Source organism: Alligator mississippiensis, chromosome 14, assembly GCF_030867095.1.
Source record: "Alligator mississippiensis isolate rAllMis1 chromosome 14, rAllMis1, whole genome shotgun sequence".
In the NCBI taxonomy this organism is placed as follows: Eukaryota; Metazoa; Chordata; order Crocodylia; family Alligatoridae; genus Alligator; species Alligator mississippiensis.
In genome coordinates this window covers 26464426-26608097 of record NC_081837.1, presented here as the reverse complement: position 1 = coordinate 26608097, position 143672 = coordinate 26464426, and the positions used below count along the sequence as shown (strand labels likewise).

At 50.0% G+C, this 143672-nt stretch overlaps 2 protein-coding genes across 2 annotated transcripts in view; one reads left to right on the top strand and one right to left on the bottom strand.

Annotated features, from left to right (window-relative positions):
- LOC132244881 (immunoglobulin-like and fibronectin type III domain-containing protein 1) overlaps positions 1-195 on the bottom strand; it is a 9183-nt gene extending 8988 nt beyond the window's left edge. Inside the window, exon 1 of the mRNA XM_059717541.1 lies at positions 149-195. Coding sequence (XP_059573524.1) covers positions 149-195 — 47 coding nt within the window. The remainder of the gene's footprint in view (positions 1-148) is intronic.
- A 64957-nt stretch (positions 196-65152) lies between these two features.
- On the top strand, positions 65153-140844 carry LOC109281936 (eosinophil peroxidase). Its single transcript, XM_059717540.1, is given in 13 exon segments — positions 65153-65323; positions 71177-71300; positions 73722-73851; positions 76107-76310; positions 79974-80289; positions 81855-82015; positions 92926-93013; positions 94684-94854; positions 97099-97336; positions 100979-101196; positions 139203-139277; positions 140061-140089; positions 140773-140844. Coding segments are annotated over 13 exon segments (1896 nt in total). The 5' UTR covers positions 65153-65253.
- Positions 140845-143672: the final 2828 nt, after the last annotated feature.

The following is a 143672-nucleotide window of genomic DNA, read 5'->3' as shown; positions in this document are numbered from 1 at the left end:
CGGGGGTCTGTTACGAGGTGACATGAGAGTGAGGGGGACAATCTCAACGTTAGGACTAACTAGGACCCTGTGTTGGATCACGCAGGCCCAACACAAGGAGACAAAAGAAGAGGCAGCAAAAACCTAGAAGCAATGAGAAAGCACTTACCTGCTCAGAGAGCCAGAGGCACCAACGCTGTCATCCCGTGGACCCATCCCGGCTCAGGGAGGGGAGGATGGAGGGAGGGGAGGACAGGGGTGGACGGGGAGGGGAGGAGTTGCAGCCTTCAACGCCTGAGGGTGAAGCAGCAGGGCAATATCCACGCAAGGTTGAGCCTGTGGGAGAAGGGGCAGAGTCAGGGCAGGGTCAGGGTGGCATCCAGGCCAGGTAAGAAGAAACTAGTGCAAGTGGGACAGGGTGGATCTCAGGCCTCCGCTCACCCCCAGGGAGCAACCACGGGGTAAAGGAGTCTCCCCAGCAGGGAGCAGCACGTGGCTCTCACACGTGGCTGAGTGGGGCTTCCTGTCCCCAGCTGGCCTCACACCTGGGCCAGAAGCTCGGAGCCCCAAGCCCCGGGGTGAAGGCCTGGCAGCAGGGTCCTCAGGCCCAGAGGTGGACGATGGGGTCCACCCCAGGAGATAACCTGTCCAGACAGGGCACCAGGGCCCTGGCAGAAAGCCAGGACAGGTCATCCTGACCAGCCTGGAGGCAGGAGGCACCCGATCATCACGTGGGCTGGAGGGACGGCCCCTCAGGCCTGGGACCCACCGAGGTGTGGCAGGACACTCACCTCCATGCTGCTCGCCCTCTTCTCCTCCTCCCCTCTGCCGCAGTGTCAGCACTGGGGGTGGGAGGCAGAGACATCGGTCACCTCGCACACACCCCAAGCCCCCAGGCCCTGCCACTTCCACCAGCCCATGCCCAGGCCTCCGCTCTCTCTATCCCTGCCTCTGTACCAAGGACTGGCCCTGGGCACCCTCCCGCACCCATCTCCCTTCCTCCCTCTGTGCTGACCCCACCTAGACCTGGCTCCTGGCTGCGATCTCGATATACACAACAGGGACGGCTCCCAGCACACAGCGCCCAGGCCTGCAGTGCCCCTGCCCTGGCCCTGCCCACCTACGCACCCAGGGTGCTGGAGGGAGTTTGCAGGCAAGGCACTTCCTGAAGACACACTAGTCATTTCCCCTTTGCTCCCCTCTTCCCTCCCAAGGCCTCCAGAGCTGGGAGGGACCCAGGGGTCCTGGCCCTCGACCCGTCCTTCTCCCATCCTGCGAGACCCTTCCCAGGACCGGGAACAGAGTCCTGGCTCTAGCCCCGCCTCAGCTCCCCTCTCTGACCCCACGCTCACAGCCTAACACTAGGAAAAGCAGCATGCTTCCCAGGTCTAAGGCCACTTATGCTTCTGGACTCACTCATGGATTTGGACTACATTTGTCTGGGAACACGAAACCTTTCTTTAAAAACCAAAATGAAATTGAACTAAATAACCTAGGAAAAGAATCATACCATTCCCCCTGTGCTTTCTTTTTTAAACCAGAATTGGTCTTGCTTTTTGCCTCCATCCGCAGAAGGGGGTTGGTCTGGCACCCAACATTAGCCAGGCAGCGGGCCCTTGTCTGCGTGGAGATGTCTAGGTGCCCAGGGCCCTCTGCCTGGGTACTGGCCTCCTTAGAGAGGGGCATCGTGCGGGTCTGTGTCCCCTCCTCGATCCCCTTGGATGGGGATTTGCTCCTGATTGCACAAGAAGCAGCTGGTCAGAGATGGACCATGCACTGAATTCAAGCCCGACAGCCCCTATCAAGGAAGTACTCCCCTATCTGCAAACACAGCTGATCCCAGTCCCTCCAGCCTACCCTGCAGCTGGGACATTGCGTGCGACACCCCAGTTCCCCACAGGCCCCTGTGGGACCACCTCCTTGTCTCCTCCCTGTCCCCCACTTATCCCTGCAGGGCTGGCAAGCCCTCCTAGGCCAACCCTGCCTGTTGCATAAGCCCACCACCTACCCCTCCCCACAGCCTCCTGAGACTTCATACGGCCTAGGGGCAATCCCCTCCCAAGTTGTGGCCCCCACGCTGCCTGAGCACAGGCCTACAGGTGAGGGACTGGCACCCTGTGCAATAGGCATCATGGGTCATCGCGACCTGCCTGGAGGCAGAAGGGGCCCAGATCATCACCCAGTTGGTTCCCATCCACCTCATATTGGGGCTCACAAATTAACAGTACAAAAAGCACCATACCTCTCCCTGTGTCCAGCCGCTTTTAGACACCGGCAAGCCTTGGTCTGCGTGCCGGTGGCTGTTGTAGCTGGGGGGTCTACCTGGCACCCCACATCCTCCAGACAGAGGGCCCTGGTCTGGGTGCTGGCGTGCTCCTGCTCAGGGCCCTCTGTCTGGGTGCTGGCCTCCGAGGTAGCGGGCTGGGCAGTTTGGGTCCCCGAGTCCTCCGCCTGGTAGTGGCTAATGCTCCTGATTGCACAAAGACAAACTGGTCAGAAGTGGGCCCTGGACTGAATTCATCCCCACCAGCACCAGACAAGGGGCAACTCCTGTACCTACACAAAGCACCACGTGATCCAGGATTGCCTCTGCATGATTTTAACTGGAAGAAAGTGCTGATTCCCTGAGTGACCAGGGAGCGAACAAACAGGCGTAGCAAATGGTGCAAGACATTTGCTGGGAGCAAGAGGAGAAAGAGGAAGAGAAGCCTGGCATCAGGTACCAGATCCTACTCTGGAAAAGTGACTGAGCCAGGGCTGCCTGCATGTTTGGTTTGCTGAGTGTCTGTTTGGGTACCTTGGGAGTGCTGCAGGCTGAGTGATTGCTGCCTGTGTCTGACAAAAGCCCTAATGAGAGGGTGGAGCCAGTCCAGGCCCAGCAGGGTATAAAAGGAGACTCCCTGTGTGGCCAGGGAGTGAAGAAACAGGGCAAGCAGTTCTCAGGTCAGTTAGTAGCCCTGCTCTTTGAAGAGGAGCCTTTAAGGTAAGCTCTTCCTTTTGTTTAAGAGTAGCTAACCTACATATTTAGACTTCAGGAAGGCCTTCGATATGGTATCCCACCCCATGTTGGTGAACAAGTTAAGAGGCTGTGACTTGGATGACTACACAGTCTGGGGGGTGGCCAATTGGCTAGAGAGTCGCACCCAGGGAGTCGTAGTGGATGGGTCAGTATCGACTTGGAAGGGTGTGGGCAGTGGCGTCCCGCAGGGCTCGGTCCTTGGACCGATACTCTTCAATGACTTCATCAGCAACTTGGACGAGGGAGTGAAGTGTACTCTGTCCAAGTTTGCAGATGACACAAAACTGTGGGGAGAAGTGGACACGCCGGAGGGCAGGGAACAACTACAAGCAGACCTGGACAGGTTGGACAAATGGTCAGAAAACAACAGAATGCAGTTCAACCAGGAGAAGCCGGAATCGGCTGATGATGATGATCTTCCGAAGTCCCTTCCAGCCCTAATGTCTATGAAAGTGCAAAGTGCTGCACCTAGGGAGGAAAAATCTCCAGCACCACCTACTGCCTAGGGAATGACCTGCTTGGAGGCACGGAAGCGGAAAGGGATCTTGGAGTCCTAGTGGTCTCCAAGATGAACATGAGTCGTCAGTGTGCCGAAGCCATCAGAAAAGCTAATGGAACTTGTGCATCAGCAGATGCATGACGAACAGATCCAAGGAGGTGATACTTCCCCTCTATTGGGCGCTGGTCAGACCGCAGTTGGAGTACTGCGTGCAATTTTGGGCACCGCACTTCAAGAGGGATGTGGATAACCTGGAGAGGGTCTGGAGAAGGGCCACTCGTATGGTTAAGGGCTTGCAGGCCAAGCCCTATGAGGAGAGACTAGAGAACCTGGACCTCTTCAGTCTCCGCAAGAGAAGGTTGAGAGGTGACCTTGTGGCTGCCTATAAGTTCATCATGGGGGTGCAGAACGGAATAGGTGAAGCTCTACTCACCAAGGCGCCTCTGGGGGTTACAAGAAATAATGGCCACAAGCTAGCAGAGAGCAGATTTAGATTGGACATTAGGAAGAACTTCTTCACAGTTCGAGTGGCCAAGGTCTGGAACGGGCTCCCAAGGGAGGTGGTGCTCTCCCCTACCCTGGGGGTCTTCAAGAGGAGGCTAGATAGGCATCTAGCTGGGGTCATCTAGACCCAGCACTCTTTCCTGCCTATGCAGGGGGTCGGACTCGATGATCTATTGAGGTCCCTTCCGACCCTAACATATACGAATATATTTAGTGTAAGTAGCTAAAACTCAGGAGTTAGATGAATACTTAAGACCCTTGCTTTACTAGAGTGCCGAGTGAGGGGGAGTTTGCCTGGTAACTCTTTCTCATCTTCCTTCACTGTAAGCTTGGTGAGAGGAAGCAGGGAAAAAGGAACCTTTTGGAGCCAAGAAACAGTGAACAGGTCAGCTTACAGGTGAGTTTGCTAGGGAAGGTCTGCTTGGAAGAGGGGCAGGAAGAGAAAGGCAGCAGATTAAGAGACCCAGAGAAATGGCTGGAGGATATTGCAAAACCAAAGCCTGCTACTGCTAGCGCTTTCTCTGCTTGCACCTCTGAGGTGTCTGTCCAGGCAGGACCACTCACCACTGTGGCTACCACCCAGGTCGTGTTTTGCTGCTGTGGAGAAGCAGCTTGCAGGTTCATTCCAGTGAGAGCCAGGTGGGGGAATGCCTGTGATACGAGCAGTGCCTCCTGGTGGTGACCCTCGGGGAGCAGGCAAGAGAGCTTCAGGAGGAGGTGGCGAGGCTCTGAAGGATCCTCCACCATGAGGACTTCATCAATTCAGTCCTGGAGGAGACCTCTAGGACTGTGAAGGAAGGACTACCACAGGCAGTGCTAGTGAAAGAAGAGGACATGGATGCTCAGGAAGTTGGAAGCTGGAAACTTGTGAACTCTGGCAGCAAGCAGAAATGTTCGTCCCCACTTACAGCAGTCTCTCTGGAGAATAGATAGGGAACCCTAGCAACAGAGGAGGAGGAGGAGCATGTTCTGTTGGTGGAAGAGACCAGGCATCCCCAAGGTTGGGAGGATCAATACCACTGCCACCAAGAGGAAGCAATGGGTGGTGGTGGCAGGAGACTCCCTTCTGCGGGGGTGGAGGCATCCATCTGCCAGCCTGATCTTTCTTTGGGAGGTCTGCTGTTTGCCTGAGCCCAGATCTGAGATGTCACAGAAGGATCTAGTCCTCTGACTACTATGCCATCCTGCTCCTCCATGTGGGAATCAGGGATACTAATCAAGGACTGTGGGATCAAGTGTGAAGGGAACAGGTTCAGATGGTGTTCTCAATCCTGCCTGGGAAGGGGAAGGGCCCCAGACAGAAGCAGGTGCATCCTGCAGATCAATGCATGGTTGTGCAGGTGGTGTTGCCGCCAGGGCTTTGGCTTCTTTGACCACAGGATGTTGTTCAAAGAAGGATTGCTAGGAAGAGACAGGATTCAGTTGACAAAGAAAGGGAAAAGCATTTTTACAGACAGGCTCACTAATCTACTGAGGAGAGTTTTAACTTAGGTTCATTGGGGGATGGAGAGCGAGGCCCTGAGGTAAGTGGTGAAGCAGGTGATCCTGGAGGTAGCACAAGCAGGAGGGAGCAACAGGGGAGGTCTTCTAATTCTTCCTGAGAAAATAGGGCGATTGGTAGTTATCTCAGGTGTCTGTATGTGAATGCACGGAGCCTGGGAAACAAGCAGGAAGAATTAGAAGTCCTTACACAATCACAGAACTATGCTGTGTTTTGGAATAACAGAGACTTGGTGGGATAACATGCATGACTGGAGCACTATCATGGATGGGTATAAACCGTTCAGGAAGGACAGGCAGGGGCAGGAGAGCAGGAGTTGCACTGTATGTATGAGAGCTGCACGATTGTGCACGCTTCAAGTATGAAACGGGAGATAGTTTTAACAGGCCTATCCGGGTTAGGGTCAGAGGGGAGAGCAATAAGGGTGATGTTGTGGTGGGTGTCTGCTATAGACCATCAGACCAGGAGGATCATGTGGATGTAGCTTTCTTCAAACAGCTAGCAGAAGTTTCCTGATCACAGACCCTGGTTCTTCTGGGGGACTTCATTCACCCTGACATCTGCTGGGAGGACAATACAGCAGCACACAAGCAAACTTGTACAAGTGTTGTAGAGGCCAGGTAGAGGCCATGCTCTTCTTGACTCTGCTGCTTACCAACAGAGAAGAATTGTGGGGAATGTAGAAGTGGATGGCAACTTGGGCAGCAGTTATCACAAGGTGTTGAAGTTAAGGCTACCCGGGGGGGGAGGAAGGAAGAAGAGTAGCAATGTAAGGACTCTGGACTTCAGAAAAGCAGACTTTGACTTACTTGGGGAACTGATGGACAGAAACCCTGGGGAAATCAGTCTGAGGAGGAGTCTAGGAGAGCTGGTTGTAGTTCCTTGCTGAGGGCACAGGAACAAACCTTCTGAATGCACAGGAAGACTAACAAGTATGGCAGACCAGCTTGGCTTAGCAGGGAACTCTTAGATTCATAGATTCATAGATGTTAGGGTCGGAAGGGACCTCAATAGATCATCAAGTCCGACCCCCTGCATAAGCAGGAAAGAGTGCTGGGTCTAAATGACCCCAGCTAGATACTCGTCTAACCTCCTCTTGAAGACCCCCAGGGTAGGGGAGAGCACCACCTCCCTTGGGAGCCCGTTCCAGACCTTGGCCACTCGAACTGTGAAGAAGTTCTTCCTAATGTCCAGTCTAAATCTGCTCTCTGCTAGCTTGTGGCCATTGTTTCTTGTAACCCCCGGGGGCGCCTTGGTGAATAAATCCTCACCAATTCCCTTCTGTGCCCCCGTGATGAACTTATAGGCAGCCACAAGGTCGCCTCTCAACCTTCTCTTGCGGAGGCTGAAAAGGTCCAGTTTCTCTAGTCTCTCCTCGTACGGCTTGGTCTGCAGGCCCTTGACCATACGAGTTGCCCTTCGCTGTACCCTCTCCAGGTTATCCGCATCCTTCTTGAAGTGTGGCGCCCAGAATTGCACGCAGTACTCCAACTGCGGTCTGACCAACGCCCTATAGAGGGGAAGTATCACCTCCCTGGACCTATTTGTCATGCATCTGCTGATGCACGATAAAGTGCCATTGGCTTTTCTGATGGCTTCGTCACACTGCCGGCTCATGTTCAACTTGGAGTCCACTAGGACTCCAAGATCCCTCTCCACCTCCGTGCCACCCAGCAGGTCATTCCCTAGGCTGTAGGTGTGCTGGACATTTTTCCTCCCTAGGTGCAGCACTTTGCATTTCTCCTTGTTGAACTGCATCCTGTTGTTTTCTGCCCACTTGTCCAACCTATCCAGGTCTGCCTGCAGCTGTTCCCTGCCCTCCGGCGTGTCCACTTCTCCCCATAGCTTTGTGTCATCTGCAAACTTGGACAGAGTACATTTCACTCCCTCGTCCAAGTCACTGATGAAGACATTAAAGAGTATCGGTCCAAGGACCGAGCCCTGCGGGACCCCACTGCCCACACCCTTCCAGGTCGAGACTGACCCATCTACCACGACTCTTTGGGTGCGACCCTCTAGCCAATTCGCCACCCACTGAACTGTGCAGTCATCCACATCACAGCCTCTTAATTTGTTCACCAGTATGGGGTGGGATACCGTATCGAAGGCCTTCCTGAAGTCCAGGTATACGACATCCACCCCTCCTCCTGTGTCCAGGCATTTCGTAACCTGGTCATAGAAAGAGACTAGGTTGGTCAGGCACGATCTGCCCGCCACAAACCCATGCTGGTTTCCCCTCAGCATAATTTGCCCTGCCGGGCTCTCACAAATGTAAGCCTTGATAATTTTTTCAAATACTTTACCAAGGATGGAGGTGAGACTGACCGGCCTATAGTTGCCCGGGTCCTCCTTCCTCCCCTTTTTGAAAATGGGGACCACGTTAGCCCTTTTCCAGTCCTCCGGGACCTGGCCCGTGCGCCACGAGCATTCGAATATTCCCGCCAGTGGCTCTGCAATGACGTCGGCCAGTGCCTTCAGCACCCTCGGATGGAGCCCATCCGGGCCTGCCGACTTAAAGGCATCCAGTTCTTCCAAATGACTCTGCACCACCTCAGGGTCTATGCATGGAAGTCTGGCGCCTTGCTGCTGCCTCTCTACAACCCCAGTGAGAGACTTGTCGCGCCCCTCGCTTAGGAACACTGAGGCAAAGAACTCGTTGAGGAGTTCAGCCTTGTCCCCTCTATCTGTCACCAATTGCTGCTGCCCATTTAGCAGGGGTCCTATTCCTCCCTGGGCCTTCTTTTTACTCCCAATATATCTAAAAAACAATTTCTTGTTGTCCTTTACTTGGGTTGCCGTCCTCAGCTCCATGGTAGCTTTGGCCCGCCTAACTGCCTCCCTACAAGCACGAGCAGAGGAGGTATATTCATCTTTAGTGATCTCACCCTTTTTCCACTTTTTATGTGCTCCCCTTTTGGCCCTTAGGCTGCCCTGGATTTCTCTGGTCAGCCATGGAAGCCTCCTGGCCCCTTTCCCTCTTTTGCCTCGCTCGGGGATCGTCTTGCTTTGTGCCCAAAGGATCGTTTCCTTTAGGCACAGCCACCCTTCTTGGGCACCCATCCCATCAAAACTCCTACTCTGCAGTGCTTCCTTGACTAATCGCCTGAGTGCAATGAGATCAGCTTTCCTAAAGTCTAGCACTTTCACCCTACTAGTTACCTTACCCACTCGCCGTCTTATGTTGAATTCTATCATAAGGTGATCACTGTCTCCCAGATAGCTACCGATTTGGAGGTCCCCTATCATGTCATCTCCCGTTGCCAATACCAGATCCAGTATGGCATTCCCCCTAGTGGGACCATACACCTCCTGTGTCAGGTGGAGGTCCTGTACACAAGTTAGAAACCTGCGTGAGCGATGGGACCTTGCTGTCTGCGTCTCCCAGCAGATGTCCGGGTAGTTTAGGTCCCCCATGACTACCGCCTCTTTAGCTTTTATGGTCTCCGAGAGTTGCCTCAGGAGCCCCGCATCTATTTCTTCCCCTTGGTGTGGGGGTCTGTAACAGACCCCTACCACCAAATCCCTTTCTCCTTGCCCCCCATGTAGCCTAACCCACAATCCTTCTACTTCCTCAGCCTTGGATTCTGTCTTGATGAGGGTTGATGTATATTGCTCACTGACATAAAGTGCAACCCCCCCCCCTTTCTTCCCCGACCTGTCCTTTCTGTACAATCTATAGTGAGCTTAAACACAAAAAGGAAGCTTGCAAGAAATGAAGTGTTTTCTGTCCAAGGCAGGGGGTCAGACAATCTCCTGAGGTCCGTTCCGACCCTGAAAATCTATGAAATCTTTGAAAACTCATGGTGATCAGGAGAGATCTTGGAAGACTGGGCAAATGTAGTGCTCATATTTAAGGAAGGGAAGAAGGAGGATCTGGGGATCTACTGACAGCCTCACCTCAGTCCCTGGAAAAAAAAAAAATAAATCAAGGATCAGGTCCTCGAGGAATCCCTTCCTAAGCACTTGGAAGAGGCGCTGATTAGGAATGTCAGCATGGATTCACCAAGGACAAGTCATGCCTGACTAACCTGACTGCCTTCTGTGATGAGATGACTGGCTCTGTGGATGTGGAAAGAGCAGCAGCAAGCATGATATACCTTGCCTTTAGCAAGGCTTTTGATATGGTCTCCCACAACATTCTCACAAGCAAGCTAAGGAAGTATGGGCTGGATGAATGGACTGTAAGGTGGATAGAAAGCTGTCTGGAAAATTGGGCTCAGAGGCGTAGTAATCAGGGTCTTGGTGTCTAGTTCGCAGTTGGTATCAAGTGGAGTGCCCCAGGGGTTGGTCCTCACAGAACAAAGAGCAGTGATCTCAAGTCACAGCAAGGGAAGTTTAGGTTGGATATTAGATGGTCCCGTTATGAGCAGGGAGTTGGACTAGATGACCTCCTGTGGTTCCCTTCCAACCGTAATTTTCTATGATTGTATACGACTTTGGTTTTCCAAAAAAAAAAAAAAAAAAAGTCACAATATCTAATTCTTATTGATAATCCTTATGTAGGTATCTTACATGTATGCAACCATTAGATTAGGTATCTTGTAGTTAATTACTTAATTACAGTCTTTTTTTTTTTCTAGATACAGTCATTCAGTGCACAAAACTTTCAAGGCTATTTAACAATAAGGGCATGTTGAATAAGTATTGACAACCTGTTTGTGTTAGCAACACTCAAAGATGCATCAGGCATACATCAGACTCTTAGATCAGAAAGATTCTATAATGAATAAGTTGACTAGTTTTCTGCACTTTGACGGATTTGTTTTGAAGGAAAAATCTTCTTTGAAAATTGTTAATCTCTAAATTATAGGCAAAGTGAAATGTTTAGTTTAAACCTAGGGGTTGCTGTTTCTCAAGATTATGGTCACACAAGCAGGTTATCACTAGGCAAACTTTAAGAACTGAAGTAGGGAGGTGAAATGGGATATGTAAAATAAATGTGTGGAGAAGGCTAAATGGGCAAAATATGCATAGCAATTTACACCTATTATGTAAATTATGCAAGACTATTCACTTAGAATGACACTGTTGTGTATATGAACGTTGGCAGGCATGCAAATATATTGAAACTAAGAGTCAGAGTCATAGAGCAGTGAGGCTGGAAGGGACCTCGATTAGTCATCTACGGCATTTGTACATGCCACGTTTTTTGCCTTTTCTCGTGCTGCCGTTGCATGACCATTTGTGCGAGTGGGATTTCTGGATTCTTTAAAAGGCTTTCTGGTGCATTAAACTAAAACTTCTTGGATGTAGTTTACTTTGGCTTGCAGGGAATAAAAGTGTGTCGGTGGATTCGTTGTGTGCAAACACAAAGGCACTCAAAGATGTGTAATGAGCCTCTTTGTCCACAAGGTGGTGCTGTGACTTTTTTGTAGTTCACTCCTTTGTCCACCAGAGTTGCTTCGAATTGCTGCCTTTTTTTTTTTTTGTTTTTTTGTGAAAACTGGTTTGTAAATTCCCCTTGAGGATCAGGACTGAGAGACTGGAGACGGAGTGGTTATCTTGTGAGAAATGTGCCCCCACAGGTAGTTGGGTATTCTTGTCTTCGATAGAGTCTGGTGCCCAGTTTGTGGGGTACTGGAGACATGTTGGCAGGTTTTGCATTTCTTGTCATGGCATGGTCTGGATCCATTTGGTGTGTTTTGGGCTGTAGGAAGTTTGCTTCCAGTAATAAGGTTAGCGAGGTTTGGTGCTTGTTTGAATTTACATACCACTTTTTACAGACGAGCCTATGAACTTCATCAACCTCCTGGATACAGAAACTCATGGACTCAATATAGACATTGGATTTATAACACACTACAACCTGCCTGACATCTGGCTCCTTAGGTAGCAGGTACCTTTCCACTTTTACCTGCGACATCCCCCTTCCACCCTCCCCACCCCCCAGCCTGTCTTTCACCCCCTTTACACCTCAATTTCCATTTTCACTGACTGGCTTTCTTGCCTGCATTGTGTGCTAGATTCTGGCTTCTTTACTATTCCTTCCATCCAGGAAGAGCGCACACACACCAACTAGATGCTTCCTCAGCCTGATGCAGTGTTTTTAAACCCAAAAGCTTGCAAAGAAGAATTTCTCCAACTATTCAGTTGGTCTAATAAAAGATAGCCCAGACAAGGTTCTTAGGGTCAATCTGATATGTCCTTAGACCAACACGGCTACAACCTACACCCCTTAACACACACAAGTGACATGAGTTTTGCTTTCAGCAGTTTGAGGTGCAGTTTCACAGAAACCCCTGCACCACTGTCTGAAACCTGGCAGGCCTCATGCCTGCACAAGGGGCTATGTATGTAGCAGGACAGGTGCTAATGAAGGCGGCCATTTAATGCCCTGCTCTCAGAGCTGGAGGCAGCAGTTTAGTTTCTCACCAGCCAGCAGGGGAAGAACATCTCCCTGCTGAGCTCCAGTGCCAGGAAGAACTTGGAGGTATAAGGTCTGGGCTATATGGGGAGGAGGAGACACCACATTATCCTGGGCATGGCCTAAAAATGCACCCTGCCAGGGTAGGGAGGCCTGGGTGGCATTGCCAGTGGCGCAGCAGCCCCAGGAAATGCCAGGACCATGAAACTCCCTGGTGAAAGGCAGGTAGGAGCAGGAGGCACCTGATGTCCTCCAGCCACTGCCCAGTCCTGGCTGGGGAAAACTCAGACCTGTAAGATCTTTGAGAGGCCTGATGGTTACTGGTTACAGTAGAGTTGTGAGGGTGAGAACAGGGGCTGCCATGCCCGCACTTTTCATTCCGCTGCACCTCCCACACACAAAGTCACACATGTCACGAGTTTTGCTTGTCAGCAGTTTAAGGTGCTGTTTCCCAGAAACTCCTGAACCTATCTCCTTGAAACTTGGCAGGCTTCATGGCCGCAGAAGGGGCTACCATTCCTGCAAGTTTCATCCACATCAGGCATGAAATGACAAAGTTATAGGCAGTTTTGTGATTTCCCCATTATGGCCTATGGCTGAAACACCGTCGAAATTCTGAAGCAGTTTCTGCCGAAATGAAATGGGACAGTGATTCGAAACACTAAAACGAATCACTGTCTCCCCGGAACACCGAATCCAAAACCAAAATGAAATGCAGGTGTTCCACATAGCCCTACTTTAAATTACCACTTCCTTTTTCAGAAATAAAAAACTTTTTGAATCTTACTGTAACAGGTCACCCTCCTCAGCACCATCTTGCTGGTCATTCGCGTCCTTTGTGGGGGGTGCCCTTGGAGCCCTCTTGGAATCCTTCTGTCCCACCCTAATCTTGTCTGCCACGTCTTGATGGAAAATTAAGCAAGCAGGAGACTGCCTATTATACTGGGTATGTTGGGGTCTCACCTAGGATGTCCTGACCCCTTTTTCCTCTAGCTAGGCCTCCCCATCAAAACCCAGCAACCAGAGTTCGACTCCGAGGCTCTAGCTTTTCCTTCCAGTGCCTGGAGGCTCGTGGCCTCCTTTCCTGCTCCCTTCTGGAGCACGGCACTCCCCGGTCCAGAGGCACTGGCGTCGGCCCCACAGCAAGGGAGCTGCAAGCTCAAAACCAGGGCATGACACCACCAGTCCAAACAAAAAGAAAAATATACCCGCACCCCCAGGTGCACCAGGGCTCTCTGGCCCTTTACGATCGTCCCTTGAGTACCAAGGGTTTGTGTTGCCCCAAACTGTGCCCTTACTGGCACTTGGGCTCTCTGCAGCCCTGTCTCACTCTACGCTTCACTGGTGCCGGGGCTGTGCCCCGCAAAAAGCTGCGCCCTCACTAGTGCCAGGGTCTGTGCCCCAAAAGCTGTGCCCTCACTGGCGCCGGAGCTCCCACTCTGGAGTGGGTCCCCAAAATGATGCTTCCTCTGTCCCCTAATAGCCTCACCTAAACTCCGGTCCTTAAACAGCAACAAAACACAAGCCCTTGGGCTGTAACATCAATTCAAGCTGCTCGGCTAAAACCTCATTTAAGCTTACTGGGGAATACTCCGTCCCTCAGCAGTGTCAGAAGCTGCTCCTGCAGTCAGGCCTCGCCTCTCCTCTCTTCTCTGGGAGAGCTCCTTCCCCCCTCGGCTGCTGGCAGGGAACTGCCTGCCTGGCCTCAGGCTCGGGGATTAAATGTGAGCCAGGCCCTGCCCTTTCCCGTCAGCTGACTGCTGGCAGGTGTGGGTCACTAGCTCACTCTGGTTGCCCCTAGCAACCTGCACCTGCGTAATTATGTCTGCTTTACGAGTAGCGGGCAACTTAGTGCTCTGCTACACTTACCTTGATGTCAGTTTTCTTCACCAAAGACTTGATCCCTCAGAACTATCTCAGAAACAAGGTTTTCACAGACACATTCGTTCCTTTCTCCTTGGGTATATTGTTTTTTTTTCAGTCTGTTTAGAAGGATATACATCCCTATGAGCACAAGTTTCCTGAGCATCCAAAACATCACTTTTAACTTTACATTCTCTGCCTGACAATGGCAAAGTATTACTGTCATCAACTATTAAGTAAGACTCTGTTTTCTGTTTTTCAACTGTTTCCTATTTCAGAAGCACAGCAGTTATTTTCTTGTAAGTGGAAACACATTTTGCCAATACAGTCCAGCTGGCCATCATGAGATTTAACACTTTGAGGAAAGTGGATGCACCTGTTTATGCTTTTATCATCATACAAGGATTTTTCAGGAGTATGTCTTTGGCTATCCTCATGTGCTATTAAAGTAATAGGCTGCAGTTCCTGAGATTTCTGACCTTCATCCACTGAGGCACATTTATCCCATTTAGAATAGTTTGCTTGTGCCAAAGACTGCCTTTTATTCTGCTTCCTAGAGGGGAAAAATAACATTACCCATCTGATTAGAAATATCAGATTTTTCATCCATACAGGTTTTATTCTGCACGTCTGATACTTCGCTCTGGCTCAAATCATAAGGTTGAAATGGTGGCTCTGAGTTTGCCCTTTCTTTTTCTTTTCTTTTAAGATAACCTACATGTCATTTGAAATATTATTTTTGTAATCTTCAGATATTAATGAGAAAATACATGTTATTGATGAGAACATGTGCAACTTTCTGAGATCCAAACTGTAGGCAGCAACTCAAATCTTGGGTCTGCCTGTGCTTTTACCAGATCAATGAAATTATCATGAACCCAGGACTCTAGGGATGTGTGAAGTGGGCCGTATTTGATTCTGATTTGGCCCAGTTGGGGGGCAGTGATTCGATTCGCTGATTCGGATCACTGTCCCGATTCAATTTGGCCAAATCTGAAGATTCGATTCTGATGTGGAGAATCAGCAATTCAGCTGTAGGTGCAGCTTTATATGGTTTTTTTTCTACACACCTCGAGGTAGCGGGTGCAGCTCATGAATGCTGAGATGGTGGGGTGGATGAAGTGTCCCACAAGAGTGCGGAAGGGCCCCCTGCGTGCTTGGTGGCGAACCTGGAAGTGGACCGGGCATACTTCCAGTCCACTTCTGGGTCCACTGCCAAGCATGTGGGGGGTTCCCTGTCCTCCCCCCCCCCCCAGTCAGCAATCAGCCATGGAGGGGGACCCTGGGTGCCCCCCCAGACCCAGGAGGCACCAGTTACTGAGCTGGGGAGGAGGGGGTCCCGTGCACACTCCACGGTGGACCGGAAGTGCTTCTGGTCCACTTTCAGGTCTGCTGCTCAGTGAATTGGGAACCCTCCCATGCTCCCATGGGATGCTACTTCCCCCACACCATCTCAGTATTCACGAGCCACCTAGTACCTTGAGGTACGTAGAAAAAACATATAAAGCTGTGTCTATGTCCAAATCGTCAAATCTCTCTGAATTGAATTGAGGGTTCTTATTCAATTTGGAGAAATTAATGGGTCTCTCGGTTTGATTTAGATTTGGAGGTTCAGCCACCGGATCGGGCCAAATCTCCTCCGAATTGAATCAGTGACCAAGTTCCGCACAGCCCTACAGGGCACCATAGGTCATCCTATTAAACCCTACATTTGAATTTGAAGTGAATGGGTACGTGGTACATCACATTCCCCACACCCACCAAACACGTTTAAAGGGGAAAGACTCTGCTGCTCCAGCACCCAGTGCATGGACACCTGACCCGGGGTACTCATTGATACGCAGATAGGTCGCTTGCAATGCTAATTGATTGAATGCAGCCCTCATTACCAGTAAGAGCCCAATACCCCCACCCCCTTGCTTGGTGGTGGTGCTGTGATCTGAGAAGTGGCCCTGCTGCGTACGTGTAATCAGTGTTGCTTTGTGGAATCAAGATGGGATGAGCAAGGAGGGCCAAGTGGAGATTCAAGAAGAAATGTGTGAGGACAGGGACATGAAGAATGGTGACAAAATGAGTGAAGATGCCAAAATGAAGCATCTGGATGACATGAGTGAGAAGGAGGAGGAGGAGGAACTGTTGCTAAGTACCCTGCTGCTGGCCTTGGACTTACTGCAATAAATAGAGGTGCACCTAATGATGGTGGTGTATGCTATGATCCTGCTTCTAAACGCTTGTCATGAGATGCCTGCGCATAGATGCACCATGCAAAAAAAAGCACTTAGGTATGCAGTAGAGTGGGATAGCTGAGAAGCACACACAGAAGTGGATGCTGACAGGGCTCTGTGGATCACCCTCAGGAGCAGCAACTGCAGGGTCTGGGCCCATGCCAGCAGCTTGGACTGGTGGAAGTGAATCATACAGACCACTTGGAATGATCAACAGAGAGGTGGGCAGCGTATGGCATGCAATAATACCAGCATGGAGATGCTGGCCAGGGAGCCCTTGCGTGAGATTGGCTGGCAGCACATATTATGGATGCTGCCGACAGCTAACATTGGTCGTTCTTCCCATTGAAATAAAATTCTTGCCTATTTATGCCAGAAACCATCTGTGTCTGCAGTACATTTCTGTGAAAAGTGGTGGGGAGAAGGTTTTGGTGTGGGTCGGGGGGACAGGGGGGTTGGGATGAATGGGTAGGGCATGGGGTGAGGAGTTGGAGTTGTAGCAGCTGCCTGGACTGGGATAGGGGGTTATTGTTTGCAGGCTGTCATCGGGGTGAGGGGGGGTGTGGGCATGCACAGCTCAGTGTCCGTCACTGCCTCGCCACCCTGGATCATGTAATGTGAAGGGTTAATTAAACCTCTTCTTGGCTGGGGGTGGGGGAGGGAGAGCCTATAGGAGTCCTCAGGTTTTTGGTGTGTGTTGGATGGGGAACGGGGTCGGGGGGGGAGGGGGTGTTGTTTGCCTTGGTTCTTGGGAGAACAAAAATCCTCCTAAAGGTGTCTGCAGCTGAACTGCTATATCCAACCACTTCTTAGCCACCTTTTATATCCATGACTGTGCAAAGAATGCTTTTTTGGAGTAAAGGACTCAGTTTACTACACCATAATTGTTTAATCAATGTGCTGAGATGCATCTACACATGGAAAGATGGCGGGGACAGATGGGGGGGCAGTGCAGTCCATAGTCACCCTAACATTTCACAGAGCCATGTGCCATGCAAAACACACAATTGTGTGCATTATGTGCAGGTATTGCTGGTGTCGCAGGGCAGGGGGAGGGGAGGGGAGAGGGGAAGCAGCCCATGTCAGGGGTCCCCATGGAAACTGTACCAAGTCCAGACTGCTGGGGAATGCTGGGAAATGTAGTCCTGAAACATGGAAAACTGTTGGATGGAGCCAAGGTCCTTCACCCCACTCTACTATACTACACTATTAATTTTTGTAATGAGCATTAATTGCACACATCTGTTTTGCACCAATCACCACCAACACCAACAGCTGCAATCGCCACTGATGATGTGGAAGAGGATGAGGAGCAGGTGTGCCAACCACTCCTCTTACCCCATAGAAATTTATATTTCTGATATATACGCTTTTAAAAAATTATATTTATACTATTTTCTAACTTGGGAATTCACGCTGTTCAGGGGTGTGGGAAGAGATGATGCACACAGCTTGGTGTGGGGGGGTCCTAGCGATGGGCCATCTGGTGGAGACCAGAGCCTAGGGCGTACAATTGGCAGGGTTTTGGGGTGACTGCAGCTTGGCAGGGGCAGGAAGGATCCACTGGGATCCTGGACAGACCCAGGGGAGGCGCAGCCAGGCCCAGGGTCAGTGAGGACCTAGTCAGGGAACTTCTAGAAGGGCTAGATGTGTTCAAATCAGCAGGTCCTGATGATCTCCACCCCAGAGTGCTTAGGGAACTGGCAGAGGTCATTGCAGGACCCCTGGCACAGCTTTACGAGCACTCATGGTGCTCTGGTGAGGTGTCTGATGACTGGAAAAGGGCCAATGCGGTCACCATTTTCAAAAAAGGGAGGAAAGAGGACCCAGGAAACTATAGGCCCGTTAGTCTTACTTTGGTCCTGGGGAAGCTCTTTGAGAAAATTATCCAGGAGCACATCTGCGAGGGGCCAGCAGGGGAATTTATGCTTAGGGGCAATCAACACGGGTTCATTAGAGACAGGTCCTGCCAGACCAACTTGGTGGCCTTCTATGACCAGGTCACAAAAGCCTTGGATGCAGGTGTCACAGTGGACATAGTCTTCCTGGACTGCAGGAAGGCCTTCAACACTGTCTCTCACCCCATCCTCATTGAAAAATTAGGTGTCTGTGGTGTTGATGCCTACATAGTCAGATGGGTCGCAAATTGGCTGGAGGGCTGCACCCAGAGAGTGGTGGTGGACAGGTCATTTTCAATCTGGAGGGATGTGGGCAGTGGGGTTCCCCAGGACTCGGTCCTTGGGCCTGCACTGTTCAATATCTTCATCGGCATTTTGGATGAGGGGGTGAAAAGCATCTTGTTCAAGTTCGCACATGACACTAAGATGTGGGGAGAAGTGAGCAAGCTAGAAGAGAGGGACAGGCTACAACAAGATCTCGACAGGTTACAGAGGTGGGTGGATGAGAATAGGATGGGTTTCAATATGGACAAGTACAAGGTACAGCACCTGGGGAGGAAGAACCAGCAGCATACCTACAAGCTGGGGAACTCCCTTGTCCCAGCTGCCTGTGGTGGGTTCGGGATTGAGAATATGGTCGGGAGTAGAAAGGTAAGAAAGGTTTATTGACTTAACAAAAACACAACTACGCGTAGTAACAAGACAAACAAAGACAGACTAGAACAATTCACATCGGCAACTTATCGGCAGTCCCCTTTGATGCCTGTTGTACAGCAAGTTTCTCTTTCCACAAAGTTTAGCGAAGTCTGGCGTCCCCAATTAGTTCTGTCCGAGAGGTACCAGGAAGGACCCTAGAATTCAGTTCTTGGGCTCCTCGAGGTCCATGGGCCCACTGATCCAGGCCCACAGCTAACTAATCCTTTTTACAGAGCTGCATCTTCTTTCTGAATGGTTTCCAGATATTCCAGCTAATTTATAGCTTCTGAATGGTACTGATAATGTAGAACCACTCAGATTCCTTTCACTTCAACTGTCCTTAGCCTGACCAATAGCAGTACAAGCCTTGCATTCCTTTGATAAGGTAATTTTAACTACGCCACAGGGCCTTACTACTTCAAGGCTTTGCTAAATTTACTAGGCCTTACTTTATACAAGGCCTCACTACATCTTAAACTTTAATTAGCCTTTTAGCAACAACATTCAGCTTAATATCTAAACAGATACAGAAAAACACTTAGTCTAATCTTCATAGAGCCTTCAGCAAGCACCTTTATCACACAGGCATACTTCTCAGCTGTCACGCTCCCTTCTTGTTAGCAGAGAGGCAGAGAAGGATCTTGGAATCATTATCGATTCCAAGATGAAGATGGGCTGCCAATGTGGGGATGCGGTCAGGAAGGCTAACCGCACCTTGTTATGCATCCATAGATGCATCACGAGCAGGTCCAAGGAGGTGATCCTCCCCCTCTATGCAACCTTAGTCAGGCCACAGTTGGAGTACTGCATCCAGTTCTGGGTGCCACACTTCAGGAGGGATGTGGACAGCAACGAGAGGGTCCAGAGGAAGGCCACTCACATGATTAGGGGGCAGCAGAGCAGGCCCTACGAGGAGAGGCTACGGGACTTGAACCTGTTCAACCTCCACAAAAGAAGGCTGAGAGGGGATCTGGTGGCCGCCTATAAACTGTCCAAGGGGGACCAGCAGGCAATGGGAGAGTCCCTGTTCACCCAAGCAGTACCGGGGGTAACAAGGAACAACGGCCATAAGTTGACTGAGAGTAGATTCAGGCTAGATATCAAGAGGCACTACTTCACAGTCAGGGCGGCTGGGAGCTAGAACCAACTTCCAAGGGAAGTGGTACTCGCCCCTACCCTGGGGGTCTTCAAAAGGAGACTAGACAGCCACCTAGCTGGGGTCATTTGGCACCAGCAACCTTTCCTGCCCATGGCAGGGGGTCGGACTAGATGATCTGCTTAGGTCCCTTCTGACTCTACCAACTATGAAATTGAAATGACGTCAACTTCTCATAAAAACTCCTTACAGAACTCTATTTCTTTATACAGAACCACATGAATATCAATTAAACTCCTTCTAAACCCTCCTCCTCAAAAAAAACCTATTTCCTCAGTAACCATCTGAAACTCTCCACCCTCCCATCAGTCCTCTCTGTTGGTTCAGTGAAACAAGTGTGTCCAGTCTTTTTTACTCCATTTCTTCTCCACCTCCTCTTCTCCAATCTTTTCCTTGTTCTGATCAATGTAGTATTTCAGGTTATGCAGCCCCAGCTTCAGATACAATCAGTGAAAGCCAACCCCTTAAAAACCCAGAGGTTTCTTTCTTTTCATATACTGGCTTTAACACTTGCTAACAGTACCTTTACAGGTTCATACCAAAGGGGCCTGAGGAAACAATATTAAAGTGCCATCTCTTTTATTAAGGACTGTCTTATTTTTGTGACACTCAAAAAGTGACATACTATTTCCAAAACAACCTTTGTGTATGTACAGTCCCAAACACATGTCCCACTGTTTCTTCATCCCTTAGACGCTTACACCTCCTTTCCCTCTCTCATTTTGGTGTGTCTGGCAATGCATTCCCTCCCTGGATTGAGGCCCCTTCCTCTGGTTTCCTGTTCTGTGGTTCTGATCCTGTCCTGCCCCAACAGCTCCCCACCAGCTTCTTTCCACTTTGTCTCCTTGTGCCTTCTAGGCAGAGCCAGGTGATCCATGGGCAGAAATAAAGGGGTCAGGTAACCAATAGCATCTTGTATAGGTGCAAGCCTCGGCCAGGAAGGGGCAATCTGACTGTGGAAGCCACCGGGGACAGGACTTTCTTGGAGAGGCGTGGAACCAGATCCCAGACTGTGGCAAGAACACTCGGAAGGAAGCCCCAAGTGAAGGGAAGCTGAGGATCTGCACAGGAAGCAAGCTAAGTGCCACGGCCTTTTTCTGTTTTGTTCTCTTTCTATTTGGAGCCTGCCACCAAGGGGTTTGGCAAACCCTGTGTGGGACATTTCTTTGAGCTAGGACCAGCACTGGTATTTTATTTGTCATTTTTCCTCAGAGGATCGGAGTGTGGTTGCAGGGGAGACAGAGGTCACTGAAAGGGGGTGACTGGGGACACCCTAAACTTGAAATTCAGCAGAGTGAACAGAGGATAAGGACTCAAGGATGCCCGCTAGAGTACATTTTGTGGCCAAAGGAAGCCTAGCTTGCCTGGACTGTAAGGCAGGAGGGCAGCAGGGGAAAATAGGACTCAAGGCCACCAGCTACCTACATAGAAAATATTGCAGACCTGGAACCTGAGGTCATGGGGCATGGCCAAAGATGAGCCAGGACCTTGTGGCCCTGAACAGCTCAGTAAAAGTGGAATGAGGCCAGGAGGAGCCATGAAACAGGCAAGGGCCCACTTCTTCAAAGCATGCCTTGCCCTCTCTACACGCTTCCTTACAGATTTTTTCATTAACTTTTTTTGGCAGGCAAGAATACTGAATGGGGGAGAGATACCAGATGGTGCAGGCACTAGGAGACCTTTAAAGGCAGTAACACTGTAGTGACACCCATAAGCAGCCTACACAAAGATATGAATGAGCAAAGCTTTGTGGATGTTTTCTTAGACACAGCCCTTTACCATTAAGGCAGTCTTCTTTGCATGAGTTTCAGATGGTGATCTATATTCTAGTCTTGATGATGTTGGCAGGTGAGGAGTGAGAATTGGATTTACATCATTCTTGCAGGTGCATAGTAGGGGAAATGTATAGGCCACTTCTAGAAATTATGATTATTAATATCCTTTAAAAAAATTATTCTTATATTCAGGAAATCAATTCCTTAGAGCTTGTTCAGGAAGGATAGGCAGAGTAAAAAAGGAGGAGGTGGTGCCCTATATATAAAGGTATGATGTACATGTGTTTTGAAGTACAGTCCAAAGTCAAAGACAGGCCTGTTGAAAGCCTCTGGGTAGAGGTTAGAGGAGAAAGCATTAGGACAGATGTCAGGATGAGCATCTGCCACAGGCTACTGAACCAGGAGCCTGTGGATAAGGCCTGCCTTAAACAACTGATGGAAACTTCCAAATTTCAGGACCTAGTTGTCATAGGGAACTTCAGTTATCAGGACATCTTCTAGGAGGGAAACACAGCAGTGCACGAGCAGTCTAGCAAGTTCTTGGAGTATGTTGGGGATACATTTTTTAAAGTGCCTGTTACATGTATAAGGGACTCCTACTTTCCCAGTGTCCTAAATCGGGCTGTGCCTGAACACTTCAGGGAGATTGTCCCAACAGGGATACCATCGTTGTAGTTCAGATTATCCCCAGCCAGGGGATGCAAGATTTAAAAAACATGGTGCCTGGGAAAATTCCAGCCCAGGGATTGGCTGGGCAGCTCCCCTTAAACTGGAATGTCTCCCCTGCCCCCAGGGTGAAGAGAGAGAGAGGCGCGAGCTATGTGAGAAGGGCTGAGATGAGCTTGCAGCATGGTCCCACCCCATGGTTGCCTGCTGGACCCCTCATGTGTGGGCTAGAGGCCAGCAGATCACCGTCTACCAAAAGAGAGCAGAGCCCTAGAACGAGCAAGTGAAGTTCACGAGTGAGCTGAACAAATTCCTTAGGATGGGGACACAGCCCCGGGAAGCTCCTGGAGAGCGGGGCAGCAATTTCCTGCTGGGTTTGGAGACCTGGGGACTGGTCAGAGTGTGATTAAACTCCTCTGTGTGAGTGGTTGGGAAAAGGACTGTGGCAGAACTGGATGGCTTGGTGGAAAGAGACGCCAGCTAGGGAAATTCCCCAGGATGGCTGCATGGGTTGAGATCCAGGGAGGCACAACCTGAGGGGAAGCTTCAGTGTGCCTGAGTGCCTTAAGGCAGGGGTTGTCAACCGTGAGTACGTGTACTCCTGGGGGTACTTGGGAAGGCTGCAAGGGGTAAGCAGTGGCAGTGCAGAGGAGTGGGGGTGCTTGGGAAGTGGCAGTGTCGGGGCGGGGCCACCGCTGCCATCAATCTTTAAAATAGGGAGGAGGGAGGACCTGGGCAACTATAGGACCGTCAGTCTTACCTCAATCCTGGGGAAACTCTTTGAGAAGATCATCGAGCACATCTGTGATGGCCTGGCATCGGGGATGATGCTCAAGGGCAACCAGCACAGTTTCATTAGGGGCAGGTCATGTCAGACCAACCTGATTGCCTTTTACGATCAGGTCACAAAAGCATTGGATGCAGGTGTCGCCATGGATGTAGTCTTTCTGGACTTCAGCAAGGCCTTTGACACTGTCTCCCACCCCATCCTCATTAAAAAACTAGGCGACTGTGGCATTGATGCCTACATGGTCAGATGGATTGCAAATTGGCTGAAGGGTCGTACTCAGAGGGTGGTGGTGGACGGGTCATATTCGACCAGGGGGAAGTGGGCAGCGGAGTCCCCAAGGGTTCGGTCCTTGGGCGCGCACTGTTCAATTTCTTTATCAGTGATTTGGACGATGGGGTGAAAAGCAACCTGCTCAAATTTGCTGATGATACCAAAATTTGGGGTGAGGTGGGTACACTAGTAGGGAGGGAAAGACTGCAGCAAGATCTGGATAGGTTGCAGGGGTGGGCTAACAAAAACAGGATGCGTTTCAATACTGACAAGTGCAGGGTGCTGCACTTGGGCAGTAGTAACCAGCAGCACACACATAAGATGGGAAACTCCCTTCTTGAGAGCATGGAGGCAGAAAGGGATCTTGGAGTCATTATTGACTCCAGGATGAACATGGGCCGACAATGCGAGGTCACGGTCGGCAGGGCCAACCGGACCCTAACGTGCATCCACAGATGCATCTCAAGTAGGGCCAAGGAGGTGATCCTCCCTCTCTATGTGACACTGGTCAGGTCACAGCTGGAGCACTGTGTCCAGTTCTGGGCACCCCACTTCAAGAGGGATGTGGACAGCATTGAGAGGGTCCAGAGGAGGGCCACCCGCATGATCCGGGGACAGCAGGGCAGACCCTACAATGAGAGGCTACGGGACCTGAACCTGTTCAGCCTTCACAAGAGAAGGCTGAGGGGGGACCTGGTGACTATCTATAAACTCACTAGAGGGGACCAGAAGGGTTTGGGGGAGACCTTGTTTCCCCTACCGCCCCCAAGGATAACAAGGAATAACGGCCACAAGTTGTTGGAGAGTAGGTTCAGATTAGACATCTGTAAGAACTACTTCACAGTTAGGGTGGCTATGATCTGGAACCAACTTCCAAGGGAAGTGGTGCTGGCTCCTACCCTGGGGGTCTTTAAAAAGAGACTTGATGCCTACCTGGCTGGGGTCATTTGAGCCCAGTTTTCCTCCTGCCCAGGCAGGGGGCCGGACTTGAAGATCTCCAAGGTCCCTTCCGACCCTACTTCTATGATTCTATGATTCTATGAATCACTCTGCGTTGCTGTCATGCACCGCTTCCCTGCACCCGAGCACCCCCACTTCTCTGTGCCATCAGCTTTGCGTCTGGCTGGGGGGGGGGGGGGGGGCGCGGGGGTGGAGGGTTGCTGATGGCTGACCAGATGCAAAGCCAGCGGTGCGGAGAAGCTGAAGTACCTGGGAAGTGATGGCATGTGGGGTAGGGCCACTACCATCCATTACTCTGTGCCACCACCGGGTGCTGCATGCCACTTTCCTACGCCCAAGTATTCTCATTCTCCATGCTGCCAGCTCCATGTGCGGCCGGCTGTCAGCACCCTCTCACCCCCTGACATGTGGCAGCAGCACTGAGTATATAGATGGTGGCGGGGCGGCCGCTGTATGTGAGGGACATACCAACATAGATAGAGATTAGCAAGATCAGTGAGGGAGGAGAAAAAAATGTGCCAGGTACCCTGAGATCCCTTTCCCATTCTAGTAATGGGCCCTGTTAACTTACTGTAGTAGAAGTAAAGAAACTTTCACTGCTTCCTTTCCAAGAACTTCTACTCTGCTAGAGATGAGCCCCTATCAGTCTATCATCGTCCTTTATAGCTTCATTTGCATTCTATGGAGACTTGTCAAAAATAATCCAGAGAAGGAATTCTTGAGAGTTGGGGGTTTTTGTGTCCATAGTCAACAGACTAGAGGAGGAGTAGACAGTCTTGCTCAGGCATCAATAGAGCAGCCTCTCCACTGCACAGTATCCTTCCCTAAAAATCACTGGAAATCAAACTGGTTCTATGATCCTTTCAGGGAGACTAACAGAACAGACCTTTTTCCCCAGTGAGAATGCTCCGTCTTGTCCTCAGAACAAAGGTAACAATGGGCTGTCTATTAGGAGAGAAGTACCTCTATTCTTTCCAGTTCTTCCTCCATCTATTAAAAAAATAATAATCACAGCAGCTGGTCATCTACATATATGGATCCAAAAGACACATGAGAAAACACCAGTTTTCATAGCAGCCCTACAAATTTGGGCCTTTTAAAGAAGCCCAGTCTGCATGGCAAGCAAATAAATTACACTGTACTGGAATGGTTTGGTCAGGGACAATCCTGCTTTGATGAGGGTCTGGACTAAATTACTCTGAGGTCCCTTCCAGCCCTACGTTCTTATTCTTATGATTTTATGGTCCAGTAAGACATCACAGATACCTGCAACCAGGCTCATACAACAGTTTAGGCCCATGTTACAATTGCCCACTGTTGCAAGTTCATCTTCGCCAGTCTCACACAATTGTTGCATCCTACTCTGGGTCATAGCACCCTTGCAATGCCTTGGCATGGTGTCCACTGCACATATGCAATTAGACATCTCAAAACAATCACTTAATAATCCCTCCACCCTCCAGTGCCTGTAAAAGCTCAAAGCAATGCCTTTGGCTTGCCTATTTTCTGGCTGCAAGCACAAGAATACTTGAGCCTTTGTCCAACTCTTGTTCCTTTCATGGTTCGTTCAAACGCGTCTGACATGCCACTCACCTGGCCCTGGTTGTATGAAGCTGTCTGAATATAAGCCCTGGAAAATAGCAATAAAAAACATAACAAGATCAGCCCAAATTAAAATTTCATAACATTTTTCAGACAGTGTCTTGACTTTGTTCTGTGCCACAGAGTCCACAGGCAACTACAACAATCAGTGTGAGTCAGCAAAAATGGTTGTACAGTGACCTTCCTTGTGTGGGTCTTCCCTTGCCTGTCCCCGACACAGGAAGGTGTCATTATATGAAATAACTGCAACATGAGGAAGCTAACCAGGAAGGGCTACCCCAAGCCCTATCACTCCTAGACCCAGAGCTGTGCATGGGATATCCCCTTCACAAGGCACTAGGACCCATGTGGCACTTGCCCTGAACCAAATGAGTGTAGACTGGAAAGAAAATCCAGGTTGAAAGCGATGGGGGGAAATTCAAGGAGTAGTTCCACAGAGGCCTCTACAGCAGGGAGCAATGCCTTTACTCTGCTTCCCCTGCCCTCTCTTAAGATGCTCTTTCCCCAGTGCTGACTGGTTACTGGCTCTAGCAGTTCCCATCCCTTCTCCTCTTTACCTCAGGTTCCCTCCATCAACTTCATGCATTATTCCTTTCTCTATATGCTGTCCACAGCTGTTTCCCTTGTCCTTCCCATTTCCTCTGGGCAAAGCTGGGTTAATGGCACTAGCACAGTGAGAGGGTCCAGTGACAGGGCTGCCAAGGTGCCTGGTTATGGATCTAGAGATGTGACTTTTAGCTTTTCTCTGGCTTGTGCCAAATGCTGTTCCCAGTTGACTTAGCTCTGAGTAGGTACCTAGTCATCAGATTGGAGAGCCAAAAGTGGCTGGATGTGATGCTGGCCGCATGACTCCCTTGAGTTTACTGAATTTGTTCCATTTCAATAGAGTGTATATTGTCCTCATTTCTTATGACTTCTTCCTTGTTATTCTGTCTATATTTACTTTGGTTTAATTAAAAGAATAAAACTATTTAATCAGTAGGGTGAAGTAAAAAGGCAGGTTTATCAGCTGGGAGGGTTAAGGCTCAATCTAAGCAGGTGCTTCCTTTTGATCGATGGTTTCTCTGTGACCTATTTGCAGATTCACATTTTATAACTGTAGAGGGCTCTTGGCCAAGAAGGATGAACAATAAGGGTTTCTTGTGCATGGTAGTTGACTTCTGGTTCAAGATGATTACCTGAGGCTTACATTACTTTGCTTTCTTGTGATTCTTATTTAAGATGTCACTGGCCAGATTCACAGGATTTACTGGAAACTGTCAGATTGGATCAGAACCATGTTCAACCAGGCCAGTACTTGTCTTTGACTCTGGCTGGCAATAGCTTCATAGGAAAGAATGAAACTCTATAAGAGAACAATGATCCTAGAGAAGTTAGGTATTTGTTTAAGCCCCAGACATGAGGATTAATCTGCACTCTGCGCTGTTGACCATCATAATACATCATGCATCTGTGAGATTTAATTCAGGAGGTGCATGCAGGGCAGCTGGGAGGATGAGGAGCAGCAGCACTGGAGTAGTTCTGAGACATTTTATATAGTTAAAGCCTGCTCAACTCTGCTCTCAGGATCATTTTGGGGAGAGGGCCTCAACATACCCCCTGTCTAACAGAGCCATGGAGTATGGGCCCAGAGGCTTTTGATGTGTCTGAATGAATTCAAGTCAGCAGGGTCTGTTGACCTTCATCTTAGGGTGCTGGTGGATCTAGTAGAGGAGATCAAGCCTTTGGCAAGGATATTCATGAAGTTGTGGTAAACAGGCAAGGTACCAGAGGACTGAAAAAGGGCCAATATAGTGTCCCTCTTTAAAAAGGGGAAAAGGGAGGACCTACAGACTGTTTAGCCTTACCTCATTACCTGAGAAGTTACTGTGACATATCCTAAGGAAGCCCATTTGCAAGTATCTGGAAGAGAAAAGACTGATCACAAGTACCCAGCATGGATTTACTAAGAACAAAACATGCCAAAAACTTGCTCTTGTTCTTTGATGAATGACTACTTGAGTGGATGAAGGAAATGCTGTGGACATAGTATATCTGGACTTCAGCAAGACTTTTGACAGAGTTCTGCATGACCTTCTCATAAACACGTTGGAGATCTATGGGATAGACAAGACTACTATAAGGTGGATAGAGAACTAGCTCAATAGTCTCAAGCAAAGAGTTCAAATATAAATTAGGAGGGCAGGAGGTTTTAAGTGGAGACCACAGGGGTCTGTCTTGGAAACCAGTTGTAGTGGGGATTGGGAGTGGGGGCGGGAAAGGAAGGGGATGGTGGAAAGAGAAGAGAATGGCCCCGTTCACCCTGTCCCCCTTACCTGAGCCAGAGTAGGATCCACCCAGGCTATTGCTGGGATCTGTGATGGCGCCAAAAGAGCCACATGTGTTGGGACAGCAAGGAACAGAGGAAAAGTCTCCATGGCCCCTGGAGAAGGAAGTTCTAATTGGGGATCCTGGACATGCTACCTGACTGCTTGGGGCACCAGGCTTCTGGGTCTCTGACACCCTGGGAAACATGTCCCACTCACAGTGGTCCCCCTCACCTGCAGGAGGCACAAACAACCCACATCCAGAAGACGTTGATGCTGATTGGCTGGAATGCCCAGGGGACCAAAATAAGAGGGACACAGGAGTGAACAGAAGGGGCCTTACCCTGGAGACCCAGAGATGGATGCTGGAAAATGGTGAGGGGCAGATACACTGCCCATATTTTTGTTTATGGAATCCAGACAGACGTGTGCGAATCCCAGACAGGAAGTCCCGGAATCTGTGTGCGAGGGACTGCACCAGGCCAGAACTGAGTAGCCATGTGGCCCAGACTCTCTACCAGCTCTGTTCAGAGGGCTCTGGGCATTTTAAAACTATATAGTGAGTGTAGGGGAGGAGGAGCTCCCAGTCCTAACCCTGTGGCCCAGCACCAGCATATGCAGGGTAGAGGTCTGCAGACAGTGTTTAGGGTGCCTATGTGGGGTACCCCATGGGTGCCTACGGTGCACAAGCCAGGGCCAGGTGAAACTTTGGGGACTCTGAAGAGGCCAGCCTGAGATACAATGGTGGGATCCCCCCGGCTGGCCCAGAGTGCAAGTTTTAATGGAACTGATAGATTATCGCAGGCAAGGTGAAAGGTGGGAATGAGGCCCATTGCCCGAAGCAGGTAGCAGGCAAGGTGGTAGGGCCTTAATGGGGACCTGCCACACCAGTGCTGTTCAACAATTGTTTATTAATTATTTGGATGCTGGCATAGAATGTTTCTTGAGCAAGATTGCAAACAACCCAACTGGGAAGGATTGCAAACACGTTTCATAGATTTCATAGACATTAGGGCTGAAGGGACTTCGGAAGATCATCGAGTCCAGCCTCCCACCTGAAGGGCAGGAAGTCAGCTGGGGTCATGGGATCCCAGCAAGATAAGCATCCAATTTAATCTTGAAGGTGTTCAATGTAGGTGCTTGAACCACCTCCTATGGCAGGCTGATCCAGACCTTGGGGGCTCGGAAAGTAAAGAAATTCTTCCTTATTCCCAGCCTGAAATGGTCTTGAAGTAGTTTATAACTGTTTGACCTCGTCATCCCTTGGGGTGCTCTGGTGAACAAACGTTCCCCCAGATACTGGTGGTCACCCCTGATAAACATATAGGTGGCCACCAGATCACCCCTGAGCCTGTGTTTTTCCAGGCTAAAGAGCCCCATGGCTCTCAGCCTGTCATCTGTTTTCCTGACCTCTGATCATGCACATGGCTCTTTTCTGGACTCTCTCAAGCTTCTCCACATCTTTTTTGAATTGCAGGGCCCAAAACTGGACGCTGTACTCCAGCAGTGGCCTCACCAAGGCTGAGTACAGGGGGAGAATGACATCCCAGGATTTGCTTGAAAAGCATCTATGGCTGCAAGCCAGTGTTTTGGTCACTTTACTAGCCGTAGCATCACATTGCAGGCTCATGTTCATCTTGTGGTCAATGATGACCCCCAAGTCTCTTTCTTCCGTAGTGCTAGCCAGTGTAGCACTGCCAAGCCTATAAGGATGCTGCAGGTTTTTCCTCCCAAGCCAGTCCACTTCTGACTCCAATGTCCACATCATTAATGAAGATGTTTAACAATATGGGTCCAAGGACAAAGCCTTGGGGGACCCCATTGGTCACAGGGCACCATGATGATTGACATCCGTCAATTACCACCCTCTGGGCCAACCACGGAGCCAATTTCCCAGCCAGCGATTGTGGTGGACCCAAGGCCACAATTGGCCAGTTTCGCCAAGAGGTGATCATGGGATACCAGATCAAAAGCTTTTTTGAAGTCAAGATAGATGACATCAATCTCTTCTCCCTTGTCCAGGTGATAGGTCACCTGGTCATAGAAGGAAATGAGATTGGTCAAGCGAGACCTACCTGCAACAAACCCATGCTGGCTATCCCTAAGGCTATTGGCGTCGGCCAGTCCATTAAGGATGGCCTCTTTAATAAACTTTTCTAAGATCTTCCGCAGGATAGAAGTCAGGCTGATGGGCCTATAGTTTGCCGGATCCACTTTTCTCCCTTTCTTGAAGATAGGCACCACATTGGCCTTCTTCCAGTCTTGGGGCACTACACCAGAGCGCCAGGAGTTTTCAAAGATCCACGCCAGAGGCTGGGCTATGATGCTCGCCAGCTCCTTGAGTACCCTGGGGTGTAAATTGTCAAGGCCGGCTGACTTGATGGTGTCCAGCCTCTCAAGGTGTTCCTTCACAAGGTCAGCATTGATGGAGAACAGGGGATCTCCCTCACCCCGACCTCCCTGACCCATAGTGGGCATGGGCGTCCCATGGGACTGATGAAAGACCGACGCAAAGTACCCATTTAATAGGTTGGCTTTTTCCTGGGTGTCAGTTGTCCCATCTGGTTCAGCAGGGGTCCAATGTTGCCCTTGCTTTTCCTCTGGCTCCCCACATGTCTGAGAAAGGACTTTTTATTGTCCTTGATGCTCAAAGCTAGTTGGAGTTCAGTTGCAGCCTTGGCTTTCCTGGTTTGCTCCCTGCAGAGGAGGGTTGGAGGATGGGAACACAGTTCAGAAGGATCTTGATGGATGGGAAAGCCGAACTAGAGCTAACAGGATGAAATTCAATACTGACAAAAGCAAGTATTGAACGCAGGAAGAATAATCATACAACTACAAAATGGGTGACACCTGGCTGGATGGTAGCACTACAAAGAAGGATCTGGGAGTCTTGGTAGGTCACAGATTCAATATGAGTCTGCAGTGTGCTGCAGCTGCATAAAAGGCAAATGAAGTTTTGCGGTGCACCTAATGCTTTTATGGATGCACTTGGCCTAGTTCAGTCTGCTTACCTGGACTCCCCAGTCCTACTCATACCTGCAGACTCTAGGTCTGCTAACCAACACTCCTTGCCTCACTGACACCCGTGTCTCATTGACACTGATCATGTTCCTCCTAGTCTGAATTTCAGGCTCCTGGCCCTAATAATGCCTTAGGGGCACGAGTTATAGCCTCCAGTCACCCGCATGGCTATACCCATGTCTTGAGGGTTTTACTCTATTCACTGGGCTGTATAGCCCTATACTGGCTTCAGCTCACCAGGCCCTTGAAGAGCCACTCCTTTTCTTGCTTCAGTCTCAGTCCAGACCAACCAGTCTCTAACTTAAACCAAAACCTCCACTTCGGGTCTTAACACCACTGCAAAACCCCACCCTATTACTGCTGGTTCCTACCTAGGCTTCATGGTACCTTCTGAGTCTGCAGCTTCCCTTCTGTAGGCACTCAGGCTGACTAATGGTTCCTCTCCTTCAAGGGTCAGAGGCCAACTGACTACCCGGGCTTGGGAACCAAGGCTTATATTCCCTGAGGTCCACCACTTCCAGTCATGTGCACCTCTGACCAGCCACAGGTGTATTCCCTCAGCTCAGTGAGAAGCTGGCTCTCTTCTGCTGCCACTTATCTATTAGGTCTGCATCCCCCACTTGACTTTGGTTTCTGCCTGTTCACCTGTTGCAGAGCTGCTTACTCCTTAATAATTATCTATAGACTTGGGGCTCCTGTCCTTGTGCTTCTTTAGCTGCTTACTTGCTAGCAACTGGTCCTGTTCCAGCTGCCCACTGATTGCAGTCCCACTATGCTGACCTTTCACTCTTAAATTAAGAGGGTCCCTTAAAATCTGTTCTGTGACACTTCACTCAAAGATAGGGTAGACACAACCTCTCTCATACATACAAGTAGTCAGTGAGAGAGCTCTGACCAAGAGCCCATGGAGTGCTACTGTCTTATGTACAGGGTACAGCAGAGACAAAACTAACTTAAAATTTTGGGTGGTTTTGAACATGATCTGGATAACACCAGGTGCCAGTGAAGTCACCTCAGCAGTGTCAGTCACAGATAGATGCTCTTCCCATATTTCATCTCTATTTCTCAGTAAAGCAGGTACAAAGAGACTCCTAATGTTTTAAGAACAGTTTGCTTTTCATGGGGAAGCTGTGTCTTGGGAACTCCCTAAGCAAAGAACCTCATTATGTAATTCATACTGCACCTCCAGCCCTTACCTGGAAAAAATCAGCAATGAAGGAAGACAGTCTAACAATATTGATTTTACAGAGGAGTGAACAATCACCTGTCAACAGAAACTGTGTAGCAAGACTAGTTCTTGTAGGGCCTCGTAACATTACCGGCTTCTAGAGGATGCCAATCAGATGAGATTTAATAAGGATAAATGCAAAGCCCTTTACTTGGGTTGGAACAACTGAAAGTATGAATAGAGACTGGGGAATGATTGGGTAGGCTGCAGTACTGCAGAGAAAGACTACTGGAGGTTATGGTAGACCCTAAGCTGGATATGAGCTAAGAGTGCATTCCCACTCCTCCCCCCAAAACCCCCCAAACCCCAACAGTACACTGGGCTGTATTAACAAGTGTATCACTTGCAAATCAAGGGAAATGATTCTTCCACTCACTTCCGCACCAGTGAGTGTTGTGTCCAGTTTTGGGCCCCACCCTTTAAAAAATATGTGGAGAGTTTGGAAGGAGTCCCAAGGCAAGTGGCAATAATGATTAGGGACCTGGGAAGCCAGACCTGTGAGGAAAGGCTGAAAGAACTAGGGTTATTTAGTCTGAAGAAGACTTGACAGGGGATTTGATAACAATCTTCAAAGACCTGAAGTATAATTATAGAGAGGATGGAGATAGACTTTTTCCTGTGGCTATAGGGGGACTAAGAGCAATGGCCTCAAACTGCAACAGAGAAAATTTAGGTTGGAAGTCAGGAGGAGCTTTCATAGATTCATAGATGTTAGGGTCAGAAGGGACCTCAATAGATCATCGAGTCCGACCCCCTGCATAGGCAGGAAAGAGTGCTGGGTCTAGATGACCCCAGCTAGATGCCTATCTAGCCTCCTCTTGAAGACCCCCAGGGTAGGGGAGAGCACCACCTCCCTTGGGAGCCCATTCCAGATTTTGGCTACTCTAACTGTGAAAAAGTTCTTCCTAATGTCCAGTCTAAATCTGCTCTCTGCTAGCTTATGGCCATTATTTCTTGTAACCCCCAGGGGCGCCTTGGTGAGTAAAGCCTCACCAATTCCCTTCTGTGCCCCCATGATGAACTTATAGGCAGCCACAAGGTCACCTCTCAACCTTCTCTTGCAGAGGCTGAAGAGGCCCAGGTGCCTCAGTCTCTCCTCATAGGGCTTGGCCTGCAAGCCCTTAACCATACGTGTGGCCCTTCTCTGGACCCTCTCCAGGTTATCCACATCCCTCTTGAAGTGTGGCGCCCAAAATTGCACGCAGTATTCCAATTGCGGTCTGACCAGCGCCCGATACAGGGGAAGCATCACCTCCTTGGATCTGTTAGTCATGCATCTGCTGACCCTACCCTACCCTAAAGGAAGCCAACAGACAGCTCTCTGACACCACCTACTACAAAGAACTACAAGAAGATCCTACTCCCCTTTTCACCAAAAAACTCAACAATACCATCAAATCATTTCCATCAAGACTACAAGAAAAACTACAGACCTTGATCCCCCCACTACCTAACCCGGGGACTTTTTTCATGCTCCCTAAAATCCACAAACAAGGGAACCCTGGCAGACCTATCATATCCAACCATGGGACCCTCACTGAGGAAATATCAGGTTTCGTTGAATCAATCCTAAAACCGCTTGTCACCCACAGAGCAAGTTTTTTACAAGACACTATAGACTTGCTACGGAAACTTAAAAACATAGACCACCTTCCCAGCAACACACTCCTAGCCACCATGGACGTTACCAGCCTATATACCAACATCCTACACCAGGATGGCATCCAAGCCTGCCTTACATATCTACAGGAACAAGATTACAACCCAGAATACAGGCCCAGAGATATTACTGACCTTATACACTTCATCCTCACACACAACAATTTCACTTTTAATAATCAACAATCATCTTACTCAACCTAGATTATAAAATAATGGTCAAAGTGTTTAATGAATGGATTTTTTAAAAAGTCATGGGAAATGTGGTTCATGGTGACCAGGCTAGCACAGTCCCTGGCAGAGTAGCAATTATGACACTGCTACTAATAAGAGTCATAATTTGATACTGTCAAGAATGAGGATTGAATCTGGCTCTCCTGAAACTCTATTTAAAAAAAGGGTATGATCAGGTGGAGTATGAGTTACTGTTTGGCACTCTGAACAAGATGGGGGTCCCACCAAAGTTTCTAAGTTAGATCAAGACTTTATACAAAGCAGCACAGTATAGGGTAGAAGTGAATGGCCATCTAATGGGAAGTCAAGGTTAGATCAGGCATGAGACTGGGGTGCCCCTGTAGCCACTCCTATTCCTCTGTGCCATCAAGCCATTGGTGCAGAGGATTAGGACAGATCATGTGATCAAGGTTGTGCCAATCCCTAGAGGAAAGGGCGTCCAAGCAAAATGCTTGTTGTACATGGGCAGACAAGGTTCCTTGGGTGAATTTGATATCTTTTATTAGACCAACTCAAATAGTTGGAGAAAAGTTATTAAGCAAGCTTTTGGGTTCAAAAACCCTTCTTCAGGCTAAGGAAGTTTCAGCAGTTGGTGTGTGCTCTTCCTGGATGTTGTACATGGATGATGTTAATATCTTAGCAAGAGACAGTATGTCCCTGGAACAGGCAATAAGATATACAAGTCCAGTCACTTCAGTCCAGTCCCGCTCCCACCCCACTCCCTGCTGCTTCAGGTCTAACCCTGCTCCCCTCCTTCCCCCCACAGCCACTTCAGGTCCACCTGACCCATGTCTGCCTGCCTCCCTTCCCCTCCCCTCTCCTCCTTCCCTACCCCCCATCTCCCCTTCCTTGCTGGTTGTTCTGGGGGGCATCCAAGATGGGCTACCACTGTGATCTCTCCCCATTCACCCTCGGGCAGGAAGGCAGGGGGCAGTCCGGCTGCTCGGATGGCTGGGGCATGTTTCCCACCACCAAAATTCACCAGCAGTGGTTCAAACTTGGGCCCACGCAGTGCATGCTGCCCAACCAATCAGCTCCCACCCTCTCGGGGTGCATGTGCAGTTGGCTAGAAGCATTATGGACAGACAGACAGACAGACAGACAGACTAAGCCATTTATTATATTAGTGGTCATGGGGGGGCTGCAGTTAGCACAAGGGTGGGCAATTATTTTGGGCGGAGGGACACTTACCAAGTTTTGGGGAGCTATTGAGGGCTGCATGGGTAACACCACCTCTTGATAGTTGCCCCGCCCCTGGTCACCATATTGAGACTGGAAGCCCCTCCCCTTGCCCTGGAAGTACTCCTTTTGGGGGAAAGGGTGCTGTGATCTGGAAACTGGGAAAAAGATAGAAATATATATGTATACCCCCCCCCCCCCCACACACACACATACAAAACATCTACTATAACTTACTTTAATTTTATTTTAAAATATTTTTGTACTGATTTCTGTGTTTACAAAAAGTGTATCTAGAGGTGCTTGCATAATAGCTTAAAATACAGTCCTACTGTGTGTTTTGTGTGGGCAGTAAGGGGGTGTAAGTGGTGGTGTGGTTGGGGAGAGTGTGTGTGAGTTTGTGTGTGTGTGTGCGCACGCACAGTGGGGTGTGGGTATGGTGGCTGGGTGTGTACTGAGAGAGAGAGCCAGGGCTGGGCTGCCAGCTCCACAGCATGCAGCTCTAACAATTGTATGTGAGCCTCACACGATGCAGGCAGGCAGACCCCATGCCCAGGCTCTGCAGTTCTGCAACCCCACCTTGGGTCTCTGCAAGTCCCAGGGCACTTGCACGGGCTCCGTGTTTCCGCCCGCCACTGCCTTTCCCTGCATTCCCTCCTGTAGGCTTTTCCACTGCTCCCTGCAGCCCCCCTGCCTCCTGTAGTACTCCCTGTGGCCCCTGCCACCTGTCGCAGCGCTGCTGTGACTCTGCCGCCTACTGCAACCCCGCCATTCACTGTGGCTCCACCATCTGCCAGGGTCCCCCACAGTTGTGCTGCCCACCGGGGCTTGCCATGCCACTGCTGCCCGCTGAGGCTCTGCTGCCTGCTGGGTCTTATCTTGGCCCAGCCGCGGCTCTGCCGCCTGCTGGGGCCCACCACTCATCATGGCTCCGCTGCCCATTGGGTCCTGCTGGGGCCTGGCTGCAGCTCTGCCACCCACCGGGGGCTGCCTCCTGCTGTGGTTCTGTTGCCTACTGGGGCCTGTTGCAACTCCACCACCTGCCAGGACCCACCATAGCTTTGCCAACCACTGTGGCTGTGCCACCTCCTGGGGCTCGCCACTTTCCCACTGCCTGCTGGGGCCTGGCTGCGGCTCTGCTGCCCATACGGGCCTGCTGTGCCACTTGCTGGGGCCCGCCAGGGCTCCGCCACCTACCAGGTCCTGACACCCATCATGGCTCCACCACCTGCCAGGTCCTGCTGCGACTCTGCCACCCAATGGCTCCCGCCACTCTTGGGGCCTGGCCACGGCTCTGCCACCTGCCGGGGCCCACCACCTGCTGCTGCTCTGCTACCCACTGCAACCCTATGATCTGTTGGGGCCCGTTATGGCTCTGTTGTCTGCCATAGCTCCACTGTCTCTCAGGGCCTACTGCAGCCCCACCACCCTCTGGAGCTCAGCTGCAGCTCTGCCACCCATCGGGGCCCACTGTGCTGCCTGCTGGGGCCTGCTGCGGCCCCGCTGCCCGAATGGGACCACCTCAGTTCTGCCACCCACTGTGCCTCTGCCACCTGCTATGCACCATGTAAGTCCTGCTGCTCCCTGCAGCTGCTACTTCCTGCGCTGCTACCCACGGGCCCCCCTGGTGCCGCACCACTCGCTGCTGCCCCCACCGCTCCCCGCAACCACCACTTCCAGCCACTCCCTCCATCCAATCTTACCTTATTTTCCACTTGGACAGAGGGAGGGGGAACAGCTTCAGGGGCACGGGGTCAGAAGCCACAGAGGCTTCTGGTTGGGGGCTGAGGGCGGGAAAGGAGTTGGGGGGCTGGTTGGAGCTGGGCTAGCCTTGTTGCTCAGCCACAGGCTCCTGCTGGGTCCTGCTGCTACTGGCCACCTGTCATCTTTGACAGGCAGCCACGGGCAGATATAAATTAATTAAAAAAAATTTTTAAAGGCCCCACGGGCCGGATAGAATGGGCTGTTGGGCTGGATCTGGCCCACAGGCTGTATTTTGCCCATCCTTGAGTTAGCAGCATGGCATGAGGAAACCATGCTCTGGGCTGGTAAGACTAATCAGGGATGCCCAGGGGAGTCCACCAGTGCCACAGCGTGATAGTGTGGGGTGACCAAGAAGGATTTCCATCTCTAATCCCAGCCCCAAAGGAGTTCCTTATTCGAGCCATTGTACTTAGAACAGTGGCTACAATAGCAGCCGGGCACAGCAAAACTGGGTTTTGGGCCAGGCAAATCTCTGGTCAAAGATGTCCATGAGAGTCCTCCGGTGGCACAGAGATATGTCATCATGGGGTAGTCCAAGAAGGATTTCTAGCTGTAATCTTAGCCCGAAAGCCAGTTGCTTATTCAGGTCCATATATTTAGCTAACACCTTGGACCCAGTTGGAGGTGGCTGACCTCCTGGCCAGTTGGGGCCAGGAGGTCATGCTTTGACAATTCAAAGCAGGCCATCACACTGGGAACATCTTCCAGGTGATAGCTGCCCAGTTGGCTGGGCAGGGGCACACATGGCAGTAGTGCCACACAAAGGCCAATTCTGCAGCCACAGCCCACTGGCAGCTGGCCCAGAGGGGCAGATACCTCTACTGGCTATGCAGTCCCCATCTGGGTCTGGCAGGTGCACAGCCTTGGGGCCACATGCTGTCGCAGGTGGCATCAGATCACAGCCAGGCAGCAGCCCCCACTGCCAGATGGCTGCAGTGGGTAGAGGGAACTCTCTGGGCTGCTTCAGCAGTCCAGCTGGCACAAGAGGTAGTGTCCCCAGGTACCAATTGGCTGTGCCCCAGAAGCTCCTGAGAGCAAGTAGCCCTGACCTACAGCACAGGTGCTGGCCCCAGGCTCTAGCTCCCCCTGGCTGCAGATCTGGGGGGAGCCAGCAGGGTTATTTTGTCCAAGTGGCACAACTTACACTACACTAAAGTACATGTCTCGGCATGTGCCGTGAGGCAAAAAGCCCCGCCTCAAATTTGCACCGCTTCTATTTGATCCTTTGCAAGTGCACGTGCCTGCGTGTGTGGACGTGCCTATGGGTTTTAAAGGTCTCCATGCTGAGGTACCCTGTGCCCCAGCCAGAGAGGGAGCAGCATGTGGAGACAGGAGAGCAGGCAGCCCAGAGCTGCTTGCTGTGCTGAGGCACCCTGTGCCTAAGCCAGCCACTCCCTGGCTGGTTGGAACACCAGCGTGGATTGGCAATCTGTAGGGCAGGGGTTGGCAACCCCTGGCATGCGTGCTGAGCGTGGTATGTGAGGCCATTTTGCTTGGCACACCGCAACAAGCCCCAGCTCTCGGTAGCTGTTTGCACTCTGTCTGCTGCTTGCTGCAGCTGCCCAGAGCCTGGGCTGGCTCCAAACAGCTGCGCTGGGCTCATCACCTCCATGCCGGGAGCAGGGGAGAGACCAGGGCTGCTCTGCTTTAGGTCCTTCCCCCACCACGTGCTCCGAGGCGCGCCTGCATACGCTGGTGCGGAGCTGATGCCGGAGCCTGGCGTAGCTGTTTGGAGCCTCGTGGCTGCAGCCGGCCCCGGCTCTGGGGAGCTGCTGCCAGCCAGGAGTCCAGGCTGCTCCCAGCAGGCAGCTGGGATGCTGCAAGCCCTGCTGGAAGCATCCCGGGCTCCAGCAGCTAACCAGAACCGGGGTAGCTGCTGGCAGTCACAGAGCCCGGGCTGTGGGGCAGGGGCTTTGGGTGGGGAGCAAGGGGCAGTAGGGCTGGGGGCAGGGAGTTTGGGTGGGAGGCAAGGGGAAGTAGGGCTGGGGGGCAGGGGCTTTGGGTGGGGGGCAAGGGGCACAAGCAGGGCATCCTGCCATGTACTCCTTGCCCTCATTTTGTTTTTCTGCCATGCCAGCACTCCAGCACCTTCCAAGGTAGGCGTGTTTTTTGGCACTCCAACCAAAAAACATCGCCTTCCCCTGGTGTAGGGGGTGCACGTGGGTGCATGCCCACCCCCTGAATGTGGCAGTGTACCCCCTGCAAAAAGGTGCTGCTGACATTGCTGGTGTCACCTGCGGGCAGTTGCCGCTTGCCACCCCCCCTACTGCCGACACCACCGGCGGCATCTGCAGGCAGTCTGCAATCGCTGTTGGCTGCCACTGCCAGTAGTGTCTGCAGATGGTCACCGACCATCGGTCAGTGCTCGCCATCCCCTGCCACTGACAGCGCCGTGGCCACCTGTGGGAGCTCCCTGCTGGCCACTGCCATGTTCCTTCCACCATCAGTGCCGCCACCACCTGTGGGAGCTCGCTGTGCCCCTCCAGCCATTGGTGTTCATGCCAATGTGCTTCAGGACAGGGGAACAGGCAGCCCTGGGTTGCCTGCTCCCGTTTCTGCATGGCTCAGCGCAAGGGCTCCACTGCAAAGCCCCCACACTGAGGCAAGTGGAGCCCCCATCATGAGGCACATTATGTCCCAGCCAGTCCCCACTCCCTGGGCTGCCTTCTCCCCAGTCTCTAGGCACAATGCACCCCAGCCAGCTGCCCCAAGGCTGGCTGGGGTGCAGTGTGCCTTGAGATGGGGCTACATGAGCCTCAGTGTGGGGGATCTGCTGCAGAGCTCCCATGCTGAGGCACACAGAGAAAGGGGAGTAGCCAGCTCAGGGCTGCCTGCTCCCCATCTCAAGGCACGGGAGCTTCACAATGCACAGAGATGGGGAGCAGGCAGCCCTGGCAGTCCTATTCCCCCATCTCCATGTTTGTCCTGGCACACAGCACTTTGGCATGTTTTGCGCCTTTTTTTTCAGCGGGTTTTTTTTTTCTACTGGGAAATCCTGGTGGCAAATTTTGCCCCAGCATGGCAAATTAGCAGCATTGCACATGGTTTAACATGCAACATGTGCGGTTTGTTGTTCTGCAGAGAAGTTTGCCTGCATGTCTGGATCCACCCTAGTAGATTTTCCTAGTAGAGCTCCCTAATCAAGGTCTGTGTGAATGACCCAAGGAGAACAGACAAGCAGGTAGCAAAAGTACCCTGATCTCCCCACCCCCAACACCAAGTCCCAATATCAGCACAGCTAGGTCCTGACATTTGTGTAAGATCCCACAGAATTAACCATAGAGCAGCTCCACTCTGCCACCCCCACTTCCCATTACCTCCCTGCCCCTGTACCAGCATTAAGAGTGTGGCTAATGCCAGGGGTAGCTCCATGCTGACCCTACAAGGTACAGCCAGTTATTTCTGTCTTTAAGCAGCATAAATGAATTTTTTTGGGTCTTCAAGTCCAGCTGCTAGTGCAACCCAATCTGACTAGTTCTTGCCATCACAATTAGGAATAGTGTTTTGCAATGGAGACTGTGACTGATATGTACAGTGAAGGTAGCACAGGTCTGCTGGTGAAAAAGCTTGTTTCCTCACTCTTTGTCTCCTCCTTTGCTTCAGGCATTGAAACACTTCACAGAGGTTAAGGCAACTGAAAATCAGAGAAGCCCTGACCATTTCTAGCATTATTCAGTGACAAGACAGAACCAATCCCTGTTAATGGAAGATGTTTTTCTCTGAGGTGGAAGTTAGTCTGTCTATTTGGACATTAAAGATCTGCTGGCCAGTGCAGACAGCAACTGCCATGTTCTTAAAAAACCCTCCCGTTTAAGATGAGAGAGAAGAACTGAAAATACACTGCTTGGATCCTTTCTGTAAAGAGAAGAAAGGGAATGGGGGCTCCTTGCTCCAGAGTTTCCAGGACAGAGTCTCCTGTGCTCCAGGTCTGAGCTATATTCCTTGCTTGTACACCCATAGATTTGTACTAGGCTGTGTTAAAACATCTTTTGTTTGAATTTGGCCAACTTACAAGCTCTCCCCCTATGTGTGACTGCTTTGTCTTCCATATTCATTTCATTACTTCCTTCTGCATCATTGATTACCTGGCTGGCCTATAGTTACATAGGTCACTTCACTTTCCCATTGTGAGTATTGGTACACACCGGCACTTTTTCAATTCTCTTGAATTTTCCTGTCATTATTTCTGGCCAGAATTTTTAATTGGGGGAAAAAAGGTCAGTTATCCCATTAAGCACCTACCTATGTCATGTTAGGGATATCATGAATGGTTAGGGTTTGTTTTTTTTTCCTGTAAACACATCACAGGGAAATTAGAAGCATGTTAGTCGTCAGAGGATGTGAAATGCAAAGCACAGCCTAGATCCACAGTCTTCTTCTAAAGTATTAAGAAATTAATTGGCGGACCATTTGTCTCAGCCAGAAGTTCAGGAATTGCACAATTATTTTTTTGTCTTTTGTAATTGTGAAGTATTGTTTTTTGTAATTGACTTGTGACAATTATTCTGCCCAGGAAAAATCAAGACCTATGTGCTTCTCAACTTAATCTGGGAGAGGAGAAGCAAATACTTCCTCTTGGCCTAACTTAGATGTAGAGGTGCACTTCCTCTTGATCATGCCCAGGTCCAGCCCACTGAATGCCTGGCCCAGAGTCAGGCCAGATACTATAAAAGACTGCACAGAGTTGCACTTCTTCATCAGCTGAGCAGAGATGGCAGGTGAGATGTTGCTGCTTTTTATGTTCTGTTATTGTTTTGCTTTTTCTAATATCAAAGTTCATTTCAGGGAGGACATGAAAGCCGTGTGTGGAAGGATGCGTCAGAGATGGACTGTACCTCAGCCAGAACCCCCACCACTCTTCTTTCATTTTGGTGATGCATGAGATAAATTGATAGGGCACTCCTTTTCTTCCCACTTTTTCTTGAACACCTCTCCCCCTTCAGAATAAAAAACTGAATGCTGGAAAGTTCAGAAACTTTGTATTATATACATTTAGGACAACCTAACCCACAACCTTGAATTTCCTTCTATCCCCTTACATTTAGAGAGTGGCTCAAGCCCTAAAGCGGAAAGTTTAATAGCCCTTCCAGGATTGTGTCAATATAAATTATTCTAACACTTGATGTTCTTGTCCACTATGAAAATATCAAAATTAGTGGATATTTTAATCTTCACAATTCCTTATTTGTAAAATGGAGATAATAACAGCCCTTTATTTAACAGATTACTATGAGAATAATCTGATTGTGTACTGCTCAGAAACTACTCTGCTATGTGATGAAAAAAAATCGCAGGAGGAAATCAGTTAGTATGCATTCAGTGCAGGGTTAGAATGGCATGCCTTAAATAAGGCACAGGGACATACAAACACTGATGAAAGACCAAGCAAATTATCATAGACTGTACATTTAGGGAGCGTTGTTTGCCGTATGTGCTGCATGAAGTAAGGGTCCTGCAGGAAAAAAGAGCATGTGAACATGTCATTTAATTAAAGACTGTGATTACATATATGCAAAAGGAGGCTAAACTGACTTGCACAGATGATTTTGAATTGTTATTCTGTAAACTTTGCAGGATTATTAACTTTCCAAAGTCCATGTGGATACCTTTCATCGTATTCCTAGTTAGAACTCTCTTACTTTTCTTTCGTCCTTCCTGTTAGGTCTGTAACTTCTAAAATCCCTTTTTATACCACTTGTTTACTCCAATCCATCCCCTACCCAGCTCGGTTAGCTGGGTCCTTTCTAACAGAACATATTAATACAACCAAATGGAAAAATGTCTACCTAGAAATCAATGTAGGTATTACCTAAAGAATGAGATCTTGGAAGGCACTGGCTCTGTAAAGTATCTAGACATCATAATGGACAACCAATTTAGCATGAGCATCCAGTGAAGTCCTCTGACACATGAACTGGGAAGTTGTGAGGAGAAATAGGGAAGGGAATTTTATCTCTGCATATAGTATTGGCAGGCCATGGTGGGAGGGGGTTGAGGTGTCATGTTTTAGCCCCTGGGCATGTCCAGACCAGTGTGCATGTGCCTCTTGTAGCATTTCAAACCCCTTTGAGATGCTGGAAGACATGGGAGACTGGTGCTTTTTGAGTGGCATGTGCCCCCGCTGACATCAGTCAGCGACTGTGGGGTCCCTCTGTAGCTGTTTGCACTGGCTGGTGGGGGCTCCCCTGAGGGCCGATCTCACTGACTGGGGGGAATCCCCCGGCAGCTGATCTCATTCACCAAAAAGCAGCTGTACCCAGCTGTAGCAGCAGCAACCGGGATCACTTGGGGCCTCATGGCACAGCCCTCCTGCCTGGGAGGCTGCAGAGGGCAGTGAGGCTCGACCCCAGCCACCTGGCACCCATGCTGCCATATTGACTGGGTGGGGCCTGGCTCAGCAGGGTGCCATGCACTGTGTCACAGCTCCAGGCCGCTTGGGCTGAGCAGCGTTGAGCCCCAGGTGACAGCTGTACCACCCCTGAGCTGCCAGACAGCACATGGCACCCTGCTGAATCAGGCCACACCCAGTCAATGTGGCAGCTGCAGCGCGGGTACCTGACCAAGCCAGGGCCAAGCTGTCCCCCGCTGCCCTGCACCACATGGGGGGGCTGTGCCATGAGTCCCTGAGTGGCCCTGACCGCTGCTGCTGCTGGTAAGATGCTGGTGGTATGGGAGGCTGGAGCTGGGTGGAAGAGTGATGAGGGGGCTGGAGCTGACCAGGGGAATCCCTGAGCCATCTCCAGCCTCCTGATCACTGCCTCACTCATCTCCAGCCTTCTCATTCTCCTGCTTGTCTCCAGCCTTGGGAGGACTGGAGAAAAAGCAGAAGAATGAGCAAGGGGCTGGAGACAAGCAGGAGAATGAGCAGGAGACTAGAGACCAGCCCCTGGAGATGAGCTGGATATGTTCCCCTGTTTGTCTCCAGCCTCCTGCTCATTTCCCTGCTCATCTCCAGTCTCCTGCTCATTTCTCTGCTTGTCTCCAGCCTCCTGTTCATTCTCCTGCTCATCTCCAGTCTCCCGAGGCTGGAGACAAGCAGGGGAATGAGCAGGAGGCTGGAGACAAGCTGGGAATGTCTCCAGCTGATCTCCAGGGACTCATCTCCAGCATCTTGCTCATTCCCCTGCTTATCTCCAGCCTCCTGCTCATGCTTCTGCTCATCTCCAGCCTCTCAAGGCTGGAGACAACCAGGGAAATGAGCAGGGGGCTGGAGATGTGTGGAGGCGGCGGGGCTGGAGGCAGGCGGGGTGGAGGGTGGGCTTTGGGTCCTGTGGACTCCTGGGGGGGACTAGGATCCTGCAGACAGGGCAGTCCACATCCAGGGGTGGGGCTGTGCCCTGTGTGGGGCAGAGGAGCCACCCCTCCTAAGCAGCCCCCCCCCCCACAGTCTCCCCCACACCCACAGTCCCCCCACATCTACTCACACACTGACTGGCATCCCCCCCACATCCCTCCACACCCACCTACTAGGCCTGTGCAAAGTGGCTAGTATTGACTTTGGATTCAGATTTGGCCGATTCAGGGGACAGTTATGTGGGAGAATCTCCAAATCAGCCAGGCCATGCCCATTCCTGCTTGCTCTCCCAGCCTGGCAATGGTGGCCCTGCCTGCCCCAGCTTCCAGCACTTGTTCAAAAAAAAAAAAGCCCCAACTCAGCGGGTGCTGCTGGCAGGGGGTGATTCCCACTGCCCCCCATGGCCCAACACTGCATGGGGGGCTCTGCATGAGCCCCTCGCCAGCCATCCCTCACTCACCCAGCTCAGAGGTGTCTCGCCCAGGCGAGCTCCGGCCCTTTAAGAAAAAAAATAAAAAACCCCCAAAACCCTCAGAGTCACCGCCCCTGCTGGTGGTGGTGGGGTGATTCCCGCTGCTCCCCACTGCCCCGCACCACATGGCAGGCTCTGCACAAGCCCCAGAAGCCCCAAGGCCAGTGCAGGAGTGGTGAGTCCTGGGGCTTTTCTCCATTTTTTATTTCTCTTAAAGGGCTGGAGCTGGCCTGGGCAGGGCACCCGTGGAGCGGCCAGGGGGGCAGGGGTGGGTTAGGGGGCTCGTGGCAGAGCTCCCCATGCAGTGGGGGGCAGCAGGAATCTCCCCCTGCCTGGTGAGTGCCAGGGCTTTTTTTTAAAAGTACCGAGCTGTGGCGGGTGGGGGCAGCCATGGGGGAGAGCTGGGGGAGTGGGTGGGGGTTGGGGGGGCTGGGGGAGCAGAGGAGGTCAGGGCAGCTGGCAGGGGTCCTCCCATGGTCCCCTCCCTCCTCCCCCAGCCCCCCTCCCCCACTCCTAGTACTTAGCAGCATGGAGTCCAGCTGCAGCTTCCTGCTGCAGCCACCAAGGACTGCCCGAATCATCAAAGCTCTCTGAATATTTTCCGAGGATTTAGAGAACTTTGAATTGATTTGGACCTTTAAATTGGTCCCTGATTTGGTTTGGATTCGGAAATTCGGCCACTAAATTGGGCCAAATCTCCTCCGAATTGTATCACCACCTAAAGCTTCGCACAGCCCTACCACGCACACACACACCCACATCTCCCCACCCTTTCTCACCCCACTCCTGTAAGCCCCACATCCCACCATCACACACCCACCATGTGATAAGGAAACCAAAAGCAAACATTAAAACGTATAGATATTTAGGATTTATTTTATTATGATGATAGAGAAACTGGTAGGCTTCCAAATTGCTTTAACATTGTAAATATAACAGTGAAACTTTGCCTATCTGATCAATCCCACCCATCCTGTCTTTTGTTTTAATTGTGGAAGAACGTGGATTTTGGGATATTTTAAAAAGTGAATTTGGGATGCTGCTTCAGCAGTCCATTTGGCACAAGAGGTAGTGTCCCCAGATACTAATTGCCCAGGCCCCAGAAGGTCCTGTCTATTTGTATCTTTCATATTAATGTGGGCCTTAAGGCCCACCCAGCTAATAGCCCCTTTGTGGGGCCAAAGGATGATAGATACAATTAAGTTCTTGGGACAACAAAAGCAAAAACAGGATAGGAGTTATGTGGGGGGTCAAAGGGTCAAAATGTGAAAATAAATTCTCCAGAGGAGGACACCGAGCAGAGTCCCCCCCACACCCACTGGTCCTCAAAGGCATCCAAGGAGCTGGTAGATGCTGCCCACTGGTGCTCTGCCTGGAAACATGCATGGACAAGTGAGAGGAAAGTGGCCCTGCAGTCTCTGGGCACCTTCCTGGCCATAGCCTCCTTCCTGGTCAAGTACAGGTCCCACTTGGCCAGGGCCAGGGCCAGGGCCAGGAGGAGGTTGACCAGAAGGTCACGAGACTTGGTGGGCCGCAGATGGGGTGACCAAAAACAAAAAGGAGGAGCTGCCAGCTGAGGTCCTCAATGGCTCAGGGGATGAAGATGGAGTACAGACTCTGCCACTGGGCTGCCCCAGCCATGCCCTCGCTGAGCAGGTGCCTCAGAAGTTTCTGCAACTTGGTGCCCCAGAAGGTCCTGTCTATTTGTAACATTAAAATACTGTGGGCTCTAAGGCCCACCTGGCTAACTAGTAGGTCCTATTGTATGGGGGCTAATGGGTGAATGCTTCAACAAAATATTTGGGACAACAAAGGCAAAAAACAGGATAGGAGTGATGTGAGGGTGAAAGGGTCAAAATGTGAAAATGAGTGTGCCTGAGGGGGACACTGAGCAGAGTCCCCTGGGACCGCACCCACCAGTCCTCAAAGGCATCCAAGGAGCCAGTGGACACTGCCCACTGGTGCTCTGCCCAGAAACATGCATGGACAAGTGAAAGGAAAGCAGTCCCACAGTTTCTGGGCACCTTCCTGGCCAGAGCCTCCTTTCTGGTCAAGTACAGGGCTCACTTGGCCAGGGCCAGGAGGAGGTTGACCAGGAGGTCCCAGGACTCAGTGAGGCCATGGATGGGGTGACCAAAACCAAAAAAAGTGGGGGGTGAAATTCAACCAAAACCTCAGGAGGAGGTTCTGGTGGTGGAGGTGGAGAGGCTGCAGCCTGGTGCACTTGAGGGTCATGTGCGCTAGGGTTTCCCTCTGCCCACAGAAGGGGCAGGACACCAGAGTGTCTGTGAAGCTCGCCACATACACACCCATGGCAACAGCTCCATGGAGGAGCCATCAGCCCCCTGCCAGCCATCAGTGGCTTGTGGGATGAGGATGGAGTACAGATTCAGCCACTGGGGTGCCCCAGCCATGCCCTTGCCAAGCAGCTCCTGTCACTTGGTGTCCTAGAAGCTCCTGAGGGCAAGTAGCTCTGAGCTGCTGGCCAGGGCAGGTTTTACACTGCTGGGGCTCTAGCTTACCCTGGCTGCAGATCCGGGAGGAGCCAGGTGATTTGATTGATATGTATGAGCTCCTGGGAGAGGAAATAAAGACCTCTTTCATCTAATGTTGAAAGGAGAGCAAGACTAAGGGCTGGAAACTGAAGAAGGAGAAAATTAGTTTAGAAGTAATGTTATAGTGATGTTATACCATGCTGGTCCAGGAATCATGCAAGAGGCAAGGATGATATCCTTTTATTTAGGTGACACCCCATTCTTTAGGTGATATTGTTTATTAGTCTATCCTCATAGTTGGAATAAAGTTATAGCTTTTGAATGCAATATATTCTTCTTCAGGGTTAGAAGTAAAACACTCACTTTGACAGAAGAGTGATGAAATGCTAGAACAAGCTAAACGGCAAAGTGGTAGATTCTCTACCTCCTGCTCAGCTTGGACCCAGACAAGATGCCACTGTGGCAGATATATAAGGTTTGGTGCTCAGTGCAAGCAGAACTAGGTAAATGTCATAGTCTGTGATTTACCCAATGACTAAAGTTAGATTAGTGCTGGAATGGTATTGTAGCCAAGATAAGCCAGGAAATATGCAAGAGGCAAGAATTTTTGTGGGTGATATCTTTTATTGGATCAGCTGCATGATTGGGATAGACTTAGACAAGTTTCCAAAATGCTTCTTCAGGTCACCTTTCTGGCTTGTCTAAGGCTCCTGCCATAACTTATACTTAAGATGTGATTAACTAGTTGAACCAGGGAATTAAATGTAATTAACTGACTAAAACAAGGAATAAGTCACAAAGTTATTCCACAAAAATGTGTAATAACTTGTAGCCGGTTCCTAACACACCAGTAATTGAACGTGTGGCCAGGTACACCCCTCCACCTAGCAGCCCCATCAGCTGTGAGCTCCCAGCCTCAGGGATACATGGTGCACTGCTGTGGCTGGGAGGCCAGATCAGCTGATGGGGCTCCCAGCCAGGGAAGCTTTCCACTTACTAGTTCCAAGGGAATCTGGGATCCCTTTGCTCTGGCAATAAGGTGTGATGGGATCTGATGCTTGATCCCACAATCACACCTCCTACCATGCATGTGTGGCATGGCATCAAGTGTGATTGTGTGGATTGCACATCAGATCCCATCACGCCTTTACCCGTATATTTGGCAGGGCTAAGGCTATTCCAACCGTGAAGTTGGTCCAATGAAAGATATCACCCACAAAATCCTTGCCTCTCACATAATGTTAAACTAGATCACCTGATGGTGTTTTCTGGGCTTAAAATCTACATACCTGGCTGCAGTTGTTCATGGCCAGAGTACTGAGACCTTGCCATCCAGCTAGCTCCTCCTTATTTATAAACTCCTTCTTCCTTCCCAATCACAAATTCTTCCTGCCTGTGACTGGACCGTGAGAGACAAAGGCAGCAGAGAAGAAAGACTCAGAGCAAGAACACTGTCTAAAGTCCTCTTGAGGCAGGAGTAATCCATGTTAATCCAACGATATCCTAGAAATTCCACTTTGTGTCTGTTCCCTTTGTTACCTGCAGTCCATACGCTATGGGCTTGTCCAGACAAGCATACACGTGTGTTTCCCTGGGGATAAATAGCAAAGGCACATAGTTGTACCACTGCTACTTGTCCCCTGGGAACGCCTGTGCACGCATGCTCTGACACACAGTGGGTTGCCCCAAGTGGGGTTGGGAAGGCCAGGGCCAGCACCTGGGCTGGTCCCAGCAATCTTACCTGGGTCCTGGGGCCCTCCCAGGGCTGCAGCAGTGGTGATCCAGTGCACAGAGCCTGACCAGCATCCAGAGTGCAGCTCCAGCTGGCTAGGCTCCAGTTTCAGGTGGTGTCACATGCACCGCCCTGCTTTTTTCAGGTACAGGTTTTTTTGACACCAGGATCTCCCAGTGTCAAAAAAAACCTGCTGTGCCACAAATTAGCAGTGCAGCGAATGCCTGCATGTGCAGTTTGTGGCACCTCAGATGTGTCTGTGGCACTGTATACTGCACATGCACTCTCATCTGGATGCACCCTTTGGGTCCATGAGCAGCCCCCAAAGGCCAGAGCTGCTACTTCACAGCAGCTATACTGCAAACACTGGAGAGCAGGTTTCCCTATCAGGAAACCTGTGCTTTACCTCATGAGTCCCTTGTATAGCCAGAGTTGCCAACTCACTGTCTGTAAAGTTATGGGCTGTCAGTTACAAAAAAGTCAAGCTAAAAGTGTCTTTGCATAAAATCTGTAAAAAAACCCCAAACTTGAGCCATCTGTAAAAATGTCAAGCAGCTGGAGCTGATTCAAACCCTGTGGCTGAAAACAAGCAGAATGCAACCTTAAAGCACAAGGTATAAGAGTGCCAACCTGATAACCAAGCAGGAGTGCAGCACCCTGCACGAAGCCTTCTGTCTGTCTTCCCCTAGACCCTTCCCTCCCCCAGCCACATGCTTTTCCAGCTGCTGAGTCCTGTCAGCTATAACACTGCTGGGTCACAGATAGGCTTTTTTGGCAGTCTGTTCCAGAATGGGGGGGAGGGGGAGTGGCAGCACAGTGTAAACCTGTTGCAGCACTCAAGTAGGGATGCCAACTCAAGAAAATTTTCCTTTTACTGAAAACTTTTGACTGATGACCAACCTTTTTTTTTACTATATTTGCTGTTAAACCCCTAAAATTCAGGGAATCAACCCAATATTTATTTGTGTTCAGTTCAGGTGTACTCAATAAGTTTGGGTTCAGTTCCAGTGCAAGCCACCAAAAAAAAAAAAGAGAAAGAAAAGGTTTGTTACTGATTGAAACCAACATTTCTCTCATGCATTTCAGAATAAGAAATAGGATTTTCAAGCAGAAACATTTGAAAATCTATAATACTCATTTAGAAGTTTATACAAGTAAAGGCCTTTTTTTGCCTCCATATTCCTGAACAGGGACCAGGACATTTCCCCTACTAGAATTGCGTATGGACCCAGGGGAGGCACCACCATGCCTAGGGTCAGAGATGACCTAGTTAGGGAACTTTTGGAGGGGTTGGATGTGTTTAAATCAGTAGGTCCAGATGCTTTTCACCCGAGGGTGCTGAGGGAATTGGCAGGGGTCTATGAGTGCTCGTGGGGCACTGGCCATGTACCAGAGGATTGGAAAAGAGCCAATGTGGTCCCCATTTACAAGAAGGGGAGAAAGGAGGACCCCGGCAATTATAGGCCAGTCAGTCTTACCTCGGTCCTTGGGGAGACCTTTGAGAAAATTATCAAGGAGCACATCTGCAAGGGCCCTGCAGGGGAGGTAATGCTCAGGGGCAACCAGCATGGGTTCATTGAGGGCAGGTCCTGCCTGACTAACCTGGTTTCTTTTTCTGATTGGGTGACAAAGTCCCTGGACGAGGGTGTCAGGGGTGGACATTGTCTTCCTGGACTTTAAGAAGGCCTTTGACACAGTTTCCCACTGCATTCTCTTAAAAAAAACTAGGTGACTGTGGCACTGATGCCTGCACAGTCAGATGGGTGGCAAACTGGCTAGATGGTCACATCCAAAGAGTAGTGGCGGACAGGTCATTTTTGACCTGGAGGGATGTGGGCAGTGGAGTCCCCCAGGGCTCAGTCCTGGGGCCTGTACTGTTCAACATCTTTATCAGCGATCTGGATGTGGGTGTGCAAAGCACGCTGTCCAAATTCACTGACGACACCAAGTTGTGGGGCGAGGTGGGCACGCTGGAGGGGAGGGACAGAATCCAGCTAGATCTAGACAGGTTACAGAGGTGGACAGATGAGAATAGGATGGAATTCAATGAAGACAAGTGCAGGGTACTGCATCCAGGGAGAAGGAACCAGCAACACAGCTATAGACTAGGAAACACCCTTCTTGTCAACATGGTGGCAGAAAGGGATCTTGGAGTCATTGTTGACTCCAGGATGAACACGAGCTGCCAATGCAAGGAAGCGGTCAATAAGGCTAACTGCACCTTGCTGTGCATCTACAGATGCATCACAAGCAGGTCCAGGGAGGTGATCCTTCCCCTCTTTGCAGTGCTGGTCAGTTGGAGTACTGTGTCCAGTTCTGGGTGCTGCACTTTAAGAGGGATGTGGGTCCAGAGGAGGGCCACTCGCATGGTCAAGGGACAGTGGGGCAGGCTGTACGAGGAAAGGCTAAAGGGCCTTAAACCTATTTAGCCTCCACAAGAGAAGGCTGAGAGAGGATCTGGTGGCTGTTTACAAACTCACCAGGGGGCACCAGGGAGAATTGCGGGAGGTTCTGTTCTCCCAGGCACCACCCGGGGTTACTAGGAATAACGGCCACAAATCATTAGAGAGAAGGTTCAGGCTGGACATCAGGAGACATCACTTTACAGTTAGGGCTGCCAGGCTCTGGAATGGGCTCCCAAGTGAGGTGGTACTCTCTCCTACCTTGGGGCTCTTCAAGAGGAGGCTGGACAGATATTTGGCTGGGGTGATATGACCGCAGCACCCATTCCTGCCTGGGACAGGGGGTCGGACCTGATGATCTGTTTAGGTCCCTTCTGACCCTAAGCACTGGGAAACCATGACACTATGAAATTTGCCTGCATGTGACTTCAACTTTACATGAATGCCAGGGTTTTTGTGTTGTCAAAACAATTACTTTTTCATGAACAATTTGTTTGGGTGAACTAAAATAACATCTAGTATCTGCTCTGTCATATTGGACCTCTGTTCTGGATAGAATAAATTTAAGACCTGAAAATGCTCTTTTAACACTGATTTGTGTTGCTGGAACTGCCATTACAATTTTTTGCCAGTTGATACAATTTAAGCATGGCATTTTATTTTTGGTGTTCCCAGTATTTTAAATAGGTCTTCCTTTTCCTGAGATGTGGCTTATCTGTAAATGACTCAAGATAGGGCCCTATATTTTGGGGGTCTCTTATTTGTTCAGATATCTTTCTGTCTCTGGAGATTTCAGAGCTTTAAGAAGAGAGTCCAATTTATCATCTGATCTTTCACTTTTGGAAACGTGTCTTTGTTTCTATACATTCCTTAAGCTTCTGAGCTAAATGGGATAAGGCTTTTGCTGTTTCCAATTGGCATTTTAACCAAGCACCATAAATCAAATATTGTTAGTTGTTCATACTGAAGAATCTTTGTTGTTACATTAACAGGCTTTGGTGCAATTGTCATGCTTTCAATGTCATTCCATTCTGCTTCTGTCAGATGAAGCTCATGGTTTGTGATGGACATGTCTTGAGCTCTAAGAGTCACTCAAGCATGTCACAAATTGAAGGCCAGCTGGTAGGACAATCTATTATTGGGTGTTTTGACTTTAGTTCCCGCCTTCGCCCCCAGGAACATGGAGAATAAACAGGAGGAACTGGCCCTCCTGCTAAGCAATATGGGAGGAGCATTTAGCCAAATATGATCGGTCGTGTAGCTTCCTCACCTGCATTGACGAGCTCAGACTCAAGAACTCCACGGGCTGACAAGTGGCGGGGCGCTGCTAGATCTGGTTCCGGCCAAAGGGGATGATCTAGTGAGCAATCTGAGTATCAAAGGAGAGCTCAGAAACAGTGATCACGATTTGATCAACTTCCTTATTCATCGCAAAGTTGGCAGATCAGTCAGCAATGCAGAAATCCTCGACTTCAGGAAAGCTGACTTCCAAAAGCTCAGAAGTTTGGTTGTCGAGGCCCTCAAAGATAAAACTGGAACAAGCACTTACCAGAGCCAGCAGCAGCAAGGAGCCCTGCAGCTGCCTGAGATGGACTAGGACAGGAAAGTGACCAGCAGGGGAAGAGGCCAGAGAGCCCTATTAAAACAGGCCCTGCCAAAGCTCCTTGGTGGGAGGCAGCCGAGGAGTGCCTGGAGAACTGCTGAGCTACTGGCCAGACTTTGCGAGCCCCCAGGAAGGCCTAATCCAGAAGGCAGCTGCCTTGGGTGCTTGCCTGCCCTCCCGCTTGGGGGGGGAGCCATTCGTGTGGGTTAAAGGGATAGTGTACTCGCAAGCAGCAGAAGTACACCCCGCTGGCGGACATCTTGAGGGGCCATGGCTTCAACATGATGCTCGACTCAGTCATTGTGGGAACGCTCGGAGCCTGGGACCCCAGCAACAAGAGCATCCTGCGTGCCTGCCACATCTCCCACCGCTACGCCAAGCAGATGCTGTGCCCCGTGGTGTTCGACACCATCTGCCGGTCCCATAACATCTACGTGCAGCACATCACAGGCCACTGCCAGTACTCCAACCCCACCAGACGGACCGTCGCTGGACCAGACCCAGAGGGGACTGCCTGAACCCTCCTCCACACCAGATGGACTTAACTTCAAGAGGATTTTTCAGCAACAGACCACCTCACTCCACACGAAGAGGACCCCTCTCAATGAGACTGTATATGGACTGAGACATTTTCTTTGACCTACTTCCTCCACCATTGTGGACCATTGTACAGGTTTGTGTGTATCTATCTTCTTTCTCTCTCAGCGTCGTGAACCCCCTCCCTCCCTCCCTTTTCCCCTCCCCCTCCCCCTCTCTCCCCACCCTCGGGCTTAGCTGGCTAACATTGTATTTTCTGTAACCTAGTTGTGTTCCCCTCCTCGCCCCCATCCCTCTAATGTTAGTCCCTTGCTTGGGCGATTTGTATTTCCCTACTGGCTTATGTCATCTTTTTGGATTCACAATCCTAAACATCTACTAATAAAATTCAATCTGTTTTTTCTGTTTAGTGCTATTCAGTTGCCCAGAAGGGGAAAGTTTAGGTTATTGCCAGGGGGCTTTTCTTTTGGCTAACAGTTTACGACTGGTGGCTTGGGTTTGAGACTAAAAGAGGTGGCTTCAAGGTCCCACTGGTGCCCTAGGGGCATTTATCAGATCTGAGCACTGCTGGGGGCAGGCTCAAGGCATTGTGGGAAAGCAGCAGGCTAGGAGCAGGGTGCAGCATGGGGGCCAATGAGCCTGGAGCCCCAAGCGGGGCAGACCAGGTTTGCAGTGGGCCAAGACAAGGCTGGGAACCAAGCTTCAGGTCCGGTGCAGTGGGCCTAGGCAGTGGGACTGTGGTCGGAAGGGCCGAGTCCCAACAAATGCATCCAGGTGTCCCAGATGTTAGCTAGCCTATGGACCAGAGACTGGGACCTAGTTCAGAAAACTCTGAGGCAGCCTCCCTTAGACGCAGAACACAACATCAAGTCATGGCAAGCGAGAAAGGGGAGATACCCTCAGAGAGGTAAACTGAGCTGGGGCTGGGCAGCTACCAGGGGTGTTGCAATCACCTCTCCTCCCCTTCCCTCCCCAGGATAGTGCCTCATTACACATTGTTCCTCAGAGCATGAGCTTGTAGAGTAACGATTGTGGGCCACTTGCCAAGCAAACCGAGTCCCTCTCTGTCTTTGACCAACTGTCCTCATTCTTTAGCTCTTCACCAGCCTGCAGACTTCATTAGTTCTGGTTCCATATTTTCTCCTTGAGTTCTGATAATGACACTCAAAGCAGTCCATGGATGTCAATGTCTTTGAGCAATGCGTGAAACACACAGGTCTTTTGCCTCTTTCATTGTTAATAACCCAGGTATATTTGTGTTTCTTTCCAGGAGTGAAGCAATGTATCATCATTTTAGGATTCCTGGTGACCCTGAGCCTGGTTCAAGCATGTGGTTCCTCCTCAGATGGTATTGCCTCCTTTCTTCTGTTGCTGATGCTCTGTTTTATGGGCATAATGTTTTGAGTGTGGATCCATGGGTATATCAGTGTAGGCCTCTCAACCAGAATATGATGCCTCTCTCCGTCCAAAGTACAGCATATATTTAAGGAATATGCTTTTGCTGTGAGTTTTCAAGAAGCTTAGGGCTCTTTTACACATGCTTCAGGGGTGTGGTTGAAGTCACCCATGACAACCATGCACCAAGAGCAGGCAGCCTCAGCTAGTTCCCTAGAGAATTTGTGGTCAAGCTTTTCCTTCTGGTTAGGAGGTCTGTAACAGACTCCTATGGTTATATCCCCTTCACCACGTTCTCCTCTTTGGAGCAGCTCCAAGGGTGCTCTAATCGCATCTCTGCCCCAGCTTCAGACCATGCTGTCACTGCTGCAAGATCCCAGCCCCAGCCCTGGAGCAGCTCCCCACTCTGCCTTGCCAGTGCTACTGGGGTTGGTCTCCATGGAAAACCTAGCCCCCTGCTGTCATGTATCTACTGCTCCTGGGGTCTCCATGGAAACCAGCTGCAGTGACATGGGCAGGGGCTGCTGGGAAATAGAGTCTGCTGCAGGCATGACTGTGGGCTGGACTTTGCCCACCCCTGCTTTATACAATGTGGTTGCCTGGAGCAACTTCCAGGTGTCAGAAGGGGCTGGTGCCGTGGCTGGCAGCAGGCCAACTAAGGAGTTTACAGCAAATAGAGACTACATTTAAATCTCCCCAATACCCACATTTGGCTGCTATTGTACATGGGGGGCATCTGTCAGGGAAACTATTAAAAGCAAAGAAGCATGAAGAGGCACCTGAAAGCCATGAGAGCCTTGCTGCACTCTTTTCTCTGCCTCTCCAGTTCCTTCATGCCTTTCATAGATTCATAGATGTAGGGTCGGAAGGGACCTTGTAGATCTTCTAGTCCAACCCCCTGCCTTGGGCAGGAGAGAAAACTGGGCTCAAGTGACCCCAGCCAGGTAAACTTCGAGCCTTCTTTTAAAGACCCCCAGGGTAGGAGCCATCACCACTTCCCTTGGAAGTTGGTTTCAGATCCTAGCCGCCCTGACTGTGAAGTAGCGCCTTCTGATGTCTAGTCTAAACCTACTCTCTAGCAGCTTATGGCTGTTATTCCTTGTTACTCTGGGAGGCGCTCGGGGGAACAAGGTGTCTCCCAAACCCCACTGGTTCCCCCTAGTAAGTTTATAAACAGCCACCAGGTCCCCTCTCAGCCTTCTCTTGTGAAGGCTGAACAGGTTAAGGTCCTGTAGCCTCTCCTCATAGGGTCTGCCCTGCTGTACCTGGATCATGCAAGTGGCCCTCCTTTGGACCCTCTCAATGTTGTCCTCATCCATCCTGAAGTGCGGCGCCCAGTACTGGACGCAGTGCTCCAACTGTGGCCTGACCAAAGTCGCATAGAGGGGGAGTATTACTTCTCTGGACTGGCTTGAGATGCACCTTTGGATGCATGACAAGGTATGGCTGGCCTTGCTGGCTGCGGTCTGGCATTGGCAGCTAATGTTCATCTTTGGAGTCAATAATTAATCCAAGATCCCGTTCCGCCTCTGTGCTTTTAAGAGAAGAACTCCCCAGCCTGTATGTATGCTGTGGATTCCTTCTCCCAAGGTGCAGCACCCTGCATTTATCTACATGAAACCCCATCCTATTCTCATCTGTCCTTCCCTTCTAGCGTGCCCACCTCACCCCAAATCTTGGTGTTGTCTGCGAATTTAAACAGGCTGCTCTTCACCCCATTGCCCCATCGACCACTCTCTGAGTACGACCCCTCAGCCAATTTGCAATCCATCTGACTGTGTAGGCATCAGTGTCACAGTCACCTAGCTTTTTAATGAGGATGGGGTGGGAGACAGTGTCAAAGGCCTTCCTGAAGTCCAGAAAGACTAGATCCACCATGACACCTGCGTCTAATGATTTTGTGACCTGATTGTAGAAGGCAATCAGGTTGGTCTGACAGGACCTGCTCCTAATGAAACTGTGCTGGTTTCCCTTGAGCATGATCCCTGCTGCTGGCCCATCACAGATGCTCCTTGATAATCTTCTCAAAGAGTTTCCCCAGGATTGAAGTAAGACTAATGGGCCTCTGGTTGCCCAGGTCCTCCCTCTTCCCTTTTTTAAAGATGGGGACCACATTGGCCCTCTTTCAGTTGTCCGGCACCTGGCCAGAGCACCACAAGTGCTCGTAAAGCCATGCCGGGGGCCCCGCGATAACCCCTGCCAATTCCCTCAACACCCTGGGGTTTGAACATGTCCAGCCCCTTTCTTTCTCCCTAGCTACTTCTACATTCTTCATTTACTTCTTCAGGGGCTTGCCTTTGCCCTCAGCTCTTCCATAGCCTCCTTGTCCTCCCCACCGGATCCTCCCTGGCATTGCTTCTGTCACTTCTTCAGTTTTGCTCATGGCTAGGGCATGTTTCTGTCACTCCTATTCTTTGCTCATCTCTGAAACGTGAAGCTTCCCAGCCCCTCCACATCTGCCTAAGCATTCCTGTGCAGAGTGCCAGACCAGTGGTAGTAAAGCCAGAGAAACAGCATCTTATGCAGGCAGAGCTGTGCTGTCGATACTAAGAATTTCAGCCTGAGTCTGGAGGAGCTCAGAATATTAAAAGCTCTGGGTAATCTTCATTCCTGACTTCAACCTTTCTCATTTCTCCTTATTCAAAACTCCCCTTACTCCTAGTGGGACTGAAATCAAATGGCCTCATTCAGACTGTCAGCCACGCATCTCCAGACTACTTGTAGAAGTAACGCTGTGGGTGTGTCTACATGAGATGCTTTACTGTGCAGTAGACTAATGTACTGTGTAGTAAAGCATCACTGTCTACACGTGTGCAGCATTTACTATGCAGTAGATTAGTTTACTGGACAGTTGCCTACTTCTTCTAAAAAGAGGTAGTAGATTAACTGTGCAGTAACAGGTATAGATTTCGGGGGGTGGGGAGGGAAACTGTCCCTTCCCCCTTTCAATCAAAAATGTCCCCTTCCCTGGCTGCTGCTTCCCAGTCCGATGGCCCTCTTGGCATCCACCTGATGCTGGAGGAAACATGTTCCATCATTCTGTTCAATAGCTGTTAAATAGATCTATCACCCATGAATTTCTCCAGTCCCTTTTTGAACTTTGCTATGTTATCTGTCTTGTAGCAATGAATTCCACATGGTAGCTATACATTGCATAAAAAAGAACTTGCGCTTGTTAGTTTTAAACCTGTCACTTATTACCATATTTACTCAAATACAAGATGAGGTTTTTCCCGCCAATCAGCACGGGGAAAGAAGACCCTCATCTTACATTTGCACACGAAGCTGAATTAAATACATTGTCTGAGTATGTGTTCCATAATGGAAACCAACTTTGAAGTTGATTAAGTGCAGACAACACTTAGCATGACTATAAAATACATGGCCCATAATGGGCAAACATGCTGATGGGAACTTTTGTGTGTGTGTGTGTGGGGGGGCTTAAAACAAGGGGGCAGTTGCTCCCCCAGAAGGGAGCAAGCACCAGCTTTGGAGGTATTGTAATACTGGGGCAGCCCTCAGAGAGACCAGAGCAAGCTCCAGCACCCTCCCCTGGTGCCAAAAATGCTGATGGGAACTTACCACAAGGATAGGTTAGTGCAGCTCATCTGAATAAGATATATGGTAGTGCCCACTGAGAGCAGTTCCCCCAAGCAGTTCACTCAGATTCCCTCTCTTGCTTCCTTCCACTTGTGGCTGCCAGCATTGTCCCAGGTGAGCAAGCAGGGAAGGGGAGCCTGCCTGCCTAGCTGCCACTGCTGCCACTTTCTGGGCTCGGCCGGTAGCCACAAGTAAGATGGCAGACATAGGGGGCACAGGTGAGCTGCAAGGGCTGAGGAAGAAGGGGGGAGCGTCAGGGGCATGTGGGAATCCTGAGGGACAGGGTTTAGATCTAGGGATGGAGGAAACAGGGGGAGCCTTGAGAGGCAGGGGTCAGGGGGAAGCCTGGAAGGGAGGGGAGGGGCAGAGCAGGGGATTCTTATCTTTTAGTCCTCAAGGCCCTTGCTAGCTTGAACATGCGATTGTTCCAGACTAGAGCTAGCACAAACACTGATCAGCATTTGAACAGCTCAAAGAGCAATGTTTAAAAAGACCCTCAACTACTTGATCTGGATTTCAGGTTAAATTGTAAAATCAACGGGCACATCCACATTGTCGGGGCCGAGAGGCGGTCTGAGGCTATGGCCAGTAGCCTGAACCGCAAGGTGGGGTTTTTCCACGATGGAATAGAGTTAGGCACGGAAGCGTATTGATTGCAAAAGAAAACTTTACTTACACCGTCGATGGTCGCAGTGCAGGAAGATAACTTGCTTGAATTACAGTTGCAAAATAAACAGGGATGAGATCTCTTTGCAAACCGCACCGAACCAAGCTGAGATGAGTCGTTGAAGCACGACTCCACGAACGCTGAACACGGGGGTACAATACTATATATATATATATAGTTATATATATATATATATAACACCACGATGACGGGAAGGGATTAGAGACTGATCAGGCCCCTAAATTCTCCTCCAAGACACACATGCGGAGTTTGCTAGGCTCCACAGCGCACTTAGAGTTCCCCACGAGATGGTAGTGGAGACCTCCTTCAACTTGGGTGGAAACTGCTCTAACCTTTTATACGGCTAGCGAGCCAATTGCCAGCCGCCACGTAGGAATAATTTAGAATTAACCAATGATGGGGTACTAATTTGCATACAAATGGCGGGAACTCTTTTGCACCGGGGATTTCTTTCTGCACCAGGTTATGACACACATGAGCACGCACATGAGCTTTGTGGAACCTCGAAGGCTTTGGAGGTACCACAAAACGCACCCCACACATGTGATTTGGTTCTCCGCACTACGTGTTTGCAGCATAGAGCCAAATTTAGATACCGGGAAATCCCAGTATTAAAAAAAAAGAACACCAAAAAAAAGCGGCACGGCGCATGTGGCAGCAATGTGTGCCACCTGAAACCAGAGCCTGGCCAGCCAGACCCATGCTTCAGTTGCCAGCCAGGGTCCACATGCCCAGATCACCTCCTGGAGCCCAAGGAGACACCCAGGACCCAGGAGCTGGCCCCAGCCTCCCCTACCCGACCCAGGGCAATTTGCTCTGTGCCAGAGCATGTGTGCAGGTGCATTCCCTGAGGACAACTAGCAATGACACACACATATGATGGTGCTATTTGTCCCCAGGGAAACACATGTGTGCACTTGTCCGGGCATGCCAAAAGTGGTTATGAGAGACTTCAGAAGCTCAAAAACCAGAAGGCAAATGATCTCTCAACACAGAAACTATAAGCCTCTTCTGAGGTTTTGACCTGGCTTGTGACTGTTGAACCCCTGGGACTGGAAATACTGGGCGGTATACTGCCTGGTAGCAGAGGCTGAAGCTGAGAAGAGCTGCTCTGGGTCTCGGCTCGCTGGGCTTTCAGATCCCAGGAAATTCCAAGCGTGGGTGTTGTGAGAAGAGAAGGAAAGCAAGAAGAGACAATGAAGTATGAGGCCCTTCTCAGAAACTCCAGCCTGGCACGATTCTTCCTTGAGTGCATCCCAGTCCTCTCAAGAAATTAGAGAGCCAAGCACTCTGTGAACTGAACATACTTCCTCATCACTTTTTTTTTAAACCAGTGAGCCTTATTAGGTCTTAGATTAATCACTTACCACTGAACAGCCATTCAAATGGAATATTTAGAGTATTAATCCAAACTCAGGTGTGGCTTTAAGTGCCCGAGGGGTAATCTTGTAGATTGAAAGCGTGAGGTAAGAAAAACTATTTTCCTTTCTGTGCAGTGAGTCGTCCTCACGTTCTGAACATTCTTGTCTTTGGGCTAGATATCCCAGAGGTACTGTCAGCTCCAGCCATTCTGAGTAGTGTTAATGAAGCCAAGCAGCTGGTGGATGCAGCATATAAGCACGCACGGAAAAGGTGAGTTTGTTACCCATACAAAGGATACAGTTTTATAATAAAATGAGGGAAAAGGAGATGTTATTTAGGGAGAACAATGCATGTGTACCCCCTGAGAGTGCTGGTGCACCCCCTGACAGCCAGCGCTCCCCACTTAGGTGATGGGCGGGGGGGGCAGGCGGGAGTACTGGTGCCCCCCTGCGAGTGCTGGCTGGAGAGTGGGGGCACCAGGAGAGGTGCTGCTGGCACTTCCGCTGGCACTTCTGGTAAGATTGGCGATGGGGGGGACTCCCCCTCGGTCGCTGACTGGCCTCTCGGGGGGCATGTGCCCACCCTGACACAGGAGGCACCAGTCACCCATGCTTCTGAGTCTGCCCTAGTTTTGATGTGGCTTGAGTAACTCAGCAGGGCTAGGCTCACGTTTCCTTAAAAGCCTGTCTGTTTGGATCACGTGCTTCCTGAGATCAGTGAGGTGCATTTCTCCCTTGACATTAACAGGGAAAGTAGGAGGCAGGGCATGTTAGTAAGGGGAATTTAGAGCCCTCTTCCCATAATCTGACAAAGTTCAGGAAAGCTAATCCTCTAGCACAGAACATGGTCATGTGTAGGCCCACTCCTCCACTGCCAGCAAGTCAAAGGCCTGGCTAGGCTCTGTGCTGACAGGACAGTAACTGGTCCAATGGGTGTGCTGGGGCTGCCCAATCCAGCCCCCGCTACTGTGTACATGACATTGAGTGGCACCAGTCTCCATGATTGGCTGAGAGCTATGCAAAGAGCAAGGGCAAGGGCCTCAGAACTGGGGCAAGGGCAAAACTGGGGGGCTCAATGGGGCTAGGAGGCCCAGCTGAGAAAGCTGGGGGAGGGGGACAATGGAGCCAGGGGGTCAGAGGGGCCACTCTGGCCTCAAACGTGGAATTTCCACATGGGTGTTTGGGGCACCAACGGGTCCCAAAGATCCTGGAAAGCTAGCAGGAGTGGCAGAACAGAGCCTTTGGACAGCCCTTCATACAGGGTCACATCCTTGTGGGGAGTCTTCCCTTCTTGGGTCCCACTTCCTCCCTTCCCTCTGCTATGTCTCTGGCTGTTCCTGGGCATTGCCACCCCCTCGTGGGCTTGGGAAGCTCTTTTTTTGACATCTCTGTGGGTCCTCACCTTGGAAAAGAAAGGCAGCTACTTGGTGACCACCACCAAACTCGGCCTGACCACACTAGGGTTCAGTCCACCTGGTGTCCATTATGAAGGACTGAAGGGCCTATGTAACCCTCACAATGGGGCCATAACATTTCTGCTGGCAGATATATGAGGGGCTGAAAGTGCTCTGCGGCCTTTTACACATTCTGTGGCAGCTGGTAATACCTTGTTAATTAGCATGTGGTCAGAGCAGTGTGCTCCATGAATATGATGAATTATGGAGAAGTAGCAGTGACGTGTGGGAGTGCCCAAGGCAGAAGAGTATTCCTGGAGCACATTCATTTGGGCATTTCCTAACTCCTAAGGGCTTAGCTATGTGACTGTAACCTTGGCAATCCTTGCCTGAGGTCGGGAGCAGAGAGATCGCTGAGATACTTGAATGTTCTCATGAGAATCTAGGCTTAAACCTTTGTCTTTTGAATTTTCTGAAGGCATCTACTTCATGTGTAACAGGCTTGTACAGGCTGGTAGCAGGTTGCACACATCACACTGTAGCAGCTTGTGGGTTTCCAGGGGCTACAGCCCAGCTGCAGGCAGTAGGACCTGATTGCACGTCTGCCCAGCTGGACCAGCTCATAGGAATAGTTAGTTGGCACACAGGGAAGTTAAAAGGCTCCCAGGGAAAGGAGCTAGAGAGAGAGCTACCAGGCTAGTGGCTGGAATACTGGGCTAGGGTATGATTTCAGGGCCTGGGGAAAGACCCCAACAGAGAGAAAGAGAGATGTAGGTTTGGACTGGGAGTTGCCAGGCTAGCAGCTGCAACACTGGACCAATGCACTTTCTTGGGATCTGGGAAGAGACCCAGAAGCTGTGAGGCTGGAAGCAGCAGTACCATACCAGGGAATTCACTCTAGAGGAAGAGATGGAAGACTCTCAGGCTGAGAGAGCAGCAGAGAGCTGGAGTCACCTTCTCAGGGTCTGGGAGAAGGCCCAGGACTGAAGTAATCCTGGATGGGCTATGTTTATATTTGTTTACAGACTTGAAGATCTGTGTTCTGGTATTTCCTGGGAAGTAAGTGTGCCCAGGAAAATAAAGAAATGAGTTGAGTTGTAAAGACTGTCTGAGCTGAGCATGCTCCAGCCTGCCAAATCGCAGTCTTACTTTATGTTCAAAATATTCTGTACTGGCATGCACAACAGTACTGTGGCCTAAGCCAGTGGCCTTTTTGATTCTTGTTACACTTGGGCAAATATAACAGGGATCAGAGGATTGGGGAATGAAGCAATGCTTATGTGGGCAGCTTCTATCTAGGTACCTATGTGGCCAGGAGCATTTTCATCCCCCGTGAGACGGGGAAATGCTATCTCTATTTTACAGAGAGGACCAGAGCACAGAGAAGATCATGTGAGATGGGAAACTGGATGCTGAGTTTACAAGTGGTCTCTGACCACTGTGCAGTTCAGTTGATAAGCCTGTTCTGACAGTCTTTCTTAGAAGGCTGATAAATTCATACATTTCCTGCTGGCTTCAAGAGAATTCTTTTGCTGAAGAAGCACTCTAGCAATTCTCCAGCAAGGATAACTATTTATTATTTCCTGCCTACATTTTAGTTATGCCTAAAATGTCCTTTCCTCCAACACTGTTCTCAAAGATCACTATGACTGAGAAGAGATGGCTAGAACACAACTGAAAGAAGGTGCAATGGAAACTCTTTCCTCATACCTAGTTTAGAAGAATTATTTGAGTGACAGCTAAATAGAGCATGACTGGACCAGATGGAATAATGCAGCTGCCATTTTAAAAAGCCTCATACAAGAAGCTGCTAATGAAGCTACAGTAAACTCTGTGGTAGATTAGAACTAGATCCAAGGTGGAATACAGTGTAGGAACAATGGATCAGCTTTCAGCATGGTGGGAAATGGGCAATGAGAGCCACAGAATTCTGTATTGCACCTGGAATTAAATCCACTTTTACTTTATCACACCCAAGTGACATGTTATGTTGCTGCAATTTTTGCTGCTTGCACATATTTTGGATTCTGTTTTCATCTGTGGCAGAAGAGAATCCTTTAGGAATAAAGTGGTGGTGGAGAAAGCAGGCAGCTGGGATGCTGCAAGTCCTGTTGGGAGTATCCCAGGCTCCAGCAGCTACCCAGAGCCGGGTTAGCTGCTGGCAGCCACAGAGCCCAGGCCGTGAGGCAGGGGCTTTGGGTGGGAGGCAAGGGGCAGTAGGGCTGTGGGGCAGGGGCTTTGGGTGGGGGCCACACGGGACAAGCAGGGCATACTGCCATGTCTTCCTTGCCCTCATTTTGTTTTTCTGCCATTCTGGCACTCTGGCACCTTCCGAGGTAGGCATTGTGGTGTTTTTTGGCACTCCAACCAAAAAACATTGCCTACCCCTGTTCTAACCCTTCTTTTGAAGCTGGTTCACTGGGCACCCAGAAGGGAGAGATGTGATACCAAAACGAGAGAACCCAGGTAGAGTATGGCTTAATAAAACAGATGCTGCCCTTGCCATTAGGGAGTTATGGCCCTGTTCCCATGGCTTTTCTCCACCCTGTGTTTCATATTGTGTAAAGTATATTAATGACAGTTGGATAATTTCTGACCTCTTAGGGACAGAACCGAAAGCCCCTTCCTCTGTAGAGCAGCGTAAATCTCACCACTTTAAAATTTTTTACATGTTAAATTTAATAATTCAGAATATTGGTAATGATTGCCCAAACCTTCATAGATGTGAACAGAATTCTGCATATTGCAATGTTGGAAGTGCATATAGAAAGCACTAAATGTTTGCCAAGAATGGGCCAAAGGGTGTCTTTATGTATCCCCAATACAGAAAAATCCTGGAAACCAGGAGGATGCTGGTTAGAGCAATGACTATGACCTGGTTTGAAGCTGGAGCTCAGCTCATAACTTATGTGGAAAGTTTGTTCAAGCCAAGCACAACAGTACAGATCTCCTTTTAGGGAGCTGAGCTGCAGGTTACTGTAAATGAGGTGCCACTTCATGAGTTCCTTTCTTCTCAGATCAAAGCAGGCATTGGAGGAAGACAAGTCAATCCATCAGATTTCCTAAAACATTTAACAGAGCCAGTGGCAGGGACCAGATCAGCAATTCAAGCTGCTGATTACATGGAAACCACCCTGAGTCTTCTGAAAAAGAAGATACAGCAGAATATGAAGAGACCATTCAATATCACAGGTAACGTGCGTACAGAACTGTAAATAGTTACATTATGTGGCAATTCTGCTCTAGGGTAGTATCTGAAGTATCTGCATTACCAGGAAGCCAGGTGTACATAGCCCCTTCCTAACAAAGCATGTGAACTGCCGGCAGAATTGCAGATGCAGGGAATGGAGCCCATCTCTTAGTTTCACAGTCCCTAGACTGTCCCAGCAGAATTGATCCCAGCAGATTATTTGCTGCTTCATTTCCCACTTCATGTTAAGCATCCCACATGATATAACTCCCACCATTTCCAGCAGAAGTCTGCTCCCTGCCCTGTGCTGGATTATGAGGTGCTGAGGCCCTAAATTATGTCCAGTTTAAGAGGCCCCATATGATAAAAATAATCCACGAAATCCATGAAAATGGATTTTCATGAAACCTTAAGATGAATTATTGTTATTTCTTCACAGATTTATGAACTCAATATGAATAATAACTGTGGAGCCATATATATGTATATTTTTGTCATATTTGAATGAAATGTCCATATTTAGAGAGACATTTTCCCTTATCTCCTTGATCTCATTTATCTACCAACTCATTATTATAAAACTTGATATTGAGTCAGGTTTTTTTTTCTTATTTAGAGGTCCCTCGTATTGTGAGGCCCTAAACTGTAGCTTAAGTAGCTTAAGCCTAAATCCAGCACTATTCCTGCCCTCCTGGCTTTCCTGTTAGGAAGGCAGGCTTAAACTTGGGAGGGAATGTAGGCACCTTATAGCCATTTCAGGTACTTAAGCCTCAAGTTCAGATCCTCAAAGCCACCTCACAGCTGCTGCCTGACCCTGAAGGGCTCTAAATTCCCCACTGTTTACTGCTGGTAAGGAACATAGCTAGGTGGATCAAGGGGTGGTGGTGAAGTGGTAATCACACACCCCTTTTGATTCCTGGTCCACCCAAAGTTTAAAGCCAACTGCCTGGCAGCGGCAGTAACATTTCTATTCAGGCAGCAGTGAAAGCATCAACTGATGCCATGGCTCATTGTAATCTACCTGGTTCTGTCTAAGCTCTTCATTCCACAGGACACTCCTTTATTTTTAATGGTCTTGATGTTCCACTAATCAAGCTATTCTTGCTTCTGCAGTTTTCCTATTACCTGATCTCTTAATGTAGCTCCTAATCCACAGCCTTACAAGCTGTTTTTAACCCTAGCTAAAAAGTCAGCTAAGATATGGAAACATTAACTCAGATGAATATCAACTAAGGTATGGACATAACTTGCAGTGAAGCATTGGATGCATTGTCAAGAAGGCTAGATTTTGTTCTATAAATCTAAAAAAAGATTTGACATTTAATTCTAATGCCAAGATAACTAAAAAAAAAAATCTTTTGGCTTTTTCTTGTACATAGTTTGTTGTCTTTTTATATATCACATAGCAAACCAATACCAATTAATTCCAATTAAGTTATTCTTGTTTTCCTTCAATTGTAAACTGAATAATATAGCCCTATGCCCCTAGCATGACATTTAAAGCTTCTAGTTTCTTTTTACCCAGAGAAGAATATGTTGCATTGCATATGATAATGCACCATCTGCATCCTCCCCACCACTTTTCAAAATCTAGATCTCCCTATGAGCACAGGCACCTAGTCCTGACAGGGTGGAGTACCTCGGTGCCTGAGCCTTTGCAGGAGAGGAGAAACAGAGTTCATCCACTCATGTGGATTGAGTCATTGTTCTTACAGCACAGCTGCTAAACTGGGCCCAGCACAAATCCTTTAGTGATAGTGCCATCTCTCTCTGTTACCCAGAAGTTAGAGCATTTAGCAGGGACATGGGAGACACAGGGTCCCTCTCCATGTGATCTCAGCTGAGGTCTCCCACCTTGCAGGAAAATGCCCCAGCAGCTTTGGGGTGGGCACCTCTCATTCTCCTGTGGAAGCTGTTCTACTTTGTTTAGCATAATTAAATATTCATTAGAACCGTGACCGGCCTGCGACTTTCCCACACCCCGTGTGAATGACCTAATCCCCAGGCTGTAGAATCCATCTCATTGTGCGCGTCTACACATCACCCTACGGCAACATCACAAGACACTACATCACCATATGCTGCGCTACGTCACTGTAGCGGCACACTCCCTGGGTATGGTGTGCCACTGTGGTGACGTAGTGGCAAAATCTAACCATGTGCTGCATACATGGTGCAGGGACCGCCCTTACTGTGCCATGCTTTATTACCAAAAGGAAATACTGAAGCATGGCGCCATAGCAATGTAACCATACAGTAACATGTAGGCGCACCCATTCTTTCCCTCAGTCTTAACAGTGGTAGTTGACCAGTGCACACAACACACTGAAATCTGCAGGGCCGTCGGCCTGAGCACGAACAACGTGTTGTGGCTTCTGTCTAGAATCTCCATATCTGTCATTTCTCTCCTCACCGATGTTTGCTGCATCTTCCAAATCAGTATCATTCTCTCCTGCTGGCCTGCTCTCTCACTGTCACATTCTCAAATGATGCCCCAGGGATAGTTATAATGTTTCCCACGGAAAAATGGAGAAAACCACGGATTCCTTGTTTTTATCGGAGAAAATGCAGATTTCCCTTTTTAGCAGAGAAATCTGCGGAATCTCTACTTTTGCAAAGAGCTCGTGCAGGCTAGAACAAGCCTGCAAAAGCAGATTGCAGAAAGGGTGGGAAATCCCCAGCCCTACCCAGAGGGGAAGGGAGAGGGGGAAGGGCAGGGCCTGAGCCTCTGAGTCAGCCAAGGCTGGGCTCAGGCCCAGACTCGCCCTTCACCCCTGCAGCCTAGAGGTAGGTGGGGCTTGGGACACGGCAGCCAGGTGCAGAGTTGGGGGGGTTGCGGGCAGGGGTGCCCCTCTGCAGGGGGCTTTGTGGGTAAGCAATGCATGGCATGCATGCCACCTAGCCAGCTGCCCAGGGTAGGGGGAGGCTTGCATGTGACTGGCTGCACAGCTCCATGGCCGACTCCTCAGCGATGGCAAGGGATGATGGCTGGGGGCAGAAGGGGCTTGCATGTGGTGGCTGCTGCCACTTATGTGTGGAGCCGTGCCAGTGGAGACTGCTGCTGCGTACAAAACCTCTCCGTGTTGTCACTGCCGCTGGAGGGCCATGCCCATGGAGCTGTGCATCCAGCCACACAGTGGCAGTGGCAGTGTGGTGGCGGCCATGGCTGCCATGCAGCGTGGGATGGTGGTGGGGATGGGAACGTGCCACCCAGCCGCCACCACACTGCTGCTGCCACCCTGCACAACTCTGGGCCTGGCTCCATGGCAGTGTGGGGAGGTTTTGTATGCAGCAGCCGTCTCTGCTGGCATGGTTCCACAGGTAAGTGGCAATGGCTGCCATGTGCGAGCCCTCCCTGTCCCCATCCCTTGCTGCCACTGCAGAGCCGGCCACGGAGCTGTGCAACTGGCCGCATGCGAGCCTCCCCCTCCCCTGGGCAGCCAGCTGGGCGGCATGTGCGCCCCATATTGCTTGCCCACAAAGCCCCCCCATAGAAGGACACCCCTGCCCTCATCCCACCCAACCTGCACCTGGCTGCAGTGTGCCACCGGGGGCCGGCAGGAACTCCTGCTCCCTCAGTCTCCAGCCCTGCCCCCCAGCTCCCAAGCCCCACTTTATCTCTAGAATCCAGGGGCAAAGGGCATGGCTCCATAGTGGCAGTGCTTGCCCACAAAGCCCCCCGCCCTCCCAGCCATCATGCAGCTGCCTCCACCCTGCATCACCGTGGAGCCATGCAGCCAGTTGTGGGGCATAAGCATCTGTGCAGCGGCAGCCACTGCATGCAAGCCCCCCTTTCCACCCCCCGGCAGGTGGCATGTATGTGGCCCACACGTGGTGGTTGCCACCGCGCTGCCGCTGCCACGCCCTGCACCACTTGCTCACAAAGCTGTGTGGGTTGCCATGGGATGGTAGTGCAGGGTGCAGTGGCAGAGTTGTGGTGGCGGCCTCCGTGTGCGAACCCCCTGACTACAGAAGGTGCAGGGGAAGCCTGAAAACAGAGAGACGGACAGCAGAAAATCACACAAAAAGCAGCAGGAGAGACTGAAAGGCAGCAGGAAAGCAGAAAAAGGCAGCAGAAAGTCACAGGGAAAAGGCAGTAGGAGCAGGGGGAGAGCAGAAAATTACAGGAGAAGCGGCAGGAGAGACTGAAAGGTGGCAGTGAGCCAGAAGCAGGAGAGGGAGAAATGAAACAGAAGTTAGAGGGCGAGGAGCAGAGATTGGAGCAGGGCCAAACCATAGTAAAACAAAACCCAACTTAGGGGTCCAAATAACAGTTTTACTACACAGACAACCCACTACACAGCCCCGTGAAGTTATTGGTGCGTGCACACACACACATGCTTGCACACACACAGAGACTCAGTGAAAGGGCTGGAGTCCAGGTAGGGAACAGAAGCAGAGTCCAAGTCCTTGGTTGAAGAGTGGGTGGGGGGTGATAGCTGCCTATCCAGGCTGGAAAGGGGTCCTTGTCCAGTAGGTATTGTCCACAGGGGCGCGTTGCTGGCAGGGCCTCTGGGTGGATAGGTGGTGTGGCATGGTGCTGGTCCAGATGGAGAGGGCGTCCCACTGGGTCTGTCTTGTGTGACCCTAGTGTTTGACCCTAGTGACAGGAAGCATGCCCAGGCAAGGGTCAGCCCCTGACGTATTAAGCATGTGTTCTCCATGCAGGGATATGCAGTTTCGGGTGTCTGTAATGGTGGGGTACTATGGTAGAGTTGCTGGTTCTGCAGGGTCTTTTGTCTTTCTAATGCTGGGTTCTTGTCTCTGTTCCTGAGTGAGGTCTGTGGTTCCTGAACGAATCAATGTGAGGTGATGGCCCAGTCATTACAGGCCATTCAGTAGAGGCCTGCTACCATTGTATTTCAATCATTCCCAATCGCTCTCATTCATCCGGGAACCAATTTACGTGGGAGGGGTACGTGACTCTCAGTTTCAACACAGGGGATGCCCGGGCAGAGGACACAAGATGGAGACTTGACATTACTTTGGTTCACTTACAAACACAGGCCTAAACCATACAATATCCATATGAAACAATAAAAATCAATATGAAAATGATGATAATACAATATACAACAGTAAGAATCAATACAAACCTAATAATAATACAATATAAAACAGTGGATATCCAAAACCAAAAACTTGCTACCAAAATAAAAATGTTAAAGCTTACCCTAAGTCTGAGCTCGCTTATGCTTGTCTATAGGGAATAGAGAGGGAGAGAAAGAAAAGCCAGAAATAAATGGGGACGGGAAGGGAATGCATATCTATCATATATATATATATATATATATATATATATATATATATATATATATGTATTAAAAAAGAAAAAAGGGGGGTTTTGCTACACAAGTAGAGCAGAGGGGGGGCTATGGAAGGCCTTTAATTTTTGTCATGGATTTGGGGTTTTTAACCAGAGAATTTGCAATTTTTAATCGGAGAAAACCAGGATCCCTGGATAAGCTACCAGAAACTTTAAACTCCTTGAAATAAATTTAATTTTAGCAGTGTCTGAATCAGGCCTGTATCCTAAATGAGGGGATTCAGTCCTGGTATCTCCGTCTTCCTCTCTGTGAACTCCAAAACAGACAAGAGAAGGAGGAAATTTAATCAGACCTCTCCCAGAAGTTAAAATTTCAGGTAATTTCCATCCTGAGAGCTAGCATTATTTGATGTCATTTCTATTTGCACAAACTGGAAAGAGTTTTTGACTAATTTTCTATACATCTGTATGTTTTATTTCTGAGCGTGTAGGGGAAATGCAAATACATAAGAGATTGGCCTAGAAAACTGAAGAGACTATTACCGATATGAGTAAAGAGATGCATCCCTTTGATTCTCTTCTCTTGCAGATCTGCTAGATGGGGAACAGAAGGCAACAATTTCCAAAGCTACTGGCTGCAAGTATCAAATTCACCCCATCAAGTGTGCAGAGACTAGCACTTACCGGACCATCACAGGAGAATGCAACAACAGGTAAAGCGCTAACACTTTTTCCTTAGGGCCAGGGTGTTCTTCAGTCTGCAGAGTCAGTGTCAATGCCTGAAGGTAGTTTGTGTAAACACCACTCCACCAAGCACAGGAAGAGAGTATTATTATTAATGTAACGCCTAAAAAATCCAGTCTTGGAACAGAGCCAGGTGCTGTAGAAACATATAACCAAGAGAAGGATCTTACAGTCTGAATAGTGTATGAGACAATACTGTATTTGAAAAATAGAATGGAAGTCTGTAATGATGACACAGATTTTAATATTGCACACGTGAAGGACAGAGTTAATGTTCATGCTCCTTCACCAGCTTCCTTTATTACAAGAGGACTATATAAAGTTGAAGCATGAGTAAATACAGGAGGCAAGCAGAGCAACATGGAAAGGCTGATTGGAAAATAAGTCACTTCAACCTTCATTCTTAGCCAGAATATTTACAAGCCTTACTGCAGAGGTGTGACTGAGTGTTAGCTACTTTGTCCCAGTGCTGAAGCTCAGCTCCAGCAGGAAAGCATAGCACAGCAACAGGTCCATCCTGAAACTCTTTCTCCATCGTGACCTACGCTGTGCATGTGAACAAGCCCAGCTGAGCCCTCAAAATACTGTAAGGAGACCTCACACTGGTTTAGTTTATGCAGCTCACTGAGACCTGGACTACGGCTGAGTTGGCAGCAAAGGAGTCCAAAACCTGTCAAGCGAGGAAGGCTTAAAGTCACCCCAACCATCCTAGCTCCCAAAGTGGGGGGAGCAAGGCCCTGCTGCCTGTGCAGACACCTTCTCAGATGGGGCCATTTGAAAGCCACATTTCTAAAGAACAAACACTGCAACTTTTTCGGATCTGTATACGTAACTGCAGTACTTGTCTATGTCGCAGGTCAGGGTATGAGGCTGCAGTACACAAGCTACTTTCAGCTTGCTCTGCTTTACCTAGACTAAATCATCTAGTTGGTATTAACTTCATGTAGAGACCCCTTTGCTCACTAGCACAGCATTGCCCCAGCCTCTTCTCAGGGGCAGGGCAGTAAAGACCGAGGGCAGAATTCTGCTCCCCCATGCACACCTCAATGGCACTTACTCAAGGTATACCTGGCCAGTGCTGTGCCCCAGCAGTCAGTGGCACACAATATGGGAGCAGCTGCTAATGGCTCCCTGCCATGGGGATGATGTCACCTGCTTTTTTTTTTTTTTTTTTTTACTGCTGACATGTCAACCAGCCATTTAAACACCAGTTTTTGGTAGCAAAAAAGGTGGTGACATCTCTCCCTGCAGCGCAAACTTCTGGCAGCTGCCCCTGTACCATGTGCCAGAGCCAGAGATACTGCAAGTGCAAGTTTTAGGGGTTAGATGGGGAAGGGAAATGGGACCAGAGGGTCAGGTGCCCCGCTAGTTCCTTTCTGGCCTTTCACTGAGGCAGAAGTAGAGGTTTGTGCCCTACTTATCCACCCATGATTACACTGCTGCCCTTACTCACCACTTGACATGCATTTTTTAAATTTACACACAGTTTTCATTCCTATCACCTCTGAAGTGTGGATACAATGTACCCATTTATGCTAAGCATGCATTAGCTGGGCAGCTATACACCATGTACGCCCCAGAAAAAAAAGACTATTCCATGTTTTAGCCCCAGGACTGCGCAGTTAGGGCACTTGTCTAGCAAGCAGGAAACTGAGGTCCTAGCCCCCACACCCTTCCACAGGGTGTTTAAACCTGTGTTTTTCTGATTTCCATCACCATGTTCTAACTACACTATGGGTTAGGTATTAGCCAGACCCCTCTCAGGTGTGCCATGATGTTCAAGACAAAGATCTCAAACAGAATCTTTTCCCCCAAGAAATCCTGAGCTTATCAATATTATTCCACATATTTTCAGATGCTGTAAAACTGCACAGTTCTCTAGCTCCTTTCAAGCATAAGCTTAGAGGTAATATTTTCATTGTATGCATATTCATTGCATGATTTCAGTGAAGTCAAGGATGAAATGTTGAAAGAGATGTAGGTTTTGAATGATGCATTTGGGCACCTAGTGGGATTTTCAGAAAGGTCATTAGTCTCTGAGTCTTGGTTCTCTAAACTGGAGATAATACTTCTGGCCTCCCAGGGGTGTCTTGAGGAGAGACGCATTAAAGATCTTGGAGCACCTGGATAGTATGGTAATGGAAGCCATAGAAATTTTAAATTCTGAATTAATGATAGGAATGTAATAGGAACACAAGGATCCTTCTTTTCTCTTTATTATTAACTGTAATTAGTACTTGCAGACTGGGGGCTTTGCTTTGGGGTTTTGTCATGAACAAAATGCAGTTATTGCCTCTTAAATTGGAATAGCATTCAGACCATCATGATTCCCTGCAGGGGTGTCCTTTCTGCAGTAGCTCAGTTGCTGCTTTTCCTTTCCAATGCTTCAGGAAACATCCTCATCTGGGAGCTTCCAATCATGGATTTGCCCGATTGCTTCCGGCAGAGTATGAGGATGGCATCTCTCTTCCCAAAGGAGTCACTGAAGGAAAACTTTACAATGGATTTGTACTTCCTCTGGTAAGAGGTGCTGAGGTCATTTCATTCCTTGCTTAGTGACTCCATTTTCCAGAAATTTCCATCACGGGGATGAAGTTCTTCGTTATAGGACTGGATTCAGGTTATAATACCATTTAAGCCTATTTTGAGGGAACAAATACAAACCTGACCCTGGGCTAAGGTCATTTTGAAAGCCCCACTCCAACTTCTCCTGAGGGGTGCAGAGCAGGAAAGGAGTGACACTTGCACTTCACAACTAGTTCAGCTACCCTCGTGCAGAGAAGACGGCTCATCCCATGAGTCAGAGCTGGCCCTCAAAGCTATGTTGCGCTATCTGTGGGACTTCCCAGGGGTCCAGAAATTTGGTGGCAGGTGAGTGGTAGCAGCATTAATTGCTGCTCCCATGCTGCCAAATTATCTGGCCTGTAGGGCTCTCTACAGGTCTGAAAATGTGGCCCTGCCCTGGTGCATGCAGTTGCTCCATAGCCATATTCAGGTGTGTGAGGTGGGACCAGCATGCCACTGAATCTAGGTACAAGGGGCCAGGCTGGCTTGTTGACAAATGGTGTGCCCGATCACACTTCTAGCCCTACCCCACACACCAACCATGTGTGCGATCCAGGTTGTGGAGTAACCCCACACAACTCATCTGGCCTGTGAAGTTGGAAGATTGGACACTAGGGCTCTGTGAAGCTTCGGGTGCTGATTCAATTCAGAGGCAATTCGGCTTGATTTGGTGGCCGAATCTCTGAATCCTAATCGAATCAGGGGAGCAATTAAAAGGTCTGAATGGATTCAAAGGTCTCGGGGCGGGAGAGGGAGGATTGGGGAAGAGGGTAAGGGACCATGGGGGGGACCCCTGCCAGGCCCCATCCCCCTGCCTGCTCCCCCAGCCCCCCCAAGCACTCCCAACTCCCTCCCGCTGTTCCAGCCCCCCCCGGCCCCGGGCTGCTCTGCCCGCCCCAGCTCCCAGTCCTTTAAAAAAAAAAAGCCCCCACTCACTGGATGCTGCCAGGTGGGAGGGGGTGATCCCCGCTGCCCCTACTGACCCATGCTGCATGGGGGAGCCCCCCCGATTCCCCCCCCACCTGTTCCCCCAGCCCTCCTCACAGCTGCCCTGTCTGCCTCAGCTCCAGCCCTGTAATTAAAAAAAAACCAAGAAAAACAAGAGAAACCCAGGGACTCGCTGCTCCTGCAGTGGCCTCGGGGCTTTGCGGGGCTTGTGCAAACCCCCCCCCCCCCACATGGCTTGGGGAAGTGGGGGGCAGCAGGGATTGCCCCTCCTGCCAGTAGGAAGGGTGAGTCTGGGTTTTTTCTTGGTATTATTTTTCTTGAAGGGCTGGAGCTGGGGTGGGCAGGGCAGCCATGGGGGGGACTGGGGGAGAAGGGGGGGTTTGGGGGGCTCATGCAGAGGCCCCTGTGCAGCATGAGGCAGTGAGGGTAGCGGGGATTGCTCCCTCCCTCTCCCCGGCGCAGCACCTGCTGAGTCAGGGCTTTTTTTCAAAGTGCCGGGAGCTGGGGCAGGTGAGGCAGCCATTGCGGGGATGGAGGAGTGGACGGGGGGTGGGCCTGGCCTGGCGGATTCAGAGATTTGGCTGCTGCTGAATCTCTGAATCAGATTAGGCCGAATCAATTCAGGACAGTGATTCGAATCACTGAATCAAATTACTGCCTTTGAATCGGCTGAATCCGAAGTGAAAACTAGCCACTTCACACAGGCCTCTTGGACACCACTGCTTTACAATACTGTTCTTGCTAATTCTAGAGGCTTCATTAATAAATAGGAGGGCAATTCTGTGAGGCCATTTATCCTGATCTAGTGCTAACAGAGCCTTACAAGGCTCTTTGTCCCTTTCACTTGACTTAGGTGTTTTTCCTTTTAAAAATCTCCACCACTTCACTCTGCATATTATCTAGAGGTAGACAGGCAGCTGGTGAACTGTGGCCACTGCCTGACTGCTTTGGGCAAGAGCTTCATATGCCTCCAGGGTAAAGGAGTTTTAGGAAGGGGGTTGAAGGACGATAGTTGATTTTGTGGGTGAAGGAAAGCATGGGAAAATACAGTAAGATATTTATTGGCGCAGTTCCATGTGGATGACTGAAGGCTGCACCCCCAGCAATCGTATAGCTTCAGAACCTGAATTTCGCACCAAAGCTTGTGTTTGGTACTCTCCTCAGTATTTTAACAAACCACCTGTAAGTCACAGCACTTCCTCTCTGGGGTTGCTTATGTTCACTATGTCCTCTACATAAGTTTCTGTTTTGAATTCCTGCAGGTTCGAAATGTGTCCAGCAAAATTGCTCACACAGCCAATGAGAACATCACTCATGACCAGGAGCGCTCTTTATTTTTCATGCAATGGGGTCAGTGGGTGGACCATGACTTGGACTTGGCCCCTGCTGCTGGTGAAGGCCACAACAGTAAAACAATTAATTGTGAGACCAGTTGCACCTATCAGTCACCCTGCTTCCCGATTAAGGTATTGATGTAACCTTTATTCCATTCTTCCCTTTCAGATATAGCACCTGGGCTCTTCAGTCTAGAGTTTCAAAAGCATTTGAAGACACTGAATTCTAGCTCTGAGGACTTCAGATGCTTAATATTTATCCATCTATAGCAAATAGATGCATTTTAGAAGCAGCCAAAATAGCTGGTGCCTTAGACTTAGTGTTGCTACTGCTTTACAGTGGCTGCATCTACACATGCATCTAACTGCAAAGTATACTAATTAGCTTTAGAGTAAAGTGTCATCATTTATACATGTGACATTATTAGGCTACAGTAAACTAATTAATGCCACTGTAAGACAGTACTGTCAGGGTCAGTATTATTTTATGGTGCAGTAATTAGCTGAACTTAAATGCATGTGTGGATGCTGGCTATGGATGTAAATTGCACCTGGTCAGCCCAGGCAGCAGCAGAAAAGATTTTTGTGTGCTGCCTAGCCACATGACTCTGCACTTTCAACACCCGTGTGCCCCAGCCAGCTCCTCTGACACTCAACATTACCACCCAGAGCCTTGGGCTGACCGTCTGTGCCCTCTGCCAGTTCAGGCTGAGCAGGACAGAAGCAGCCCTGGCATAAACTGCTCAGACGCAGCTCAAATTGCTGCTGTCTCAGGTGCATGTATAGATGCTGTGCCTGGGAGTAGTTTACTCTGGCTGAAACTGGTCCAGAGTGTACTGCTTTGAACTAATTGCATGTGTAGAGTCACCCAGTGTATGTAAAAGTAGTGGAGCCCTTGCTGTCCACTGTGGACTTGGGCTGTGTGCGTGTCAAGCTTTCCTAACCACAAGAAGCATGGAGTCCATGATTATGCATTGTGACTCTTTATTCATCTGGTCATAGGTCTGCTACTTTCTGCAGACCCAGTCCCAGTACTGAAAATGGGATGCCAGGGGTGCAGGTTGGAAGGTTTCCCAGTATGGGGGGAGCTGAGGGGCTCCCCTGAACCAGGAACTTGACAACCCCCATTTTCTTTTCTGCCTTGCCCCAGAGCCTTCGTTGCCCTATGACCTAGGTCCCAGGGAGCTGCAGAGCTAGGCACTTTAAAATGCCTTTCAATCTAAAGTCAAGGAACTTTAGACAATCAAGCCACAGGGACCGAAACATGGGAAGAGGCTGCGCACATGGTTGTTAAACATCCAATGGGAATGGGATCCCAGGTTTGGGGAGAGGCTCCCCATTCCTGGGGTTCTGGCAGAAGAGCCTGTGGGTTTGCAGCTGTCAGGGCAGGGGAGTTGATCGAAATCTGTGTTTCCTCCCCCATCTCCTCCCCCACCAGTCCAGAAATTTCCAACACATGCCCCAGGCTCCCTGCTGACAGTGACATGTTGGGATCTGATCCTTGATCCCAATAATCACACCTCCTGCCATGAATATGTAGCATAAGAGAAGTGGGGTTTTTTTTGAGACTGGGGATCAGATCCCATCATGCTTTTAAATGAACACCTGCCAGCCCCCATACTTTGCTGAGCTATAACACATACCAAATCACCATTTCCTTTCTGTCACTTCTAGTCTGCAAAAATAAGATGGCAACCTGCCAAAATAACAACTGAACATATGTATTCTGAGGCTGAGCTTATATTACTTCCCAGGTGATGCCAGGGAGCCGGGCTGGAATACATGATATAAAGAGGTTGTGGACTCTCCACTTTTGGCACTTTTTAAGAGCACGTTAAAAAATTATCTAACGAGAATGATTTACGAATAGTTGATCCTGCCTAGAAGCAGAGAGATGTGCTAGATCCCTGATTCTCATGTTTTTGGGGCTCCTATACACTTTAAAAATGTTTTATACTGCTATATACTCTTAGGATTCCAGGCTATGAATAATAAACATGGTCACTACAACTATATTTATATGGTTGTAAATATATACTTGCCTGAACCATAATACATTTGACCAATCCATTCCTAGTAGGCCTGTGCGAAACGGGCCCTATTCGATTTGGATTCAGCCCAAAATTGTGGACAGTGATTCGATTCGCTGATTTGGATCACTGTCCCTGATTCGTCTTGGCCGAATCCGAATCTGACGATTCAATGCTGTTTCGGTGAATCAGCAATTAGGACACAGGCGCAGCTTTAAAATTTTTCTTCTACATACCTGGAGGTAGCAGGTGCGGCTCATGATCACTGCGGTGCTGGGGTGGATGGAGTGTCCCACAGGAGTACGGGGGGCTCTCCAGCGTGCTCAACAATGAACTTGGAAGTAGACAGGAAGTACTTCTGGGTCTGCCAGTGAGTGTGCTGAGGGGACCCCCCATACGCCCCTGGCTTGGCAATCAGCCACAGGGGGACCCTGGGTGCCCCCCCCCCAACCAAGGAGGCACCTGTTGCTGAGCTGGAGGTGGGGTGCCCCCTGCGTGCTCCCCGGTGGACCAGGAAGTAGATCGGAAGTGCTTCTGGTTCACTTCTGGATTTGCTGCCGAACGTGCTGGGGAGCCCCCCCCATGCTTCTGTGGGACGCTGCATCTGTCCCAGTACCAGAGCGTTCAGATCCCCTGCTACCTAGAGGTATGGAGAAAAAAACATTTAAAGCTGTATCTACGTCTGAATCACCGAATCTGTCCGAATCTCTCCAAATTGATTCGGAGGTTGCCAAATTGATTTGGAGAGACTAAAGGGCCCTCTGATTCAATTTGGATTCAGAGATTCAGCCACCAAATTGGGCCAAATCTCTGCTGAATGGAATCAGGGCCCAAAGCTTTGCACAGCCCTAATTCCTAGCATCTGATAAGTAGATTGTTGCCTACAAAAGCTCATGCCTCTCTAAACCAGTTAATCTTTAAGGGCACGTCTACATGTACCCAACACCTGCTCTGACACATGGTAATTAGCACACTCCAGCAGACTCAGTATCTCATATATTCAGCATTCCCATTCTTCAAAATGGCAGTGGGGGCGCTTTAACTAAAACTCATCAAACAAAAGCTTCTCTAATTAAACCATCTCAGAGCACATGTAAAGCCACCTTAAGATGCCACCTTGCCGTATCTTCTATAACTATATTGTAATTTATCCCACAACCTAAGCGAGATTGTAGGTTTGCTCTTTGGGGAGGTGTGGGGGTTCATTCTTTCTTTTCTTCCCTTTCCTTCTTCCATTCTTTTTCTCTTGCATTATATCTCGAAGTTTTCTGCATATCCTCAGGAGAGGTATGCTCTACTTTAGGAAACACTGGATTGGATGGTGCTGTGGGGTCCCTTTCATCCCTGTGTGCTAGGGTTCTAATTGCATAATTGCATATAATTCTGCACAAAGACACAGAGTGGACAGCAAATTTTAAAACTTCTAAAAGAAAATATTTTCATACAACTAGAACTCATTGTCACAGGATTTTATTGAGGCCATGACTTCAGCAAGATTTGAAGAAGGATTGAGTAGTTATACAATCTAATATACAACATAAAAATTAAAGCTAATGAACATTCTAATAAGGCCTGTAAAACCACCATGCATTAGGGTTTACACAGCTCTATGCTGATGCCCTCTGAAAAACAGGTTCTCACAACTGCCTTGAGTAAGGTATATGATCTCTTTTTCTGAAGGGTCTGATACTGCTATATTACTACATAATATGAGTTGGATAGCTACAGTTTTCATTGGGAGTAATTTGTTTTTATTGTTTTTTAGTTTCCTTCAGATGATCCACGTTTTCAGAGCTCAAATATCTGTATGCCACTTACTCGTTCAGCTCCAGTGTGCAATCCCAGAACATTTATACGAGAACAGATCAATGCAATCACTTCCTTCATTGATGCCAGCATGGCGTATGGCAGTGAAGTACCTGTGGCTAGGTATCTGAGGAATCAGACAAACCAGCTGGGTTTGATGGCTGTGAACCAGAAATTTACAGATGCAGGGTTAGAATTACTGCCTTTTGAGAACAAGACCAAAAGTATCTGTACTTTCACAAACAAGACAGCAAACATCCCCTGTTTTAAAGCAGGTAAGTTATGTGTCCAGACCATGACAGCATGAGAAACTTTCATAGATTAAAGACGCATGGGCAAACTGTGATCATCTTGTTTGACCTTCTCTATCACCCGAGCTTTAAGGTTGCCTTGAGTGAATCCATCTTTGGTTTAGAGCAGATCTAGAACAGGGTGCATGCCTCTTGACCCTCAGTCTCTTGAGGGTCACTGACAACTGTATTTTCTGGACAGGCCACCTAGAGTGGTGCTGAGGCTAGGGAATCCTGATGCCTGTTCCAGGGTCTCATGGGACTATACTGTGGTATGCCTCCCAACCCCTCCCTCCTTGTCCTCAACTCCTATCTGAGCTCCATCCTCATCTCCTGTCCATATCTCCTTGGGTTCTGTCACTCCTCTCCTCCCTGCACCCATCCCCTGGCACTGGAGCCAGGCTGTTCTCTTTAACCTCTGCCCTTATGGGGCTCCAAGCAGTACACAAGTGTCGTTGAAGAACACATGTAGACTTTAGGGTCAGGTCAGTAGAAGCTTTTATTCAGATCCACAGTACTGTGGGAGCTCAGAGTAACATGGATTCACCAGCACTCCAGAGAGGTCTCCGCCTTTAAACAGAATCATGCAGTTTATATAAGCTTTTAAACAGACTGTTACACAGGACACGATTGCAAAAATAAAATTCTCTGAGTAAGCAGTCAAAGACAACTAGCAAGCACTCTGTTATCTCAGGAAGAACAGGCACATACTTTTTTCTGCTGTCTTCAAGGCCGCTGTGAGTGAAGCAGTTGCAGGGGAATTACAAAGAACAAACACTTTCCCTTTGTCTGCTCTAATATGCAGAGCCAGCAATTCCCCACAAACTGTTATGGTCATCTTACCAAAGTTTAAGGCATTAATTTTGTACAAGGGTGCCAGAGGAACAAGCCACTTGTTTCCTTTTTTGGCTTCTCCCAGGGCACTTGGACTAATAACATCTTGCTTGGCTCCAGCTGCCTGGTGCTCAGCTGTTCTGTGGAAGTGCATCCAAGGTGCAGCTACCACATGGACTGGACCGTGTGGAGCCTGCTCCAGGCAAAGAGAAGACCTAGATATTTTTTTCTACCAGACTCCAACAAACTTCTACAGAAAATGAACTGCGCGGAGTATTTCAGACTCATAAGTTTGTCAGATTTGGGCTGCTATTCATAGGAGTGACACAGCCACAATTTTACAACTGAGGCCTTTCCTCTGCCCAGTTAAAAGTTCTTGCTCCAAAGACCGGACTTCCTCAATGAAACAGGTGTAAGAATTATTTTAAATACTGACCAAATAATACCATGCGTGCACTCTCACATTTGTGCTGAAAATGTCCAAAGAAGATTCAGCCAGGGTAGATACTTGGATGGGGAATTTCAGTCAGAATGGTTTAAATTTAACATTATAAGCAAATGAAAACACAATCTTTGGCAGGAAAAGTGCTAGTCAACCTTAACTATGGGCAATTTTTCAGCTCTAATTCTGCTGAATTGCTTCCAACCCAGTTTAAGAATCTCCTTTGTACATTTTAAAACAGTTGCATTGCTTACTTAAATCTGTATCTGTTTAGGTGATGCACGAGCACCTGAAAATCTGGGGCTTTCAGCTCTGCACACCCTCTTTTTGCAGGAACACAATCGCCTGGATGCTGAGTTAAGGAAACTAAATTGCCACTGGGATGGAGAGAAGCTCTACCAGGAAGCCAGAAAAATAATTGGTGCTATGACCCAGGTACCAGCTGGAATATCATTTTTGCTGTCATTTACTTAAGGCACTTACACACATGCAGGAAACCTGCTCTGATGCGCTGGAAACCCAGCACGTCAGAGCAGACTCGATTAATTGAGTCTGCTGGAGCACATAAATTGACGTGCTTTGACAGCCTCATGCATCACGTGTCTGGGGTTTTCCCTTAATACTTGAGAGTCTGATCTTTGCTCTTATGTCTCTGATTGCCAGATTTGTGTACCTCTGCTTTATATTCCGACTCTCACCTGCCACATCTTAATCTAATTTGATGTTATCAGTTGGGAGGTGTTATTGGTGCAGTAGGACACCGACTATACAGAGAGATTTTTGACTGTGTTACCCCTCTCCTCTAGTTCCTTTGGACAACATCCCAGAATTTTTAATCATCAGTTGAGTCCAATTCATATATGGTTGATCAATTCTCTTTATTATTAACTTTTTTTCTTCTTACAGCCTCTATCAGTGAGCATTCATACAGCTTGTGAATCTTTCAAACTGTTTTACATACTTTTATTTAAACCTTTGAGAACACTTTTTGTTGCATTTATTTAACACCATAAAGACATGTACTCAACAAGTTAAAGCTCAACAAGTTAAAGTCACATTCAGAACTATTTATATTATTTTTTCTCTATTTCTTTCAGTATCTTTCTTTCTTCTCCCTTTTTGTTTTGTTTTGGGTTTTTTTCCCGGGGGAGGGAGGGGGGTGAGATATTAATAAGTCCTTCTGTATGCCCCTGCTTCCTTCTTGTTTTGGTGTTAGCACAACCCGGATTTGGACTCTTCCTCTTCCCAACACACTCAGAACACCCCCAGTCCCAATCAAATTAAAAAAAAAAACCCATAAAAACTGAACAGGGAAGAATGAACTGGACCTTTGTGTAAGCTGACGAGTATCCGCGGCTCCTTCTTTCTCACGGTTTCTATCCTTGTCGCACTACTCTTCTGAGTGGCTCATGAGGCACCCTATTTCTTCAGGGACTCCAGATCCTTTCCTCTGGTTGAGCCTTCTCTCCTGATCAGACCGGCTCCTGAGATTCCTCTGTCTCGATCCTCTCTCAAAAACACACTCCGTCTTCCCTCTCCCTGCGCGCTGTGCCAGGTCTCTCCAACTTCAAAGAACAGCTGATCCGGAAGTAGCATTCTCTGGACTCTTGAGCTTCTCCACATCCTTTCTGAATTGCAGAGCCCAGAACTGAACACAGTATTGCAGCTGTGGTCTCACCAAGGCTAAGTAAAGTGGGAGGATGACTTCTCAGGTCTTGTTTGAGATGCATTGGAAGATGCAGGCTAGAGTTTTGTTTGCCTTGCCAGCTGCGGTGTCGTATTGGTGGCTCATGTTCATTTTGTGGCTAATCATGACCCCCAAGTCTCTTTCAGACATGGTGCTAGCTAGTGTAGCACTGCTGAGCCACAAGAGTGGTATGGGTTCTTTCTCCCAAGGTGGAGCACCTCACATTTCTTACTGTTGAATGCCATCAGGTTTTGATCCATCCACCTTGTAAGCCTGTTGAGGTTGGCCTGGATTGCCAGCCTATCCTTTAGGATGGCTGCACTTCCCCATAGTTTTTCTGCACTTTCCCATAGTTTGGTGTTGTCAGCAAACTTAGCCAGTCTGCTTATAACACCTGAATCAAGATACTTTTAAAACACATTGAGGAGTACCGGTCCAAGAATGGAGCCCTGGGGCACACCACTAGTTACAGTGTGCCATGTTGATTTGGATCCATCAACTCTGACTCTCTGGGTCCATCCATGGAGCCAGTTCCCCAGCTATTGAACTGTGAAATTGTCTAAGCCACAATTCCCCAACTTTTCCATGAGGACATCGGGACACCAGGTGAGAGGCTTTCTTGAAGTCCAAGAATATGTTGAGTCCTGATGTTGGTTTGGGCCTCCTGACACTTCAGTGATACAGTAAATAAGAGTTTAACTTCCTAGCCCATGAGGTTCTTCAGGAGGGCACATAGGGAAGCTGCTCTACACATGGGCTATGAGTCAGGTCAGCTATTGCACTGGCACAGCACCTAGCACTGTGTGAAACTGCTGGGATCAAGCAAACAGTCATTACAGCAGGTGGTAAAATGATGAATGATGGGGAAGAGTTACTTACTAGAAGATTGTAAGTGCCAGAGTGAACAAAGGGTTCCTCAGTGGAGATCAGCAGGGGGAACCAAGAACAATAGTTTAAAGCTATGAAAAGGAAAACTTAAGTTATGTATTTGGAAAAGTGTTCCTGAGAGGGAGGTACTAAGTGATGGCCAAGTCTCCAAAGCTAAGTGGTAAGATTACTTTGAAACCACAAGGGAGGCCACCTAAAACTAAACAGCTTTGGAAATGTAAAATGAGCAAATCCCCATTCTGCCCAGGGCCTGACCTAGCTCTCTCATAGTTAGAGTTCAGGGGGAAATTTCTTCTTAAGTGTTTTCTCAGTAAATAGTGTTTGTTCCTTGTTGTTTCTCTGGTCTCCCAGACATTGCCTGACTCTGACATGTCTTATGTTTCTTGAAAAAAATTTCAGCTAACAATTAAGTCATTCCTTTTTATCACCAAAGCCCCAAAATTCCAGTTTCTAAGTTTTCCCTGAAAACTTGAAACATGTTTAATAGGTGGGTATAAAATGACCAATAAGGTTTCTTGATTTTGTTGTTGTAGGCAGCTCATTGCCACAAGTGACAACAGTGTGTTTAATATAGAGGTGGTCTACCCATGTCAGAAAAATCAAATCCATCTGACAGGTAGTATGTGTAGCTGCCATACTGGAATCCAAGATGGCTGTTATGAATTCATGTTTAGTCACTATTTCAGCCCCCAGTAGGGTTAGAAAACTAATTCCAATGAGAAAACCAACATTGTATGAACCAAAGAGATCAATTGTAACATTTCTGTCCTGCTAGCCATATCAGATTCCAAGATGGCTGAGACATTAGCATGTACGTATTGACTCAATGTAATTTAAAAATCCAGTAAATAATACTCTTAATACTAAAACCTCACAAATTCTACCACTACAAATTTCTTAGAAGGCCTACAGTACTGAAAAGATTATAACCCAGCCTAGCATACTTATTTGAGTTGCACTGAATAAGACAATACTTTTTTATTTTGGAAAGCAGATAAATCAGATAATAATAATACATCACTTAATGACAATGAAACACACAGACATATAGTTTGGCTCAAGACAATAGGAAAATATAATAGTCTAATCCAACAGTAATATAATGGTAATACAATGGTATATATAACATTAATCCAATGGGTAATTGCAGTTTTTTCAGATCTTTTCGTTACTTGAATCTATTTCTGAATCTCTGTAGTTATATGGATTACAACATGTTTTCTCATAGCACTCACAGTCACGAGTGCATGGCACATTAACCTGCCTGCATGAACATGCAGGTACCTAGCATTCCATCTTGTACTTGCAACTTATTATCTGAAGGTAACATGCTAATAATGGTTGAAGCGTGTTTATGATAGGAACATAAGCATCACTTTCAGCATGCCAACCACACTGGTCAGGTGATCTCAATGGTGGATTAGGTTTGAGCACACTTTGCCAAACAAGACTTTGATAACTGGCTCTATGTACATGATAAACAAAGGAGTTGTACGTAGGCAGAAGTTTATCCAAAGCTTTTCCTTGATCGAATAATTTCACTGTAATATCCAGAAGAATCATAGAAAGTTAGGGCTGGAAGGGACCTTAGGAGATCATCTTGTCCAACCGCCCGCTCAGAGCAGAACCATCCCCAACTAGACCATCCCAGTCAAAGCTTTGTCTAGTTGGGTTTTGAAAACCTCTAAGGGTGGAGCTTCTACCACCTCTCTAAGTAGCCTCTTCCAATGTTTTACTACCCTCCTAGTAAGAAAATTCTTCCTAATATCTAACCTAAACTTCCCTTGCTGCAACTTGAGACTGTGCTCCTTGTTCTGTCATCTGCCATCGCTGAGAACAGCCTAGCTCCATCCATTATTGAACCGTCCTTCAGGTAGTTGAAGGTGGCTCCCCATCTTTTCTGTAGTGGCCCAAAATAGAACACAGTACTCCAGATGTGGCCTCACCAGTGCTGAATAGAGGGGAAGAATCACTTTCCTTGACTTACTGGCAACATACCTACCAATGCAGCCCAGTATGCCATTAGCCTTCTTGGCAACAAGGGCACACTGCTGGCTCATATTCAGCTTATTGTCCACTGTAACCCCCAGGCAGTGCCATAGCGATGAAATCTGCCACCTGGGGCAAAGCCTGCAGTGGCACCCCACCCTCACCCTGCACAGAGATCCAGGGCCACATGTCTCCCCATGCTTGCCTGGGAGTACATGCAGTGGCAGGAGCCACCCTTCCCCCATCCCCACTCCCCGCAAATAAGCAGCAAGCTCCATCCCATGCCCCGCCCTGGCGGGGCAGTGCCTGTTGGTGCCCCTTCACTTCAGTGCCTGGGGCAGTCTCCCTGCTCACCTTCCCCTTGCTACGGCACTGCCCCCAGGTCCTTTTCTGCAGAGCTGCTGCCCAGCCAGTCAGCCCTCAGCCTGTACTGGTGCATGGGATTGTTCCATCCTAAGTGCAGACTTTGCACTTGTCATTGTTGATCCTCGTGAGATTCCTTTTGGCCCAATCCTCCAATTTGTCTAGGTCACTCTGAATCCTAGCCCTGCCCTCCAGCTTATCTACTGCTTCCCCTAGCTTGGTGTTAGCTGCACACTTGCTGAGGGTGCACTCTATGCCATCTTCCAGGTCGTTGATGAAGACATTGAACAAAACTGGTTCCAGGACCAACCCCTGGGGCACTCTACTTGATCGCGGCTGCCAACTAGACATTGAGTCATTGATTACTACTCTCTGAACCTGATGCTCCAGCCAGTTTAATATCCACCTTACAGTCCATTTATCTAGCCCAGGGGTTTTCAACCTTTTTTAATAAGTATACCCCTGGCAGCTGGACATGGAGTGGGGGGAGGAGTGGGGGTGGCGCACAGCCAGATGTGGAGCAGGGGGGTGGTGTGTGGCCAAACAAGGGGTGGTGGATGGCAGTGGTGGCTGCCGCTGCATGCAAACTCCCCCCCCTTCCTCTTCATCCGACCGGCTGGGCAACACCTGTGAGGCCCACAGAGGCGCACTGCTGCCCTCGCCCTGCCCTGGACCTGCTCCTGGGAGGCAGTGGCATGGGGTCATGGGTGGCAGTGCTCTGTCTCTGCCCTCCTGTGTGTACCCCCTAGGGTCTTCCTAAGTACTTCTGATCTAGCCCATACAACCCCTGATCTAGCCCATACTTCCTTAGCTTGCCTGCAAGAATGTTGTGGGAGACCATATCAAAAGCCTTGCTAAAATCAAGGTACACCACATCCAATGGTCACCTCATCACAGAAAGCAGTCAGGTTGGTCAGGCGTGACTTGCCCCTGGTGAACCCATGCTGACTATTCCTAATCACCTTTTTCTCCTCCCAGTGCTTAGAAATGGACTCCTTGAGGATCTGTTCCATGATTTTTCCAGGGGCTGAGGTGAGGCTGACTGGTCTGTAGTTCCCTGGATTCTCCTTTTTCCCTTTCTTAAATATTTCATAGATTTCATAGACATTAGGGCTGGAAGGGACCTCGGAAGATCATCGAGTCCAGCCCCCTGCCCAAAGGGCAGGACGTCAGCTGGGGTCATAGGATCCCAGCAAGATAAGCATCCAGTTTCATCTTGAAGGTGTTCAATGAAGGCGCTTGAACAACCTCCGGTGGCAGGCTGTTCCAGACCTTGGGGGCTTGGACAGTAAAGAAATTCTTCCTTATGTCCAGCCTGAAACGATCTTGTAGCAGTTTGTGACCATTCGTCCTCGTCATCCCTTGGGGCGCTCTGGTGAACAAAGGTTCCCCTAGATACTGGTGGTCACCCCTGATAAACTTGTAGGTGGCCATCAGATCACCCCTGAGCCTGCGCTTTTCCAGGCTAAAGAGCCCCAGGGCTCTCAGCCTGTCATCGTAGGGTCTGCTTCCCTGACCTCTGATCATGCGCGTGGCTCTTCTCTGGACTCTCTCAAGCTTCTCCACATCCTTTTGGAATTGTGGAGCCCAAAACTGGACGCAGTACTCCAGCTGCGGCCTCACTAAGGCCGAGTACAGGGGGAGAATGACGTCCCGGGATTTGCTTGAGAAGCATCTATGGATGCAAGCCAGCGTTTTGGTCGCTTTACTAGCCACAGCATCGCATTGCAGGCTCATGTTCATCTTGTGGTCAGTGATGACCCCCAAGTCTCTTTCTTCCATAGTGCTAACCAACATAGCACTGCCGAGCCTATAAGGATGCTGCGGGTTTTTCTTCCCAAGGTGGAGAACCTTGCATTTATCGGTGTTGAACACCATCAGATTCTCATCCGCCCACTTGCTGAGCCTGTCCAGGTCAGCCTGGATCATCCGCCTGTCTTCTGGTGTGGATGCTTTGCCCCAAAGTTTGGTGTCATCGGCGAACTTGGCCAGTCCGCTTCTGACTCCAGTGTCCACATCATTAATGAAGATGTTGAACAGTATGGGTCCAAGGACAGAGCCCTGGGGGACCCCACTGGTCACAGGACACCATGATGAGTGACTTCCATCAATTACTACCCTCTGGGTCCGACCCCGGAGCCAATTTTCCAGCCAGTGGATCGTGGGGGACCCAAGGCGACAATTGGCCAGTTTCTCCAAGAGACGATCATGGGACACCAGATCGAAGGCTTTTTTGAAGTCAAGATATATGACATCAATCTCATCTCCCTTGTCCAGGTGATAGGTCACCTGGTCGTAGAAGGAAATGAGATTGGTCAAGCAAGACCTACCCGCAACAAACCCGTGCTGGCTATCCCTTAAGATGTTGGCGTCGGCCAGTCCATTAAGGATGGCCTCCTTAATAAACTTTTCTAAGATCTTCCCCGGGATAGAAGTCAGGCTGATGGGCCTATAGTTAGCCGGATCCACTTTCCTCCCTTTCTTGAAGATAGGCACCACGTTGGCCTTCTTCCAGTCTTCAGGCACTACACCAGAGCGCCAAGAGTTTTCAAAGATCCGCGCTCGAGGCTGGGCTATGATGCTCACCAGCTCCTTGAGTACCCTGGGGTGAAGATTGTCAGGGCCGGCTGACTTGAAGGTATCCAGCTTCTCAAGATGTTCCTTCACAAAGTCAGCATTAATGGAGGGCAGGGGATCACCCTCACCCGGACTTCCCGGCCCTGTAGCGGGCACGGGCGTCCCATGGGGCTGATGAAAGACCGAAGAAATGAAATATGGGCACTATGTTTGTCCTTGTCCAGTCATTTCAAAGATTATGGCCAGTGGCTCTGCAATCGCGTCAGCTAACTCCCTTAGTACCCTCAGATGCACCCCATCAGGCCCCAAGGACTTGTACATATCCAGCTTTTCTAGGTAGTCCCTAACCTGTTCTTTCACTCTTGATGGCTGCTTACCGCCTCCCCAAACTGTGTTGCCCAGTGCAGTAGTCTGGGAGCTGACCTTGCCTGTGAAGACTGAGGCAAAAAAGGCATTGAGTACTTCAACCTTTTCTGCATCCTCTGTCACAAGGTTGCCTCCCCTATTCAGCAAGGGACCCACACTTTTCCTGATCCTCCTCTTGCTACCAACATAGCTGTAGAAACCCTTCTTGCTACTCTTCGCATCCCTTGCTAGCTGGAACTCCAATTGTGCTTTGGCCTTCCTGACTTCATCCCTGCATGCCCGAGTGATGTTCTTATATTCTACCCTAGTTATTTGTCCAAGTTTCCACTTCTTATAAGCTTCCTTTTTGTGGTGTAGTTTACTGAAGAGTTTCCTGCTCAGCCAAGCTGATCTTCTGCCATACTTGCTAGTCTTCCTACGCATCAGGATGGTATTGTGTATTTTAGCTTTTTCTACATCAACTGTCATTAGAGTCATAGATTAACAGACATTAGGGCTGGAAGGGACCTTGGAAGATCATCAAGTCCAGCCCCCTAACCCAGGGGCAGGAAGTCAGTTAGGGTCAAAGGATCCCAGCAAGATAAGTGTCCAAAAGTTTCTTAAAAGAGTCTATAGTAGGTGCTTGCACCACCTCTGGAGGGAGTCTATTCCAGGCTTTGGGGGCTCAGACAGTAAAGAAGTTTTTCCTTATGTCCAGCCTAAAAAGGTCTTGGAGGAGTTTGCGGCTATTGGACGTTGTCATCCCTTGGGGTGCTTTGGTGAACAGGCGTTCCCCCAGATCCTGATATACACCCCTTATATACTTATAGGCTGCCACCAGGTCAACCATGAGCCTGTGCTTTTCCAGGCTGAAGAGTCCCATGGCTTTCAGCCTTTCTTCATAAGGCCTGTTTTCTTGCCCTCTGATCATGCACATGGCTCTCCTCTGGACTCTCTCAAGCTTCTTCACATCCTTCTTGAATTGCGGAGCCCAGAATTGGACATAGTACTCCAGCTGCGACCTCACCAAGGCTGAGTACAGCAGGAGGATGACATCCTGGGATTTACTTGAGAAGCATCTATGGATGCAAGCCAGAGTTTTGTTCACTTTACCAGCTGCAACATCGCACTGGTGGCTCATGTTCATCTTGTGGTCAGTTATGACCCCCAAGTCTCTTTCGGCTGTGGTACTAGCAAGCATAGCACTGCTGAGCCTATAAGTATGCTGCACATTTTCTTTCCCCCGAGATGGAGTATGCAGTTTTCCATATTGAATGACATCAGGTTTATATCTGCCTGCTTACTGAGCCTATCCAGGTCAGCCTGGATCACCAGTGTATCCTCAAGTGTGGAAGCTCTACCCCAAAATTTAGTGTCATCGCCAAACTTGGCCAGTCCACTTCTGACACTAGTGTCTACATCGTTAATAAAGACGTTAAAGAGAACAGGTCCAAGGATGGAGCCTTGGGGGACACGACTGGTCACGGAGCACCATAATGATTTACTTCCGTTGACTACCACTCTCTGGGTACGACCTCGGAGTCAATTCCCCAGCCATCAGACTGTGATGTAGCTGAGGCTGCAGTTGGCTACGAGGAGATCATGGAACACCAGATCAAAGGCTTTTTAAAAGTCCAGATATATGATGTCAATCTCTTCTCCCTTGTCCAGATGATATGTGATAGATATTAGGGCTGGAAGGGACCTTGGAAGATCATCGAGTCCAGCCCCTGCCCCAGGGGCAGGAAGTCAGCAGGGGTCATAGGATCCCAGCAAGATAAATATCCAAATTTCTCTTGAAATAGGTGCTTGAACCACCTCCTATGTCACCTGGTCATAGAAGGAGATGAGATTGGTCAGGAAAGACCTACCCGCAACACACCTGTGCTGGCTGTCCCACATGATGTTGCCATCATCCAGCTTGTCTAGAATGGTCTCTTTGATAATTTTTTCCAGAAACTTTCTGGGGATTGAGGTCTAGCTGATTGGCCTGTAGTTCCCCGGATCTACTTTCCTCTGTTTCTTGAAGATAGACCACATTGGCCTTCTTCCAATCTTCAGGTACTTCACCTGAGCACCACGAGTTCTCAAATATCGTTGCCAGTGGCTAGGCCATGATGCCTGACAGCTCCTTAAGTACTCTGGGGTGCAATCTGTCAGGACCAGCTGACTTCAAGGTGTCTAGCGTCTCAATGTGTTCCTTTACCAGGGCTACACCAATGCAGGGAATAAATTCACCCTGGCCGTCCCACGTCATGCTAGGTAGGGTGGTCTCTTTGGGTAGGTGAAAAACTGATTCAAAGTACCCATTAAGTAAGTTGGCTTTTTCCTGGGGGTCAGCTGCCCCATTTAGTTTAGCAGGGGCTCAGTGTTACCCTTGCTTTTCTTTTGACTCCCCACATATCTGATAAAGGACTTTTTATTGTCTTTGATACATGTAGCCAGCTGGAGTTCGGTTGCAGCCTTGGCTTTCCTGGTTTGCTCCCTACAGGTCCAGATCAGTACAGAATACTCCTCCTCAGTGGTGATTCCTGTCTTCTATCCTTTATAAGTCTCTCTTTTTAGATGTAGGAGGCCCACAAGTTCCCTGCTGAGCTAAGGGGATTGCTGTGCCCTTTTACTACCTTTCCTCCGAGATGGGATGGACATCTCTTGTGCTTTCAGGATTGCTTCCTTAAGGAGCAACCACTCATCTTGGACTCCCCTCCCTGTCAAGTCATGGCCCCTTAGGGCCTTGACAACAAGCCTCCTGAGCTTATCAAAGTCAGCTTTCCTAAAGTCAAGGACTTCTGCATTGCTGACTGACTTGCCAGCTTTGCAATGGATTGTAAAAGTGATTAGCTCGTGGTTACCATCTCCCAGCTTTCCTTTGATTCTTAGGTCACTGACTAGATCATCCCCTTTTGCCAGTACCAGGTCCAGCAGCGCTTTATCTCTTGTTGGTCCATAGACTTCTTGAGTCAGGCAGAGCTTGTCCATGCATGTGGGGAAGCTTTGTGATCGTTTGGATTTCGCTGAGTGCTCGTCCCATGAGATGTCTGGGTAGTTGAAGTCTCCCATGACAACCATGCACTGAGAGTGTGCAGCCTCAGCCAGTTCCCTGGTGAATTCCTGGTCGAGCTCTTGTTCCTGATTAGGAGGTCTGTAGTAGACTCCTACCATTGTGTCCCCTATGCCATAGTCCCCACATATTTTGACCCAGAGGGTCTCCAGTCACCTTCCATGGGTGCCATTGTCAGCTTGCAAGGATGTATAGCTTTCCTTGACAGAGAGAGCTACACCCCCACCCCTTTTTTCGGCACGTCTCTCCTGTACAGGGTATAGCCATGTATACCTGTGGCCCAGTCATAGATGGAGTCCCACCAGGTCTCTGTTCTCCCTATGAGATTGTAGTCATTCTTGTTTAGAGGAGGACCAGTTCCTCCTGTTTATTCCCCAAGATCTTGGCATTGGTGTACAGACTCCTATGGTGTAAGTGTCCTATTGGAAGCCATAGGCTTCCTTGTACTCCCAGGAGGACACCATTCCAGGGCTGGTTCCAGCTCCAGTTGCGTGGTTCCCTGTGGGGCTGGATGAAGTAGGAGGTGAGGGATGGGGAGTGACCCTCCTCAGCTTCTCTCAGCTGCCTCCCAGCAGCTGGGCTAATTCCCACCCACGGGCCCCTGCTTACCTCCGGGTAGGTCGGGCTCGTCAGGGGTCCTGGGGGTCCCAGGGCTCATGGGGGCGCAATGGGCTTCCGCCTATGTCTCTCTCACCAGAGCTGGGGTGCATGGTTGCCTCCCACATTCAATAAGGGACCCACACTTTCCCTGATATTCCTCTTGTTGCTGATTATACTTGTTGAAACCCTTCTTGTTACCCTTCATGTCCTTTGCTAGCTTTAACTGCATCTATGCTTTGGCCTACCTGCTTTCATCCCTGCATGCCGAAGCAATACTCTTATATTCCTCCCCTGGCCTTCCAGGGGATCCTACCCAGGAGTTCCCTGAGTCAGTGGAAGACTTCTTTTTTGAAGTCCAGGGTTCTTACTCTGCTACTCTCCCTAACTGTAAAATATTGCCTTCTGATCTCTAACCTAAACCTGTTCTCCATCAGCTTATTACCATTGTTCCTCATCATCCCAGGTGGTGCTGGGGAGAAAAAGGGCTCTACCTATTTGCTGTTCTACATTGAATGAGTGCCTTGTTTATTCATGCAATTCCAGCATGTGTACTTTGGCTAATTGTTGATTGGGAATCTACTTCAAGACACGGTGATGCATCTTGTAAATTCTGAGTCATACCTCCCATGCTTCTTTGTATTCAGTGATGCTATCAGCTCTGTTGTAACATTTGCTTAAGGGTGATAAGGGCAAGTCTCTTCTTGACAATCTCTATCAGAGGTTTTCATGTCAAGGTCATCTGAAACAGAACAGAGTTGATGCATCAGTTTTGCAAACCTTTTGGGTATCTAATAATGAACTAAGTTGTAAATTCACAGCAGCCATCTTGGAATCCAATATAACTACCATGATGGAAATGTTACAATTGGTCTCAATTCATATAATGTTGGTTTGATCATTGGAATTCATTTTCTAACCCTAGTGAGGGCCAAAATATTGACCAAAACATGAATCCGTGGCAGCCATCTTGGATTCCAAGATCGTGATTACATGCACTACTTGCCAGATAGAAAAAGTTACACTGCTTGACATGGGTAGACCATCCCTACTTGTGACAAGCGGCAACAGTGTGTTTCAATGAGTTGCCTACAGGGTGACACCTCTACCTTTTCCTTCTTACCCTACAAAAAAAGAAAAACGCCAAACAAAATGGGAAAAAACATGTTTTCAAGTTAGTTTTTACCATCCAGGCCTCTTCTGGTATCTGCTTTGGGGCTCTGAAGTAAAACTGGAATATCTTCTCCTGAAGGGGACTCTTCCCTTGATGCCTACATAGTTTGTTTAATAGAATTGTTTGGTCTACTGTGACTTGATTTTGTTATTAAACCACAGCCTTTGCATCTACAGACACTGCTTAAACCACTCCAGTTCCTTAATCGAATGTGAGAATGTGATACATACTTTTGGTTAACAAAGACCTCTGCAGCTTCATAGAGGGAACAGCCAGAGAGTGAAGGACACCTGGGCTAATGAATGACCCCTTAGGAGAAAAGGGAACATTAGGATTAAGGTGCAGTTATACAAAATGTAGCCTAAGAGGTGGCACCAGCTACTGACTGCTCTGTCTCTTCCTCACATGGGCTTTTATTACAGGTGGCATTGATCCACTTCTCCGTGGTCTGCTCGTTGATCATGCAAAACTGATGAAGCAGAGCCAAATGGTTGTTGTGGAACTCCAGGAGCGGCTTTTTGAATAAAAAGAAGTGATGGGTTTGGATCTACCAGCCATTAACATGCAACGGGGAAGAGATCATGGTCTTCCAGGTAGAGCAGTACAAGACTGCTTGTCTTGTTATATTACTCTCCTATGTTTGTGGCAGTTCTCAAGATGTCCTAGGGTTTTTACAGATTAGCAGGAAGGGATGGTTCCTAGTTGCCTATAAACATGGGCAACAGGAACCAGCCCATAAGGGTGATTTGATTAATGTGATGGGATGGAAAAAAGGATCTTTGCAGCTGCCTTCTGGATAGGTCTGAGTGAGATAAAATTGCATTTGCAAAGGCCAGAGAAAATTATGTTGCAATAGCTGAGACATGAGGTGACCGTGGACAGGATGGATAATGGAGGTCATGTCTTAGTGGTGCTATGCGGAGCAATGAGCATAATTTAAATGTTGGCTAGATGTGAGGACCCATGGAGGGGTTGGAGCTGAAGAAAATGCCCAGGCTAGTCTTAGTCTCCTATCCCTTGTAGATTTTTCAGTACAACAGTTGCTGCAAGTCAGCATAGACCCATGTCCCTGGGACCACTGTCCTCTGGGCGCACAGCAAAGACTATAGTCCCTGGATAGGTAGTGCATCAGTACACTGGCCTTAATTTAGGACTCTGTTCTTTGGACACAGTCTGGTTTGTAGAAATGCCAGGCCATGGGGTGACACTTCAGAAAGTTGGAAGTACCTGAAAACAGGGATTTACAGTGCGAACCATTCTTCAGCCTTAGTTGATCCCTTCATCCCCAGTGCTTGACAGTTATAATGTAAATAGGACACCATACCTACCTTCTAATGCTCTGCCCACATCGTGGAACCACTGCATCCTGGTTGGGAGGTTTCCAAACACAAACCACCCACCCTGGAAATATATCAGTAAGGTGTCTCTAGCATTGTCCCCAGCAGCTCCTCTCCCTCAGCCTTGAGAGGGATGCCCTGGAGCAATTGCACTGGTGTTTCTCTGAGTTTGGAGTGTGCAAGTGGGAATGGGTCACTGAGGTCCCCATAGTGCAGACATGACTTTAATGGCTACTCCTACTTGCAAAGGTGACCCACCTGGTCAGTCCAACCTGTGAATGTAAACAGCATCTGGGAAAACACGCTGCTGTCTGCAGTCAGCTCTGTGCTGGATGGCAGCATCTACGGAAAGGGTTCTTAAGAACATGGACAAGATAGACATTAGGGCTGTGCGAAATTTCGCCGGCAGTTTCGTTTCAATGCTGTTTCAACTTGTTTTGAGCTCAAAACAGCAAAATCAAAACGAAACAGAGAGCTTTGAAACAGCCTCAAAACAAAATGAGGCAAGTTGAAACATTTCGAGTTTTGAAGCTCAAGCTGGGCTTGCCTGCAGGGAAACAGAAACTGATATAAGGAGAGGGAGGGGGAAGAGGGAGGAAGGGAGGGGAAGGACTACTCTCATTATTGACTGTGTAGCTGGCCAGTGACTGTCATCCTTCCCTGAGGTCTCTTCTAATCCCAGTGCTCTGGGGGATGGATGGAAAAACTGCATAAAAGGCAGCATTATATGAAGTGCCCTGCTTTCTGCCTTGGTGTCAGTTGAGTGAGGGCGCACCTTAACACACACAGTGTCACCCACCCTCACCCATGTAACGAGGTTCGCCTGTCAGCAGCTAGAGGTGCAGGGCCCCAGAACCCAGAAGCCCTGCACCTATTTCCTCAACAGCTGGCAGGCTTTGTGGTCTCAACAGGGGCTAGCAGGCCTGCAGCTTTCACCCTGCTGTGCCTTAACACACACACACAGTGTTACCCATGTCATGAGTTTTGCTTGTCTGCAGATTGAGGTGCAGTTTCCCTCAAACCCCTGCACTGATCTCCTTGAAAATTGGCAGGCTTTGTGGCCTTAGCAGGGGCTAGCATCCCTGCAGTTTTGATCCTGCTGTGGCTTAACACATACACATGGTATGAGTTTTTTGCTTTCAAGACTTTGAGGTATAGTTTCCCTGAAACCCCTGCACCTATCTCCTTGAAACTTGGCACGCTTCATGACCTTAGAAGGGGCTATTACTTCTGCAAGTTTCATCCAAATCAGACCAGAAATGACAAAGTTATAGGCTGTTTCGAGCTTCCCCATTATAGCCTGTCAACCTATAGCCTATATCAGCAGTTTCAAATCAAAACGCAAGTAAAAATGGAACGGTGCCGTTTTGCACAGCCCTAATAGACATCAACAAGGTAGACAGCATTAATGTGAAACAGCAAAGCAGGGCACAGAGGTGGAGCTGCTGTTTCTGGTGAGAGGAAGATGGTAGCAATGACTGCTCTGTTGTGCTCCCACAGGGTACAATGCCTGGCGACGATTCTGTGGGCTTTCAGAACCTCACAACCTGGATGAACTCACTCACGTGCTGGGAAACCAAAATATGGCAAAGAAGTTCTTAGGCCTGTATGGGACACCAGACAACATTGACATCTGGACTGGGGCCCTTGCAGAGCCCTTTGTTTCCCAGGGCAGAGTGGGGCCCCTCCTGGCTTGTATCTTTGGTGTTCAGTTCAGGAACTTGCGAGATGGGGACAGGTAGGCTGACCTGCAAATGGATCTGTTCTTCCATGTGTAGCAAACCCCTGCAGTGTCAGGCACAATCACTACAGCCAATGAGGGATTTAGTTTATATTGAGTATCCTAGGGGTTAGGGTCACAGACCAATGGGAAAGGACAAAAACGGGTAAATAGGCATTCACAGTATAACAACATACACTTAGAGGACAAGTAAACAGGCAGTCGTCAGTACCACTGGGGTACATACATTCAGCCCAGTCCCCTGCCTACCTCTGGAGGTGTTCCCAAGAATCAGACTTAAGTCTAGAGTCGCTCTGTCTAGATCTGTTGGTCAGGGATCATGTCTGTGGTTCATCTGTTCTGTGCAGAGGCACCTCTTTCCTTCAGTCCATCCAACAGCAGCACCATCGCCCCCACATAGCCAGTCAGGGCTCAGAGGTTGCTTCTTCCTGCTGCCCCCAAGGTTTTCTGGGATTTGCAGTCCAGCAGCAGGGCTCTGCAGGGTTTTTCATCACATTGTCTTCCTGCTTCCAGTTGTAGTCTGTGGTCAGTCAGCTGGTCTCCACAAGCTTGCTCCCCTTCTGTCCCACACTCATATCATTTTTTCAGTGCACACGATGCATTACATTACACAATGCATACGTTACACGTGCAATTTACAGAGGAGACAAGCAGCAGCATGTGTTCAGCGAGCTGTTTCATTTCCTCCCTAGGGGACCAGCCCACTGCTCCCAGCTCCAGGACACAGCACCAGAGTTTGTCTCACCTGAAAGGACCTCCTGTGGTGAGGGGCAGCTGATTAACTCCATCTGGTCTGGCACTTCATACTGCACAGGTGGCCTGTAGTTGTGCCCTTCCCTGCTAGTCCTTACTCCAGTGGAGGTGTCATTTACCCACTGAGGAGTATGGAGAGACCAATTACTTGGTGCCTTGGAGAAAGGCCCTCCCTTGTCCCTATGGTATTAGGTAAAGCGGGGAGATCTCAAGTGCTTGTGTAAGGGCCATGCAGAATCTGGAGCTGATCCACATCTAGAAACACTGCATGCCACCAACCTGCATGGAGCACAGGAACAACCAGCCTGGATCAAACCACACTCCATCTACCCCAGTTCCCGATCTCTTACAGTAATCAGTGCCAACTGCTCAGGGAAAGGGGTAAGAATCCCACAGTGGGCATGTGTGGGATGAGCTGTCACCTACATTCAATCAATCATCTGCTTTGTAATTGATACATTGGTGTAAATCTTAAGGCCTAATATCTAGCATACCCCTAGCTATTTCTGTTATCTATGTGGATATCCTCTTTGAATTTTACTAAATTCTTTGTCTCATAGATAGCCTGTGTCACAGCCTAATTATGGATTATGTGGAAAGTGTTTCCTTTCATCTGGTTTGAATTTGCTTCCTCCCAGTTTCATCAACTCTCTCTTAGTTCTGGTGTTGTGAAACAGTGTTAGCAGGCATTCCAGTGTCTTTTCTTCAGGTAGTTTATTCCTGCATGCACTTTTTCATGGTCCCTCCTCTTTGTCTTCTCCCATTTTCCAGTTACTTTCTTTTTTTTCTCTCTCCTTATAAGGAGTTTCACCATGCCTTCAATCACTCTTGCTGCCTGTCTCTGAACTCTTTTATTATGTGATACCTTTTGAGACAGTGTGGCCAGTGCTGTACCAGCACTATTGGAAACTGCATCATGACAACCTCATGTGAAGAAAACAGTCTATCACAGGAACTTCTATGTGGAAAAAAGTATTGCAGTGCCTACATACAGCAGAATCCTGTTAGTGTATTTACTGATCAGACATTTTTCAATAGAGAAGGGATACTTCAGCTACTTCAAGCTGATATTGCCATGATTAGCACCTATTCTTATGTGAAAGAGATTGTGAAGCAAAAATATTAGAGCCCCAGTATATTAGTCTCTGAAAACAGACTCTGAAGAAAAGCAAGGCACACAATTACATCTCTTTGAAGGTGGTAATGTTTGAATGGATGGAGACCAGTCTGTATCAGGCCAACATGAAACATGTAAACCTGTTTATTTGAGTGTGTTTCATTTATTGCCACCTTAGCAGGTCTTAAAATATGCAGTTTTAATTCAACTGGTAAACAAAAACTCTGCCACAACTTTAACTCTGGTATCAGAGTCAGGTATCACTTTCCCACAATGAATGGCCTTTAGGCCATTTATACACTCAAAAGTTGGTGATCTTTCTCCTTTTATACCACAGTCTAGTCATTAGAGCAGGGTGTGGGAGACCGAGTTCAGTTCAGGAGGAGAGCCTAGAACTCAATGCAATTCCTTCTGCCACCTCAGGGGATTCAGGACCATCTGCTCCAGCCTCAGGAGAGTTCCCTCACAAGCTATACACTATTCTGGAACTGGGTGCTCTCATTTCATCTTTGTGAGGCTGTTTCACTGCACATAAAAGTACCAAATGTGATTGGGGTTGCGCTCCTTCTAACGCCATGGATCTTGTATTCTTGTTTGTATGGTTGCTCAACTGCAACCAGAGGCATGCAGGGTGCTTCCACGTAGGCCAGCAGTTGAAACACTCACTGGGAAATGGGAGATGTGAGTGTGATCCCCCTGTAGCTGAGGAATGTCTAAAAGCGAGGTCTTCCACTTCCTGTGTGAGTATTCTAACTACCATGTTAGTAGGCAGAAAGGTGGGTGGCATCATTACCGCCATTGTTCAAGAGTGAGTGTGTGTAGCTGGTAGGTGCTTCTCCTGGGTCATCTTGGGAATGGATCCCAAGCACCCCAAGTTATATACCTAAGGTCCAAGGATGAGTCAGACTTCAGGCAACTCTTCCCACAGCTCTTAGCTAGGCCACATGGCTTCTGTAGGAACCTACCTGCTGAGCATCTCTACTTCCTTAGTTGCTCCTGGAAAGTGCCTAAGTCTTCTCATTTTCTGTGTAGGAGATTTAATCCTGTTGAATTGGATCACCCTTCCAGAGTGTCAGTGCTTATATTTTTGATGGTGTGCTGCCTAAACAGTTTGCAAGCTCTATTTGTATCTGACCCTTAGTCTGAGCTCCTGCATGGCACTGGCCAAAAGCATCGCTCCATGATTCCTGAGTGGTCTGAAATATTTAAATATGAATTAACTGTGGACATGGAAATCTAGACTTAGCTTTTGTTTGCCATATCTGCTGATGGCAACTAATCCTTAATTTTACTTTATGCTCAAAATGGCAATATGGCAGCGCCTTTACACACCCCAGAGGCTTTAGTCATTTTATTTGTGGCTGTGCTTGGACATGTAACAAATATAACAGGGACAGTTGCTATTCAGTCCTCAGCTTTGCAATCACTAACATCTTTTGTTTTTCACAGTGCACTTGAGCTGCACAGAGTCCCTAGGATTCTGTGGTAACTTTACAAGGGGTTTGCCTTATTACAGGATACTTATTAGTATAAAGAAATAAATTGTTTAAATAATGATGGAATTGTAGCTTCATTGCAGCAATGGGGGAGGGGGGGTTCACTTGTGGCTTTGTTGGACCTACATTTCTCTCTTCCATTTACGCTTTTTACAGCAAAGCCATCTTTTTATCCCTGTGGAGAAAATAAAGCCATGATCCCCCAGGCTGAATTCACCCCCAAGGAAGAGAAGCACAGATTCTTACTCTGTTGTTCTTGCTGCCTCTTTGCAGGTTCTGGTGGGAGAACCCGGGGGTTTTTACTCTGCAGCAGCATCGTGCCCTGAGCATCATCTCATTGTCACGGCTAATCTGTGACAACACCCGCATCAGAATGGTGCCCAGGGATGTGTTCAAGGTCAACAGCTATCCCTGGGACTTTGTGAACTGTAGCAAGATTGACAGTCTTGACTTGTCATCCTGGAAAGAAGAGAGTCACAGTGGACCAGAAGGTAGAGTGGACCCTCCCATCTCTCTGGCCTTCTGCCTATGTTTCCCGACACATAGCCTTGAAATAGACATCGCCAAATGAAGTGGATCAGCTGTCATGGAATATGTGCTGGCACAGCTGATCCACATCACTGGGTGAAATGTCACCTATTGTCCCACAAATAGATCTTGTGAAACAACAGGTAATGTGTTCCCTGCTTACAAAGACATGCCCTGGAAATCACAAGGGTATATCTCTGTGGGTGTGTCTACACATGCATTTATGCCATCTTAAATTTACTGCACAGTAAATTACTGTGTGGTAAGCAGGAATAGGCTGGTGTCTACTTGTGTGGGTGACCTAGGACTAAATTTAGTCCTGGGTCAGAGCAGCCTGCCATGTGCCCCTGTGGCCACTAGGGGGTGGGGGGGGAGTGGGAGTGGGGGGGGAAGCTCCTACCTCCGGCCACATGGCTGCAAACCTTTGGGATTAACTTTGGTCCCAAACTGAATACCTGCGTTATGCAGGTATCAAATTTACACTGGAGTTGTAAGTCTCCATATTTACTGTGCAGCATAGGCATGCACGTGTAGACGTATGCCCTTACTGCGAAGTAATTTCAGTTACTGCACAGTAAATGCACAAGTGTAGTCATGCCCAAGAGAAATATGAGTGATAGGACCCCTGTGGAAACTCTTCCTCCTGGTACTTCTTGGCCTTCTCAGCCCAGATCTACTCTAGTGCTCCCCTTACAGCCCCACTCTTTCCCCCGTCCCTGACCTTTACCTTTCTCCCTCAGCTCATTTCCCACTTATAGGTGTACCTACATGTACATTTGCTCCTTCCTGCTGAGCTCCCTCCCAATGGGCACATCTATATTTTGGAGGAGTGCCTTGTCCATATTGGTTTAATCCACTTCAGATAATTAGGATTAAAGCCCTTGTAGGCTAGCCTAGTCCCACAGCAGTTTCACACAGAGCATTTATTCAAAATGTCCTTCACAACCAAAGTCCTTTCTCATTAGTTCTCTGGTTTTCCCTTCTCTGATGCATTTGCCCTACTAAAGCTTTGCTCCTGAAGCTTCTCTGGCCCTCCACCATGCTTTGCAGTCCCTCAGCACTGTTCTCCAAAAGGCTGTCTGGCCTTCTGCTGCAAGCTGTTCAGAGCACCCTTGCTACAGGAGCTCTAACCTCTTCATTGAACAGACTGAAACTGCTCAACCTGCTCACAGTTATAATCCAAGTCAGGCACGCTGAAGCTGAAGGAAGTCTTCTGCTTATGCCTTTGCAACTTAGACTGGGTCCTAGAGCTCTAAGGTTTCACTATTTGTGGAGCATATTCTGAGAGCACCATATAGATCCCTGCACGTAAACATTGTATGAGACAGATTCCTATAGCACAGAATGGAAGGAGTTGGTGTCTCTCAAAGGCTGCCTCCCTGGGATCAGCATAGGATTGTTTCCGATAGCCTCTGTATAGTGTTACATTCAGTTTCCCATCTAATAGGGTTTAGAATGCTTCTTCCCCTGGGAGCTGTTCTACAGATTCCTGCACCTCACACATATGAAGATCTTGCTCATGGTCCATCTCTCATTGCATGTTCAGTTGGTGGGAAAACAGCTCCTAGATCACAGAAAAGATTTTTTTTTTTAATTTGCCTTCATTCTGACTTTGGTCAAAGCAAAAAACTCAACATTTCCTGAAAACTATAATTGTCAATGGAATTCCCTTTTGCAAACATTTTTTAATCAAACAAAATGTGTTCACTAGCTCCTTCAGCTGCATGGGATGGAAATTTGTTCCCAAACCTTGACATTTCTCATGAAAGAGAACTGTTGTTCTCCATCAGCCCTAGTGGCCAATCGTATCCTTCCAGTGAAATTCAACTGTCATGGGAGGTCCTAGGTACAGAGGGGAAGCTGATCTCACAGGATCATGCCTTGAAAAATCAGGATAAATGCTTTGTACTGGGGTCTGAGTTCAGTGGGGAGCCAGATGCCACAGTGGCAGGGCAGCAGGAGAGCAGTTGTGTTTGTCATAAGCAGAATGTATTTGGCTTAAACTCTGCCTGATTTTTAACCAGCACCTCTTCATAGGGATGGAGGCCAGTAGGGACCATGTAATTATCTAGTCTGGCTCTCAGTTACATTACAGGATGTTATTCTTGCTGATTGGAAAGCAGCTGAAGTTGAGTTGAGTGAAATAACTTCTATAGTGAGAGTTGGTGGGCAATCCCAGTCTCCCACTGGTCTTCTCTCCTTTATTAACACCCTCTTATTTCACCCCACAGATGCAAAGTTCAGTCGCTCTTTCTGATGTAAATGAAGGTTGTCCTGGAAGGCTGACAGCAGGATGTTGCCAAGAAGGACTACTAGCCATGTTCTCTCAAACTAACTGTGTCTTCACAGCTAGTGATGCACAGCTACTGTCAGATTTGTCTGCTTTTGTATTGGCTTTGAGGTCATCCATTTACAAGTACTGTATTATCTTTCGTGTCGGCATTGTTATGAGAAACATAATTTTCTAATATTACTGGATATGAAAATCCAGACCCAAGCAAATCACAGAAGTAAAGATTTTACAAATCAGTGTTTTTAGGCTGCTTACTGGCACTAGTTTTTAATACCTTAGTGTTAAAATGATGGATACTCTTCCCATATTTGCTAGAAAGGTGAATCAGAAAATTTTATATTTGTAGTATCTTAACTGAATAAATCCTAATTTATGTACAAACTGTAGTAAGGCACCAGCAATTCCCATTTCTCAATATTGTCAGTGTAGTAAATGAAACAACGGAACAAATACAGGTTTTGAAGCACATTAATTTAATACCATATTAAAAGCAGTGTTAGGGCCTTGTTGCACAGTAATTCTGTACAACTCCTGGAGCTCCCAGCTCCTGGATTTTCTTATGTTAATACCTTAAAATGGCTTAAAGCACTCATGATGTAGCTCAAAGTTATGCCACTCCAGGGTAGGGTTATCTCTGATCCACAGAACCCAGCTTCTGTTCCATTAAGGTGTGGCCACTCCCCACAGATGAGCTGCTCAAGTTAAACTTCTCCAGTATCCCAGGATACAGTGTTCTCTCTCTCCCCACTACGGCTGTGCGAGGCTTCAGATTGTGCTTCAGAGTCCAGAGCAGTACGCCCAGATCGAAGCGTGGGCTCAGTTAAGCTGTCCAAAGCGGTTCAGAGCTTCCAAAGCACTTCAGAAATGCTTCCGATGCTTTGGACACTGAAACTGAAAGATAGAAGAGGGAGGGGGAGCGGGGGAGGAAGGGACAGTGGGAGGGAGGGAGCGGGGGGGAGAGGACTGACATGTAGGTGATCAGTGAGAAGGATTTCATTCTGGCTGCCTTTCCAATGACAGCACCTGGGGGGAGGGACCTAGAAACAACATAAAATCCTCTGTTTTGTGGCATGCTCTGCCTTTTCCTAGCTTGTTCCCTCTCAGGAACTGCATGAGAAAGGAACCCTCAGACTCAAGCATTTCAGCTTGCTTGCTTTACTCAGTAGTTGAACTTGCCCTCTCCTTTTTCTTGTTAGAAAGGATTAGGTAGGATTTATCTTAGCTTAGCTATTCAATTACTATTACCATTCAGTTCATTTCTTTGAATTTATATTTGCTCTTTTTTCTTTTTTGGAAACTTTGAAAAAAGAAAGCTGGGTTTTCCCTGCCAGTGTGATCCATCACTGTGCAGGGAGGCACACAGATTGCACGCACACACGCACACAGACACACAGACACACAATATAAAGAAAAATAAGATATTCATAGTAGAAGAAGACAGACAGACAGCACACAATTTTTACATAACTATTAACACTGAAGCAAGCAATCAAAGAAGAGGTCAGTGCATGCACGCAACAGAGGGAATAAAACACATAATACAAAAGGACTGATACACACACAGAGACCTTTTGCAGTATAGGAAAGATGAATATGAAGAATGCTGGAAAGGCAGGTGCCAGGTCTTCTGGAAGGGGAGGGAGAGGGGGTAGGGGGAGAGATAGAGCTGCAAGCCCCCCACCCCCAACATAGATGCATTCTCTTCCCAAGCAGCCATGACATCAGTGCTGCCAGTGGAAGCCAGGAGGTGGGAGCAGTGTCTGCGCCTGATGTCCCTGCACCTGCACCACCTCCGCTCAGTCCAGAAGTAGGCACCAGCAGTGGAATCACTGTCTCCTCCACCCCAGTTTCATCTCAGCATGAGCCTCCCACAGCCAGAGGAGGAGCTGGAGCTGGAACCAGGGATGCTGAGAGCACTGGATCAAGCAATTCTGGGGACTGAGGCGGGATTCAAGTTTGTGCTCCACACCCCTCAAATTTTCTCTAGGCCCAGGTCTCCTCCGAAAAGCAGCACCTTGGAGGAGGCTGAGGTTGTGGAGGCAAGTGGCTCAGCTGAGGCAACTCCTCCTGCTGTTGAGCCTCAGCCTGCTGAGGAGTGGGATAAGGCAGGATCCTCAGCCTCAACCCAGAAGCAGGAGAGTAGTGTAGTGTGGGAGCATTTTGAGCTGGCAGATGATCCCAGGCTTGCCATCTGCCAGCACTGCCAAAGGTACATGAGCCGTGGCAAGGAAGTGAGACACTATTCCACCACAGCGATGCTGCTGCATCTGAGGAGGCAGCACCCCCTTGCCTTTCTTCCTGCTCAGCCTGGCACCCATGTGAGTGTGCTGAAAGGGAAGTTTCCTGCTCATTCCAAAGCTCCTTTTCCCCCAAAACAGAGGCAGGCCACCCTGGACCAGTGGGGGAAAGGTGGACAGAAAGGGGGTGCGTTTCCAAGGCGAGCAAGATCACCCAGAGCACTGGGGAGATGCTTGCTCTGGATAGCCAGCCCTTCTCCCTAGTTGAGCAGCCAGGGTTCAGGTAGTTCATAGCACTTCTGGCCCCATTTTACAAAGTGCCCACACTCACCACCTTTAGCAGGATGGTGGTGCCCTCCCTGTCTGAGGCATGCAGGGAGTACTTGAGGGAGGAGCTGTGCAAGGCAGGGCTGTAGGTAGCCTTGCACTTCACCTCCGACATCTGGAGCACCGGGAGTGATCACGCCTACCTCTACCTCACAGGGCACTGGTGCAATCAGTCAGGCCATTGGTGGGGTCTACTGCAAGCCGAGGTGCTGGATGAGTCCCACGCGGCAAGGGAGGTCATGGGGGCCATGAACCGCATGGTGCAGGGGTGGCTCGTTGGGCAGGCCAAGCTCACCCGTGGGCTTATGGTCACCTACAATGGGGCCGATATGGTGAAGGCTGTCCATGATGTCAACTTTGTTGGCATCTGCTGTGTGGCACACAGGCTGCACCTAATAGTGAGGGATGCTTTGGAGGGGAACAGGGCTGCCAGTGATGGTGCCGCCGCCACTACTGCTACAAGCCAGGTGATTTTGAAATGCAGGAAGGTGGTGGGCTATTTCCACCACAGCATCAAGCGGGGCAAGATGCTGCAGGAGAAACAGGCAGAGATGAGCATCCTGCAGCACAAAATCATGCAGGATGTGGAGACTCAGTGGAACTCAACATACTTGATGCTCAAAAGTTTGGTAGACCAACAGAAAACCATCCATGAAATGGCCTTGCTTGGGGAGATTGGGATCAGCAGCCTCCTGAACAGAGCTGGGTGGGATACCATCTCCCAGATCTTGGTGGTCCTCAAGCCCTTCCTCAAGGCCACCGAGACCCTTAACGCTGGTGATGCCCTCCTTAGCCAGGTGATCCCTATAGTGAGGGAACTGGAGAACCAAATGGAGAAGTTCCAGGGGATCAATGTTCCTGGCTGGGGCAGGCCGCTGTCACCAGATGTGCAGGCACTGGTGTGACGGCTGATGGAGGGCATCAGGAGACGGCTGCATCCCTTGCACTTCAGTACGGTCCACATGATGGTGGGCATGTGCAACCTGAGGGTGAAGGGGAGCATGTGCACTGGCAGCCCCCAAATCCTTGATCACTGGACGCAGGTTCTGGTCAACAAAGTCAGGGAGGCCAAAGTGCAGAGGTGAGGGGATGTGGACAAGGAGGATCCACTTTCCCATGTCAGCACTTCCAGAACCAGGACCAGCACTGGCACCAGCACCGGCACTGGCACCGGCCAGTCTCCTCCACGTCAGCCACTGCCAATGTGGGCCATGGGCATGGCTTCAATACTGGGGTCCAAATGCACCAGACCTCAGCCTCAGGAAGGTAGTGCTGAGGCTTCGGTGGCTACCTATCTCACTGAGGATGTGGAGCCACTGGACTGTGACCTCTTGGCCTACTGGGCAAACCACAGCCAGATGTGGCAGGATCTGGCCATGGTTGCCCGACAACACCTGTTCTGTGCACCGACCAGTGTTGCAAGCGTTGCTGAGGATGTTGTGACACCCCATTGCACCTGCTTGGTAGAGCAGCTGGTGGTTCTAAAGGTGAACCTCCCACTGCTGGGGTTCCCCAAGCTCCACCTGCAGACGGACTGAGTGCTACCCTCCTCACTCCATCTGCACCAATTTTCTTTTTTGAGTTTTTGAAAAGCCGAGTAATGCCCCACTCTCAGCTGGAGGGGGCACTAACTGCATCACCAGCCAGCAGGGGAAGAACATGCCCCTGTTGAGCTCATTCTCCTGCCAGGATGAACTTTGAGTTATGGGATTGGGGCTATGGGGAAGAAGGAGGCCCCAGGTCCCGGGCATGACCACTAAAATTGCACCCTGCCAGAGTAGGGAGGCCTGGTGGGACTGCTGGCAGTGCAGCAGCCCCATAAATGCCAGGACCAACAATCCCCTGGTGAAAGGTGGGTAGACAGTGCCATAACCACCAGCTAACGCACACATGCACAAAGTCCTGGCTGGGGAATGCCAAGACCTGTCACGTCTTTGACAGGCCTGATGCTCCCTGGTTGCAGTGCAGTTGTGATGCTCCTGGTGAGCTCAGCTTAGCTGCCCAGGGTGCCAGCTTTAGGGTTGAAAACCCCTGTGTTAGGCCCAGCTCTGAAAAGCGGTTTGCATTGTAATTCGTTCCCTCTCAGGATCAGGCCTGAGAGACTGGAGGCAGAGTGGTTTTTTGGTGAGGAACGTACCCCCACAGGTAGTTGGGTTTTGTTGTCTTTGATAGATTGTGGTGTGCAGTTTGCGGGGGTACTGGAGATAGTCTGCAGGTTTTGTGTTTTGAGCTGTAGGAAGTTGGCTTCAGTTCTGGTGATGAGGTTAGGTGCTTGTTTGAATGTACAAACCACTTTTCAGAGCTGGGCCTAAGAACTACACTTCATCAGCCTCTTAGGTAGTAGGTACAGAAACTCATGGACTCAATATACACAGTAGACTTCTGGCACACTGCGACTTGCCGGACATCTGGCACCCCAGGCACCTCTGCACTTTTACCTTCCCTGCTACATCTCCCTTTCCCCCTACCTCCCACCCCAGCCTGTCCCTCACCCCCTGACACCTCCATTTCCATTTTCACTGAATTGCGGGCCAGGCCAGCCTCTGGCTTCTTTACTATTCCTTCCATCCAGGACTAACTACAGGTACTTCCTCAGCCTGACAAAGGGGTTTTCAGCCCTAAAGCTTCCAAAGACACATTTTTTAAGTACTCCTTTTTCTTTCATAATACACATATAGACATACAAAAACAAGATAAGCCATCACACACCATGAGTAACATCATATGTCTAACACAACACAACACAACACAACATCTTTACTTCTTGCTGTCAATTCCTTTATGAAAAGAAAGACTCTGGGACAGTTCTGTTTGGGTACCTTTGATGCTGCTGCTGCTGCTAGCGGTGTTGAGCCAACTAAGTTATTTTACCTGTTGTCACGTAAAGTAGTGGACCGGGCATGAGGCTGTAGGAGAGGAGGAAGCCTCACTGGGGCACACTGCCGTGTTGTGTAGAGGCCCCAGCCCCAGGAAGGGCACACCTTAACACACACATACAATGTCACCTACCCACATCACAAGTTTTGCCTGTCAGCAGCTTGAGGTGCAGGGCTCCAGAAGACAGACTCCCTCAGTGAGACACACACACAGTTGGCAGGCTTTGTGGCCTGGCAGGGCCCAGCACCCAGCCCTGCACTAGATTCCACCTCCATGTGCCCCAAGACAGACGCAGTTGCCCAAGTGCCCACCTACATCACGAGTTTTGCCTGTCAGCAGCTTGAGGTGCCGTTCCCCTCAAACCCCTGCATGTATCTTCTTGAAATTTGGCATGCTTTGTGGCCTGAGCAGGGGCCACCATCCCTGCAGTTTTCAGCCTACTGTGGTGTAACACATACACGTGACATGAGTTTTGCTTTCAAGAATTTAGGGTGCAGTTCCCCTGCCCCAAACCCCTGCACCTATCTTCTTGAAGCTAGGCAGATTTTATGCTCTCAGCAGAGACTACCTATCCTGAATGTTTCACCCAAATCAGAGACAAAACAACAAAGTTATAGATATTTCATTGATCCCCCATTATAGCCTATGGACGAATCTCCAAGGCGGCTCAGCTGGATCGAAGCTGCAAACTGATCCAGAGCTCCAGATCAGATCACTGACATCTGAAGTGGCTGGATCTGAAGCTGGATTGAATACCTGGCTACTTGCATAGGCTTACTCCCCACCCTCCTGTTCTGTAGACTCAGACCCCTGGCTGCTTAGTGGAGCTGCCCAGGGACTGGAACCAGAGCTTTTCTATTTTTCCCAGCCTCCAGACCCCTGATCCAGGAACTCCAGCCTGGGGCACCTTTCCCCACCAGCACCGAGCCTGCCTAGGTGGGCTGTCACTGCTGGACCCCATGCAACTTTGTGTACCAAGCCCTGGGGAGCAGAAGAGAGCAAAGCCAGTCCCCAGACCTGGCTGGAATCCAGCAAGCTCTGAGCTTCAGTCCCACTGCTGCAGCAGTGCCCTGCTCCATGCACCCCATCCACATGCAGCATGGCAAGATGTGGAGGTGGGTGCTGCCAGGGATGCCACTGTTTAGGGACAGGAATGTGGATTGGGCTGCAGGCATGGGTCTCTGCTACTGCCTGTGTGGATGCAGGAGTGGGCTGTGAACAGACTCTGCTCCCAGCTGTGGAATGAAGCCATCTTGGGGGGGAGCTGGCAAAGCTGGAGAGGGTTGAACAGCCCTGCTGTCTGCAGTGATCCCTCCTCCCACTCCCCCACTCTGCACTCGAGAAGGCACAGTCACCTGCCAGCAAGCTACAGATCAGCTCCGGGTCTGGACCACGGGGAGAGCTGCCCACAAGGGGAGCTGGCACCAGCTCAACCATCCTGCCAGGACCAATGCAGTTGGTACCAAGCCTCAGTCCCAAGGAAATGGTCCCGAGCAGCGAGGAGGTATCAGCGCTTAAACTGATAAGAAAAGAAACTTGTTTTTTGTTGGTTTTTGTTTTTATTTTTTTATTTTCTGTATTCCAGTTCAAATTAGCCAAACCAAATTCCAGATCCAAGAGTCAGTCCAGAACCATAAATGGCCATCTGGGGGTTCAGATTTTTCCAAAAACTTTGGCGGGCATCCTATTTGCAGGCCCAAGCCTGGAGGCTTGGGGTTTGGATGCCCACGAGCTTTGCTTGCCCTCAGCAGTAAGCCAGGGAGGAGTCTCCCATTTCCATAAAGTGGACTTAAAGCCCAAACCTTCCTACTCCAGCAGCTAAGTGGGAGCTTTACAATACATTACCTTAGCAGGTACTATCCCTGTGCCAGGAGAGTGGTCTTCCCCGGGAACAACTAGAAAGACCACCTCCATGGTGAGTTTGCCTTGCCAGGGAAGCATAGACTAAGCTTTTTTTTTTTATTTATTTAAATATATGTCTCTCTATATAAGGGTACATATATCTACACCCCTAGTATCACACCACAAACCAGCCCCCCAAACCTTCACCTGTTACAAAATCTGCACCCGTGCACCCGTACAAAGGCCCACTGGCCACCCAAACCCGTTGCAATATCCGCATCCTGCACAACACACACAAAAAAACAAGCAAATCCTGTTCCCTCAGACCAGGCAACACTTTCCTTCCTTCCCCGCCTCACTTGCGGGGTCATATACTCAGTTCAAGTGTCCTCTCTGCTGTTGTCACTGTAGCTATCCTTGGTTCTGCTTGTCCTTTCCTTTTCTTCACTGTCACTGCTCCCCTCTCTGCTCAGGGGATGTTGGATGATCCTGTGCCACATGTCTCTGTGCCAGGTGGCTTTGGCTGCATCCTCTCCATCCTCCACTACTGATTTCTGGTAGTAGGTCTGGAGTTTGCTCAGAGCCATTTTCACACAGCCTACTACCTCTACATCTGTGTGCCTGTACAACAGGAGGTTCCTGGCCTTCTACAGGGCGCTCCAGACACAGGATGCAAATTGATAGAAACAGGGCGACAGGCTCCCCTGGTGTTTTGTGAGGTGCTGGTACAGCACAGCTTCTCTGGTTAGACAGTTGATGCCGGTTACCACTTTGCAGAACTGCTTCACCTTTTTCCATATCTCTTTGGTGCAGGTGCAGAGCCAGAGAAGGTGGTTGATTGTCTCGGTGGCTCCATGGCAGTTGGGCCATGTCACAACCAAATTAAGTAGTGCCCATGTCACAAGCAAGTAAAACCATTCAAAACAGTTTTTTTCTGCACTAGGTTAACTAAGGGTTAACAATAATGATAGTAACTGCTTTTTTGCTGCGCATGTCAAAAAGAAATTTATAACTGCGACACCAACATGAAATAGAACTTAGCCTTCTGTGCTGTACATAAATCATTATAATTGGTCAAAGAAAACAGGGAGTAACCCTGTGAGATAATACCCTAGTGAAGACCGCTAGATAATTGGCAATTCTAATTAAATTTATGACGTGGCGAAAAGCAATAGGCTAGTACACAAACAAAACCACAATACATTTCCGCAAAGAAGAAGAAGAAGAAGGGGAGACCTCCGCACACGCAACCTGGAGACCTCTGAATGTATGCGTCAGAGTAACTGACAATTTGATCACTTGTCAGTTCCCCACGTCTCGACCCAATCTCAGACGTAAATCAACGACCTGCCGGCCTGACCTTTTCTCTGCCAGACCTGCCAGACTGACCTACGACCTATAAGCTGTAACTAGCCAAGTATTTCTAACCTCCGTCCTTCACCACCTTGACGGCATGAGTAAATAATCTTGCTTTGCAACCGATAAGCGTCCGCCTAATTAATTCCACTCCATGCATCACAAGTACCCGCCTGACGGACCCTTAACTGCCCGGGTGGGAGTCAGGGAGAGCTGCTGGCTGGCTGCCCTGGGTCCCGACAGGCCACAGGCAGCTGGGTCTCCCCAGCTGCCCCTCTCTATGTCTCCAAGCCATCACTGGTAGAACTTGGTGGGCTATAAGCCAGTTCGTTCAGGTCCTTGTGATTTTTGTGCAGATCCTTGTGGTCTATGTGCTCCCATACAGCCTGGCATGTGTTGCCCAGGAGCAGGTCATTGGGCAACGTGGTGTCCTTCAGCCTCATAATCTCCTGGATATTCTTGTGATTTCTCATGGTCACTGGGCCTGTGCTTTGCAGGCTGTACAAACTATGGCACTGGTTCAGGGTCTCATAGAACCAAGGTGAGCCCATGATCCACGGGCTATGCTTGGTCAGGGTATATATCCCCCAGTGTCTCAGGATGTGCCCTGTAAAATATCTCATGAGGCAAGTGGTTTTGGATTCTGCATGGGTCACCAGCTTGCAGATCAGGCTCATATACTTGGTCCACAGGAACAGGAGGATGTCTGGCATGCCCCTGTCCCTGGCCCTCTTGTCCTAGTACAAGGTCTTCTGGGTGACCTTTTCCCATATGGAGCCCTGGAAGAAAATGCACATAGCCCCCTGGATCCTGGCCTTCAACACTGTCTCTTACCCATCCTCATTAAAAAATTAGGTGTCTGTGGTGTTGATGCCTACATAGTGAGATGAGTTGCCAATTGGCTGCAGGGCTGCACCCAGACAGTGGTGGTGGATGGATCATTTTCGACCTGGAGGGATAAGGGCAGTGGGGTTCCCCAGGGCTTGGTCCTCAGGCCTGCACTGTTCAACATCTTCATCAGCAACTTGGATGAGGGGGTGAAAAGCACTTGGTTCAAATTCACGGATGACACTAAGTTATGGGGAGAAGTGGGCATGCTAGAAGGGAGGTACAGGCTGCAATTGGATCTGGACAGGTTACAGGCATGGGCGGATGAGAATAAGATGGGATTCATTACTGATAAGTGCAAGGTGCTGCACCTGGGGAGGAAGAACCAGCAGCATACCTAAAGGCTGGGGAACTCCCTTCTCGTCAGTGCAGAGGCAGAAAAGGATCTTGGAGTCATTATAGACTCCGAGATGAACATGGGCCACTAATGTGGGGATGCAGTCAGGAAGGCTAACCGTACCCTGTCGTGCATCCACAGATGCATTGTGGCAGAAATGCCACTGTCTGAGTCTCTCCAGAAATCTGTCCTTGTCAGCTTGGGACACTGGGGTTGAATTCCTAAGGGAGGGGGGATTTTCCTCCCTGCCTGCGTGACAAAAGCCTGGTACCTAGGATGTGGTCCCTTTGGTCACCTGAGTGGGGGGAGGGAAAAGCCTCTGCTCATATGCCCAGGTAACCAGTAATGCTTTTAAAATTGGTTGGCTAATTGCCAACACTGCTGGCTTCTATTGGACTGGGTATGGAATCAGAAAAAAAATAAATGCCTTAAACATTGATCATTTGATTTATAAGATGACATAACGGCTTTGTGGAGAATTGCTGGCTCTGTACAGTAGAACAGATAAGGGAAAGTGTTTGTTCTTTGTAACTCCTCTGCAACTGCTTCCCTCACCGCGGCCTTGAAGATAGCAAAAAGTATGTACAACTCTGATTTCCAGGTGCAAGAAGGAGGTTTGTGAACTAACCTCGCCTCCCCCATTAGTTCCCATCCTGATTACAGCAAAGAAATAATGAAGTAATATTATAGCCGCTTTTCATGCTAATTTCACTATATGATCACGTGAGTTGTCAGGAACTGTTAAAAAGTATATAAGCCTCCTGATTTTGCTCTTGGTGGGGGACTCCTTCCAAGTGCTTGGGAAATCCATGTCACTTTGGAATCCCCCCTACAGCTGTAGTTTCTTTTGAATAAAAGCTTCTGCTGACCTGACCCAAAAGTATGTTGTGTGTGTTTCCACGACACTCAGATAGAGACGCCCGGAGTGATCAGTAGAGATACAGACCATCTTCTCACCGATGCCCCGGCTAGCCAAAATAAGGTAAGAGACCGTTTGAAATCTCTCCTGGGGCTTTTCAGTGAGAGACTGCCTGTGTGTCTTCCTGTTCGCCGCTTGAGGCTTACCCTATCCGACCGTTTTGCTGCCAGAATTGTCAGACCCACTATGTAAGTAGGAACTGTGAATGAAGGTTAAAGAAAAGAGTGAGAAACTGTGTTGCTGTTGTCAGTGAATGTATTTCATTTCCCCGTGTGCATTGAGTTCAGTTCTGCAAAGAACTATGAGGTCTTTCTGAAGCTAGGAGTGGAAACCTTGTGCAGCTGCCCACAGGACACCAGACTGTGTGCTCTTCGAAAGCAAGGGTGCAAGGTGGAAGCTCTTAGACTGGAGGAGATCAGGGTTGTGTGACAAATTTTCCCTACACCCCCTCTCCTCTGCTGTTGTAAACTCTGTGGGAATTTCAAATCAGATAGTTTCTCATCCTGTTTCCCAACCCTTACATGTTTCTCTCGGCCCTGTTTCTGATCAACATGCTTTTCTCCTCAGTCCTTGTTCTCCTGTTAATTTGTTAGGCAGAGATTCGCTTTGTCAACTCGGCTGTACTATTTATTGTTCTCCTCATGGTGTTTGTTTGGATGTTCCCTGTGTTAATGAAATGGCTGTACTTGCTACCCTAGCTAGCTCACCTCCTGAGCCTGAGTCCCCTAATCTTTCTGTGTTACAAGAGGAAATCATAAAGGCTGTCCCTCCATTTCTCTGGTCCCAACATGCTAATGAAGTAGGGCAAATTCATACTGCCCAGCTTATAAACATTAGATTAAACCCAGCTAAGCCATTACCTCAAGTTGCTCAATACCCTTTATGCCCAGAAGCCGAAGAAGGGATACGTCCTGTTATATAACAGCTCTTTTGAAGCAAGGTATCATTGTCTCGACTAAGAGTCCTTGTAATACAGCTATTCTTCCTGGAAAGAAACCTGGAAAGAATACCTATTGCTTTGTACAAGACCTCTGTGCAGTAAATTCTGCAGTTTTACCTACTTTTCCTGTTGTACCAAATCCAGCTGCTATCTTGTCCTGTATTCTTCTTAATGCCTGTTATTTTACTGTTGTTGACTTGTGTTCTGCATTTTTCTCTATCCCTATACACCCTGATAGCCGGTTTCTCTTTGCATTTACCTAGCAGAGACTTCAGTGTACCTGAACTCGATTGCCCCAAGGCTAGACTGAATCTCCTTGTCTTTTTCCTCAAATTCTGAAGAAGGATTTAGAATACATAATATTTAAAGACAATTCTGTGCTTGTGCAGTACGCTGATGATCTGCACTTAGCATCTACCTCCCTTAAAGCCTGTAAAGCTGATTCTTCAACTCTTCTCACCTCTCTTGCCCTAAAAGGCCATAAGGCATCTAAAGAAAAGCTACAACTTTGTCTCCCTCGTGTCCACTACTTGGGTCATGATATTTCTGCTATGCCTCTATAGTCAAGCCACTGCAAAACCTGACTCTTGTTAATACCTCCGAGCCTTTGTCCTGGACTTCAAAAGCCAAAGCCGTTTTTGCCTCTATTAAACAAGTTGTGTCGCAAGCTCCTGCCCTAGGCCTTCCTGATTATACTAAACCATTTATTCTTTTTTGTCATGAAAAAGATGGATTTGCCCTTGCTGTGCACATGGAGACAAGCACCTTTCCATTGCTTATTATAGTTCTGCTCTTGACCCAGTTGCAGCCGGACTTCCTCCATGTCTTCGTGCTGTAGCTGCAGCTGCTATTACTGTTGAACTGTCCTGTACCCTTGTATTAGGTTCTCCCCTTACTGTTGCTGTCCCACATGCTGTAGCAGCCCTTTTACTAAAAACTGAAACTCAACACCTTTCAAATGCTAGATTGACTAAGTATGACATTTTGCTTCTTTCTGCTGGAAATATTACTTTAACTAGATGCCCTGTTCTAAAACCTGCCTCCCTGTTGCCTACTCCTTTAGATGGTGAACCCCACGATTGTATTGTTGTTACTGCCCACCTAACAATGCCCCGCACTGATCTAAAGGACACCCCCTTGCAAAACCCAAATCTAGTATTTTATGTTGATGGGTCATGTCAAAGAAACTCAAAAGGTTCTCTTGTTGCAGGATATGCAGTATGTTCCCAATATGATGTTATAGAAAGCCATCACTTGCCCAATGTGTATTCAGCTCAAGTTGCTGAGCTTGTGGCCCTTACCAGGGCTTGCACCCTAGCCTCTGGTACCTCTGTTAATATTGACACTGATTCTCGCTATGCCTTTGGGATTGTACACGATTATGGTCAACTTTGGAAGCAACGAGGCTTCCTCATGTCAAGAAGTGCCAAAATTAGTAATGGGCCATATGTAAATGCCTTGTTAAATGCTTTACAGTTACCTTCTGCTGTTGCTATTATTAAATGCCAAGCTCACCACAAACCTTATGATAATGTTACATGTAAAAATGCCCTGGCAGACTCCGCTGCCAAAGCTGTGGCTATTTCCACTCCTTAGGCTACACCTGTGTTTTTGTCTATCTCAACTAACCAGTCTCCATTGGCAAGTCTTCATGACGTTGCCCTCCTCCAAGATCAGGCTCCAGAACCAGAAAAATATACGTGGAGACTAGCTGGGTGTTTGGTACACCCTGACCGTTTGTGGCGCTCCCTGGACGGCTGCCTGATTGCCCCAACGGTCCTTCTTCCCTATCTTGCTCGCATACACCACGGCATAGCACACGTGAGCAAAGGGGGGATGATAGAAGCTGTTAAGCTTGATTGGTTTGCTCCAACTTGTTCATCTGTGGCTCAACAATACTGTTATACCTGCCCTATTTGTCAAGCCCATAATGTGGGAAAACCTGTAAAAACAAAAAAAGGCAGCACATCCCCCACCTTGGGGGCTGTTTGTAAATTTACAAATAGATTTTATTCAAATGCAGCAATGTTGTTCTTATGAATATGGTCTTGTCATTGTATGTATGTTCTCTGGATGGGTAGAAGCCTACCTATGTGCAAAAGCTGATACCATCACTGTAAGCAAAAACTTTAAGTCAGAGACTTTATTCCAAGGTTTGGTATTCCTTTATCCATAAACTCCGATAGAGGAACTCATTTTACTGGGCAGATAATGAAAGAAGTCTGCAAAGTCCTGCAAATCCAGCAGAACTTTCATTGCCCGTACCATCCACAGGCCTCGGGCCAAGTGGAACGCCAAAATGGCATTTAAAAAAATAAACTGGCCAAAATTTGTGCTGAGACTCACTTGAAATGGCCAGATGCACTTCACATAGCCCTTATGAGTATGAGATCTACTGTCAATCGAAACACCGAACTTAGCCCACATGAAATCCTGATGGGAAGACACATGAGGCTCCCTGCCTCACCACCTGTTGCCTCCCACTTTTGCAATCTACATTTACTTGATGATACTATTCTAGACTACTGCATGGCACTAATGTAGTATGTTAAGGCTTTTCATTCACAGGTACAAGCAACTCCCCCCAAGGAACCAGATGAGCTGTGCCTTTGCATCCGGTCTGCTGACTGGGTCCATGTAAAAGTCCATCAACGGAAGTCATCGGTGGATCCCCGCTGGAAAGGCCCATTCCAGGGACTGCTGACAGCCAACACTGCAATAAAGTGTCAAGGACTCCAACCGTGGATCCATGCTTCACACACTAAGAAAACATCGGCCCTGTTAGACTTAGAGTCTCCTCCATATAAACCTTGTCATCAGCCTCCACAGACCGGTAGTGAGCCTAGCGTCTGCCAACAGAAGAGCTCAAGACAATAGTTACAATAGTGAAAAGGTAAATAGAAAGAAAAATTAGAAGTTAAAAGGCTCATAGCTATAAAAATCTAATATGTTGGGCCAAAAAGGCCCAGAAGCGGGGAAAGTGGAAATAAGTTTAACCAGGCCTCTTACTTGACTAAGAAGAGAGAGAGAGAGAAGAAAAAAGGTGCTGATGCTGATGCTATGTGTTTTTAAATGTTCTAAGATAAGGAGAAACCTTCATGCCTTGTTTTGTCTGTGTGCAGATGTTAACCTTCTCCTTTCCGCCGAACCAGAAGCTGAGAACTGTTCCCAAAACAGAGTGTTTTTTCCTAAATAAATAAACTGCTTACGTGTGACAAACGAATGATCAACATCTTTCTGTTTCTCCCCAGGTTGCTTTGTCTGAACCCTGCATCTTTTCTCGCTGTCTAAAGTATAAATACGCTTGTAAATTTGTAGAGGTCAGAGTTCCTTTGAGAACTCTCCCTGTGATCACTTGTGGTTGTATTAGAATTGGCAGAGCCATCTAGGTTTATTTAAAACTATACAACGCGAAGTTTGATTTCTTCCACACCAGTTAAAGTAGCGCCTGATGAACATCCAAGTAGCTAAGAGGGAGCTGCCCGAGTAAAGGACGGGGATGTGGTATATGGGAGGTCCCTTGAAGGGGCCAGCAGTGGGATGACCCAGTCTCTCCCCGTGATGCCCTGCAGGTGCGGTTTGTGCTGCTGGGTAGTTATAGTTCTCCCGGCAAGCTGTGAGCTTGTGAGTTGCTGAATCCTGTTCCTAATAAAGATCAAGCAGTTTCCCACCCCCCCTGGTCTCAGCCGAATGGTGACTCGTGGACAGACCCCAAAGGCATGGAGGTCTGAGTGAGTGCCTCATCCCTGGGACCCATGACATAGAGCAAGCACTATTGTTGGGCCCATCCCTGGCACTTGGGCTCATGTGAGGAGCCCACAAGTGTCCTGTTGGTGATTCGGTTGTGCCACAACTGTGAGCATGCCTGTCCCTGCTCCCCCTTCCCCATGTGGAGTAACAGAGCCCAGGGAGTGTCCCCCTGAGCTGCACGAATTCGCCCCGTCCACTTGCTGGTGGTGGGGGTGAGTGTGGGGCAAGAGGACCATCAGGAAAGTCCACTCCTAGTGACCGCACCGAGCTGGGGAGCTGAGCTGTATCTGAGCAGGGGCAAGAGGAATGGGAGCTATTTCTCTCCGACAGAAGCAGGGGTGGAGGGTTCGGAGGCCATTGTGACTCTGGATTTGCAGATGGGGCTGAGGCCGAGCTGGGTTCTGTGTTCCCAGCCCCACCCCGCCGGGCAGTGATCAGAGGGGGCTACTGTTTAACCGGTACCCCCTGCACCAGGGCGCTCACTGCTGTGATCCTCCAGTCGGGGCGGTCACTGCTTGGGCCACACGGACAAGGACAGACAATGCGCCCAAAGACTTCAGGGGCTCAGGTTATCTGGGGTGGGAGCACCCCCAGGCCAGGCCAGGCCAGGCCAGGCCAAAGGCGCCCACAGCCCCCGCACTCAGCACCTTGCCCGGGTGGGAGGGAGACCCCTTGTTGCCATGGCAAAAGAGCTGTTGTGCCCAGTGACATCACAATGGCCAGCCTCACTCTCAGGTACCGGCTCCTCCCAGTGATCGCCCGCCCTTCGCCCGCGCCACTTGCCCTTCCTCGTCCTCGTGCCTTATCTCTGTTGGTTAGTTAGTTCCTTACTTTAGCAGTTTGTTGGGTAGTTTGTTAGTTCTTCAGGTAGTTTCTTAGTTCGTTAGCCAGTTAGATTGTTAGTTTGTTAGCTAGTTAGTTTCTTAGTTCGTTAGGTAGGTAGCTTGTTAGTTGATAGGTTGTTTGTTAGTTAGTTAGATAGTTCAATAGTTAGTTAATTCATTAGTTCGTTAGTTGTTTGTTTGTTTCTTAGTTAGATTAGTAGTTCCTTAGGCATTAGTTAGGTAGTTAGGTTTAGTCCATCCTCCTATCCGGGCGTTGGAGGCGAGCACCAGTTGCAGACATGAGTGCCCTTTCTCACTCAGCCATGGGGGCATCCCTGGGGACACGGCACGGGTCCGTCCCGGGGACTTTTGGGAGATGTGACAAGTTGTGAGTTGGGGCTGAGGTTGGGCAAGGGCCTAGGACTCGGCCCCATGCCTCGTCCCTGGTCTCGGCAGTCCGGCTCCTCTTTCCCTCCTTCAGCTCAGGGCTGTGTTTCTTTGCAGATGCTCCGGCGGGAGAAGCTGCCCCCCCTGCGCCTGCGCTCCAGCAACCTGGGTGAGACCTGGGCACGTGCCCCGCCATGGGAGCAAGAAAGGATGGGCAGCACGAGAGTCCACAGGGCTGTGTGGTTTCCCCTCCCATAAGGGTTTGGCTGGCAGGGTAAGCCCACGCTGTCCAAGGTGCAATCTGGACAGCCCCCGACGTGTGCCACCACCCCCGCCCCAGCTGTCACCCCCTGCTCTTCACCAGCAAGTTCCCTGGGGAAGGGGAATGGGACTGGCCCCCATGGGCTCCTCACGCTGGGCCAGGTCCTGGCCCTGCAGCCCCTGCCCATGCCCCAGCCCTGGGAGCCTTCCTCCTGGCAATGGCCCTGCTGCCCTCTGCTCCCTTGCAAGGTGGCACTCATACAGGCTCTGGGATCCCCATCCTAAAAGTGGTGCGCAGTGCCACCCAGCCTGACGCTCAGCCCTCATGTCCTCTCAGCACCAGAGGCCAGCCTGGGCGCAGACGGGTGGGGTGAAAGAAAACTGCTCCCCATTAAGGGGTCCCCATCTGTCCTGTCTATTGGACAAGTGCAGGAGAGGAGGGACCCTGCACCCGGTGAGTTTGGGACTGGCATGAGCGGTGGAGGGACTTGCGTGGTTGCATGGGGAGGGGACAAGGTCCTGCTCCCCGGATGGACTCCCACCCGACCCCCGTGGAGGAAGGCCCCGCCCATGTGGCACGCAGGACTCCTGGCAGGTGCCTCCACACGTTGTGGCCCAGAGGGGCTGGTCGCCTTGCGCCCTGCAGCAGCGTGGGTCCAGCTGACGGGCGGCCCCTTGTCTGCCCGCAGGGCCGGGAGCTGTGAGGGTGGCAAGTGAGGTGAGGGGTCAGACATGGCCGCACCCCCCCGCTGCTGTCTTTCTCCTGCCCAGGGAGTGGGACGGACAGCTCTGAGGGTGGGGGTGTCTCCCCAGGTGCCCGTGCCCCTCCCAGCCCCATGCAGCATATGGGACCCTGGGGGACAGTCTCGTCTCCCACCAACTCCAGAGGCCCTCCAAGACTAAAGTAGGGTCGTGGACTCATCCCCCAATTGCAGGGACAGTCCTTCCTGAATCCGAGTGTGTGGGGTGAACCTGGACCTGGGGACTCACCTGGGACAGAGGGTAACAACCAACCCCTGGGATCCCCAGGCCCAGCTCTAGGAGCCCTGCCTGGCCACGCGACTCGAGGGGCCACCAACCCTGCATCACAGGGAGATGGGACCTTGCTGCCCAATGGGTCCCATGGCCCCAAACACTCTTTCGTTCTCCATGGTGGACATACCCCGTGGCGGGTACCGCCAGCAGCAGGTGAGCAGGTTCCAGCGGGGCTGGGGCTGTGAGGAGACCAAGTGCGCTGGCTGATGGCTGCACGGAGGTGTGGACCAGAGGGACAACCATGGGGCTGGGCTGTGGGATGGATGGTGAAGGCAGGGCCAGAGGTACAGATGAGGCAAGGGGTGGCTCCGTGAGCAGACAGACGGGGCAGTGGCGTGAGGCCTTTCTAACCCACATGCTTTCATTTCCTGCAGCTGGAGCTGAAGACACTAACGGCCAGCCTGGCTCAAAAGGAGCAGGACGCAGCAGTCCTCCTGTCCCGGTGTGGGGCTGGGGGGCATCGGGCTGTTCCTGGGGTGCGGCGCAGGGCTCGGGGCTGAAGCCCAGGGCTCGTCCCTGCTTCTGCGCGAGTCTCTCCAAGGGGAAGGGCTGTTTTGTGGGATGGCGCCGTCAGTCTCCCTGAGCCCACAAATGTGCTTTGTCCCCAGAGTGCTGGGCAAAGGGAAGAGCAGCTCCTGGTGATTTGGGGGCGGGAGGGGGCAAGGCCAGCAGTGGTGTGGGGCCGGGGAGGGAGCAGGCTGAGGCTGAGCTTTGCCAGTTGCATATATCCCCGAGGACATGAAAGTGGGAAACAGAGTCTTGGCACCTTGCGTGTGGGGACAGGTGGGGCCTGACGGGTGCCTCGGAAGGTGACGCTGTTGGGTGCCCGATATGCTCGGTGCATCCATGGGCATGGTCTGACGGGCTGGGGTGATTGTGGTGCAGACTCAAGTGGAGGAGCTGCAACAGGAGAATCGTGCCCTGGTGCTGGCCCTCCAGGCAGACAGGGAGCAGGGCCAGGCTCTGGAGGACAGCCCCACAGAGGTGAGTTGCTCCGCATGTCCCTGCCCAGGGAGACGGGGAGTGTGTGTGCGCCTGTGTGTGCCCAGGGCAAGGCTGTGCCCCGCTGTGCCAGGCCCTGCACTCGAGGGGCTGGGTGCTGCCCTGGCTCTATGGGTGGAGGGCATGTGTGTGCAGTGCTGGGCACTATGTGAGCCTTGTGGGTGTCACAGTGTGGGACCGGTGGGGTGACAGGTCTGGGTCTGTGCTGCATGGACCTCCACTGCTTCGTGGCTGACTGTCCCCTCCCCCATACTCTGCCAGGTTGCCAGCACTGTGCCAGGGGCTTGCATTTTGTCCTCACTGCCACTGTTTTTTCATTTGCAACAGCCTCCTGTGGACGGGGTCATGGAGGAGTGCCCGCCCGTTACCGTGAAGGCCAGCACCCAGGCAGAGGGCCCCCGCCATGAGCACGCCGGTACCAGACCAGGGCCCGGTACCAGCGTGGTATCAGTGAGGGGAGCTGAAGGAGGGCTGGAGCCAGGAGCCCATTCCTGGTCCTGGGAAGGGTCTCGCAGGTTGGGAGAAGGACAGGGTGGGGGCCAGGAGCCCAGGAAGGGAAGAGGTGAGTGAAGGGGTATGACTAGTGTGTCTTCAGTAAGTGCCTTCCCCGCAACTGCCTCCAGTGCCCTGAGTGTCTAGGTGGGGCAAGGCTGGGACAGGGTTGCTGCAGGCCTGGGCTCTCTGTGCTGGGAGCCGTCCCTGTTGTGTATGTCCAGACGGCAGCCAGGAACCAGAGCTAGGCTCAGGCAGCACAGCGGGAGGAAGGGAGGTGGGTCTGGCAGGACACCCAGGGCCGGTCCCTGGTACAAAGGCAGTGATGGAGAAGGGGAGGCCTGGGTATGGGGTGGTGGCAGTGGCTGGAGCCTGGGGGCTTGGGGTGAATGGGAGGTGACCAGTGTCTCTGCCTCCCACCTGCAGGACTGACACTGTGGCAGAGGGGAGGAGGAGAAGGTCGGGGCAGAAAGGACATGAGTTTTCCCCCTGCACCCCAACCAGACCCAGGCCTCAGGGGCTGCCCCTCCACCAGCCCACATGATGATCGGGTGCCCCCCGCCTCCAGGCCGTTCAGGATGGCCCGTCCCACCTCTCTGCCAGAGCCCTAGTGCCCTGCATGGACCAGCTATCTCCTGGGTTGGCCCCTCATTGCCCACCTCTGGGCCTCAGGACCCTGTTGCCAGGGGTTCATCCCAGGAATCAGAGCTTCTGGCCCAGGCCAGGCAGCTGGGACAGAAAGCCCCACTGAGCCATGCGTAAGAGCCACATCCTGCTCCCTGCTGGGGAGACACTCCTTTACCCCGTGGTTGTTCCCGGGGGTGAGCGGAAGGATCCCACACTGAGCGTGCCCTGACTCTGCCCTTCTCCCGCAGGTTCCAGCTCGCCTGGCTGCTCCCGTGCTGCTTCACCCTGAGGAGGTGAAGCCCTGCACTCCTCCCCTCCCCGTCCCCCCCTGTCTTCCCCTCCCTTCGTCCTCCCCTTCCCAATCTGCCGGGATGGGTCCACGGGATGACAGCGTTGGTGCCTCTGCCTGTCTGAGCATGTAAGTGGCTTCTCACTCCTTGTAGTTTTCTGCAGCCTCTTCTCGTGTCCTTGCCTTGGCCCCGCACACTCCAACAGACGGGCTTGGTAGTCCTTATGTTGAGATTGCCCCCTCACTCTCATGTCACCTTGTCACAGGCCCCCGCCCGACTCACCTCGGCACTGCCACTCAGGTGGCCTGGCTACATTCAAGCATCCAGTGTCACGGCGAACAGTGGAGCCTCGCCCATTGGCCAAAGGCTTGGCTGCAAAGTGTGAAAAGTGGGCTTGCAGATGGAGGCACCCCAGGGAGCTTCTACTGGGACACTGTCAACGTGTTAGATGCTCTCCTCCCAGCCAGGAGGGATCTGGTGGTTTTCCCCAAGGCCAGCATGCCCAGGGAAGCAGTTCACACCCATCTGGCTTCTGCAGCATCGTTGCCTTACTTGGCTGCCCAGTATGAGCCACTTAACTTCCATTACCTGTTGAGCTGTGAAGTTGAACATGAAAGGCAGAAGCAGAATGCTTGGGGTCTCAAGTCTCACCAGAAACCTAAGAGAGAAGAAAAGACAAGATCGTCATGCCTACATGTCACCAGGGGTAATGACAAGACCCAGGTCAGTCTGAACCGTACTGCCGGCTAAAATTTTGTGTCCGGTAAATGATCCAATTTGGTGCCTGGTAACGTACATTTTATTCAGGGAGAAACTTTTTGAAGCACCTTCATCCAACAGCACATCGGGCTTGTAGTTAATTAGCTAGGGCGGTGTGGGGGAGGAGGTGTGGCTGACTGAATGAATGCGCGCGTGTGTGTATTTAGAAATATGAGCCACTGACCAGGTCTGAGACTACGGTTGGGTTCAGCCACCCCAATTCTGCCTGACAGGGCAGTTTGGAAAGCAAGGGGGCCCAACTGGAACCTCGTGACCCAGTGGACAGGGCTTCCCAGTGATTTGGTCCTTTTCTATCTGGCTATTGAATGAATGTGTGTGTGTGTATTTAGAAAAATGAGCCACTGACCAGGTCTGGGACTAAGGCTGGGTCTAGCCACCCCGATTCTGCCTAAAAAGGTAGTGTCAAAAGCAAGGGGCCCAGCTGGAACCTCGTGACCCAGTGGACAGGGCGTCTGAGTGATTTTGTCTTTTCCAAACCCCTTGTCCCAGTAGCTTCTGCCGAGAGCAGGAGTGAAAGGATCCCTCTTGTGTTCCCCTCCCCATTTCCATTTTATGAGCCGGTGTCGGGTCAGAAGCCTTTTGTCTGGGCGGTGAAAAACTGCGGGGCAAGGCACTGAGCGGCCCGGACATCCTAAATAAGCCTCTCCTACGTCTCCCTGTGTGACTGAAAATGGGAACAAGTCAGTCTAAACAAGTTCCCGTCCCCCCTAAGGGGACTCCAGCGTACTTCATGTATACACACTATTCTCCCGAGGCTTGCAAGTACCTGGATAAGTGGAACTGGTATACTAGGGATGATCCCGTGAAGCATTTTCCACAGGAAGGAACATTTGATCAGGATAAAATAGTGCACTTAAGAGGGGCTTTAGAGTCCCGTGTATCCAAAACAACACAATACCAGTGGGACACGTACTTCTATTGGTAGGATGAAATGTCCAAAAGGCGGACAGAATCTCAAACTAGAAGTCTAAAAGACTCTCAAGAAAAATTAAAACAGCAGTTAAAAGCTGTTCGGGAGAAATTGGCTGCTCCCCCAAATTATACGCCATCCACCGCTCCTATGTATCCAGCATTGCCCGGGGCACCTCCACCGCCGGAGCCAGCAGAGGATATCCTTGACTTTTGTTCGAACCCTGCTCTCCTGAGACTCCCACATCAGCAACAACCGGTTCAATGTCAGGCTGCAGCCCAGGCCCAAGAAGCCTTACCTCAACCACCAGATGTTCCCTGTCACAACCTCAAAGCAGGAGATTGGGTCTATGTAAAGGTCTATCAACAGAAAAACACACTTCAACCCAGATGGAAGCGACCTTTCCAGGTACTTCTGACCACTAATTCTGCTGTTCGTTGCCAAGGTCACTAAACATGGACTCACGCCTTGCACTGCAAGAAGTTATCACCTCCATTGGACCCTGAAGCAGCTGAATTTCAACCAAGGTTGGGATCTTTCCCTGAGGCCAAGGACAAAGACCCTCAGGACCTCACTCAGGCAAGTGAGGAGCATCAGGGTGCAAGTGCTAGTAACCTCTCCCCTGAACCCAACACCTCAGCCCAGCCGGATTCATCAGTTGAAGAACAAAGATATCATCTCTGGCCTCGAAGAAAGGAAATGCTACCACTCGGAACTTCACCACCTCGATCAAGACCAAGAGCCGACATTCGCAGTCCTTTAGGTAACCTGAGCCCAGAGGATGAAAAAAGACTTTGGCTGCCATCCTGGGTTTGGCTGGTAGTGTTCTTTTTCTTACTGGTGCTGGTTATGTTTGTTGTTGAAATTCTTTGTCCCTCCTGTCTCTAAAAATGGCACTGATATCCTGATACATCACACCTGGGTATCTTAGTATCACCCAAGTGGGGTGGGAGAAAAATTTGTACTTGCAGATCTCCCTTACAGTGTCTCAAGCTGGAAATAAAAATGACTGCTGGATATGCTCTCACAGCCCAGCGCACCTACACCAAGGAATCCCAATGATCAGAGTACCAATATCCCTCCAGCAATGGGGAAAAATGAACGGTGGCTTCGTTAGACACCACTCATTAGCTGCCCATCAGTCCGCTCTGAAGGAATGGAGGGCCGGCCCTGCTAACTGGATAATCTCCCCAAGAGTAGAGGTGGCTTTCTGTTACAGATCCAACAACACCGGAGCTTATAATAAAGCCACACCTGTAGGACCCCACCCTCATTGCCTAACTACTCTAGATTATAGCCCTAATAGCACCAGTGGAATCCTGTTGGGTAAAGTACCCTCTCTCAATTGTACAGGATTCATGGTCTACAGCTTTTCTAAGGAACCTCATGTTGCTCTCATTGCAAACAGATCGGAATTTGACATTCACTCCAATTTTACTTCTTGTAATATATCTCGGTCCAGCAGGATAGCAGCCGAACGTGGTCCGTCCTATACGATGCATATCAATTGAAAGTGCCAGATATGGCACAACAGCTGTCCAGATTTGAGTACCCTTTCTGCCCTAGGCCTTTACTGGCTCTGCAGAAACAGGGCTCATAAAATCTTGACCTGGAATTGCGTGGGGGCATGCACTCGTGTACGTGTTATCCCTGGTTTTGAAATGCATAGTGCAATATATCTGGAACAAGTAAAAAATTTCAAACATCACATGAAAAGTGCAGTTAACCCCTTAGCTACCAGAAAAAACAGGGTTCCATCAATTTGTGAGAACCTTCATACCGTGGCTTGGAGTAAGAGAATTGGAATTAGCCATAATTAACATTTCAGCCACAATAGAAGCGTTAGCAAGGCAAGAAAACCCACGGCAGAGTCTAGAATAATGGTGTTACAAAAGTGTGAGCAAATTGAAAGAGAACATTAAAGGCTGCATGATGAAATAGAGGGGCTCATGAGAATGGAAGTTTAAGGCTAAAGTGAGACTAAATAGTCTCAAAGTGGGGACTGGAATCAGAAAAAAATAAATGCCTTAAATTTTGATCATTTGAGTTATAAGATGACATAACCGCTTTGTGGAGAATTGTTGGCTCTGTACAGTAGAACAGATAAGGGAAAGTGTTTGTTCTTTGCAACTCCTCTGCAACTGCTTCACTCACCGCGGCCTTGAAGATAGCAAAAAGTATGTACAACTCTGATTTCCAGGTGCAAGAAGGAGGTTTGTGAACTAACCTTGCCTCCCCCATAAGTTCCCATCCTGATTACAGCAAAGAAGTAATGAAGTCATTTCATAGCCGCTTTTCATGCTAATTTCACTATATGATCACGTGAGTTGTAAGTGACTGTTAAAAAGTATATAAGCCTCCTGATTTTGCTCTTGGGGGGGGAACCCCTTCCAAGTGCTTGGGAAATCCATGTCACTTTGGGGTCTCCCCTACAGCTGTAGTTTCTTTTGAATAAAAGCTTCTGCTGACCTGACCCAAAAGTATGCTGCGTGTGTTTCCACGACACTGGTCTTTTCATTTGGAAAGGTTCACGTACAGAATGAGTGACATTCAAGTCGGGCAGGATGGTGCGAATAAAAATCGTGACTCGTAGTACCTAACTGGGGAGCATGGTACGGAGCCTGAGCCCACTCATTGCTCCGCACCCCGTAGATCACATGAAGAGTGGACTTTTGCTTTTGGCAGGAACTGTTCTCACCCTTAGTCTTGCATGTAACAAGCAGTGGGATTGCCAGCAGTGTTGTTTTTTTGTTTTTTGTTTGGAAAGCGGGTATGTTGTATTTTGAAAAATACAGTACTTCCTACACTGACATACTAACATGGACCTGATCATGGAGGACAGGACCTGCTGGGGAGAGGGAGCGTTGCCCAGTGTCTCAGGTCTTCCCAAGTAGTCTGGAGAGCTTGAAGGAGCACAGTGGGTCTAGGCTGATCCTCTGTCAGTTTTGCTCTCTCCTAATATGCACTTTGCTGCATGGGGAGTTTGAGGAAATCCCAGTCGTAGTGGGGTGCTGCAACGCAAGGCCCCAGACTTTGGGCAGGGCAGTTAGCCCTGCCAGTGCCAGTGCCACCCTGCACATGGGCATGCATTCATCCCTCAAGTGGGCTGGGGAGGGACACTGGGGCACTGTTTAAGCTGTGACCAATGCTTACAGTGGGAAGGCTGTGGCTGGCGTGGGAGCGGAGCTTGTGTTTTTCACTTTTTCCCTTTTTCTGAGCATCCTGCTCCAGTTCTGGCCTCTCCTCCTGCAAGAACCAACCCCACAAGAGCCTTTCCCAAAGCTTAGAGTGATGGGCAAAGTGTCTGTGTCCATGTAGTCTGCAATACGCTGGCTACTAACAATGGCTACGTGAAGAAACCTGCACAGAATGAGCCCAGCCAAGTGCCTTGCAGAAAGGGCTTCATTGTCCTGATGTGGAAATCGCAGGGGATTTCACTCATGCGGGCTTTTTGTTCTGCTTTCTTTTCATTGCATATAGGCAGAGGTCTGTCCTCCCAAGGCATCCTCACAAGGATCACAACTGTGATGTGACAGAGAGAGGCTTGTCTGCTATTGTTGACATCAAGAGCGATGCTGTCTGCGGTTCTGTACTTCTGCCAGGGTCGCCCGTGTTCGCAAAGTGGAGAGTGAGCTTGCCAGGCTAAGAGTGATCCAAAAATAAAGATAAAAGTGATTGATGGTGGAGCATGCTGATGAAGTGAGACTATTTCACGATGGTGGCAGAGGCAGATGTAGGCGTCAGCAGAAGATATCCTCAGTGCTCTCGGTTTTCCTTGGCATGGGATTCAGGTTTTCCTCCTGAGAAGTACTGTCTGGTTGCTGTTGTGCCATTTCACCCCCATGTTAAGAGAAGACATGCACAAGCCTCTTGATTCAATAGCAAGTCCCACAGTGATGGGTGAGTGGCGACGGGGGCACACTCTAGCCATTACCCGAAGCCCCTAGTCACGGACCTGCCTCTCATCACGGACCTTTGCATACCGAGACAATGACCGTACGATGGTTATTTTGTACTTGGAACTGAGACAGGAGTGTGATTAGGCAGCTGCAATTATGCCCAAGCAGGCCTATTTCAGATAAACTGTCCTCTCCTGTGTGTAGAGGGCTCTAGAAAAGGCACATTAAAGAGCCCGTGTCATTTCACCTGCCTGGGATCCATCCGAATCCAGAACTGAGGTTTGCAACCTGGACTGTCCACACCCTAGCTCACAGCACGAACAGCGCCCAACTGGATTGAAGGACAGCACTTGTGCGCAGAGCTGCATGGATTTATTTTTCTGAACAAGCATGCACAATGTGATCTAATCATCACAAAGCAACTGAATAAAGTGTTGAGAATGATGACAGGTACTTGCAGACACACTCATGTTCCTTGGCTGTCTCTTCTATCTCATACCCCTCCTCCTCAGCCTTGACATCGAAGGGCTAAAGAAAGAGTCTACAGAATACTGCCTATATTCAATTCACTACCAATGTTTGAGGAACTTGATGACCCCCCACCCCCAGGCCAAGGCTTATGTCCAATAAGGCCATTTCGGAGTGTGGGAAAAGAACTGAAAAGCGTGGGAAAGGAATTGCAACGCGAAAGCTTTGATATGAAGGCAAATGGACCTGGCAATGCAAGACAATTGACCTCATTAATACATTTGTTATCACGGGCCCCACATATAAACCTCCTGGGTCTCCTTAACTAAGGCAGAGCTAGACTACGTTGAACAGGGTGGACAACTAGCTGCTTTGTAAATTCATAGATTCATAGATGTTAGGGTCGGAAGGGACCTCAATAGATCATCGAGTCCGACCCCCTGCATAGGCAGGAAAGAGTGCTGGGTCTAGATGACCCCAGTTAGATGCAAATCCAACCTCCTCTTGAAGACCCCCAGGGTAGGGGAGAGCACCACCTCCCTTGGGAGCCCGTTCCAGACCTTGGCCACTCGAACTGTGAAGAAGTTCTTCCTAATGTCCAATCTAAATCTTCTTTCTGCTAGCTTGTGGCCATTATTTCTTGAAACCCCCGGGGGCGCCTTGGTGAATAAAACCTCACCAATTCCCTTCTGTGCCCCCGTGATGAACTTATAGGCAGCCACAAGGTTGCCTCTCAGCCTTCTCTTGCGGAGGCTGAAAAGGTCCAGTTTCTCTAGTCTCTCCTCGTAGGGCTTGGTCTGCAGGTCCTTAACCATACGAGTGGCTCTTCTCTGGACCCTCTCCAGGTTATCCACATCCCTCTTGAAGTGCGGTGCCCAGAATTGCACGCAGTACTCCAATTGCGGTCTGACCAGCTCCCAATAGAGGCCAGCATGGGCGCAGCAGAAGTGCTCCCATCGCGGCCCACTCCGATTTGAACAATCCTCCGGTTCTGCTGAATCCCTGTCGTCAGCTCTCTCAGGTGGGGCATGAGAAGAAGACGTGGAGAAGACCAGCCTCAAAGGAGCCGGATAGATCCTTGTTTGAGCCGTTTCATCGTCTCCATCTGTACGCCCACAAAACCATGTAAAAAAAAGAAGCAACCAAGGAAGAGGTTCAATCTCAAGTGCTGTAAAGCCCTGCTAAGGAACATGCCCTCCAGCAGCACCTCCGAGAGAATTGTGCCAACTGCCCCGATGCCCTTGATGCCACTGGCCGCTCAAGGAAGAGCTTCAAGAAAGACATCCGTGAGGCGTGCCAAAAATGTCAAGGCTTCCTCACAAAGAAACCTCAGGACTGGTTCAGTGAGAATGATTGGTAAATGCTTGCCTTCCAAATGGACAGAGCACACAGTGACATCAGCTCCAAATAGAAGTGCCCACTTTCCTGACCTTCAGTACAGATCAGTCACTCAGTGCCCCTGCCACATGGACACTTTTGCACACGTAGGGGAAGAATGTATCTCCCGCTATGTGTGTGTTAGTAAAAGCCACCATTGAGTAGGTGTGTAACATGTAATAAAAAGACGGGAGAATTTATTAGTGCTGCAAATTCTTCTGAAATTTGCTGTGGACTCACCTGAGGCCTTCACTGCAAAGAACCTGCTTAGGTTTGGTTTAGCACATCCTTCTGCCCGTTTACCTAGTCATTGCTTTCCATTTTCCCTGAGGATTTTTTCCCCTCTACTTGCCAGAGGAGGCTGAGCCCTTCCTGAGGCTGGAACAGGCTCAGGTTTCAGATGGCAGATCCCATTCCTCTTTCTACGTAGGTACTGTCCACGTGGGAGCTTTCCCCTCTGAGGTGCAGCTCCCTGGCCTGATACCGGCAGAGATCCCAGGAAGGGGGAGCACATGGGGTGCTCCAGCAGGCTGCAGAGAGGCTGCTCCTGGCAGGGGAAACACCATGGATCTGGGTCCATGCAGGCAGTTTTCCTTAAGCGTTCCTGGGGATAACCGTTCTTCTGGCATGGTTTAGTACCCGCCAAGGTGTTGCAGCTTAAAGCCCACTTTATGGACATGGGAGGCTCCTCCCTTGCTTTCTTTTGCAGCCATATGGCTGAGGACAGGCGAAACTGGGGGGCATCTGAACCCAAGCCTCCGTGCTTGGGCCTGCTGGTTGTAGGGCCACTTACGGGTCTGAACTGACTCACTGATTTGGACTTCACTGGGCTGATTTGGCTTGGAACATGAAAAATGTCCTTAAGAACCAAAATGTGCCTCAAAGAATGCTAAAGTGGTTTCCCTTTCCTGGCTTGTTGCCACAGCTAGCCAGCGCTGCAATGGCTCGTCTCATGCAAAAGGCTTCTTGCCATTTTTGTTGGGATCTTTCTGCTCTGTAAAGACATGGACCACATCTCCATCCTAAATTAGGCCTGGGGCCAGGGAGCCAAGGTGCTGGAGAACTGTCCAAATATCTACAGGCCACCAACCTTAAAATATTTAAATGGATTTGTCCTGGAGAAGGCAGGCAGCCCGAGTCTCATTTCCTCTCTTACTGTGTTCCCTGTATCATGGAGCCATACAGGTCCTTTCCCTAGCCTTGGTCTAAGGCAGAGCAATATCAAGGCTTTAGTAAATGAATGTGCTGCTTCCAAGGACTCCCCTAGATCCGGGACAGGAGGTCTTGTCTACAGCAGAGGAGATTCAGTGGGAGCGTCTACCCGGGCCTTTAGGGGGCAAAGCTCCTGGGTGAGCATCTGCCAGTGCACCCAGATCACAGCACACTGAGCCAAGTCACAGCAGAGCTAGGTGGCAGGGGAGCCAGGGGGTCAACTGGGCTCAATGTGCTCAGAGGGGCTGGCTGGGGCATGAGGGTGCTTCGGCGCGGGGCTCGCTGGCAGACAGCCCCAGCACAGAAGCACCCTCATGCCACAGCCAGCTGGACGGGTCTACTTGTGTGCTGCTGTGCAAAAAAAACCTCTGCAGCTGTGTATTTACAAGTCCTCCCCTGCTGCAGAGTTGATTAGTTTGGTGCTCTTTCAAAGACACATGGACAGGCTGTGCGGTTCATTAGGCAAGTGCGCAGTAAACATCTCATGTAGACGTGCCTGGCACTCCCAAAATACCCGCATCTGGGGAGCAGGGCTAGTGTTGAGTTGTGATGACCTCCTGATGGTAGCTGGCAAGACCCTCTGTCCACCGCTCTCAGGCTACTCATGTCCAGCCGCTCCCCAGGCACCTGATGGAGCTGGTTTCTGGAGTTGCTGCCAAAGGTGAATCCAGAGGCTTTGCAGAGAGGTGCAGAGACCATCTCCACCCCCAGCCCCAAACCCTAACCCGATGCCGGGCATCTGAACTCCCCCTCCAGATCTGAGATAGGTTTCTATAACAAAGAAAGGGTAAGAATAAGCATCGTGCCAGTCCTTGCCTGGGCACATGCGAAGATGTTGAGGGACCCTGAGGATCCCCTGCTCAGGCTCACCCTGTGCCAAGGTCTCTGGGATCTCAACACTTTGGGATATTTCAGGGCATTGAGACGTGGACTTACCTGGCAGGGTGGTGAGAAGCAAGAGCAGCTTCCCCCAGGACTGCACAGTGCTGGTCCACAGGGGTGGTGGGGGCCCAAACCCCTGGACACCCCCTGCCAGCACCAGCCTTGGCGGGGCCAGAAGATGCCAGCAGATATCAGGTGTTTGTGGCTCTGAATTTGCCTCACTTGACCTTCACAAGGTCCCCTCACAGTCCAGCACCTCCCGCTCCTGGAGACAGGCCCAGGAAAGAGCCTCAGTGGCAGAGGCTGCTGGTGGCAGGGAAGCTGCAGGGGCTGGGCCGTGGGAGAAGGAGCTGGGGCTAGAGGTGGCCCAGAGGGCTGGTGTGGCCTGAGCTGAGGCTGGAGGGTCAGGGCTGGGGTTGGACTGCTTGTGGGGAGCAGGGGGATGTCCATGGGATGTGGGTCTCTCCCCACAGCCTCCAGGAGCCCCCCTCACCTGCCCCAACCTGGCTCTGGGGCACCTGGCACTGGGCACCAGGGTTCCTGACTCTACCCTTGCTGCCAGCCCCAGCCCTGCCCCAAGCACTCGTTGGGGAGCAGGGCCAGGACAAGCAGGGCCCTGACCAGGGCGGTCATGGTGCTGCAGGAAGGGAGCCCAGAGCCCAGCATGAAAGCTCAGCTCCTGGGGCTGTGGTCCCCAGCACCCCAGGGCAGGTCCTTGAGCAGGATCGAATTGGGATTTGCAGAGGTAGTGTGCCAGGGGAGGCCGGGACAGATGAGAGGGCATGTGCACTCCTCTGTCCCTGGCCAGGCCTCCCCGTCTCTGCTGGGGAAGCCTGGGCAAGCTCTTTAGGCTTCACCATCACACCCCTTTGGATACGAGCATTGTTTGTGGTATATGATATGTACCTTCAAGGGGCCAATAGTGGGACCACCCAGTCTCTCCCTGTGATGCCCTGCGGGTGCGGTTTGTGGTGGTGGGGAGTTGTAGTTCTCCCTGCACGATGTGAGCATGTGAGTTGATGAATCCTGTTCCTAATCAAGATAAAGCCGTCTACCACTCCACCGGTCTCTGCTGAATGGTGACTGGAGGATGGGTCCCCACAGGCACGGAGGTCTGAGCGAGTCCCCCGTCCCCGGGACCCGGTGGCATACAGCAAACACTGTACGGTGTCACAAGTGACCTGTCTCTCAGTCCAGTCACTGGCATCCTGATTAAGGGGGTTGCAGCGTTCATTCAAAGAAAAAAATGGAGCATTTCAAACTTCCGCCAGCATCCTCCTTCACTTGGGGAGATTGGAGGAGATGGGAACAGAGGCTTCAATTACACCTTGCAGTCACAAAGGCTGCGGAAGAGGCAGAGGATTATAAAATTGCAGTCATGCTTCACTGCACTGGGGATAAAGCCCTAGAAGTTGACACCAACATGCAAGGGGTGTCAAAACCCTTCCTGAGGTGCTTGCAGAATTCAAAAAGTACTGCGAACCCAGGAAAAACCCTGTCTTTGAAAGGTAGCAGTTCTGGCAACTTAGCTACAACGCGAGGCTGCAGGCATATGTGATTTTATAAGGGAGCTCATAAGCAGAGCACAGCATTGTGAATTTGCACTTGCTGAGGATGTTATGCTGCAGGACAAAACTGTCTTCAGTATAACTGCCTGCAACCTGAAAGAAAGGCTTCAGGAAAATCCCTCCCTCACCCTAGAGCAGCCTGTGGATATCTGCAGAGCAAAGGCTCTCACAAGTGCTCAGGCCCGAGTTATGTCTGCAGAAGCAAGCGTGCATACAGGGGAGCAAAATCCAAGCTGCCAGAGCACTTTGGAAAAGCAAAGCAAGCCATCAGCGAAGCTTGCTCCACAGCTGAGCAATGAAGCTAACAAAGGCAGAGCCTGCAGAAGGTGTGCAAGCACACACAAGTCTCAGTCCTGCCCAGCTTTTGGAGAAACTTGTTACAAATGCTCAGGAATGAACCACTTTGCAAAAATGTGCAAATCAAAGGGAGTGGGTCCAAAATCTGCAAAAGAAGCCAGTACCCTATATATGGTCCCAATGGCTGCAAGGCAGCTTTCACAGACCTTTTCATAGCCAGAATGCCTGGTATAGCACAGTCACGATCGCTGGCTTGCCAGTTGCTTTGAAGTGAGATCCTGGAGCAGAAGCAAACACTATCCCAGCAGATGTAGCAAAGCCTTTGCAAGGGAAAGTGCGGAAGACTCCAGCTCATGTTACATTGCTTGCATTCGGCAGTGCACACATCCAACCAAAAAGTGCAATCCTTGCACGCTGCAAATCTGGTGCTAATGAACATGATTTAAGTTTTTATATAACAGACAATAGCGACACACCAATATGTGGTAGGGTGGCATGCACCACCTTAGACCTTCTCCGATGAGTCCATGGAATGGCTCGGACAGCACCTGCAACCAAGGCGGACCGTCTCTAAATATACCCGGATGTTTTTGAAGGTTTGGACCAGTTTCCTGGTACCCACCACACCTATGTCGACTCAGGGGTACCACCAGTTGTGCATGGTTGTAGAAAAATTCCTTATGCAACCTCAGGCGAGATGAAGCCTGCCCTCAAGACGAAATGTGGGCCTAAAATGAATGCCCACATCGAGTGATGGATTGCGAATTGTGCACCTTGTCAAGAGCTCCAACCCAGGAATCAGAAAGAGCCCACGATCTCACATGAGATCCCAGACCTGCCTTGGCTAAAACTGACAGCAGACATTTTTGACCAACACGGACAGTCTCATTTGATCCTAGTCAACTATTACTCCAAGTACCCTGAAGTTTTGCACCTGCCAGACAAAACAGCTGGCATGGTAGTAGGCAAAACAAAGTCTGTGTTTGCTCACCATTTCTAGAGAAATTGTCTGTGATCATGTGTCAATTGCAAGTCACACGATGAAACAATTTGCGACTGACTTGGGCATAACCATCACCCATTTTAGCCCCGGGTACCAACAATCCAATGGCCAGGCTGACCGCACAGTTCAGACAATCAAAACAACGCTTAAGACGACATTGCAGGACGGCTCTGATCTACTTTACTCAATCTGAGCAACATGCTCATTTCCGGTCTTGAGTAAGGTCCAGCGCAGCTTCTGATGGGGAGACTCCTGTGCAGTCCCCTCCCTGCTACAACGGCGGTGCTCACACCCAGACGACCATCGATCGCCTCCCACAACTTGTGGGACCTTCAAAGGCACCAGAAGGAGCGCTACGACCACACGGCTGCTTTCCTGCCACCTCTACCACACAGGGAGAAAGTAGGGAAGCAAACAAGTACAAGATGGACACCAGCATCTGTCACGGCAAAAAGGGATGAACCGCGCGACAGCCCCCAGCGGTAATCAGGAGGAACAGAAGACACTTAGGATAGGATTACTCGTCAGTCCCAGCACGACAAGTTGGTGTACCTCAAAAAATGGCAGCAGAGAAAACTTCAGAAGACGAACCAGACCACCATGAGCAAGAGTTTCATCACATTGCAGAGAATCCACCTGTCGCCCAGAGGAACCTGATGCCACCACGCCAACTAAGAGTGGACGTGTGGTGAGATTATCTGTGAAGAACAAGGACCATAATGGGATAGCGATAAAGGCTAGAGCCCACTGGTGAGCCGAGTGCTAGCAACCTCTGGCTCCACGATCCTGAAACGTTCCCAGTGTGGAAATAAGTTTAACCAGGCCTCTTACTTGACTAAGAAGAGAGAGAAAGAGAAGAAAAACAGTGCTGATACTGATGCTGTGTGTTTTTAAATGTTCTAAGATAAGGAGAAACCTTCATGCCTTGTTTTGTTTGTGTGCAGATGTTAACCTCCTCCTTTCCGCCGAACCAGAAGCTGAGAACTGTTCCCAAAACAGGGTTTTTTTCGAAATAAGTAAACTGCTTACGTGTGACAAACGAATGATCAACATCTTTCTGTTTCTCCCCAGGTTGCTTTGTCTGAACCCTGCATCTTTTCTCGCTGTCTAAAGTATAAATACGCTTGTAAATTTGTAGAGGCCAGAGTTCCTTTGAGAACTCTCCCTGTGATCACTTGTATAGTTTTAAATAAACCTAGATGGCTCTGCTAATTCTAATACAACCACAACGCGAAGTTTGATTTCTTCCACACCAGTTAAAGTAGCGCCTGATGAACATCCAAAGAGCTAAGAGGGAGCTGCCCGAGTAAAGGACGGGGATGTGGTATATGGGAGGTCCCTTGAAGGGGCCAGCAGTGGGATGACCCAGTCTCTCCCCGTGATGCCCTGCAGGTGCGGTTTGTGCTGCTGGGTAGTTGTAGTTCTCCCTGCAAGCTGTGAGCTTGTGAGTTGCTGAATCCTGTTCCTAATAAAGATCAAGCAGTTTCCCACCCCCCCGGTCTCAGCCGAATGGTGACTCGTGGACATACCCCAAAGCCATGGAGGTCTGAGTGAGTGCCTCATCCCTGGGACCCATGCCATAGAAGAAGCACTATCGTTGGGCCCATCCCTGGCACTTGGGCTCATGTGAGGAGCCCACAAGTGTCCTGTTGGCAATTCAGTTGTGCCACAACTATGAGCATGCCCGTCCCTGCTCCCCCTTCCCCATGTGGAGTAACAGAGCCCAGGGAGTGTCCCTCTGAGCTGCACGAGTTCGCCCCGTCCACTTGCTGGTGGTGGGGGTAAGTGTGGGGCAAGAGGACCATCAGGAAAGTCCAGTCCTAGTGACCGCACTGAGCTGGGGAGCTGAGCTGTATCTGAGCAGGGGCAAGAGGAATGGGAGCTATTTCTCTCTGACAGAAGCAGGGGTGGAGGGTTTGGAGGCCATTGTAACTCTGGATTTGCAGATGGGGCTGAGGCCGAGCTGGGCTCTGTGTTCCCAGCCCCACCCCACCAGGCAGTGATCAGAGGGGGCTACTGTTTAACCGGGACACCCTGCACCAGGGTGCTCACTGCTGTGACCCTCCAGCCAGGGCGGTCACTGCTGTGACCCTCCAGCCAGGGCGGTCACTGCTTGGGCCACACGGACAAGGACAGACAATGTGCCCAAAGACTTCAGGGTGTCAGGTCATCTGGGGCGGGAGCACCCCCAGGCCAATCCAGGCCAAAGGCGCCCACAGCCCCCGCACTCAGCACCTTGCCCGGGTGGGAGGGAGACCCCTGGTCGCCATGGCAAAAGAGCTGTTGTGCCCAGTGACATCACAATGGCCAGCCTCACTCTCAGGTACCGGCTCCTCCCAGTGCTCTCCCACCCTTCGCCCGCGCCACTTGCCCTTCCTCGTTCTCGTGCCTTATCTCTGTTGGTTAGTTAGTTCCTTACTTTAGCAGTTTGTTGGGTAGTTTGTTAGTTTGTTAGTTAGTTAGTTTCTTAGTTCGTTAGCCAGTTAGATTGTTAGTTAGTTAGTTTCTTAGTTCGTTAGGTAGGTAGTTTGTTAGTTGATAGGTTGTTTGTTAGTTCATTAGATAGTTCAATAGTTAGTTATTTCATTAGTTCATTAGTTAGTTGTTTGTTTCTTAGTTAGATTAGTAGTTCCTTAGGCATTAGTTAGGTAGTTAGGTTTAGTCCATCGTCCTATCTGGGTGTTGGAGGCGAGCACCAGTTGCAGACATGAGTGCCCTTTCTCACTCAGCCATGGGGGCGACCCTGGGGACACGGCACAGGTCCATACTGGAGACTTTTGGGAGATGTGACAAGCTGTGAGCGGGGGCTGAGGTTGGGCATGGGCCTAGGACTCGGCCCCATGCCTCGTCCCTGCTCTTGGCAGTCCTGCTCCTCTTTCCCTCCTTCAGCTCAGGGCTGTGTTTCTCTGCAGATGCTCTGGTGGGAGAAGCTGCCCCCCGTGCGCCTGTGCTCCAGCAACCTGGGTGAGACCTGGGCACGTGCCCCGCCATGGGAGCAAGAAGGGCTGGGCAGCACGAGAGTCCACAGAGCTGTCTGGCTTCCCCTCCCGGCAGGGTTTCGCTAGCAGGCTAAGCCCACACTGTCCAAGGTGCAATCTGGACAGCCCCTGCCCTGTGCCACCTCCCCCCCGCCCAGCTGTCACCCCCTGCTCTTCACCAGCAAGTTCCCTGGGGAAGGGGAACAGGACTGGCCCCCATGGGCTCCTCACGCTGGGCCAGGTCCTGGCTCTGCAGCCCCTGCCCATGCCCCAGCGCTGGGAGCCTTCCTCCTGGCAATGGCCCTGCTGCCCTCTGCTGCCTTGCAAGGTGGCGCTTATACGGGCTCTGGGATCCCCATCCTAAAAGTGGTGCTCAGTGCCAACCAGCCTGACGCTCAGCCCTCATGTCCTCTCAGCACCAGATGCCAGCTTGGGCGCAGACGGGTGGTTTACAAGAAAACTGCCCCCCATTACGGGGTCCCCATCTGTCCTCTCCGTTGGACAAGTGGAGGAGAGGAGGGACCCTGCACCCGGTGAGTTTGGGACTGGCGCGAGCGGTGGAGGGACTTGCATGGTTGCATGGGGAGGGGACAAGGTCCTGCTCCCCGGACGGACTCCCACCCAACCCCTGTGGTGGAAGGCCCTGCCCGTGTGGCATGCAGGACTCCTGGCAGGTGCCCCCACACATTGTGGCCCAGACGGGGCTGGTTGCCCTGCGCCCTGCAGCAGAGAGGGCCCAGCTGATGGGTGGCCCCTTGTCTCCCTGCAGGGCTGGGAGATGTGCGGGTGGCAAGTGAGGTGAGGGGACAGACATGGCCACACCCCCCTGCTGCCGTGAGTCTTTCCCCTCCCCAGGGCGTGGGATGGGCAGCTCTGAGGGTGAGGGTGTCTCCCCAGGTGCCCCTCCCAGCCCAATGCAGCACATGGGACCCTGGGGGACAGTCTCTATCTCCCACCAACTCCAGGGGCCCTCCAACACTAAGGTAGGGTCGTGGACTCATCCCCCAATTGCAGGGACAGTCCTTCCTGAATCCGAGTGTCTGGGGGAACCTGGAGCTGGGAGGTGGGGACTCACCTGGGACAGGGTGTAACAACCAACCCCTGGGATCCCCGGGCCCAGCTCTAGGAGCCCTGCCTGGCCCCGGGAGCCACCAACCCTGCATCACGGGGAGATGGGACCTTGCTGCCCAAAGGAGCCCATAGCCCCAAACACTCTTTCTCCAGGAGGACAAACCCCGCGACGGGTACCGCCAGCAGCAGGTGAATGGGTCCCAGCGGGGATAGGGGCTGTGAGGAGACCAAGTGTGCTGGCTGATGGCTGCACGAAGGTGTGAACCAGAGGGACAAGCCTGGGGCTGGGCTACGGGATGGAGGGCGAAGGCAGGGCCAGAGGGACAGAAGGAGCAAGAGCTGGCTCCGTGCGCAGACAGACGGGCAGTGGTGTGATCCCTCTCTAACTCACACGCTTTCATTTCCCGCAGCTGGAGCTGAAGGCACTCAGGGCCCGCCTGGCTCAACAGGAGCAGGATGCAGCAGTCCTCCTGTCCCGGTAGGTGTGGGGCTGGGGGGCACTGGGCTGTTCCTGGGGTGCGGCGCAGGGCTCGGGGCTGAAGCCCAGGGCCTGTCCCTGCTTCTGCGCAAGTCTCTCCTAGGGGAAGGGCTGTTTTGGGGGATAGCGCCGTCAGTCTCCCTGAGCCCACAAATGTGCTTTGTCCCCAGAGTGCTGGGCAAAGGGAAGAGCAGCTCCTGGTGAGTTGGGGGTGGGGCAAGGCCAGCAGCAGTGTGGGGCAGGGGAGGGAGCAGGATGAGACCGAGCTTGGCCAGGTGGGTATATCCCAGAGGAAATGAAAGTGGGAAACAGAGTCCTGGCACCTTGCGTGTGGGGACAGGTGGGGCCTGACAGGTGCCTCAGGAGGTGCCTCTGTTGGGTGCCTGATATGCTCGGTGCAGCCATGGGCATGGTCTAACGGGCTGGGGTGATTGTGGTGCAGACTCAAGTGGAGGAGCTGCAACAGGAGAATCGTGCCCTGGTGCTGGCCCTCCAGGCACACAGGGAGCAGGGCCAGGCTCTGGAGGACAGCCCCACAGAGGTGAGTTGCTCCGCATGCCCCTGCCCAGGGAGACGGGGAGTGTGTGTGCGCCTGTGTGTGCCCAGGGCAAGGCTGTGCCCCGCTGTGCCAGGCCCTGCACTTGAGAGGCTGGGTGCTGCCCTGGCTCTATGGGTGGAAGGCACGTGTGTGCGGTGCTGTGCACTACGTGAGCCTTGTGGGTGTCACAGTGTGGGACCAGTGGGGTGACAGGTCTGGGTCTGTGCTGTACGGACCTCCCCTGCTTCGTGGCTCCCTGTTCCCTCCCCCCATACTCCGCCAGGTTGCCAGCACTGTGCCAGGGGCTTGCATTTTGTCCTCACTGCCACTGTTTTTTCATTTGCAACAGCCTCCTGTGGAGGGGGTCACGGAGGAGTGCCCGCCTGTTACTGTGGAGGCCAGCACCCAGGCAGAGGGCCCCCGCCATGAGCACACCGGTACCCAGACCAGGGCCCTCTGCCTGGTGGATGCGGGCTGCCAGGGGGAACCCCTGGCCAGGACAGCGGCAAGCACACAAACAGAGGCTCGCCGCTGTCCAAAAGGACTGGGGCACAGGGAGAGGTTTGATGCTTTTTATACTGCTAGTGTGTGGGGGTGCTGGGGGTGTCACGTGCAGCGTTCCCGCTGCAGGGCAGGCTGGTGGGCTGGGAGCAGGGGTGTTGCAGGTCAGGGAGTTCTTCCGTCAAAGGGCCTGTTGGGCTTGAATTCAGTCCATGATCCACCTCTGACCAGTTGCTTCTTGTGCAATCAGGCGGAAACGCCCCTACCAGGGGGTTGAGGCCGGGATGCAGACCAGTGTTCCCCACATTGTGGAAGCCAGCACCCAGGCAGAGGGCCCCCAAAATCAGGACACCTCCACACAGACAAGGGCCCTCTGCCTGGTAGACGTGGGCTGTGACCCCCTGCCCCTGTGGACCAAAGCCTTGCAGGGTCCAAAGACAACAAGACAGGGGGAAAGGTATGATGATGTTCCTAGTTTTTTGGGGGGCTTTCTAAAGAAATGTTTCATGCTCCAAGCCAAATCTGCCAGCTCCGTGAGTCAGTCCAGAGCCGTAAGTGGCCCTACACATGGCAAACATGATGCTTTCACTAGCGTTAGGTTGTGAGCGTGGGATCAGTGAGGGGAGCTGAAGGAGGGCTGGAGCCAGGAGCCCGTTCCTGGTCCTGGGAAGGGTCTCGCAGGTTGGGAGAAGGATGGGGTGGGGGCCAGGAGCCCAGGAAGGGAGGAGGTGAGTGAAGGGGTATGACTAGTGTGTCTTCAGTAAGTGCCTTGCCCGCAAGTCCGTCCAGTGCCCTGAGTGTCTAGGTGGGGCAGGGCTGGGACAGGGGCGCTGCAGGCCTGGGCTCTCTGTGCTGGGAGCCGTCCCTGTTGTGTACGTCCAGACGGCAGCCAGGAACCAGAGCTAGGCGCAGGCAGCTCAGCGGGAGGAAGGGAGGTGGGTCTGGCAGGACACCCAGGGCCAGTCCCTGGTACAAAGGCAGTGATGGAGAGGGGAGGCCTGGGCATGGGGTGGTGGCAGTGGCTGGAGCCTGGGGGCTTGGGGTGAATGGGAGGTGACCAGTGCCTCTGTCTCCCACCTGCAGAGCTGACACTGTGGCAAAGGGGAGAAGGAGAAGGTCGGGGGCAGCAAGAAGGTGAGTTTCCCCCCTGCACCTCAACCAGACCCAGGCCTGAGGGGCTGCCCCTCCACCAGCCCACTTGATGATCAGGTGCCCCCCGCCTCCAGGCTGCTCAGGGTGACCCGTGCCACCTCTCTGACAGGGCTCTAGTACCCTGCATGGACCAGCTATCTCCTGGGTTGGCCCCTCATTGCCCACCTCTGGGCCAGAGGACCCTGTTGCCAGGGCTTCATCCCGGGAATCAGAGCTTCTGGCCCAGGCCAGGCCCGCTGGGACAGAAAGCCCCACTGAGCCATCTGTGAGAGCCACGTCCTGCTCCCTGCTGGGGAGATGCTCCTTTACTCCGTGGTTGTTCCCGGGGGTGAGAGGAAGGACCCCACACTGAGCGTGCCCTGACTCTGCCCTTCTCCCGCAGGTTCCAGCTCGCCTGGCTGCTCCCGTGCTGCTTCACCCTGAGGAGGTGAAGCCCTGCACTCCTCCCCTCCCTGCCCACCCCCACCGTCCCCTCCCTCCCTCCTCCCCCTCCCGATCTTCCGGGATGGGTCCACGGGATGACAGCGTTGGTGCCTCTGCCTGTCTGAGCATGTAAGTGGCTTCTCACTCCTTGTAGTTTTCTGCAGCCTCTTCTCTTGTGTCCTTGCCTTGGGCCCGCGCACTCCAACAGACGGGCTTGG